The sequence below is a fragment of the Cetorhinus maximus genome, chromosome 2 (assembly GCF_964194155.1).
Source record: "Cetorhinus maximus chromosome 2, sCetMax3.hap1.1, whole genome shotgun sequence".
Taxonomy (NCBI): domain Eukaryota; kingdom Metazoa; phylum Chordata; class Chondrichthyes; order Lamniformes; family Cetorhinidae; genus Cetorhinus; species Cetorhinus maximus.
In genome coordinates this window covers 52394616-52538794 of record NC_135880.1, presented here as the reverse complement: position 1 = coordinate 52538794, position 144179 = coordinate 52394616, and positions in this window count along the sequence as shown.

The following is a 144179-nucleotide window of genomic DNA, read 5'->3' as shown; positions in this document are numbered from 1 at the left end:
CCTTACTATGAAATTGCCCCCTGAGTTAAAGAACCAGCATTGATCAGCGGCTGTGAAACTAATTAACAAACAGCTGCTTTGCCTCTTCCACAGCTGATCCCAACCAGGAATTTTGGCCATTTTTGTAAAAAGCAAATTTAAAGACAAGGACAGTTGAAGGCTCTTGAAGGTGATAGTGAGAGGATAAATTGCTTATCTGCAAAGAAAAGCAACCAGACGATGAAATTACTCAGCCAGTGCACAGTTGGCCAATACACAGTTAGCATAACTGTTGTCAGTTTGAATCTGATAGTTCATTTTTTCATGTAAATAAAAAGCAATAAGAAAAGTCCTGCAAATGCGAAATCCTGAAACAAAACCAGAAAAATCTGTAACACAAATCAATCAGTATATGTGGATTAACAGTCAGATCAAAGGTTAATTCTGGACCCATCTTCAGCTCTGAAGTAGATTCAGCCTGAAGTGTTCTCTCTGCAGGGATTCACAGCTCTGCTGTATGTTTATGTAATTTTGGTTTCATTCTTCATATATATTTTAGATTGTTTTGTATTGATGAAACCAAGGCCTGGATTTTTGTCAAATTTGGCAATACGGGAGGCCTTTAAAAATAGTGGGTATGACCTGATTCTGGGATTTCCACTCCCATTCCCATTTCCGGCAATTTTTTGCCAGTGTGGGATAAGGGTGCAGGTAGCCAACCTGCGTGCAGCACTCTCATCCTTGTCGACTCCAGCACAGGAGTGGGAAGTTCAACCGCCCTGTGATTTTGATGGAATCAGGCCCTTTCTATAAGTAGACATAGTTCAAGGCACCTCAGAGGAGCCATGAATCATGGGGAACCCTCGAACTCTAATCCTGAGTGGGGAAATAAAAAGAAACAACTACCTGCTCCTGGAATTTGTTTAACAGGCCACTTGCTTTGAAATATATATATAAAACATTCCTATTCTTTCAGTTTCGGTGGACTCCAATGTTTGGAACTGTAATAGCTTATTTTGACAGCTAAACCCGCTATGAATGCTTGGCTGAGTTTCAAAATCACTGAGCCACTTATCTCAGTAGGGGTTATTTACCTAATTTTATTCACAGTTTTACAAGAAAATTAAAGGATTATCTGTCATTGATGTAGTTTGTGAGTAGTTGTACATTTTTACATCTTAATGAGCACTTAAGGGAATTATTTTTTTAAATGGCTCTGGAGATGTCTTTCAGTATGAAGTATGTTTGAGTGACAGCTCTCAAATGGTTAGATGTTTAATTTTTTTACATCCATAGTCCTGAGGGACCATACATAGTGGATACTGGGTAAGTAGCTATGGTGGATACATGGGGGTTTGGAGAGGGCAGTGGGTATGAGGGGGCATGGGGCAATAAGGAGTCATGGAGGGGTCACAGGGGCAAGGAGAGAGAATGAGGGTATGACAGAGCTTGGGATTATGACGGGTATGGAAGCATGGAAGGTGCATGGGTGTATAAAGGGGAATGGGGGGTATATGGGTTGGATGAGGGGTGAGGGCCTGACTTTCAGGGCCGAATCTTCTCAGGAATATGCAAAGTCTAATAACAAGCGGGGAGAGTAGCATTGGACTTGCTGATGGCAATGGCAGCTTTTTTCCACCATATCATCCGGCAGTTTGGTTAAAAATTGCAGATGCACAGGTTTCATGTCAGATCGCTGGCGGGTGGCCTCTGAATCACCTGCCCTACCGTGACCTCAGGCTTTCAGTAATCCAGGCACCATATTTAAAGGGTGCCCCTACACAGCGCCAGCACTCTCTAAGGGATTGAAAGCTGCTGCAAAGTCATGGCTGTCAAAGGAGGAAACAGGCTGCCTCCAAATTTAACAACATCTCCCTCAAACAGTTGTCGCAGTGGTAGCCTGCCACAATGTCCTCTACCCCGCTCTGGATGAAGACCAGCAAGCAAGGTCATCAATTCAGTATGGGAGGTGATGGCAGCGGTGGTCAGTGCCAGCACACTCCAAAAGAGTACAACCATTCAGTGTCAAAAGAGGATGAATGATCTCCTTCATTCCGCCAGGGTGAGTCCCTCTTCTCATCACTCTCAACTCACACATTCACAAACTCATCACACATCCACAGGGATCTCGCTCACTGCCAGCTCAAGAGACATCACCACTCAATCTCTCACATACACCTTGTTCTGTCCTGTGGATCGTGTCCTCGTACCGTCCATGGCACCCCTCAGCACCCAAACATGCTAGGCATCCTTCTCATCTGGCCTGGCAGTACTGGTACTGCTCTACCAGTGTTCATGCAGGACAAGCTGACACACAACAAAAGGGAGAGGTCGCAGTCTGATGGAGGAATGCCCGACATCAAGGTCTTCATAAACTTTTAAACTAGATCCATCCAGCTGGCCAGCCACAATCTGAAACATTCCTGTGTTGATGGTGTGGTCGGCAGTGTTCAAGCAAGTGGGGATCCAGCAGTGCAACATCCATCAGCGAGTGAGGTCCCTCAGATGAGGAGCCTCTGGACTCGGTCATATCTGGAGCTGCAAAGGCAAGGTCAGGAACATCAGGAAGGGATGTTCGCTGCACTGCTCAGATTGCAAGGCATTATGGAAGAGTCCATCCACCCTCAGTCTGAGGTGATAGCGCTGGCATGCCAATGCACCAAGGTCAACACTGGTAGGAAGGCAGCTACCATGGAGACCTTGGTCCAGGACATTGATCCTGTACTGCTGCAGGGGCTGCACATCATCACTGAGGCACATGCAGGGAACCATCAGTGTCAATGCGAGAGGGGGCTGGGGCATCTCGAGCTCACTTCCAGCTGCCCCTTCCTCACAAAGAGTCAGCCAGGGTCCCTAGGGCACCCATAGGGAGGTGGATCAGCAGGTACACACCAAGGGGCCATCTACCGAGGTAACTCCGGGAGTGTCCATCCCATCTGAATCCCCTCTTCCTGTGGCCCCAGCAGCTCCATCTCCACAGACCGAAGAGGGTGCCACTGCCACACAGTAGGACACCGAATGTTGACCATTTTAAATACACTCCCAAGGGTGTCTCCTTGCCTATTGCTCCTTGTTATGTTGAGCAGTGTTCTTGTCAATCAGATGTGAAACCTTGTTTGCTGCACAAAACAAAGGCTACTGTCGCAGTTCAGGGCCTCTCTCCTGTGTAGAGGGTAGCTTTTTGAGCACAGTGATTGTCCGGCTGCAAAGTCATTGCCAAGATTAATGATGTGTGCACCTCCATGTGACTTGTGTTTGCTGCAGGAATCTCATACCCAAGCATCATTGGGTTCTGTGATGTTCTCTGTGTGCTCTCAGCACCTTAGAGGAGGGGCTGCCCCTTCTCCCAGCCCCATCTTGACACCTTTCCTGACAGGTGAAGGTGTGGTACTGAAGGGAATGGGTGATGAAGCCTGCCAAAGGATCAAGTTGTCTTAAAGTCCATGTGGCTGCTGCTTCTCGGCAGCATCTCAATCATATGAGCCTCTTCACAGAGGGTGGGTGCGCTGCCCTCAGCCAGACAGGTATCAGATGTTCCCAGATCCAATGTGAGGATCTGAGGAGTGTCCTCACTGCATCTCATCATCTTCCTCCTGGAACCTTGTAGCAATGAGGGCCTCACGAGTACACCTGCCTTGTCTGGCCAGTGCAATGGCCTCATCACCTGCACCCTCACCTTACAGGACCTCATCACCCTCGTCCCCTTTGACTTCCTCCTCATTACAGGAGATATGCAGCTCTTCCATCTCCTCATCTTCCAGGTCCTTCCCCCTTTGAATCGCCAAGTTGTATAGCACGCAGCAAGCCACTATGGTGCAGGACACCCTCAGGGGAGTGTATTGCACTGCTCCACCAGATCTACCCAGGCATTGGAACCTCATTTTCAGCATGTCAATGGTCTGCTCAACAAAATTCTGGGTTTGCGATATGAGCCTTCTCTCACCAGGAGTCTGAGGCCACCGCATGAGCATCATCAGCCAGGTCCTTTGTGGTTAGCCCTTGTCCTGAGGAGCTAACCCTGCATCCCATGTGGTCCCTGGAAGATGTGAGGGATCTGAGGCCTGCTGAGGATGTACAAATCGTGGGCACTTCTGGGGTATCTTGCGCAGACTTACAAGATCTGTCTGTAACAGCCACAGTTGGCTGAACATTGAGAGCGTGGAAGCCTTTGCAGTTAACATGCTGGGCTGCTTGTTGCCAGGTAGATTTAAGAGCCACATGAGTGCAGTCGACGGCACCCTGCACCTGTGGGAATCCAGAAATCTCAGCAAATGCCAGCATTCTTGCTTCCTGGCTTGCCTGATCTCTGTAGAAATTGAGATAGTTGTGAGCCTTGACAAAAAGGGCGTCTGTGACCTCCTGGATACATTTGTGAGTGATTGCTTGCGAGTTCCTGAAAAGGTCCCCAGTCGAACCCTGGAATGTGCCGCTACCTTAGAATTGAACATGGCAATAACTTTAACTGCCAATGGCAGTAGATGCCCTCTTTGTCCCCATGGTGCCAAATCCTGTAGAAAGTGACATATGTGCATGACCAGTTCCCTTGGCATGTGCAGGTGTCGGCAACACTGCTTCTTGCTCATCTGCAGGTAGCAGATGCGCCGTCTGTAGACCCTGTGTCTAGTGATGGACCTCCGAACGACAGCTCTGTGGGGTTCCTCCTCTGCGTGCAGAGAAGGCCATGTTGCCCCTTGGTCTTCAGGTTTCTGCTCTTCCCCTTGGTGAACCAGAAACCTCGTTTGAATTCCTCTCCTTCTCTCCAGCCTATAAGCAATCAGGCAGACAGCAAGATCACCAGGCTCCATGTTCCTGATGGTCTCCTCGCTGCAGTATCAAAGAGAGAGACCCAAGGGTCAGCAGTTGTTTCCTAAGGACCACTCTTGGTCAAGTCATCACCCACAGCTGCCTTCAAGGGCCCTTAATGCAGGCTGGAGAGTCCAGGCCACCACATGGACGTCCAGTGTATAGTGCGCATGATGGCTCATCGTACCCACACCCAGCACTGCCGCACACCACATGACTGAATGGCAGCAGCTTCGGCCACTTGACTGCACCCTGAACTCTCATCTCAGGTGCAGACATTTTCCTAACCTGGACTCCAAAGCTTTGCGATTTGCTTGTACCATGAGGGTGACTTTTCAATGTCAACTGAAACATAATGCAAGGGACTAGGAGCGCACCTCTCCATCAGTGTTCGATGGCCACCTTTCCCAACTGGATCCTCAGGCTTGCCCAGTCACGCAATGGTTCTGCAGCACCAGAGCACTCATTTGAGTTTGAAGTGTGCAAGTGAGGGGTTAACAGTAGAGGAGCAATTATTGGCACTGTGAGAAATTAGTGCTGCTTGAGTGAGCACATTTGCTTGACTAGGCTGGCTCCATGAATGTCAATTGACCTCAAACTAAACGCTCTCAGCTGCAGTGGAGTGCTTATCTTTGACATGTTTTGCCATCAGCCTGGCCGTTTTCTTCGCCCCCACATGTGTTTGTGCTCAAACTTCAGTTGGTACTGCCATGAACCCAACAGTACAGTTGCCCTTGCCCAAAGTTTGCCTTCTTCCCCTTCCACCCTGCACTGTTGTCCATGCCCTGTGGATTCCTGCTCCCCCTCCTACATGGCACTGTTGCCCTTGCCCCGAGGTTGCCTTTTTCCCCTTCCCCCTTGCACTGCTGCCCTTGCCCCGGCACTACAAGCCAGCCACAAAGAAACCACTGCGGAGACTTGCCTGCACCCCCCCCACTCCAAACCTGCAGAAGGGATGGGATCATTGTGATCACTATACAAAGGTGGGTACGCTCACCTCCGAGTCCCCCTTGAGGTTGAGGTCACCAGGCATATGCATTTTAAATGGCAGTTGTAAATCATGCCGTTGTGAAATCACGCCAACGTGGGATCGTGGGGGGAATGATTCCGGCGTGTAACCGCAATAATAAGATGCAAATTTATTAAAATTAAGTTCCCAACGTTTGATGGCAGGAAATGCAGCCTGCCATTCATGGGGGGATGGGATACTTGTGTCCTGGATTTATGTGGTCGGGAAATACGACTTGGGCCTTCTCGCGAAATTCTCCGATCTCGACACTGAAGACACTTGTCATGATCGGACATGGAAAATCCCAGCCTCAGAGTTAGAACTTGCCCAATGCCTGCCAGCCTCACCATTTGCCAATCTCCATTTCCAACTCAGGTCTGGCTTTGGAGGCGGTGGGCTCCACTCCATCCTGCCCCATCTCCCCGGAATGAAAATATGGCAGTCGGGCCCCTCCTTAACGGAGACGAGTTTGCAGAATCATGAACGGGAATGGCTCAAGCTTCCCAGCTGCTTCACGAAAATCCGGCCCTGGCTGTGAAATTCCACAAATGTCTTGCACTCCACAGGGAAGTGAAATTTTAAATTCCTAATGGTCTGAAACATATGCATATAATCTGTTTAGATGCTGCAATGCCCAACATCAAGGCATTAATCACTCAAAACCAGCTCCAGTTGGCAGGAGATGTCGCTAGAATGCCTGACACCAGACTCCCGAAGCAACTGCTCTACTCAGAACCCGGTCGTTGGGGGACACTCCCATGTCAGTGGAAACATTTTAGGGTTGTCCTCAAGGCATTGCTGAAGAGATCAAACGTTCCTACCGACTTATGGGTGTAAGATTTTGATTTGGGGCCACAGATACCTAAGATAGGCAGACCATAAGACGTAGAAGCAGAAGTAGGCCATTCGGCCCATCAAGTCTGCTCCACCATTCAGTGAGATCATGGCTGATCTGATAATCCCCATAACCTTTGATTCCCTTACTGATTAAAAATCTCTCAGCCTTGAATATACTTACCAATACAGCCTCTACAGCCCTCTGCAGTAAAGAATTCCTGCCCTCTGAGAGAGGAAATACCTCCTTATATCTGTCTTAAATGGATGACCCCTTACTCTGAGATTATGCCCTCTGGGCCTAGACTCTCCCACAAGGGGAAACAACCTCTCAGCATCTACCCTGTCAAGCCCCCTAAGAATCTTATATATTTCAATAAGGTTGTCTCCCATTCTTCTAAACTACAATGAGTACAGGCCCAACCTACTCAACCTCTCCTCGTAAAATAATCTCTCCAGACCCAGGATCAAACTAGTGAAACTTCTCTGGACTGCCTCAAATGCCAGTATATCTTTCCTTAGAAAAGGGGACCAAAACAGTTCACAATACTCTAGGTGTGATCCAACTAGTGCCTTGTATAGTTTTAGCAAGACTTCCCTATTTTTATACTCAATTCCCTTTGAAATAATGGCCAACGTTTCATTTGCCTTCCCTATTATCTTCTGAATTTGTATGTTAGCTTTTTGGGATTCATGCACGAGGACCCCTAAATCCTTCTGTGCTGCAGCTTTCTGCAGTCTTTCTCCATTTAAATAATAATCAGCTCCTCTATTCTTCCTGCCAAAATGCATAACCTCACATTTTCTACATTATATTCCATCTGCCAAGTTCTTGCCCATTCACTTAACCTGTCTATATCCCTCTGTAGACTCTTTGTGTCATCCTCACCACTTGCCTTCCCACCTATTTTTGTGTCATCTGCAAACTTGGTGATGTTCCCTCATCTAAGTCATTAATATATATAATAAATAATTGTGACCCCAGCAGTGATCCCTGTGGCACTCCACTAGTTACAGGTTGCCATCCTGAAAATGCCCCCCTCATCCCAACTCTCTGTCTTCTATTAGTTAGCCAATCCTCTATCCATATACTATCCCCAACACCATGGGCTCTTATCTTATTAAGTAGCCTTACGTGTGGTAACTTATTGAACGCCTTTTGGAAATCCAAATATATTACATCTACTGGTTCCCCTTTATCTATCCTGCTTATTACCTCCTCAAATAATTGTAATAAATTTGTTAGGCATGATTTCCCCTTCATGAAGCCATGCTGACTGCTTGATTAGATTATGCATTTCTAAATGATCTGCTTTTACATCATTTATAATAGACTCTAATATTTTCCCAATCATGGCTGTTAAGTTAACTGGCCTATAGTTACCTGTTTTTTATCTCTCTCCCTTTTTGAATAATGGCATTACATTGGGACTTTTCCAATCTTCTGGGACTTTTCCTGAATCTAAGGATTCTTGGAAGGTTACTACCAATCCATCCACTATCTCTGTAGCTACTTCCTTTAATATCCGCGGATGCAACCCATCAGGTCCAGGGGACCTAATGGCCTTTAGCCCCATTTGTTTCCCCAGTACTTTTTCTCTAGTGATATATTAGTGTATTTATTTCCTCCCCCACTTTTTCCCCTTGATTATTTAGTATTTTTGGAATGCTACTCATGTCTTCTACCATGAAGACTGAAGCAAAGTATTTCTTCAACTCCTCTTCCATCTCCTGGTTCCCCATTATTATTTCCCCAGCCTCACTCTCTAAGGGGCCTATGTTCACTTTGGCCTCTCTCTTCCTTTTTATATTTAAAGAAGTCCTTACTGTCTGTTTTTATTACTTGCTAGTTTACCCTCAAAGTTTATTTTCTCCCTCTTTATTATTTTTTGGCCATCTTCTGTTGGTTTTTAAAACTTTCCCAATCCTCTGACTTAACGCTAATCTGTGCTACATTGTATTTTTTTTTCACTCAATTTGATACTATCCTTAACATCCTTGGTTAACCATGGTTGGTTTATTCCCTTCCTAGAATCCTTCTTCCTCACTGGGGTATATCTTTGTTGTGAGTCATGAACTATTTTCTTAAACATCTGCCATTGTTCGTCAACCGTCTTTTCTGCTAAACTCCTTTTCCCAGCCAACTCTGCCCTCATTCCTTTGTAATTATCCTTATTTAAGTTTTGCACAATTGTTTCCAACCCAAGTTTCTCACTCTCAAACTGAATGCTAAATTCTAGTATGTTATGGTCACTTACTCTTTTACTCTGAGGTCATTTATTAAACCTGCCTCATTACACATTACCAGATCCAAAATAGCCTGATCTCTGGTTGGACCCACAACATATTGTTCTAGGAAATTGCCCCGAATATACTCTATGAATTCTTGCTTGTGGCTACCTCTGCCAATTTAATTTTCCCAACATGCATGAAGATTAAAGTCACCTATGATTAATGTACTGCTTTTTTTACATGCCCTCGTTATCTCCTGATTTATTCCCTATCCTACAATATAGCTACTGTTAGGGGGCCTATAGGCTACTCCCACCAGTGTCTTCTTCCCCATGTTATTTCTTACCTCCACCCATATGGATTCTACATCTTCCGATCCAAGATAATTTCTTGCAATTGTACTTATTCCATCTCGTACTAATAAAGCTACCCCACCACCATTTCCTTCCTGCCTGTCATGTTGAAAAAGCACTAGATTAAACACTCTATAGTCTCCATAATGTAGTGTGGCACTACCACCATGGAAAATGGGATAGATTTCAAACAGATCTAGCAACTCAAGACCGGGCATCCATGAGGAGCTGTGGGCCATCAGCAGTAGCAGGATTGTACTCAATCACAATCTGTAACCTCATGGCCTGGCATATCCCCTACCCTACCATTGCCTCCAATCTAGGGGATAAACCCCGGTTCAATGAAGAGTGCAGGAGGGCATGCTAGGATAAATACTCCTGAATATTTAGTACCTAGCTTTGATCTCCTTGTAACCACGGCTATTCATAAGTAATTTTAAGATAGTTTATTAAGAAGCAATAGTTTATATATGATGCATTAGTTAGTTAGACAGAAAACATATATGACCTGTGACAGTTGAGAGCAGTTTACCAATCCCAGAGGATGGACAGACAGTTGATGCAGAGTGCGTTGATCTCAGCAGTCTGCTTTCTAGTCAAAGTATTGGGAAAGTTTTCTCTCAGTCTTTCTCCATCTCACCTGGACCACCTTCCATTTAAAGAAGGCAGCTGCCTGATGAGCACTGACCCCTGGCAAGGACTGCCCCCTGACGAGCACTTGTTAAGATACACTTTTTCTAGGACTGGGAGCTTACCCAGTGTCAATCACCTATTCAAACCCTTCTGAACAATGAATACAGCACAGGTACCCAATATGTCAGTGGTGTCACTTCCATCGCTGTTCATCATCCTGCCCAAGGTCAGTTTTTTAGATTATGCCATGCAGAGGGTCATTCCCTGGCCCTTTCTAAACACTCTATAGTCTCCATCATGTAGTGTGGCACTACCGCCATGCAAAACGGGATAGATTTCAAACAGATCTAGCAACTCAAGACCGGACATCCATGACGCACTGTGGGCCATCAGCAGCAGCAGGATTGTACTCAATCACAATCTGTAACCTCATGGCCTGGCATTTTCCCTACCCTACCATTGCCTCCAAGCTAGGGGATAAACCCTGGTTCAATGATGAGTGCAGGAGGGCATGCCAGGAGCAGCACCAGGCATACCTAAAATTGGGATGTCAACCTGGTGAAGCTATAAAACAGGACTACTTGCATGCCAAACAGCATAAGCAGCAAGTAGTAAGCAGGGCTAAGCGATCCCACAACCAACGGATCAGATCTAAGCTCTGCAGTCCTGCCACATCCAGCCGTGAATGGTGGTGGACAATTAAACAACTCACTGGACGAGGAGGCTCCACATATATCCCCAAAATGACAGAGGAGCCCAGCACATCAGTGCAAAAGATAAGGCTGAAGCATTTGCTACAATCTTCAGCCAGAAGTGCTGAGTGGATGATCCATTTTGGCCTTCTCCAGAGGTCCCAGCATCACAGGTGCCATTCTTCAGCTAATTCAGTTCACTCCACGTGATATCAAGAAACGGCTGAAGGCACTGGATACTGCAAAAGCTACGGGCCCTGCCAATATTCTGGCATTAGTACTGAAGACTTGTGCTCCAGAATTTGCTGCACCCTTAGCCAAGCTGTTCCAGTACAGCTACAACAGTGGCATCTACCCAGCTACGTGGAAAATTGCCCAGGTATGTCCTGTACACAAAAAGCAGGACAAATTCAACCGGGCCAATTACCGTCCCATCAGTCTACTCTCCATCACCAGTAAAGTAATGGAAGGGGTCATCAACAGTGCTATCAAGTGGCCCTTGCTTAGCAATAGCCTGCTCACTGATGCCCAGTTTGGGTTCTGCCAGGGCCACTCAGCTCCTGATCTCATTACAGCTTTGGTTAAAACATGGACAAAAGAGCTGAACTCCTGAGGTGAGGTGAGAGTGACAAACCTCCACATCAAGGTCGCATTTGAGAGGCCATGGCATCAAGGAGCCCTAGCAAAAGTGGATCCAATGGGAATCAGGGGGAAAACTCTCAGCTGGTTGGAGTCAAACCTAGCACAAAGGAAGATGGTTGTGGTTGTTGGAGCTCAGTCATCTCAGCTCCAGGACATCACTGCAGGAGTTCCTCAAGGCAATGTCTTAGGCCCAACTATCTTCAGCCGCTTCATCAATGACCTTCCTTCCATCATAAGGTCAGATGTGGGGATGTTCGCTGATGATTGAACAATGTTCAGGATCATTTGCGACTCCTCAGATGCTGAAGCAATCCATGTCCAAATGCAACAACACCTAGACAATATCCAGGTTTGGGCTGACAAATGGCAAGTAACATTCGCGCCACACAAGTGCCAGGCAATGACCATTTCCAACAAGAGAGAACCCAACCATCGCCCCATGATATTCAATGGCATTACCATCACTAAATCCCCCATTATCAACATCCTAGGGGTTACCATTGACCAGAAACTGAACTGGACTAGCCATATAAATACTGTGGCTACAAGAGCAGGTCAGAGGCTAGGAATCATGTGACGAATATCTCACCTCCTGATTCCCCAAATCCTGTCCACCATCCTACAAATCACAAGTCAGGAGTGTGATGGAATGCTCCCCACTTGCCTGGATGAGTGCAGCCCCCACAACACTCATGCAGTTTGATACCATCCAGGGCAAAGCAGCCCGCTTGATTGGCACCACATCCAAAAACATTCACTCCCTCCACCACCGACGTACAGTGGCAGCAGTGTGTACCATCTACAAGATGCACTGCAGGAATTCACCAAGGCTCCTTCGACTGTATCATCCAAAACCACGACCATCTAGAAGGACAAGGGCATCAGATAGATGGGAACACCACCACCTGGAACTTCCCCTTCAAGTCACTCACCATCCTGACTTGGAAATATATCGCCGCTCCTTCACTGTTGCTGGGTCAAAATCCTTGAACTCCCTTCCTAACAGCACTGTGGGTGTACCCACACCACATGGACTGCAGCAGTTGAAGAAGGTAGCTCACCAGCACCTTCTCAAGGGCAACTAGGGATGGGCAATAAATGCTGGCCGAGCCAGTGTAGCCCACATACCATTAATGAATTAATAAAAACTTTCATAGATAAGGGGATACACAAGACACTGTCCTACCAACTTAGGAATGTCAAAATCGAAGCCTGAATTAAGTGACCCTGACGTTTCCAAGAAGTGTTAATCGTTCCCTGCTTAAAAATTGGCCTTTCCAGAGAGAGAAAATCAATGCAGTATTAACTAATATCATAACAGTATATAATATACAGAAATATATTAAGGGCCCTAATTTCTTACATAGGAGTCTGTGGCTTGAGACTCACTCAGCAAGGGTCTAAACGCATGGAGAGATTTCATCAGGAGTATGCAGGAGCAAATTCGAGGCATGAAGAGAGTGTACACACTTCCAAACACCTTATTTTCCCAGTCCTTCAAGCATGTGGCAGGATCTGCTGATCATGCATTGGACTTAACAGGCATCTCAGAGCCCATTAAACTCGAATTTATCTCTAGTAACTGGTAAATTATCCTCGATCTCAGGGACTGTCAAAGAAGACTGCAATATGCACTAAACCATTGATATATTTGTTTTAAAGTTAAGGCTGAAATTAAGGGATGAATGAATCTAGAAGGGGCCATAGTTAATTGACTCAGATGTAAATGATTCTGGAGGGTTTTGCCATTAAAGAAAGGTGCAAAATGTTTGTGGATAATGATTGGGATTAAAAAGAGAAGAAGTGAATATTTCAGAGTGAATAAACTAAGTTCTGGGTCTCAATCCAACGCTTGTTGGGCACAGAAAGAGCGTTCATGATATGGCTCAACTTCCCCACTGTTTCCCAAAGAGATAAATTGATGTATGAAGATATGGAACAATCAAAGCACAGTGGCTATGCCTACTTGTTCTCCCCCCCAACTCCTTGCACACACCAAGGGGAAAATTTTATGTTCCCCTGCCTGTGGATTTGCAGGGGTGGTTGTAAAATTCCTTGGATGGCCTTAGTTCCACTGGGCAGTCTGTAATTTTGTGGCGGGACGGGCGAGGTCTAGTCTGGCCTGTCCACCCCTGCCCCAGATAAGGCCCTTAAGTAGCCAATTAAATGTCATTATAGGGCCATTTCCCGCCCAGCCTCAATTTTCAGGCTGGCAGGGGGAGTTCAGGGAAAGTGACCCTGTTCAGGCCTCGGGTTGGGTGTGGGGTGGCGGGGGGAATGCCTCTATCAACAACCTTCTTTTAGGGGTACCCCCCCAAAAGATCTGGCCCCACTGGGTGCTCCCTCCCCACAACCCGCCCCCACTAACCCCCCCACCTAAAAGTCCTGCCCCAATAGACTTTCTAGGAGGCATCACTGGTTTGAAATTGCCATTTCTCTTTATTCTCTTTTACCACACCTCTTATATAGAATTTCAAAGTGGGGAAGTTATGCTGAACCTATATCGAGTCTTAGTTAGACCAAGATTCTTAGAGCACTGTGTGCAGTTCTGGTCAGCATATTATAAAAAGGATATAGAGGCACTGGAGAGGGAGCAGAAAACATTTGCCATGACAATACCAGAAATGGCTAAATGGCTTGTTTCTATGCTCTATATCCTGTGTAATTCTATGTAAAGCGAAATAACAAACCAATAGTTTGAAATAAGCAAGTAAGCAAAAGTAATTTGTGAAATATTAATCAATTATCAAATGTAATGCTTAGGTTTCAGTTCTGACAAATATGTCAGTTTCAATAACAATAACTTGCTTTTATATAGCACCTTTAACATAATGAACTGTCCCAAGACTCTTCACAGGAGCATTTTAAACACAATATGACACCGAGCCAAATCAAGAGATTTTAGGTCAGATAACTAAAAGGTTGGTCAAAGAAGAATATTTTAAGGAATGTCTTAAAGGAGGGAAGTGAAGTAGAGGCAGAGAGTTGTAGGGAGGGAATTCTTGTGATTGCAGCCTAGACAACCGAAGGCATGACCAACAATGGTGGAGCATTTACAATTGGGAATCCACAGAAGGCTGGAATTAGAGAACCATGGATATCTCGGAGGGTTGTGAGGTTGGGGGAGATTACAGAGATAGGGATGGGCAGGGGCATTAAGGGATTTGAAAACAAGGATGAGAAATTTAAAGTTTAGACTTTGCTTGATCGGGAGCCAATGCAGGTCAGTGAGCACAGGGGTGGTAGGGGAATTGGACTTGCTGTGAGTTAAGACAGTCAAGAGTCCATGTTTTTGGTAAAATTAATGTAGTCTAGAGCCAACTCAAAAATATAAAAGCACCCTGAATATTTGAATTTGAGCACAGGAGTAGTGAAGTCTTATTTCAATTATATAAAACCTTGGTTAGACTCTACCTGGAGTATGGTGTACAGTTTTGGTCCCCTTACCTAAGTAAGGATGTTATTGCCATAGAGGGAGTGCAATGAGTGTTCACCAGACCAATACCTGGGATGGCGGGACTGTCTTATGAAGAGAGATTGGGGAAATTGGGCTTGTATTTTCAAGAGTTTCGAGGAATGAGAGATGATCTCATTGAAACCTATAAAATGCATAAAGAGATAGACAGGGTAAATGCAGGTAAGATGTTTCCCCTGCTTGGGGGCCTGGAACGAGGGGGCACAATTTCAAAATAAGGGAGAAGCCACTTAGGACCGAGATGAGGAGAATTTGTTTTACGCAGAGGGCTGTGAAACTTTGGAATTCTCTACCCCAGAGGGCCATGGAAGCTGAGCAATTGAGCATGTTTCAAGGAAAGCTTGACAGATTTCTAAATACCAATGACATAAAGGGATTTTTTTTTTAATTTATTCACAGGATGTGGGCTTTGCTGGCTAGGCCAGCATTTATTGCCCATCTCTAGTTGCCCTTGAGAAGGTGGTGGTGAGCTGCCTTCGTAAACCACTGCAGTCCTTGTGTAATAGGTGCACCCAAAGTGCTGTTAGGAAGGGAGTTCCAGGATTTTGACCCAGCGACAGTGAAGGAATGGCCATATATTTCCAAGTCAGGGCAACTTCCAGATGGTGGTGTTCCCATTCATCTGCTGGATCTTGTCCTTCTAGGTGGTAGTGGACGTGGGTTTGGACGGTGCCGTCTAAGGAGCCTTGGTGAATTCCTGCAGTGCATCTTGTAGATGGTACACACTGCTACTACTGTGCATTGGTGGTGGAGGGAGTGAATGTTTATGGATGTGGTGCCAATCAAACGCACTGCTCTGTCCTGGACGGTGCCCAGTTTCTTCAGTGTTGTAGGAGCTACACTCATCCAGGCAAGTGGGGAGCATTCCATTACATTCCTGACTTGTGACTTGTAGATGGTGGACAGGCTTTGAGGAGTTAGGAGGTGAGTTACTCGTCACGCGATTCCTAGCCTCTGACCTGCTTTTGTAGCCACAGTATTTATGTGGCTAGTCCAGTTCAGTTTCTGGTCAATGGTAACCCCAGGAAGTTGAGAGTGGGGGATTCAGTGATGGTATGCCATTGAACGCCAAGGGGCAATGGTCTCTCTTGTTGGAGATGGTCATTGCCTGACAATTGTGTGGCGCGAATGTTACTTCCCACTTGTCAGCCCAAGCCTGGATATTGTCCAGGTCTTGCTGCATTTGGACATGGACTGCTTCAGTGTCTGAGGAGTCATGAATGGTGCTGAACGTTGTGTAATCATCAGCGAACATCCCCACTTCTGACCTTATGATGGAAGGAAGGTCATTGATGAAACAACTGAAGATGTTTGGGCTGAGGACACTACCCTGAAGAACTGCTGCAGTGATGTCCTGGAGCTGAGATGACTGACTTTCAATAACCACAATCATCTTCCTTTGTGCTAGGTATGACTTCAACCAGCAGAGATATGAATATGGGGATAGTGTGGGAAAAAGGCATTGAAGTGGATGATTAGCCATGATCATATTGAATGGTGGAGCAGACTCGATGGGCTGAATGGCCTATTCCTGTTCCAATGTTCCTATTTCCAACCTGGAAGTTTATCTCTTTTATTAGGCATTTGATAAAGTGCCACATAATTGGCTTGCCAGCAAATTCGAAACCCATTGAATTAAAGGGACTGTGACAGCATAGGTATAAAGGTATAAAGTTGGCTCGGTGTAGGAAATGGAGGGTAGTAATGAACACTTGTTTTTTGCATTGGAGGCCTTCATTTTGCATTGGAGGTATTCAGTAGGGATCACTGTGGATCAGTCTAGCACCATTTCTTTTCTAGATATATATGCATTAATGGCTTGGGTGCACAGGGCACAATTTCAAAATTTACAGATGATGCAAAACTTGGAAATATACTGATCTTCATGGACGATAATCTTCAAGAGGATATTGACAGGCTGGTAGAATGAGTGGACTCATGGCAGATGAAACCTAATGCTGAAAAGTGCAGGGAGAATGAGGGGAGGCAATATAAACTAAAGAGTACAATTTTAAAGGGGATTCAAGAACAGAGAGTCCGGGGGGTATATCTGCACAAATCATTAATGGTGGAAAGGCAGGTTGAGAAAGTAGTTAAAAAGGCATACAGGATTGTGGGTTTTATAGATAGAGGCATAGGCCGGGATTTTCTGTGCCCGCAGATGTCAGGCGTGTTTGGTGGCATGAGCAGACAATATGGCGCAACCGGTTTCAAGACAGCGTGAAACCAATTTGTGATCATCCGCTCAGCCCGCCGATGGCAGGGCACGTTTCTGCCATCTGACATCAGGAACCTCATTGTAATACATCAGCATATCATTATAAGGCCAGCTCCATTATAAGGCTGGACTCATCCCCTCCAACACTAGATTGGCCGCCCATGTCAGTGGGAAAACATGCAGAATGTTTCACAACAGCATATAAGAGATGTGTACCTGGAGGGCTGCACTTCACTCGGGACTTCAAGGTTTGTTTGCCTACCTTGCTTTGGGCATCACTCACAGTTATCTGCACCAGGCTTCACAGACAGCACCACATCACTTTTAGAGGGGGGGCTCACAGTTAGGTCTCTACCTTCCAGATCAGCCACATTTGGGTGTTTTTTCAATGGCTGCAGGGCTAGGGCTTGCTTGGGGAAGGGGGAGAAGTGGCCTCAGGCAAGGGAAGAGGCTGCAGGACGAGAGCTGTAATAGGGAAGGAGGGTAACCCAGTGTGTGTGTGAGGCACATGTTGATATGTACAAGTGGGCTCAAGATGGTGAGGGCTGAGTAGGCAGTCTCCAGGGGTGATGAGGACAGATGGACATGTGCGGGTATGTGTGTGAGAATGGGTGGCGATGTCCCTTGAGCTGGCAGTGAGTGAGATACCAGTGAATGTGCCTTGAGTTTGTGAGTGCCCAGGTGATCCAGTGTGGATGGATGATTCTAGCGAGCAGGGCTTATGATGAGATGCCAAAATATGAAATTAGGTTCCCAATGTGCAGTGGCTGGAAAAACGGCCCACCACTGAAGGGCGGAGCTGACGATTGCAAACTGGTTTCATGGTGGCATAAAACCAATTTTTGGCCTTCTTGCCTTATTTTCCGCTCATGCCCCCATGACGCCTGTTGCCAATGGGTTTGGACTATTCCGCCCTTAAATTTTATATTAAACCAAGAAATTCTAGTTGCAGGTAGTTTTGCATTGCTTTTGGAAGTTTTACTATGTTTAATACTACTCATAAAGGTATGATATTTTATAGTACTTCATTTATCTCATTCAAGCACACACAATTCTTAGAGGGCTCAATGGGGTAGAGCTGAGAGGGTGTTTCCCCTGTCTAGAGAGTCTAGGACTAGGGGGTCATACTTTCAGGATAAGGAGCCAACCATTTAAGACTGAAATGAGCAGAAATTTCTTTACTCAAAGGCCTTGGAATTCTCTACCCAGATGACTGTGGATGCTTAGTTGATGAATATATTCAAGACAGATTGATGGACTTTGGGGCACTAGGAGAATCAAGGGATATAGAGATGTGACAGTAAAGTGGAGTTGAGTGCAGCCATGATATAATTGAATGTCAGGGCAGACGTAAAGGGCTGTAGGTGTAATCCTACTCCTATTCCTTATGTTCTTATGTTCATCCGCTATCACTTCCAGCAGGAAATTCCAAAAATGACAGCAGAATCTGGGGTTCACTGAATGTCTCCCCATTGTATTTCCTGCCCTTACTCTGAAACTCAGTTCAGAAAATCTGAGTCAATGCTTCCTTAAGAAAAGCTATGCAATTGAATTGAAAAACAATGATTGTTGAATTCAGCTTTAAACAAAATGTGACAACTAGTGAGCAAAAAAATATCCTTTGATTAAAGTTTGTAACTATGATGTGTAGTTCTCATACGATTAAGCAATCTGGTGGTGTTAATGACTAAAATGTAACTTTGGTAATAGCCTACACTCTGAAACAGCACTATTATTAAGGATATATTGTGGCTAATACAGTACCCATATCACATGTGCAGGAGAGAGTGCACGGTTCAATAAAATTGCGTAGAATGTGCAATTTATATATTCTGGGCACATTACATTCTCGGGCAGTGAATTTTTTTTTGAATCCAATGTCAGTGAAAAAGCTGACTGACAATAGTACAATCGATTCCTGCAACATTAACCCTTATCAATTTAAAATGTATTGATCTCCAAATAAATATATATCCCTTTGAAATGTAATTTTGGCCAATGTATAGATTACAAAAACATAAACAATTCACTTCAATTACATACAATTCCTGATCCAAGCATTATTTGAATTTCTTAGCATACCGTTTAATTTTTAACCTGGGCACGAAAGCTCAATTTAGAAATGTAATACATTTCTGTAAAATATTTTTTGATCTATATATACTGTTGATTTTCTGTTGAATTACTAAATGAATGATTAACTAATTATACAGCAAATTAGCTATTTACTCCTGTAGTTTATAGAAGGCCTAAGGATAAGCATTAGGCTGAATCAATTATAACATTTTTGATACACCAGTTTGAATTAATCAGATTTAACTACATCTTTAAAATTCCATGGTTTTGCAACTTAATTTGACAGATAATAAATTATTATTCCAGCATAATATCATTTGTCTGTATTCATTTGCAGCTATCAAATTCTCAACAATCCTCAGAAATGTTTCTAGCTGGAGAGGTACAGGAGGAGAATCTCACTGCATGTTGTTAATAACACAAATGAAAATAAAAGCAAAATAAAAGATGCCAAGATCAACCTTTTTTTTATAGACAGAGCTTTACTATTTTAACCGAACAGCTGTTGTAGCTTGTAGATTTTGAGACACGTGATTTTAATTCTTGTCTAGCTAGAAACATTTTCTGTCTCTTGCACCTGATTATGAGGAGATCATGAAGACCAGTGAACCAACTTACCCATAGTTTTCTTTACTTCTCTTCATCTTACATTTTTGCAGTGAGTGGTAATGATCTGAAGCCCACTGTCCACAAAGATAGTGGATGTGGAAACAATCAACAATTTTCTGGTACTGATAGTTTGACTTGACAGCTGGATTAATTTTCAAATATGGCCATTCTGCAATTACAAAAGATTTGCCCTTGCAGTTCGTAGCTTACAAAAGCAGGGAAGTTATTGTATTTTGGCAAAAGGGATTAATTTAATGGCACAGTTCAAAAGAGTGTGCAGGAAGAGAGTGACCTAGGGCAATGCATATGTATCATTCATTGAATGTGGCAGAGAGTGTTGAGAGAGTGGTTAGCAAAGCATATGAGATCTTGGGCTTCTTAAATTGAGTACGAATGCAAGGAAGTTATGCTGAACCTTGATAAAGCTCTGGTTAGACCCCAACTACAATATTACGTACAATTCTAGTTGATACCACACTTTGGGAAGGATGCGAGGTTCCGTGAGGGGATGCAGAAGAGGTTTATCACGATGGCTCCATGGATGGGGATTTCAGTTCCAAGCATAGGTTGGGAAAGCTGGGATTGCTCTCCTTGCACCAAAGGAGAGTGAGAGAGAATTTGATCAAAGTGTCCAAGATATGGCAGGTTTGGAAAAGGTAGGCAAGGAAAAACTCTTCCTATTAGCTTATGGCATAAGTACTGGGAGACAGATTCAAGGTTTTGAGCAAATGCAGGGGGAATACGAAGAGGAACTTTTTTTACACAGCAATTGGTAATGACCTGGATCCTGCTGCCCACAAGGATAGTGGAAGTGGAAACAATCAATGATTTCCAAAGGAAATTGGATGAGCACCTGAAGGAAATAAACTTGCAGGGCTACGGGGATAGAGCGGAAGAATGGGACTGATTGGATTGCTCCATGGAGAGTTGGCATAGACCTAATTGGCTGAATGGTTTCCTTCTGTGCCGTGAATAACTCCAAGAACATAGATGCACTGCATGCAGAAGTTTGACAATCTGAATCGAGTTGTTGAGATGAGTGTGCTCCATCTTCAAATGGTGTATCTTACCAGCTACACCACTAGCCTCATCCACTGCACAATTAGTAACGACCCCAGCATCCACCTACCACTAATCTCTATAAATACTCCCTCAGTTCATATGATTTACTTTACCTCATACACTTAAAGTCATTGCAAGACTCATACACATCATAGCTCATGCACTGACAACTATTCAACTATGACAGCCATATGACCTGAACAGATTGCAGGACACTCACTCCTTTTTTTCTTATAGGAGAAGGTGGTAGATGGCAGGAGGTAGCAGGAATGAACTGGCAGAGGACAAGCATGCCTGCATGTTTTAATCCCCATGGAGGAGACAGTGCTAGTCATCATGGAAATAACATTGCTGAGGCTGAAGGAGCTGGTGGCACTGAAGGGATCAATAATGCTGGTATTTGCATACCGTACCCTTCTTCCCTCATCCCTCTTCCCTTTCATCTCACAATCTCTTCTGACCCATCAGATGCAGATAGTGTGAGCATGCACTTCTTACTTTCTCCTTCCCTCACCACAATCCTACCATTTCCCCTTTGCATTTCAGGAGAATTGGAGCCTTCTCAGTCAGAAGAGGGAGAAAAGGAAGACAGTGAAGATGAATAACTTAATAATTACACTTACTGCTACCAGGTCAAAGACAGACACTGCATGTATTTTAGAGCCTAAAAGAGAAGAGGGATCAGCATGTGATGAGACAGCATGCAGAATCCTTAGAGGGTGGAAGGATGGTGCAGGTGCCAGTTTGCCTGAGGGTGAGGTTGCACCCTAGTTATGCTTTGAGTAGTCAGATGAGAACTTTGTTGGGTCAGGTTACCAAACAAGGCTGATAGGTGTACATACCCAAATGCTTGGTGCCCTGAAAACATTGCCAGAAATCCTTAACACAATGTCAAGAGCTATGGAGGAGTCCGGCACCAACTTGGCACCAGTCTTTGTACATACCTTGGAGCTCATGCTTTCCAACATGGACAGGATGGTGGCTTCATCAGCACAGTTTTTTAACTCCACATGATGGCTGATGTTACAGTGCAAAAATCTTCAATGCAGCTCAAACAGCTTCCACCAAACGTCTGAACACTGCAGTAGAATCTCAGACAACTGCCTTGCACACTCACGCTGCTGCCATCATAGCCATGATGTTCAAAGGGGATCCTTGGGAGTCACAGCAGTCCATTAATTTGTTCTCTAATAGATCTCTAGGAATTTTGAGGTACCATCCCAGGAGAATGTCAGTGGATCTAAGGAGCATGAACCTGCTGTCCTCTGTCCCATTCATTGACACTCTGCCAGCCCCCTTGCTGTTGCTTGTCAGCCAGTCAGCCCTGATGGTGCAGCCCAATCAAGATGGTGCAATATGAAGTTAGGCCTTCTAGGCCCAGAGCTGTTCAAAGTCAACTTCCATAGCCGTCTGAAAGTCAGAACCCTTCATAGTACACGCTACAGCCACTGGAGAAACACTTTCTTGGAACACTATGACAAGTAAAGGCACACAGGATATAGGCATTAAGGGAATGCAGAGGAGTGGTTTGTTTAATTTTATATGCATTATTTAATAAGTGTGTTTCTATGTGAGGTGAGATGAGAGTGACTGCCCTTGACATCAAGGCTGCATTTGACCGAGTGCGGCATCAAGGAGTCCTAGCAAAACTGGTCTCCATGGGAATTGTGGGGAAAACTCTCCGCTGGTTGGAGTCAAACCTAGCACAAAGGAAGGTGGTTGTGGTTGTCGGGGGTCCGTCATCTCACCTACAGGACATCACCATAGGAGCTCCTCAGGGTAGTGTCCTCGTCCAACCATCTTCAGCTGCTTCATCAATGATTTTCCTTTCATCATAAGGTCAGAAGTGGAGGTGTTCGCTGCTAATTGCATGATTTTCAGCACCATTTGTGACTCCTCAGACACTGAAGCAGTCCATGTCCAGATGCAGAAAGACCTAGACAATATCCAGGCTTGGGCTGACAAGTGGCAAGTAACATTCACGCCATGCAAGTGTCAGGCAATGACCATCTCCAACAAGAGAGAATCCAACCATCTCCCCTTGATGTTCAATGGCATTACCATCACTGAATCCCCCACTATCAACATCCTGGGGGTTACCATTGTCCAGAAGCTGAACTGGACTAGCCATATAAAGAATGTGAATTTTCTGATTGTTTTATTTCTATGTTGTCAGTGATAGAGGTCAGGTAAGGTGTGGGATTGTTGGCAATGGAGCGCATGGTTGAGGTTACTGGCATTGTGGATGGATAATCTGAAGATGTAAAGCTTGATGTGATCGACATTGTGTCCTACGTTCCACTTTCTCAACTTTTTCCTGCACTTCCTCCTCCTCTTCCACTGGAGTGGCCATGTCATTCAGGGATAACATTCAACGCTCAGTAGCCAACTTTTTACTTGCCATAGTGGTTCAAATATAAGTAGAACAGAGGTTTTTCACAGAATCAGCAAATCAGACTACACTACCAGGATTATAAGCATTCACCTGCACGGTGTGCTGCCAGTTGTTGCACACCAACTTCACATTGAGATAGTGGTATTCCTTTTAGTTGATAAAAATGGACAAGTTCAGATAAGAAGTATGGGCCAGTGGAAACAAGATGAATGTGTTAAAAACAAAAACAGAAATACCTGGAAAAACTCAGCAGGTCTGGCAGCATCGGTGGAGAAGAACAAAGTTGACGTTTCGAGTCCTCATGACCCTTCAACAGAACTAAGTAGAAATAGGAGAGGGGTGAAATGTAAGCTGGTTTCCCGGGGGGGGGAAGGGGGGGAGTTGTTGGGACAAGCAAGCAGTAATAGGAGCAGATAACCAAAAGATGTCACAGACAAAAGACCAAAGAGGTGTTGAAGGTGGTGATATTATCTAAAAGAATGTGCTAATTAAGATTGGAGAGCAGGACGAGCAAGGTAGCTCTAGTGGGGGTGGGGTGAAATAAACCATGGGTGGAATAAACCATGGGTGGAATACATGTAAAAATAATGGAAATAACTGGGAAAAGAAAAATCTATATAAATTATTGGAAAAAACTAAAGGGAGGGGGAAGAAATGGAAAGGGGGTGGGGATGGAGGAGGGAGTTCAAGATCTAAAATTGTTGAACTCAATATTCAGTCCGGAAGGCTGTAAAGTGCCTAGTCGGAAGATGAGGTGCTGTTCCTCCAGTTTGCATTGAGCTTCACTGGAACAATGCAGCAAGCCAAGGACAGACATGTGGGCAAGAGAGCAGGGTGGAGTGTTAAAATGGCAAGCGACAGGGAGGTTTGGGTCATTCTTGCGGACAGACCGAAGGTGTTCTGCAAAGCGATCGCCCAGTCTGCTTTTGGTGTCTCCAATGTAGAGGAAACTGCATTGGGAGCAACGAATGCAGTAGACTAAGTTGGGGGAAATGCAAGTGAAATGCTGCTTCACTTGAAAGGAGTGTTTGGGCCCTTGGACGGTGAGGAGAGAGGAAGTGAAGGGGCAGGTGTTGCATTTTCTGCGGTTGCATGGGAAGGTGCCGTGGGAGGGGGTTGAGGAGTAGGGGGTGATGGAGGAGTGGACCAGGGTGTCACAGAGGGAATGATCCCTACGGAATGCCATCAGGGGGGTGAAGGAAAGATGTGTTTGGTGGTGGCATCATGCTGGAGTTGGCGGAAATGGCGGAGGATGATCCTTTGAATGCGGAGGCTGGTGGGGTGATAAGTGAGGACAATGGGGACCCTATCATGTTTCTGGGAGGGAGGAGAAGGTGTCAGGGCGGATGCGTGGGAGATGGGCCAGACACGGTTGAGGGCCCTGTCAACCACCATGGGTGGAAAACCTCGGTTAAGGAAGAAGGAGGACATGTCAGAGGACCTGCTGAGCTTTTCCAGGTATTTCTGTTTCTGTTTTTGTTTTGGATTTCCAGCATCCGCAGTTTTTTGCTTTTATCTTTTGTATTCCATCACACTCCTGACTTGTGACTTTTAGATGGTGGACAGGCTTTGAGGAGTCAGGTGGGTTATTCATCGCACGATTCCTAGCCTCTGACCTGCTCTTGTAGTCACAGTATTTATATGGCTAGCCCAATTCAGTTTCTAGTCAATGGTAACCCCCAGAACGTTTATAGTGGGGGATTCAGTGATGGTAATGCCATTGAACATCATGGAGCAAAGGTTGGATTCTCTCTTGTTGGAGATGGTCATTGTCTGACACTTGTGTGGCATGAAAGTTACTTGCCATTTGCCAGCCCAAGCCTGAATATTGTCTAAGTCTTGCTGCATTTGGACATGGACTGCTTCAGCATCTTAGGAGTTGCAAATGGTGCTGAACATCATGCAATCATCAGCAAACATCCCACTTCTGACGGAAGGAAGGTCGTTGATGGAACAGCTGAAGATAGTTGGACCCTGAGGAACTCCTGTGGTGATATCCAGGAGCTGAGGTAACTGACCTCCAACAACCATAACCATCTTCCTTTGTGCTAGGTATGACTCCAACCAGAAGAGAGTTTACCCCCCTGATTCCCATTGACTCCAGTTTTGCTCGGGCTCCTTAATGTCACACTCTGTCAAATGTGGCCTTGATATCAAGGGCAGTCACTCTCACCTCACCTTGGGAGTTCAGCTCTTTTGTCCATAATTGGACCAAGCCTGGAATGAGGTCAGGAGCTGAGTGGCCCTGACAGAACTCAAACTGGACATCATTGAGCAGGTTATTGCTTGATAGCACTGTTGATGACCCGTTCCATTACTTTACTGATAATGGAGAGTAGACTGATGGGGCGGTAATTGGCCAAGTTGGATTTGTCCTGCTTTTTGTGTACAAGACATACCTGGGCAATTTTCCACATAGATGCCAGTGTGGTAGCTGTACTGAAATACAGCAAGCCCTGGAGCACAAGTCTTTAGTAGTACTATTGCTGGAATATTGTCAGTGCTTCAGCTGTTTCTTGATATCTCATGCAGTGAATTGAATTGATGCAACTGAGTGGCTTGCTAGCTAACTCAGAGAGCATTTAAGAGTCACATGCAAGCCAGGCCAGGTAAGGACAACAGATTTCCTTTCCCTTAAAGGGCATTAGTGAACCAGATGGTTTATACAACAACTGACAGTGGTTTTACAATCATCATCACACTTCTAATTCCAGATTTTTATTGAATTCAAATTCAATCATCTGCCATGGCAGGTTTCAAACCCAGGTCCCCGAAGCACTACCCTGGGTCTTTAGATTACTAGTCCTGTAACAATACCACTCCACCATTACTTCACCTCCCCAGCCTTCAAAGAAGAGGAGGCAGGATCCAGGACTTAAGAGGGAAATCCGGGTTCTTGCCAGGGCCAGATTGACAGGCTCCAGGTTGACAGACTTCAGCAAGGGGATTTAGGAACCAGGATCATCAGGTTGGGGGAAGGAGAAATGCGCGGTGGGGGTGCGGTAGGTTGGGGGAGTGTGAGGTTGGTGGAAACTAACTTGTTGAGGGGGCTATATTGGACACAGGTTTCCTGACATGGGTACCTCTCCCTAGCCTGCAAACAAGGCCACCAGGTACTTGATCTTGGCACCTGCTGCCACGAGTAAATTCCCAGCGATGATGGGAGGAGGCTGTTAAGCAGCCATTAATTGGCCACTTAAGGTTATCAATTGGCCCACAGTTGGGCAGGCTACCCAAGGCCTCCCCATTGCAGATCAAATACTGCAGAGGCAGGTAGATGACGGGCATGGCACCTCCACCATGGCACCCAAATTTATGCCCTATTCCTGCCTGCCAACCCACCCCTGAGGAGGATGGGGGTGGGGCAAGGGGCCAAAATTCCAGCCATGATCTTTGGAGAGGAAAGGCAGGTTGGATAGAGGTTGTAGCTTGCAACATTGGAGGGGTTGAGTATGAATTTTTAGAACAATGAGGTGATGATGACTGTTTTGAAAGGGAAGCCCAATAAACTAATCACGTGTAGGGTCACAGTTGGGAAACTACACATGATCCATAAAGACCCCTGCTGCTGATTGGTAAGCAGTAATTCCTGCTGCTTCCCTTTGTTTACCTTCTATTATCAAGACAGTGGACCGATGTATTTGTATAAGGTCACCAAAGTGACCCCAGCATTTCAGCCTCCAATGCAGTCAGTGCATGTAATAGAGGATGAAGTCCATATTAACAGAAGAACATGGCCTTTCTGGATTATCCACATGCAAAGTGATGCAATTGGGACTATGGCAGTGTTTCACAAGCTATTTCCAATGTGACCTCATTTTAACTCACCACCACCCTCTCAAGGGCAATTAGGAATGGGAAACAAAGTCTGGCCTTGGCAGAGATGCCACATCCCATGAATAAATACGTAAAAATAAAAATACTCTGAAAATTAACATGACCCCAGACATCAGCAAAACGAAGCAACATAGTAACAATTGGTATGATATTATTAAAGTTTGCATATGATAGATCAACATATAATACATCATATCAATATGAAAACCTGTTTTTAAAGTATTTGTAAAAATATTATTATTTTCAGCACTTACACAGGTTTCAGGCAAGCTCTCCATATTCCCTGGTGACAGAGAACTTGGTAAAGCCCCTCTCCACCTACCCACACTCACATGGTAATCAGCTCTTCTCCCTCACCACACACACAACCATATTCCCAACCTGCCTCCCCCCACACACTCGCTCATACCGTCCACCCCATACCACTCAGCCCTCACTCACTCAAGTCCCCCACCCAGAGTACATTGTGCACCCTTGCCACACTTAGTTCTTCCTCCAAGTGGTATTCAAGATAAAGGAGTACTGATTCATCAGCTGAGGGGGAGCGATAGGTAGTAACCAGCAGGAGGTTTCCTTGCCCATGCCTGACCTGGTCCAGAGTTGATGTTAAAAATTCACAGAGCAACTCCCCCTTGACTGTATACCACTGCACCGCCACATCAGGGATAGTGATTGTGTCCCTTGTTGAAACTATGCTGCAGTTCTGCCAAAGGGCCATGAAGGCTCGAAACGTTGACTGATTTCTTCTCCGCCGATGCTGCCAGACTTGCTGAGTTTTTCCAGGTAATTCTGTTTTTGTTTTAGTGATTGTGGTGTCTGGAACATTGTCTGTAAGGTATTATTCTGTGAATTTGACTATTCAGCCTGTTGCTTGACTAGTCTGTGGGACAGCTCTCCCAATTTTGACAAGCACAGAATGTACTCTGGGTGGGGAACTTCAATGTCTATCACCAAGAGTGGCTCCAGAGCACCACTACTGATCAAGCTGGCTGAGTCCTAAAGGATGTAGCTGCTAAACTGGGTCTGTGGCAGGTGGTGAGCGAACCAACGAGAGGGAAAAATCTACTTGATCTCATCCTCACCAGTCTACCTGTCGCAGGTGCATCTGTCCATGATAGTATTGTTAGGAGTGACCACTGCACACTCCTTGTGGAGACAAAGCCCTGTCTTCACATTGAGGATACCGTCCATTGTATTGTGTGGCACTATCACCATGCTAAATGGGACCAAACTCACAACTGGGCATCCATGAGCATGCATCAGCAGCAGAATTGCTACATTGATAGAATTTTTGGTGCCTGGGTTCATCTGCCCAGTTTCATTCCTTTTTGTAGACTTTAGCACTTTGTTACAAAGAGCATTTAAGAGTCAACCACATTGCTGTGAGTCTGAAGTCATATATAAACCAAACCAGACCAGGTGAGTACAGCATATTTTCTTCTAGGAAACCAGATAGGTTTTTATGACAACATGGTTACTATTACCAAGACTAGCTTTTAATTCCAGATTTATTAATTGAATTTAAATTCCACAAGCTGCTAATGTGGGATTTGAACCCATAACCCCAGAGCATTAGCCAGGGCCTCTATATTACTAGTCTGGTGACATTACCACTATGCTACCATCTCTCCTCAAAAAGGTACCAAAATTACTGCTGTGATGATGAATTCACATGTGCCTAATAAAAATATTTTAATCAAATGAAACTACTTAAGCTGATGTTATATGCATTATATAAGTATATAAAAATACCAATAGGTGGTAAGGAGGTGTTACAGAAAATAAATTACGCATTGCGTATAGCAGATTCACATCTGCAGTTGGTGATACTAGGTTCATTTTTGTAACTCATTCCTTCCTAAGATGTGTCTTCTAAATAGTAATTTCCCATTAAGTGATATCCTCTTTGCCAAGGCATTTCATTCATTCGTCAAGTGTTCACTTATCAGGAAATCACAGTTTAGTGACCATACAAACACACCGTCGCTCAATTTGTTGCATGCTTTGAATTGTAATGGAACCGTCATGATGTAGATTTGTTCATACTGTAATTTCTTTCAACCACAGTTTAACAGATTGTTGAGATAGCAACAGCTGAGGAGCATATTATACTGAAGGTAATGGGATAAGATAAATGTTATTTTTACTGTTTACAGCAGCCTATTTGTGATTGTTACACTGACACAAGGATAGATATGCTGGTCAGCAATGCTCACGTGCAAACTCTTTGTGCATTACTACTATGTTCTTGTGGGCCCTGTAACTATGTGGGTGTTAATTCTTTAGTGTTGAATTTCAATGGTGCACAGATGATATGAAAAGACAATGTTATTGTAATAAGTGCTTGTAAATGTAACTAGGCATGTTTCTGGACAGAGAGTCAATGAGTGATAAGATAGGTATGTGTGAAATCAATTGAAAGAGGGACATGCTTCCTGGGCCTAAAAAGGTTTATGTTATTTAAGTTGCTCCCATGACATCCAAATGTGGTGTAAGAATATGTGTGTTGGTAGTGGAGATACTGGCCAATCCCATAATGAGAGGATTCAGGTCAGGAAGGCAACTCATTAGTCAAGTTGGCAGATATGGAAATAAATTTAATTCATTTGGACTGCATAAGAAATGGAAATTTCTCTCAAAGTGAGCTGGAAAATGCACAACCCCTCAGAAAGGATATTGCCAGAAAAAGTTACAAAAACAATAGCCAACATAAAATTAAAAAGTAACATTCAAATAATACATATTGATCGTTCAACAGTAACATACTATAGTGCAATCTGAACATTAACACTGAGCAGGTATAATGGTCTGTACAATATTAATCCCTCCAACTGTAATAGCTTGATCTCAGCAAAAGAGAATGCTCTGGACGTGATGGCTTAAGAAAAACAATAAGATACATACAACTCTTGAGGGAGAATCAGAAAGCACCCAGGAATCTGCAGGATTGATCCATAAATTTACAGACTACAACTACAGATATATAAATTGTTAAAAGTGAAAGTTACATGTTCATTCATAGACCAATATTTTCGAATTTGCAACAATTAATTTTCAGTTTCTATACAGTATTTCTTGGGAGATAAATTATGGGTTGCATCTGGATTCTTTATCTACATATGGCTGCAGTGATTCACTGCTGCCCATTGATGGGTCTGATTGGGTTGCAATATCTTGGCTGATGTAGTAACCAGGTACACCTTCTTAGGATATGTTGTACAAGTTAAACAACAAAATCTCACTTTTAATATTCAAAGCCAGGAGGAACATTCTTGCTCCTCCTGGCTCCACAGCAAGGCCTGAATTTTTAGGTCAGTGGGCAGGCGCGATTGGCGGGCCCGGGATCGGCCGGGGAACGGGCCGCCAACTGCGAACGGCCCCTGACCGTAATTTCCTGCTGGCTGGCAAATTAATGTGAAGCACATGCTGAGAAGCTGTAGGGGTGTGGGCATGAAGAGGGTGGGCGCTGATGTCAACGTGGGCACAGGCCAGCATTGAGAGACAGCTTCCCCCCTCAGGGAGCTAAAGGCCTGAAAAATCAAAAACAAAGGTTTCAGAAGCTGAAAGAAAGTGTCCATGCATCATAATAAATCACCTGAAAATTTAGTTACTGAAAATGCTGTTTACAGAATTTAATTTATATTTTACTTCATCACAGAATCCTAATCCTGCCCGTGGATGAGGTTTCATGAAAAATGTAAAGGCCGCCTGGTCGATTTTTCCATCCGCCAGCCATAAGGTTGAACAGGTCACGAAAAATCGGAGTCAATTGCTCCGTTAATGGTTTTAATTGCCCTCTTAATTGTCAGCGGGCACGCTTCCGACTTTTGCACGCGCCTGCTGATAAGTGTAAAATTCTGCCCCAAGTTACTATAAATGTTTTTACTTAATCCTTTTCAGTGGCAACCTAAAGTGGTCCATTGGCTGCTGTGCTCTGGGGAAACTAATTGCAACATGCTCGACAGATGCAGTTAAAGAGAGTTTCAATGTGAATAAATTTCGAATCAGCTCTGCGAGTTCACACTGCCTTCAATCACCAACTCTTTTGCCGTCTGCTTCTGCTCTCTCTCCCACCCTTTCTCTTTGCTAATCACAATCCAATTTGACAAAGGTTTGAAATAGGCATTAGGTCCCTGTTTTGCACAGGCAATGAGTCTAATGTCTGTTTCAGGCAAACCCCTGGATGATTGCAGGGTGCCCTAATCAAAGTGGCATGTAACACATTCCTGGCATGAATTGAATATGTATATGCCATGTGGCATATTGGACCCTTCAACACTTGTTACTTGCCCAAAAAATGGGTGCAGCACAATCGGATTTCTATGCCATTAAGTTGACCTAAGGAAAATAAATGTGTCTTCTAAAGCTACAAACTAAATAAGGAAGAAAAAAGAAAGATTTGTATTTATTTATCACCTTTTACGAGCTCCAGACTTTGTAACCAATGAGGTGCTGCTTAAATTGTAGTCACTGTTATAATGCAGGAATTGCAACAGCCAATTTGCACACAGCAAGCTTCCACAAAAGCAACATAATAACATCAAATAATCTGTTTTGAAGGCGTTATTTGAGGGATAAATGAACTTCACTTTTAGAATGTTGTCCACATGTATGGGATGATATGACAATAAATTATTACAAATTGAGAAAATTATCACAAAGGTTGTGCAACAAAATTGTATGCCTTGAATATTCACTGATTAAAAGCCTATTGTGGTTTTGTAAATGTAATTTAGTACTGGTGGATGGATGTATGGATGAATATGAATGCAGTTCACAGAGTCCAAGACATTTTGGAAGATAATCATTAAGAAAAAAGGAGGACTTGCGTTTGTGTGGCACCTTTCACAATCTCAAAGCGATACAGCCAATGAAATATTTTTAAAGTGTAGTCACTGTTGTAATGCTTAGGAAACACTGCAAATTGGCAACAATTCCCATAAACAGCAATGTAATATTGGCCAGATGATCTGCTTTTGTGATGTTGATTCAGAGACGAATATTGGCAAGGACACTGGCAATAATGCCCCTGCTCTTCTTCAAAATAGTGCCACAGGATTTGCATTACAAAAATTCACCTTTGACAGCACTTTCCAAACCCATGACCACTACCATCTAGAAGGACTAGGGCAGCAGATAGATGGGAATACCACCACATGGAAGTTCCTCTCCAAGTCACTTTCCATCCTGACTTGGAAATATATCACTGTCACTGAGTCAAAATCCTGGAACTCCCTTCCTAACAGAACTGTGGGTGTACCCACACCACATAGATTGCAGCGGCTGAAGGAGGCAGCTCACCATTACCTTCTCAAGGGCAACTAGGGATGGGCAATAAATGCTGGTCTAGCCAGTGAAGCCCACATTCCATGAATGAATAAATGAAAAAAAAGGGACCCTGTATGTCCACCTGAGAGGGCAGATAGGGCCTCAGTTTAGCATTTTATCTGAAAGACAACACAGCACTCCCTCCAACTGCACTGGAGTGTCAGCCTAGATTTTTGTGCTCAATTCTAGAGTGGGACACAACATCTTGACTCAGAGGTAAGAGTGCTACTAGCTCAGGCACAGCTGAAACTCACAAGGGCCATACCTGACTCTTGTGTGATATTGAGCTTTTAATAGAAAACTGATGTAATGATGTACTTTTCAGTTCATTGCAAGAGAAATCTAAGAAATTAATTTTTCTGTAAGTGTTTTATTGATCTTCATAGTAATACCTATATAAGCCTGGAAGGCACCAGTATATAAAAAAAAAATGGCACTGATCTTCCGAGCAGGGGCAATGACAAGCTAATTGCCACTGTGCTCGAAAATTCCCCCGACTTGATGCTGCAGTGCATTTCCTCCAGGGTTTTCCAATCCCAGCTTTACAGAAACGCTCAGCGCAACATCCCTCGGGGAACTCCGTGAGAGTGGAGTAGACTCAGGGAAAGACAGGACATGCTGCCTTTTAACAGCATGTAGCTGCCATTTGGTGAGTTTAAAGGTTCAGGTCCACTCTTTGGATGTTAGCGAATAGGTGAGTGAGTGAATGGATAGATGAGTAGGGTGGGTAGGCAATAGGTAAGTGATTGGATAGCCAGGTCAGGGGGTAATTGGGTCAGGAGGGTAGTCAGGTGGTCGGCAGGGGTAAGCAGGTCAGGGGATAGTCAGGTCTGGTCAAGGGGCAGTTGGGTGGTCGGGGATAGTTGGGGTTGGTCGGGAGGGTATTTGGGTCGGTTCAGGAGGTAGTAGAGTCAGGTCGGGGCTGGTCGGGGGGGAGTCGGATCGGATTTGGGGTAGTCGGGTGGGGGTGGAGTTAGTCGCTCTGGTCGGGGGTAGTTGGGTTAGTGGGGTAGTGAGGTCGGGCAAGGGCACATAGTTGAGTTTTGTCAGGGTAGTCGGGTTGGGTTGGGAAGTAGTTGGGGATCGGGGAGGTAGTCAGGCTTCTGGGGGGTTTTGGAGTTACCCAGGTGTTAGACTAGACTTTAATCTGTCTAACATTTCCTGGGTAACTATCCAGGTAAGTCATGCGGAACTGTCCCAAGTCTCCATCTTTAGCTCAGAGTCAGAGACATTCGCATAGGGCACTGGGGAGCAGGGGAATTGCCCATTGTAAGCTTAAACTTCCCGCATGGGCAATTCCCACATAGGCTTACACTTTGGGACTTCTGCAAGGTGCCAATGCACACCTTCAATCATACATACGGCCTCTGATAATCCAGGGACTGGAAGATTTGCCCTATTTTGTGTGTATCTTCCCTAATGCTGGTAAGTAGAATTAATAAAACTCCAAATTCAGCTTAAATAACTCAGAAGGTGATTTGCTTCTTAAATTTATGTTTATGACAATGTTAAACAGGAGAACAGTGTACAAATGAAACTACACTTTAGAAATAGGGCTTCTGTTTTGTTAAGCTAGACATAGAAAGCACTGAGTGCTCAGGATTTTACATCACATGTCATTAAACATTCCTACAAAAGATGCAGTGTTAATGATGGTGAGGGTTGACTACTAGTGCTAGTGCTAATCAAAGAACTAGTTTGACATAAGAGATTTAACAGATAAGCTCATTAGCGTGTAAAATGGAGAAAGATGGTCCTCTGACAGTAATAAATTATTGACATTATGAAAATAGTGGAAATAATTTAGCCATTTTCCCCAACAAACTTGCCATACAAAAAAAATGTATTTATTAATTTATTAGTAGTCAAATTAAAATATGTGAAATCAGCTCATTTGTCTTTCGCACAAAACATCCAGTTGACATGGAGACAGGAATCACCTTACTCTGTGCTATGTAGACCACCTGAATGCGTTGACAGAGGTTCAATAGCACCCTATTAATAGTGAAATGACTGAAGTCCAGACTGACCCATGCAGTACTGCTTTCTCTTTCCCAATATTTCACAACCCCCAAACTATTGGAAGCACTCATCATGAGTAAACAAAAACAGGTTACCAAAAAGAGACAATCTACTCCACCAGAAATAAATCACGACCTTTCAAAAACTGAGTAAATAATGTACCAACATACAACAACTGACCTATCCTGCCTAAATATCTAAACCTTCAAATTCAATAAGATCAACCATGATCTTATTGAATGGTGGAGCAGACTCGAGGGGCCAAATGGCCTACTCCTACTCCTTGTTCCTATGTCCTATGTTCACCTATTTCAAAAAGCAGTGCTTTTTAAAATAAAGCATAAACAATGCTCTTAGGACTAATTAACTCACTGGTTAACACAGGCTTATATGAGAAGAGAAGGTACAAAGGAGAACAGGCAAGCTGGGAGTTTCCTGGCTGCATTGGGCAGAATTCCAATATCCAGAAGTTGTTGGACAAATTGTGCTGCTCTACCTTTAGCTTCTCAAAAATGCCATTTCGCTGCCTGTTTAGCAGTGACATGCATTAAGTGTCATGCAGTTGCTGTATTGATGAGGTAGATGCAAACTAAACTTGGCACTGAAAGCTAAGTATGGTCATTTCAAGTACAAGTACCCTTTTAACAACGTGATAAATGTTAATTGCTTCCAACCTCTCTGGCACTGAAAATCAAGCACTACAAGTATGGACTCGTTTCTTCAAATATTGATTGATGTTGGAGATCTAAAAAAAATCAAATTTATGCTTTAACTTCTTTCTATTTATTTTCTTATTCTCTTGCCGAACAATCTATACCACAGGACAAAAGGATGCTGAATGATTGGCAAGTTGTCTCTGACTAGCATTGCCATTATGAAAGCAACAGGGAACAATAAGCTCCCGAAGCTCATGGGTAATTCAAAAAAGGCACAAGGCTTGAACATATTCCTTTTGTTTGCACGGGTTCCTGTGTATGAATGTATGTTGCTTCTAGGAAGAATAAATGAGCCACATTATGAGCTCAGCTGATTACCTTAAATTGGTTGTTAGTGTAGCTATTAGTGCACTCAGGATTGTTCAGCAAGTGCTGCCCAATTACAGAATTACATCTGACAGTATACGAGCCTATTGCTTTCTCCATGGTAAAGCCTTAGCTAATCAGAGTCAGCTTACCAACCAGTCAGCACCCTTTTCTCCTTTAATATAAATTGTTGTGATTGTTGAAATTTGGCATTCTTGCATTTGTTCTGATGAGTGCAAGATGAAAAGCTTCTGCAACAAGTTTCTCTTTTCAGAAATATTCAAGTTCTGTTTTCTTTCTCTCTTAATCCAAACTTTCTCTTTCACTCATTATTTATCTTTCTTTGCCTGATTTGACCCTAATTCACCACTTTTAATTTATATGTCCAGCTCAGCTCTCCTGTTGTTCATTTCCCATACCTTAAATATAATTGATTAAGGAGCTACACAGTTGCTTGCCCTGTTCACTCAGGTCCCAAATGCCCTGTTGTCCTCAACGCAGTGTCATCAGTTGGCACTTACAACAACTTAGTGGGTAAAAATGTTTTGAACTGTTGGGTGCAATGGAAAACTAAATTAATATCAAAATCTGGCTCATTATTTTGTCTGGTACCAGGACATTCTCCAGGAAAGAAGCTAACTCATTGGTTTATTGGTGGTGCCATGATAAGCATGCAGTTTGGCAATGAAAGTAAAACCTTTGTGAAAAACAGGAGATTAGTTAAAAGCTTATCTGTCAAATATTTGTTTCGTTGGAAATTTCAGGGAACAGCTCCAGTAATTTATCTTACTAATTCTGTAATTGCTTAAGAATGGATTTAACTTCATTTTAAAGGAATTAATGCAGTCAAATGACTGCATTTTTTTGTCATCTAGAACATATTTAGTGCACAGACTAAAGCTATTTGTTTGAAACATTGAACAACCACTTAACTATACCACAATTTTAGGTTCTGAATTTGTATCCATTTATAACATTAAAGCGCTTAGAAACAAAAGGCATTGGTCAACATCATGATACAGTATTAAAACTACTTCCATTTGTTAGAGTTCAAGGGTGGAATTGTCCCAGATGTGCACTAAGTGTGGTAGTGGTCAGGAAAAAGAACATTTTCCCTGAGGCCACAATGGCAGGTTTTGGTGCCGTATTGATCCAATCCTGCCTCATTATTCATGCATTCCCAGGAAACACACTGTTTTGATGGCGGGCGGGCTCTTATTCACTCACCACAACACTTCATCATGCCAGGCGACATATTTAAAGTGCAGCTGCACGGACACCTCTCCATGCTCTCAGCCCATGACCCCTGCACAGAAGGTATGGCCCTGAAAGGCATGAAGGCTGCAGCCCCCCCGGTTTAATGATGCATCTCTCAAGCACCTTTTGGACGCAGTGGAAGCCTGCCGTGATGCCTTCTATCCCCAATCTGGCCACAGGAGGGCAGCGACATCAGTAATCCAGCATGGGAGGTGGTGGCAGCGGTGGTCAGTGCCAACGCCCTGAAAAAGAGGACAGCCACCTAGTGCCGCAACAGGGTGAATGGTCTTACCTGTTCCGCCAGGGTAAGTCACTCTTCTCACCACTCTCAACTCACACAGTCTCAAACCCATCACAAATCCACAGGGATCTCACACCACAAGGGAGAACACCGCTAACTCTGACACATGCCCTCACAACTCCATCAGGCTCATATCCTCTAGAGCTCACGTCCTCATCCTGTCCATGGCACCGCTCAGCACACAAACATTCCAGGCAGTGCCATGTGTCCTGTTCACACTCGCTCCAACTGTTTTCATGCAGGAGAAGCTGGCTCACATCAGCAGGGAGAGGTGCCAGACCGGGCTCACATTAGGCCCCTCTCTCAATTTGAGGAGTGTGCCATCATGCTGACCGGTGAGGATGTGAACTCGGCCTGTGGCGATGTTGAGGTTGGTGGCAAACACCTACGTGAGGATCCTGCACCACGTCATCCCTCTTTCAACACAAATGTGAGTGCTCTATCTCCTGCTTTTGACACTGCTGCCATTGCACTAATTATCTCTATGTTGGTTCACAGGGAGCTCTGCCAAGCGACAAATGCCCTCAGCCAGCCAGTCCCTCAGTTTCATCCACATCCTCACCTCCAGCCAAGAGGACACCTCCTCCATTGAAGAGCTGGAAATAAGCAGCCTGGAAGACCCATCACAGCGATCACCCACACCCTCCACCAGCACAGAGATGCGCACCTCGGTGGGACCTAGATCTAGAGCAGGCTCAGGTTCACAATCTGGCGGTCACCTCACGGACACGTGTCCGCAGCAGAAGGCGGCTGAGCTCCCCGGCACTTGGAGGACTACTGAGGAAGAGGCATCTGTGGGGTCCGAGTCAGATGATGAGCCTTTGGATTCGGCCTTCGAACTCATCCTGGAGAGTCAGCAGAAGGCAGGGGAACGTCAAGCAGAGTTGTTAGAAGCCGCCAACAGAGTGGCACGTGAGTCAAGGGATGTGTCCGCCTGCTCTCTGATGAAATGGTGCCCACATATGTGCATATGGAGTTCTCCATAGGGAGGATGGTGGATGCCATGGAGACCGTGGTCCAGCAGAATGCGGGGATGTGTGCAGACCTGCATTCCATCGCGGGAACCATAGGTGAGTTCCTGCAGTGGCGACGTGAGAGGGAAACGGGGCACCTCAACGTGCCTCCAGGTGCTCCTTCCACTCAAGGAGTCAGGCCGGGGCCCTGGGCACCCGGATGGAGGAGGAGCGGCTGCTGGACACCCCTGGTTCACCCACTCAGGAACCTCAGACGCTGTTCGTTCCCTCTGAATCCCATTTTCCTGAGACCCCCCCTCAAACTCATCCTCTGTCACTGCAGCGGGAGCAGCTGGCGCACAGGAGGACAGCCAAAGCAAGCCTCAGCTCTCCAGAGGTATCAGAGGCAACAGGGCCAACCATTGCTCAGGCTATCTCCATCCCTGCTGTGGATGTCAGGGCAGCAACTGGAAGTCTAAAGCGTTCAAAAGTTAAGAAATTCTGATCACGGTTGCATGGGTGAACACATTTTGTCACTGTACAATCTGGAAATGTATTCACTTTCACTGAATAGTGTGTAATGGTGTCTTTCAGCTTCATTGACAGGCTTTGTGAGTCCTCCCACTGCATCTCCCTCCAACTAGCAGTTCAGCTGCACACAGCCAGCCCATGAGTGATTCTGGAGGGAGAATGGCCTTTTGGAGCCATGTGCAAGCACTCTCCCAAACACACGGATCCTTCCTCCATCACACTCACCTCAATGTCCTGAGTATTTTCAATGCTGCCTGCTGGGGTTCTCTTTCAGTTGCCCATCTGAGCTGACCTGCATCTCCACCCACCCTCTCCCATGCAGCACCTGATCTCGCCCACCACGACTCTCGTTTCATTTCAATTTGACAAACATGGCGCGTCTAACGTTTTTCTTCAGGTCCCCCATCCTTTGCCCTCCCCAGGTGACCCACTTTCTTTCCCCCATCACTGTCGACCCCCCTGGCATCACATCCCACCTCCCCTCTGTGACCCACCAGCCACAACCCTTTTCTTTCGGGAATGTTCAGGTGAACGTGCACATTCCCCTCCTTCCTGAAAATCCCACCCCAATCCACATTCACCTCCCAATCTCCTCTTTCCCACCCCCAACAGGGTCTGTGTCTTCATCTGAGTCCCCACCAACCATCCTCACCGCCCCTTCTACTGATACCATCGCACCCTCACCCTCCCAAACTACCGCCTCACTCTGCCCTCGGTCATTCTCATCATTCCCTCATACCTCGCCCACCCTCAGTTCACTCCCCAGGAGCCATGGACTCATCAGAGCCCTCCTTGCACATTCACCTGAACACCCACCTCTGGATGCCTTTCCCCCTTGGAAGTCCGTCCCCCCCTCCCCCCCCGGAACTTCATAACCCCCCTAGACTCCTCCCCTATCCCCAACTTAGGCATTCTCCCTTCCTGACTCCTCCCTCCACCCTTACTACTTCCTCCCCCTGGACTCTTTCCACTCTCTGCACCCGTTCCTCCCCCGAGACGCCTCCTTCCCCCCAAACCCCTTCCTCCCTCCGGACTCCTTCTTCCCCCTAAACTCCTTCTTCCCCATGGACTCCTTTACCCTCCGAAATCCTTCCCTTATGCCTTCCACCCCCCTTACACCAACCTCCCCAGTTGCCGTCTTCTCCCTCATTACCCACCCCTTCCCCCATAGTCTCCCCCCACTACTCCCAAATGCATCCACCCTGACTCCCCTGTTCCTCCCCTCCCTACCTCATCCACACCCCCCACCCCCCCAACCAATGTCTCTTCCTCTCCCAGTTGAGCCTAGACCTGCCTCTGCTGCCCCACAGTACATCTTTCTCTCCAAAACACAGCTGGGCCTTCCCCTCCATCTCTCGGCCATCGATTTTTGACCTTCTCACCACATTGTCTGCTCGTGCTGCTGAACACACCCGACGCCAGCGGGCACGGAATATTCAGCCTTAAAAGGTTTGGGTTGAGATTGCAATAGGCATGTGCAAACACTGTGCACTATCCTCAGCGATTTCATCTTAGACTTTTAACCATTAAACATGATTTCTTGAGACAAATTCCTAAAACACCACATTGAGATGTTTTGGTCCAGGTTATAGCTGTGTAGTACCAACCAACAACATATTTTAAGTACTGGAGTTCTCATCGGTATTTAATGCTTAATAATATTTGCTGGTTATTTTTCAAAAGTAAACATATATATTTTTCATGCTTTCCATAACCCATAAAAAAGGCATTTTGAAAGGTTTACCAATTTTTGATACAGTGTTTGTGTACTTGCATTAAGCAATGGCCTGTCCAAGTGTGCAGCAATGAGACTACTTTAAAAAATGGAATTCTAAATCATGTGTGTAATATCATATTTCACTTATTACTTCTCATGTTTCACTTGATAGTAGTGGGAACAAAATGAATGGAATAATTTCTGTGCAAATAATGGATATTTTTTTGCAAGATTTTGAAAGCAAGGAAATTAGTGCGACCCTGCTGAAAATGGCCCACTTGTAAATTGCCAATGGGTATACTCAACACACGTGTGTTGTGTACTTGGTGCCCTTGTGTAAAGTGTTTTCATTCTTCCCAATTGATAAACTGGGTATTTGGTTAATTCAGAAGTTCTGCCACTACTGGGAAGAATTATTTATCACTATATAAATTGTAAGTTCAAAAGCTTAAATAAATATATATTTCCTGTTATGCATCGACTAGTTGTCAGAAGAGTCAAGCAGTTATAAAGTGTAAAATGTCCACGAACAGATACATGCTGCTATTGGCTTCCCGCTGTGAGCATATGACACTTGCCACATACACGGCCAAATTTTCATCTCCCAATGGTGGTGCGAATTGGGTCACCAAACGCTGAATTTAGTTTTTTTTTCGCTGGAAAAACAATTTTCCTGTGCCTCGCTGACCCAACATCATTTTTGTGTGGCCTTTCACTGGGTCAGGAAAGCCTTGGGTGCAAAATGTACACACATGTCTTCCGAGGGTGGGGTTCCCATTGTGAGGACCACAGGAACATTGTTTCCTTCCGCACACTATTTTTGTGTGCTGGTGTGTGTTTTGTAAGCCCTAAAAACACGCCTCCTTGGAGACTTTGCGACTGTAGCGTTCAATCGTTTTGTGTTTTATTATGTGAGTCTGTTTACTGTTGATGCTTTCTGTGCGTGTTAGGTTAAGCCTGGGTGTGGACTCACAGATAAGCAACCAAACTGTAGAAAGAGCTGAAAGCCAGAGCTAAAGCATGGTGCAGAATTTTGCCCTCATCAGGCGGGCGTGCCTGAGAGCGGTTGCGAAGCCAACTGCCGGCTGCTATCGGGCCCCAACATGGATTTCATGCTGCTTGGCCAGTTAACGGCCAGCCAGAGTGAAATGCGTGCTACAGCGCTCTGCGCTGCTGGGGTGGGGGCGGGAGCAATGTGAGCACGGAAGTGTGCGCATGAGCGGGGGTGCGTGCAGTAAAAGCTCCCTGGGGCACAGAGCTGTCTCAGGGAGCTGAAGAATTTTAACAATAAAAATAAAGATATTAAAAATAATAAAAACATCTACCCTCATGTGACTCTGTCACATGAGCAGGGACATGTTAAATAGCAGTGTTAAAAGTTTTAAAGTTTTTTAAAATCACTGGTCAAAACCTCATCCTGCCCATGGTTGAGGTTTCGACAAAAATGCAAAGGCCACTTGGCCTTTTCGCCCGCCCACTAACCGAACGGTTAGACGGGCAGCGAAAAATTTGAGTCCATTAGTTCTTTAAGGGCCTTAATAGGCCGCTTAATTGTCAGCGGGCGCACATGGTAGTCAGCAGCGACTGAAATATCACGCGTCATTTTACACTCATTCAGTTTGGGCGCGCGCCTGCCCGACAAGAGTAAAATCCTGCCCATGGAGTAGACATTTTAAAGAATTGTAAATGCTCCTTACCAATGCTCACCAAGGCTCCTTAGACAGAACCTTCCAAACCCACGACCACTACTAGCTAGAAGGACAAGGCTATTAGACAATGGGAATACCACCACCTGGAAGATCCCCACTAAGCCACTCACCATCTTGACTTGGAAATATATTGCCATTCCTTCACTGTCACTGGGTCAAAATCCTGGAACTCTGTGCCTAACAGCCCTGTGGATGTACCTACACCACGTGGACTGCAACAGTTCAAGAAGGCAGCTTACCATCACCTTCTCAAGAACAATTAGGGATGGGTAATAAATGCTGGCTTAGCCAGCGAAACCCACATGCCTTGAGTGATTAAAAACTCCGGGTATACACATAGGGTGGAATCTCCTGCAATTGGTGGGAATGGGGCGGCCGGGGGACAAAAATCTGTTTCCCAGTGTCAAGATGAACTGTCAAAATGTTGTTCTCGGGATTTTAGAGGCGGTTCAAAGGCAGGTCAGGCTTCCCGATGAGCAATGTCAGGAAGCCCATTTGTATGCATTAGCATCTCATGCATGTTCATTAAAAGTTTATCTCACCAGTATTAAGTTCACCCTTCAGATTAATTTCCCCGTCAGCGAGAATTTAGTGCCATCAGTTTTATAACTGTATATAGGTAGCGAGGACCTGGCAAGCTTCAGCTCATCCATAACTCTGAGGTCAGTAAAATCTGCTGTCACCTTCTTGCAGACCACTCAGCACCTCACTCATACCAGGTGCCAGAAGCAAAAGCTGTGCCAAGGCTAAGCACAGGAGGAAGGAGCAGCAGGGAAAGGGGAAGGTTGGAGTGAAGGCAGGAATGAAGGCAGGACAGGGGAGGCAGGACCAGTGGGTAAGGGTGGAGCGGAGGCAGGACGGGTGGGGGGAAGGGTGGAGTGGAGACAGTAGAGGGGGATGGTGGACCAGCAGGGAAGGGTGGGAGACTGTCCTGGGAAAGAAGCAAGATTGTCCAGGGTATGGTTAGAAGGCTGCCTGGGGAAGGAATCCAGACAGTGTGGGGCATGTTTAAAAGACTGTCTGGGGAAGGAAGTCAGACTGTCCAAGACACATTTAGAAGACTGTTAGGAAAGGAAATCAGACCACCTGGGGCGTGTTTATAAGACTCTAGGAGGGAAGTCAGACTGTAGAGCATTGTAGAGAGATGCCTCTAAAGGGAATGAGCTGTGAGTTCCTGAATTTGGTCCCACAGGTTTGATGGAGGGTACTGGGACTCAGAGGGTACAGTCACAGTCAGAGGAGGGAGTTGTTTCTGGAAGAGCAGACCTGCAAGACTCATGGTGGGTTGAGTGGGAGTAGTGGATGATCTCATGGGAGAGTCTCAGAGAGTCAGGGTACAATTGACTTCGAGAGCGAGAGGGGTCAGAGTCGGGAGGGCATGGGCATGTCGACAGTGAAGGAAATGGGGAGAGAACAAGAATGTCAACATAAATAATAATTGGGTTCAGGGTAACAGAGTGAGGCAGAATGGTTGCATGAGGGAGAGGAAATAGGAGGCAGTGATTTTGGAGGAGGACGTGGGGATCTTTGTTGCTAACAGGAGGAGGATAGAATGTGTTGGAAATGCTGACATAACGTCAAATACACTACCTTCAAGATCTAAAAGTTGTTGTGCAGTTACTAAAACTCACAGACAATTGAAATGGGAGGGGTCTCAGATTGGGCGGGAGGAGTTAAAGACTCAACTTTTAGGCGGAGTGAAGAGCCATCCATCCACAAATTGTGGGCGAGAGTGTTGTGGAGGTCTACCTGTGTGTAGAGGTGGCAGCTAAAAGGCTTAATCTGGTACCACACAAAATCAAGGAAGAGCAAAAATAACCACTATGGCCAGAAATTTCCCTGAATTGAATGAAGTGCGGTTGCAGGAATGAAAAAAGACGCTTTTCCACCCAGCTGTAAGGCAGGTTTTTGCACCATATCGTCCGCTTCCTACCTCATTAATTATACAGCCACGGAAAACGTGCCATATTGTTGGCAGGCAGCCTCTGAATCACCCTCCACACCGTTACCTCACCGTTTCCTCACTCCGGGTGCCATATCTAAACTTTAGCCGTGCGCACAGTTCTCAGTACTTGAAGCCTAGGACTGCTCCAGTGAAGACATGGCCTCAAAAGCCAAGAAGGGTTCAGTGATCTGTCACTGGAATGCCTTTTGGAGGCTACCGTGATGTCCTCTACCCCCGCTCTGGCTGCAGGAGGTCCAGAAATCTCACCATTCTGACTTGGGAGGTGATGACAGTGGTGGTCAGTGCCAACTCTGCACAGAAGAGGTTTGCCATTCAGTACAGAAAGAGGATGAATAATCCAATCCATGTTGCCAGGCTAAGTCAACTATCTCATCACTCTAAACTAACACACATAAACCCGACATCACTGGCATCTCACTCACTGCCAGCTCAAGGAGCATCACCACCCATTCTCTCACACACACTCTCACATTTCCATCTGGCCTTATCTCCTCTGGAGACTGCCTCCTCAGCCCTCACCATCTTGAGGCCACTTGCACAGACCCCACACACACAGTGGGATACCCCTCTGCCCCAGTGCAGCCCTTTCCCTGTAGCCTCTTATCTTGCCTGAGGCCACTTCTCCCCCTTCCCCAAGCAAGCCCTAGCCCTGCAGCCAATGAAAAGCCACCCCCGCCTTATGGCTGGTCTGGTAGGTAGAGACTTGCCCGTGAACCCTGTAAAAGTGATGTGGTGCTGCTTGCGAAGCCTGGTACTGATGACCACGAGTGCTGCCCAAAGCAAGATAGGCAAACAAACCTCAAAGTCCTGAGCAAAGTGCCAGGTGCACATAGCATATGTATTGTTGTACGTTGACGTGAACTCATGGTCCAGCATGGCGGGATGATTCCAGTGAACAGGATTTATAATGAGATTCTAAAGAATTGAAATTAGCTTCCCAATGTGCAGTGGCAGGAAACACAGCCAACCATTGACAGGTGAAGTGGAAGATAGCAAACTGGTTGTACAATGACACAAAACTGATTTTTGCAATCTCCCGATATTTTCCGCTCACGCCAGTTATGATGGCTGCCACAAATGGGAGCGGAAAATCCTGGCTTGTGTCTTCTGCCAACACAAGATGGCCGTTGATACCCATCTCTGCAAGCACACTTGTTTGCACATGTGCAGAAAACCAATGACACATTTTGTCTTTCCAAACTTGGGTTGAGTCAGGGGCTGTTTTTAAATTATAAAATACCATTGTAAATTGATCTGGCATGATCAATGATATGAGGGTCTGTGTGCCATGGTCTCTGTTGTGGAAGAGTCCAAACGGAGCATGAGCACTGCATTGACCCTCATGGCCGAGCGCACTGCCTCCTCCATTGAGAGAGTGGCGGTTTTCATGGAGTGGAAGCTCCAGGAACAGAATCAGGGGTTCCTGGGGTTGCGCTCGGACCTGCAAGCCCTCACACAGGCAATGACCTCAGGTGGTCAGTGCCAGTGTGGGAGATGGATGAGACACCCAGTATCCCAGCTAGGTGCCTGTCCATCAATAGTGAGCAGGGAAGTCCAGAGCGACCTCAAGTTGGCGCACGAGCTACATGTTGTCTCTGCAAGTTCTTCTCAGGGAGCTCTGGATGACGGCAGTAGTTCCTATACCCCTCTGCCAGTGACTGTGGCACCTGATGAGGGTGCGGTGACCAGGGAGATGCCAGCCGGGGCATTAGCTTCTCCCTCCCAGGGGGTGCCAGCACAGGCTCCACTGTCCAGAGGGCGATTGCCAAGGTAACCAAGGCCAACAAGACAGCAGTCAGCAGGCTGCATCCAATGCCGCTGCAAGCAAGGGGGGCGCGCACCAAGAATTAACACTCGCAAACATAAGTTTAAGGCACCACGAGGGACTGTTTATGGGTGATCTTCTGTTGTGTAATGTTTTGTTGATGCTTTATGGTCTGGGAATTAAGACTAGAGAAGGTGATGTTAATTTTTTTGGATTGCCAAAATTAGATAAGTTTTGTTTTTGTCGTAATGGCCTGAGTATACTTCACCTTTGCTTTTTTTTGGTGTGGAGTGCGCCAGTATGTAATGTTGGACATGAGTGGCTCTAAACTTTATTGCACAGGCACTGAGTGGACTTTGGGTTCAAATGAACGGGTCATTTCAGACACCCGGGATGGAGGCGGCAACCCTGGCATGAGGAGGAAGCAGATCTTTGGTAGCCTAGCTGAAGGAGCGTTGGATCAAGGCGTCCATGGTGTCTCTGCCTCCCTGAAGGATACCGAGGTCTGCCTCCATGTCCTCAGCATTCTCCTCACTGTGCTCCTCTTCTGACTCACTACTGGATTCATTCTCTGTGGCCTGTGCAGCTGCGTCAAGATCCTCTTCCTCCAGTGGGTCCCGCTTGCCAGTGCCAGATTGTGGAGAGCGCAGCATGCAAACACTATCCGTGACACCGACATTGGGGGGTATTGTGATGCTCCCCCTGAACAGTCCAGGCACTGGAAGCACATCTTCAGAAAACCTATGGTCCTCTCTATCACCAACCTTGAGGAGGCATGACTCCTACTATAACGCTTCTCTGCCTCTGTTCTTGGGTGGCGGAGAGGCGTCATAAGCCACCTTTTCAACGCTAGCCCTTGTCACCAGCAGCCATCCATCCACTTGGGCTGGGGCACTGAAGAGCCTCGGCACCTGGGGGTGTTTGAGGATATAAGCATCATTGGAGCTGCAGAATCTGCGTCTTGTGGTCACACACTATCTACACGTTTATCGAGTGGAAACCCTCCCTGTAGACAAAGGCACCCAGAAGACCTGCTGGCGCCTTGATGACCACATGTGTGCAGTCGATTGCACCCTGGATGCGGGGGAACCCAGCAATCACTGCAAAGCCTCTGGCTCGCTCAGCCTGGCTGGTCTCGTCCATAAATGAATAAGTGTCATTACCCACCTGAACAGAGCTTCTGTCACCAGCTTGATGCAACTGTGGACAGTTGATTGGGAGACTCCACAAAGATCCCCCACTGACCCCTGGAAAGAGCCGGAAGCATAGAAGTTGAGGGCCACTGTGACCTTCAGAGCCACTGGCATGGGGTGTCCACCCTCTCAGGCTCAATCATCTGACAAATGGAGGTCACGATCTCCTGGAGAGGCAGAACCTCCTTCAACATTGCACCTCAGACATATTGAGGTAGCTGCATTGCTGCCTGTAAACCATGGCAGCAGGATAGTGGCGACTTTTGCAGCCCAGTTCACCTTGGTCTACCTGCTGACACTGCGCCTCTTGTGCCTGTGCCTCTCCTCCCCTGGGAGCTGCATTGGGACACTTGGCCTCCTCTCTCTTCTGCCATGCTCTTCCTTCTCAGATGAGGTCCCTCCAGCGGATGCCACAATCCCCATTACCAGGGTCACAGAAGGCTGTCTGGTACCTGGAAGGGTCCACATGGTCAAAATCCTCCCGGGACATTGGAGACACAAATGAGTCCTGAAATTAAGCCTAGAAATGCTAAGAATGAAGCTCAGAATGGAGATGAAGTTGTCAAGTTCAAATAAGCAACCAGCAGCAAACTATCTCCTAAGCTCCTCACTATTCACACTGGCAATGCTGCTGACCCTTTTTATCCCACCCATGGATGAGGTTTTGCAAAATGTGGGCTGCCTGCCTGCCCCTTTTGCTCATGAGACGAGTGCGAAATCACATGGACAACGTCAAATCAGGTTCAATTGGGTTTTTATGTGGCCTCTTAACTGATGGTGGGCAAGGCCCCGCACCAGCCAACCTGAAGATTGTGCGATTGCGGGATGGTGTCAGGACACTCGCCCGACCTTTTCTCATGCTATTTTACGCCTGACCAGGTCGGGCACGCATCCGCCTGCGAGGCATAAAATCCTACCCTATAGATATATGTTTCTGTTTCTCAGTCACATTCTAAATATTGGTTTACGCATGTTGATACCCCATTCTTTGTTTTTGTACATTTAGACAACACAGCTGCCTTGTGAGATATATTTCCAAACAGCAGGCATGATATTTCTCTAAACATTTCACTTATTTAATCAGAGATGTTTCACATAAAATGCAGAGTGACACACTGAAATTGTTTTTGATTACTTTTTTAGAGAAAGCAATTGTCAGGAATATTAACAAGCCTAAATGAAAGACAGAAAACAAAAGAACACAGGAAGTAGGGGCAGGAAGGAGACCATTCAGCCCCTCGATCCTGCTGCACCATTTGATAAAACCATGGCTGATCTGACTGTGGTCTCAACTTCACTTTCCTGTCTGCCCGCCATAACCTTTGACTCCATTATTGATCAAAAATTGTTCTAACACAGCCTTGATCATTTTCAAGTGACCCAGCCTCCACTGTTCTCTGTTGAAGAGAATTTTACAGACTAACGATCACCTGAAAGAAAAAAAATTCTCCTTATCTCAGTCTTAAATAGGAGACCCCTAATTTTTAAACTCTGTCCCCTCAATCTAGACTTCCCCACATCCTCTTAGCATCCAACCTGTCAGGTCCCTGCAGTACCTTACGTGTTTCAATCAGATCACCTCTCATTCTTCTAAATTTCAATGGGTATAGGTCCAACCTGCTCAGCCTTTCATCATAAAATAATCCCCTTCAGCGCAGGGACCAGTCGAGTGAACCTTCTCTAAGCTGCTTCCAATGCAGTTATATCCTTTCTTAAGTATGGAGACCAAAACTGTACACAGTACTCCAGATGTGGTCTCACCGACACCCTGTACAACTTTAGCATTACTTCCCTACTTTTATATTCCACTCCCCTTGCAATAAACACTTATCATGAAGGGAAAAAAAAATGACCTGAGTGTTAATACTAAAAGAAACAAAATGGAAAACTGATGATCAGATGTTAACAAGGGTAATTGTCAGATTAATTCAAACTTCAGATTCAGCTTCAGGCTTCTGTTTAGCATTTCAATGCCACATTTGAAATTACAGTTTGAGCTACAAATGATGAAACAGCTAGCATTCAACTATTATGTAAAAAATTGAAGACTTTCACGTGTAATCCATAATGTTAGAAGTGTGGCGGAAATCTCAGGGATAAGGGTTTGTTGAACCATCATCTCCTCCTTGCCATGGATTAGCTTCATTATTTGTTATAATCTAATGACTATACTAAAAGGTAAACTGTGAAGAAAGCAGTAACTGCAACATAATTACATTGATAAAAAGGGCAAATCATTGAAAAGGTACTTAGATGCAGATATTAAACATTGCTAGTGGATTGTTGTTACAAACTGCATGATATCTTCTGAAAGTCTTGCCTTTTGTTCTGTTCATTTTATGACATCAGCAGGCTCTTGAAATGGTTTCTGTACAGACAGATACAAATTGAACAGCCAAAGATGGACTTTGATAATTTACCATTTCACTTGGCTCGACAAAAATCTGCAGTGCATGGTGGTTGAGAAAGTAATAAAACACAATCTACAGGCCCTCAAATGAACTCTCACGTCAGCTTTGTTATCACATACACCAGCTGAATACAAATACTTTCGGACACAATAGGAAACTGTTTTGCTGTAAATTTTATATGTGTAGCAGGATTTGCACACAGTAAAGTTTCACAAACAATAAATTAGATTAATTAAAGATTTTGGGTGGAATTTTCAGTGCCCGCTGGCATCAGGCATGCTTGGTGGCATGATCAGACAAGATGGCGCAATTGGTTTTAAGATGGTATGAAAGCAGGTCGTGATCAGCCGCTCAGCGCGCTGATGGCGGGCCACGTTTCCCACCATTGGGCGTCAAGAACCTCATTGTAATGCATCAGCATATCATTATTAGGCCTGCCAGCTGGAATTAATGCCCCTCTCACTGGATCGTCTGCCCACATCGGTGGGAAAACACACCCCACGTGTTTCACAACAGCTCAGAAGCAACATACACTTGGTGGGCTGCACTTTGAGGGGAACTCGGAAGTGAGTACACAATAACATTATGCAGTGCTAGCCAGGGTCACCTGTTAGACTTCAGACTTGAGGGCCGCTCGGGCAGGGGGGGTGGGGGACAAGCGCAGCCCTGCCATTGAGATGACATGGGGGTGGGGGGCGGGAATCACCGCCCCTCCACCCCCCAACCACCCCGCCCCTCCCACAGCCCCTGGCACAGACTGCAAAGTCATGAGCATTTTAGTGGACTGCAGAACAATTGGATGACTGCACACGTTGCACAGTCTCCTCACTAAAGCTGGCCGTGGAGCAATCACTGGTGGATGCGCTCACAACCCCTTGCACTGTCAACATCCTGGTTTGGACCAGGCAGGCCTCCACAGCATCCAAAAGGCACCCAAGGGACGCATCGCTGAACATGGAGGCTGCAGGCTTCCTCAGTTTCAGGGCCATGTCTTCCGTGCAGCAGTGGTGAGCTGGAAGCACTGAGATGTGTGCTTGCAGTTGGACTTTAAATATGGCACCTGGCATGATGCAGTGGCGGGGTGATGGTGGGCGGGCAAATGAGAGCCCACCCGCTATGGAAATGGCATGTTTCCCAGAAGTGCACAAATAATATGGCGGGTTTGGGACGATACCACGTGAAAACCCGCCATCGCAGCCAGCAGGTATAACATTGTTTTATCCGCCCGCTACCACACTTAGTGCAAATCTGGAATGATTCCGCCCTTGATGTGGTTAAAGACAGATCATTAGCAATGGTATACAAAAGCAAAATACTGCAGATGCTGGAAATCTGAAATAAAAACAGAAAATGCTGGAAAAACTCAGCAGGTCTGGCAGCATCTATGGAGGGAAAAACAGAGTTAACATTTTGCGTCCATATGAAGAAGAGTATCTCTTTATCCTTCTCAATCTAGTCCACCTCTTCCTTTATGTTCTCATTATACAAAGATGAATGATGAATTCCTTCATCCTCCGATACTTACAATCCTCTCTGCTGCGCAATGTTGTGCAGGACGCAATTCATCACTATCATTCTGGACACCCTCACTAACTGGTACTCAAGGGTGCCTCCAAACCTATCTGTGCAAGTGAAATACATCTTCAACATTCCAATAGTTTACCCTATAACATCGTTGCTGGTCATGTGGCTCTCACTGTAGCATTTCTGTGCCTCCTTGATGGGCTTCCTCATAGTTTGAACCATGTTTGAAGCCTTGTCTCCTAAGAACCTTCAGTTGCTTGCTGAAAAAAAAAGACATTTCTTGTCAAAGCTTTTCATCTTGCACTCCTCAGGACAATTCGCAAGAAAATGCCAATGTCAGGGGAAACAACAAACTTATACTTTTTGAAAAATTAATTTATGGAATGTGGGCATCACTGGCTAGGCCAGCATTTGTTTCCCACCCCTAATTGCCCTTGAGAAGGTGGTGGTAAGCTGCCCTCTTGAACCGCCGCAGTCCATGTGGTGTAGGTACACCCACAGATCTGTTAGGAAAGGAGTTCCAGGATTTTGACCCAGCGAAAGTAAAAAACTGTGATATATTTCCAAGTCAGGATAGTAAGTGGCTTGGAGAGGAACTTCCAGGTGGTGGTGTTCCCATAGTGTCTGCTGCCCTTGTCCTTCTGGTTGGTAGCAGGCACGGGTTTGGAAGCTACTGTCTAATGAACTTTGGTGAGTTCCTGCCGGGCATCTTGTACGAGAAGATAGTGCTGATTGGTTGGCAAGTGCACTCTAACTGATGGAGGTATTGCCATGGGGAATGCACCAGTTGCTTCCGCGAATGGACAAATTTTGCTAAATAATCCTCAGTGTTCTAAGAATTATGCTGACAACCAATTTAAGATTGTCAGTCGTATGTGGTGCATTTGCACATACTCGAAGCTACATATGTTAATCGACAGGGCCCTGTTCCTTAAAAATAGAAAGAATATGTACACACACTGCGCCTGATTCAGCTAAACAAAATAAGTGACAGCCATTTGCTGGTTCAATCCTCAGGGCAATGTCTTGGCCAATCAGATTCAAGCTGCCTGGTTTAAATTTCAAACAATGCTTGGCAGTCAACTGCCAGTCAACATCAACTGGTACATTCTCCATGGCAACACCTTTACCAATCAGGATCCACTTGCCAACCAATCAGCATTGTTTTCTCATACAGTATAAATTTGTTGTTTCCCCTGACATTGGCATTTTCTAACGAATTATCCTGATAGGTGTAAGACGAAAAACTTCGACAAAAGATGTCACTTTTATCAGCAAGTTCTCAAGTTCTGTACTGCCAAATGACTATTTGAAAACCTTCGGTTTGCTTTCTGGAAAGAAAAGGTCTGAAATATTGGACTCCCCAATATTAATACATAATAACAACTTCCATGAACCCTGATATACACCTGCATGAACCTGTTCTTGTGGTTACACACCAGTTACACAAGGGTACAAATATATCCCTTGTGGTTTATAAAAACTCCTAGTTGTTGTGCTGGTGCTGGGATTGCTATGTGTTCTGTTAATGGCACCTTGTATCTGTGGGAATCTGTGGGAAACCAGCCCACTGATGAACCTGAGTGCTTGCTAGTTCTGGCTGTGTCATCACTAGGAATGTTTTGAGGAAGTAACATCGAGGGTTGATGAGAGTAATGTATTTGATGTAGTCTATTTGGATTTTAGCAAGGCTATTGACAATGGTCCAAAATGGCAGACTGATCAGTAAGTTGAAAGGTCATTCAAAGGAATGTGGCATGCCAGATCCAAAATTGACTCTGTGGCAGAAAGTAAATGGTAATGCTCTTCAGATGTCTTTGTGACTGGAAGACTGTTCCCAGACGGGGTCCACAGTGTTCAATGGTTGGTCCTTTCCTGTTCACGGTATATATCAGTGATTTTGACTTAAATGTAGGGGGCATGAATAAGTTTGCAAATGTTATGAAAATTGACTGAATTGTTGGTAGTGAGGAGGGAAGCTGTAGACTGCAGGAATATATTATTGTTCTCGTCAAATGGGAAGTAAGTGGCAGATGGAATGCAATCCAGAAAAGTGTGCGGTAATATATTTGGGGAGGACAAACCAGGCAAGGGATACACATTAAATGGTAGAATACTGAGAAGTGTAGAAGAACAGAGGGGTCTTGGAGTACATATCTGCAGATCCCTGAAAGTTACAGGGCTGATAGTTAAGGTGATTGGAAAGGTATATGGGTTACTTTCCTTTATTAGCTGAGACCTATAGTATTAGAGTAGGAAGGCTATGTTAGAACTGCAGAAAATACTTGTTAGTCCACAGCTAGAGTATTGTATACAGTTCTGGTTACTGCACTACAGGAAGGATGTGATTGCACTTGACAGGGTACAGAAGAGATTGATGAGGATGTTGCCTGCAAAGGCGAATTTTAGTGATGAGGAAATATTGAATAGGCTCGGTTGTTTTCTTCAGAACAGAAGAGGCTGAGGGGTGATTTAATTCGGGTGTATAAAATTCTGAGCAGCCTAGATATAATGGGTAGCAAGGACCTATTTTAGACAGGGAGGCCAATAACCAGGGGACATAGATTTAAAGTAGTTGGTGGCAGGAATAGAGGAAAGCTGGTGAGCATTTTTTTTTACCCAGAGGGTTGTAGGGATTGGAACTCACTGCCAGAAAGGTTAGTAAAGGCAAAATCATTGAATAGAATCATTGAAAGTTTGCAGCACAGAACGAGACCACTGGGCCCATCATGTAGAGCAGGGAGGTGCACAGGATGGAACTGCACAACAGGGAGTTGCACAGGGTGGAGGGCACAGGAGGGAGGTGCACAGGAAGGAAGGGGCACAGAATGGAGGTGCACAGGAGGCAGGGGCAGAGGATGGATGTGCAAAGAAGGGAGGGGCACAGGAAGGAGGTGCACAGGAGGCATTGGCACAGGAGGAAGGTGCACAGGAGGCATTGGCACAGGAGGAAGGGGCACAGGAGGGAGTAGCACAGGATGGAGGTGCACAGGAGGCTGGTGCAAAGGAGGGAGAGGCAAAACAGAGAGGTGCACAGGAGGGAGGGGCACAGCAAAAAGGGGCACAGGAAGGAGGTGCATTGGAGAGAGGGCCACAGCAGGGAGGTGCACAGCAGGGGGTGCATAGAATGGAGGTGCACATGAGGGAGAGGCACAGGAGAGAGGTGCATAGGAGGAAGGGAAACATGATGGATGTGAACAGGAGGGATGGACACAGGATGGAGGTGCACGACAGGGAGGTGCACAGCTTGGAAAGGGGATGGGGTCAGTGGAGGGAGGTGCACAGGAGGGATGAGCATTGGAGAAGGGATGGTCAAAGGAGGCACTTTATCATATCATAATGTTTACTGACAGAAACTGCTTTTTTGATCTTTCAGAAGTGCAGGCAGAAGTTGTCATGTCAGCTCGTGGCAGGCATAGAAACAGAGAAAGATTTATGACATGTTTGGCCCATCACATCTGTGCTGGCCAATTCTACTGTTCACTTCTTGGTCAGCAGATGTCATCACATTTAAAAAAGCACTTGGAAAATCATTTGAGGTGCCATTACCTTCAGGGCTGTGCACATCCCTCCTGTACACATACTTCCTCTGACCAGATCCCCTTTCCGAGCTGCGTACCTCTCTGTCGCACACCTCCCTACTAAGCATCATCCTGGTCTGACAGAGCCCTTCTCCTTTGTATCTGCCTCCTGTTCACCTCGCTGCTGTGCCCCTCCATCCAGTGCCCAATCCTCCTGTTCACCTCCATCCTGTGCCCTTCCCTCCTGTGCACCTGCTTCCTGTGCACCTGCCTCCTGTACACCTCCCTCCCATGCCTCTCCCTCCTGAGCATCTCTCTCCTGTGCACCTCCTTCCTGTGCACCTTCCTCCTATGCACCTGCCTTCTGAACAACTTCCTCCTCTGCACTGCTCTTGTAGGCATCATTCCTTATGCCTATCTCTTGTGCGCACAGGCTGATGTCACCACAACACATTCTCAGTGCCATGAGTGGTGATGGTTTTCATCTTCTGATGTATTCTTAAGCACATCCATCTTGATCTTGTCAGTTTGAATGCCTTCAAAGCTTAGAAAAAAAAATGTATTAACACAAATGAGCTAAATTCAAGAACCTCCGACCCTGGGTGGAGGGATCACAATGCCCAATTAAATTGGACCATTTAACTGCAACACACACAGCATGCAAACACCATTTTGCCTGCTGTTTAATCGCACTGCTGAGTGCCTGAGCAGGGGGTCAATGCTGTGAGTAGCTAGTGCCAGTGTCATGCCCAGTAAAGGCATGTCTTATTATGAACTTGCAGTCAATACTTTTAAAAATTGGACCCAAACAAGCTGTTAAGATGGCTGCCGCAAATTATGTGACCTTTGGCATTTGAACTATAGACTGCATCAAATCTCCAGCAAATACCTAATTCAATATAGACATAGTTGAGGGTACCTCACAGCCACTTGTGGATTCACACTTCCCATTGTTTAAGGATGGGCCAACACTCAAAGACTAGGGGCCTGAATTTTTCGGATGGCATGATCACACTTCCCTCCATCCGAAGGGATGACTCTGAGTGCCCCGCAGCTATTTGACGCTCGAATGAACGCTAAGTGGCTGCATGCAGACTTTTGCCCCTCACTCAGGAGGAGGTCCTGCCTTAAAGAGCTGCCAGCCCATCAGATGATGGGCTGCAGTGGACAGGAGAAGAAATGCAGGAGGACGTTGGTGTCTATGTCTGGGCACCCGAGGCCCAGGTAAGTTCAAGGGTTCCCAGGGTGAGGAGGGTAGGTGAGGCCTGGGGTGGGGAGGGGGCAATTGGGATGTCGGGGGAGAGGCTGGCGGAGGTTGGGGAAGGGAGATCCGAAGGCCACTGGACCTTAAGATGGGGGAGGGGGGGTGCCTGACTTCAGAAGGGGCCTTCTGATAGAGGCCCCTCCTCCACCCCACCCTCACCAACTTTGCGCCCAAGATGTACCTCTGTTCTATTTTGGGCTTCCCCCACGGAAGTTCCATCCTCCTGCCAGCCTAAAATTGTGGCTGGGTGGGGAATGGCCTTGGGGTAAGGGTGGGCTTTCAGTCCGAGGCCTTGCCCACCCCAGCATAAAATTGCTGCGTGGTCGGGACGGGCAGGAACCAAGAGGAAATCCCATTCCTTCAATTCCCCCCCCACCCCCCCACTCCGCCACACTCCCCACCACGGCTTAAAAACCCCCACAGTGGGGAAGTTGTAAAATTCTGGCCATGGAGTTTCCAGGCTCTCTGTCTGCATGGCCTGAATTTTTAGCATGTCGGGTGAGTGCGATCGACGGGACCTGCAAGCAAGCGGATGTGAAACCCCGGCCGCGTTCGGTTTCCGACAGTGATTTCACGCTGGCCAATTAACTGCCGGCCAATGTGAAACACGCGCTGAGAGGGGCTCAGTGCTGCCGGCAGGGGTGGGAAGCGGGTGGGCGCCGAAATCACAAAGGGCAGAGGTTTTAAAAAGAGCTTCCTGCAGCCTGGAAGTCTGCGCTCAGAGGTTCATGGAGCTGCTGTGGAACTTGCATTTTTTGACGCTTCGGGTGCCTGGGAATGTCATCGTTGCCCGGAGCCCATGCCAGGTGTGAGGGAAGTGCCTGGACCCAGTTTGCACCCCCCCCGTTATTCGGAGGAGTGCCTTAGGGTCTTGCTGGGAGCAGAAAGTGACTGTCGCAGAATCCTGCTGCCACAAGGTGGCAACGGGAGGCCACATCACGTGATGAAGGAGACCTGGACGGAGGTTGCAGGCCTGGTCGGCGGCCATGATGTCGTTTGCGGAACCTGGATCCTATGTCGGGAAAGGTTCAATGATCATCTACGCTCTGCCAGGGTCAGTATTGATTTCAGTTGGAACAGTGGACACATGTCTTTGTGGGTGGCAGCACTTGTTGCTGCTCACAGCTGTGAAATGCAGAGCCCAATGTGGCACTTAATTCTGTGCCTTCGTAGACCATGGCTGGCATGTATGTCAGGATGACGTGTGACAATGTGAGGGGCAAGTGAACCAGTGTTTTTGTGGGGGTTCGGGGCTGGAAGGTCCCAGGATGTTGAGGGGTACTAAGGAAAGCATTTTTGTCCTTACAGGAGAAGAGGAGTTACAATGCACAGGAATGGACGGGTGGAGGGATACCCAACCTTTTTATCCCAAGTCAGGCAGAGGAGTAAGCACTAGAGATGGCCTGCGAGCATAGAATTGGGTCCACTGGTCATGGAGAGGAAGGGATGTCAGATGAGGGTGAGAGTTTAGTGGACAGGGAAGAGACTGGTGGAGGGCATGAGAGATGTAGGGCATTGTTTCTAAAACTGACATGTGAAATCCATTTATCCCTGTTGCTCATCCATTCAGAGGAATTTGCTCAACCAGATGTCCATTCTGAGAAGCAACACGACTGCGTGCACACGGACTTCATTACGATGTTTGATACTGACATTTTTATTTCCTCCCTCAGATGGCACATGTTCACGACCGCAAAAGGACCCAAGGATCATTCCATGACCTCTGAGGATGACAAACTTCCAAACGACGCATCACATCCTCCCTCTGCACCATACACAAGTGCAGATACAGGCATGTTGGTGGCCACGTACGTATTGGATCAGATGGTAATGCACAGTGGTGAAGGCACGTCACACTCGCTTGAGGAGCTGGTGGAGGCAGAGTCCCCAGGGTGCCGACAGTCAGAGGATTTATGGAGATCAGGACGATGCTGAGCCCGAGGCAGATGATGAGCCTCTGGAGTCGTCCAGCAGGTGGCAGATGCTGGATGCCTAGCGGGAAGCATAGGAAGACCTGCAGAGATCCCTGAGGGTCTGCGTGCCATGCTCTCTGTGTTGGAGGAGTCCATGTAGAGTGTGAGCACCATGTTGGCCCAGAACACAGGGTGCACACTTCCTCCATAGAAAGAGTAGCAATTCTCATGGAGAGGCAGCTCCAGGAACTCAATCAGGGCTTTCTGGGGTTGTGTTCAGACCCACGAGCCCACTTACTGGCTGTGACATCAGCAGGTCACTGCCAATATGAGGGATGGCTCCAGTGCACATTCCCCTTGTGCACCTCCCTCCTGTTGATAATGGCCAATAAGTTTAAATCTTCCCTTTAATAGGAAACATGGGACTGAATTGTGCATTCGCCTGGTGGACACACATCTGAAAAATTTGAACGCAAAATGGGGCGCGATGGCGTTGGGAGGGCATCCCGACATCATCGCACCACCTCACGATATTTCGGTCGGCGGACACGTGCGGATGTCAGAACTGCGCCTGCTGATAGTTAAAGGGCCAATTAATCCCATTTAAAGGGCAATTGTCTGTGATTTTGAGTGGCTCGTGTGCATTTACGCTCAGTGCATGGACCACTCGGTTAGGCGGCCTTCACGTTTTTTATGAATTCTAGATTCAAGATGGGATAAAAGGTGCACAGGATCTTGGCAAGGTGAGTAGTTAGGAGTTTTGATGTGAGTTGGTTCATGTTGGTTTACAGATAGTTTCTGGCATTTTTTTGGTGTCTTGGAGATATTTCAGCATTTGCAGAGGCTTTCTGCTGAGAGGACCCTTCAGTGCAGAAACCTGTGCAACTACTGGTACAAAAATGGGGATATGTTCTCTGCTGAAGGGACCTTCTCAGAAGAGGCAAGGGTGCCAGAATGGAGAGGAGGCCAGTTACCCACAGGCAGTGTCCCAGAGTCAGACCTGTGGTACGAGGGGCGCAGTCAGAAGGGGTGCAGGGCTAGCAGGAAGTTCAAGGCAGCAGGGTCCAGAGAAGGTGCCATTACCCAGATGGTAGAGCTTACAGGCAGTGTTCATGCTACCTCAACATGTCTAAGGTTCAGTGCTGCAGAAGGATCCACCTCTCCAGAGATGCTGTCAACTCCAGATGCCCTAAAATGATCGGTCCCAAAATCTGCTCCAACTGTATAGGTGGCTGTAGGGGGTGGTGGTGTGTGTGTCAGCTCCACCTCTGACTTCTGAGCGGTTCGAATCGTTCCCACTCCCTGGGTTCTAGACTTATTTGGGGGTTGTGACAAAGTGCAGCAGACAACTGGTTTTGGTGCAAGAAAAAAACTGAGTTTATTGAAGTCACAAATGAACTTATAACATGAGGATTACACTGATATTATACAGACCTACAAAGTACACTTTGTACTCCCACCCCCCAAAACCTAACTAAATTGAACTAGGAGAGGTCAGGGATCATGCTCACTAACCAGGGTTCCTTGACAGTTCGAAATCCAGCCAGGTAAGCCGGTTGTAGTTTTGGGGTACGCTTTTTGTGTCCTCTGGGACCTGCCGTCCCCACGTGGTCCTGGAATGTGGAATCTGCGAAGGTTCTTCAGTTGGGTGGAGGGCGCGGTTGTGGGTGGTCGATATTTGTGGAGGGCTGCGGTTGCGGCCTTGTTGTCTTCCGTTGAGCCTGCCACCCCGTGCCCCTCGCCATGATGTTGCCTGTGGTCCTGCAAACCTCCAGATCTCCTCCCTCCGCTTGGCTCAGCTCCCTGCTTAAACTGCTGACTCCTGATCTCCTGGCCCAGTTATACTGTTTTTTTTAAATTTCTTATCTCAGTCCAAATCAAGGTTAGTTCTTTGTTTGATTTTGGTGGGCTTCCCCAGGTGATTGATGTCTCGTTGTTGTTAATGGACTCGCATGATGTTTATCATTGTCTTCCTGCCCCCGTAACTAGTCTTGAACTGAAAGTCATTGTATGTGTGGAGTATTGATGGGTTCGCACAATTGCATTGATTGTGGTCTTCCTGCCCCCGTAGTTAGTAACGATTTTTTATGCAAGATTTTGATGGGCTTTAGTTTCATGTTGATTGTTTTAAAGGGAAGAATGCGTATTCTGTCTCCTCTCGTTGTCTGGTTTCAGATAAAAGTCCAAAAGCCATATCCTTGTTGATGATATGAAAAATGTGGGAATTTGAGAACCCTTCAGGCCACCCTATGCCCCCATGGCTTTTAAATTGCCCCGAACTTTTATGCCTCTGGTTCTTTCCAGAGATCAGTGGGAGAACATGGACAAAAGAGCTGAACACCCAAGGTGAGGTGAGAGTGACTGCCCCTGACATCAAGGTAGCATTTGACCGAGTGTGGTATCAAGGAACCCTCACAAAACTGGAGTCAATGGGAACCTGGGGGCAAACTCTCCACTGGTTGGAGTTATACCTAGCACAAGGGAAGATGGCTGTGATTGTTGGAGGTCAATATTCTTAGTCCCAGGACATCACTGCAGGAGTTCCTCAGGGTAGTGTCCTCGGCCCAATCATCTTCAGCTGCTTCATCAATGAGCTTCCCTCCATCATAAAGTCAGAAGCGGAGATGTTCGCTAATGATTGCACAAGGTTCAGCACCATTTGTGACTCCTCAGATACTGAAGCAGTCCATGTCCAAATGCAGCAAGGCCTGGACAATATCCAGGCTTGGGCTGGCAAGTGGCAAGTAACACTCATGCCACACAAGTGCCAAGCAATGACCATCTCCAACAAGCGAGGATCTAATCATCGCCGCTTGACATTCAATGGCATTACCATTGCTGATTTCCCCTATTATCAACATCCTGGAGGTTACCATTGACCAGAAACTGAACTGGACTAACCATATAAATACTGCGGCTACAAGAGCAGGTCAGAGGCTAGGAATCCTGTGGCAAGTAACACACCCCCTGACACCCCAAAGTCTGTCTACCATCTACAAGGCAGAAGTCTGGAGAGTGATGGAATGCTGTCCACTTGCCCGGATGAGTGTAGCTCCAACAACACTCAAGAAGGTTGACACTTTCCAGGACAAAGCAGCCTGCCTGAGTGGCATCCCATCCACAAACATTCACTCCCTCCGCCACCAACGCACAGTAGTAGCAGTGTGTACCATCTACAAGATGCACTGCAGGAAATCCCTTAGGCTCCTTAGAGAGCACATTCCAAAACCATGACTGCTACCATCTAGAAGGACAAGGGCAGCAGACACCACCACCTGGAAGTTCCCCTCCAAGCCACTCACCATCCTAACTTGGAAATGTATCCCCGTTCCTTCACTGTCGCTGGGTCAAAATCCTGGGACTCCCTCCCTAACAGCACTGTGGATGTACATACACCATATGGGCTGCAGCGGTTCAAGAAGGCAGCTCACCATCACCTTCTCAACTGCATTTATCGATGGGCAATAAATGCTGGCCTAGCTAGCGTTGCCATGTCACATGAACAAATTTTTTAAAAGTAGCGGGAGACAGATTTGTCTGCATTTATCTGACTCCCATTAAAGAGATAGTGTTGACTATTATTGGGGTGCACATTGCTGAGGCTCTGGCCAGCAGAGGTGTTGAAACTATCAAAGATGACACTATTCTTGTACTCAATCCTGCTTCCTGCTTCCCACAACCCACATCCCACCTCCCCCTCACCATACACTTTCTTTTGATTTAGATGTTGGAGTTGTTGTAAGCAGTGTACCTCTTACTTTATGCCCACTCCCCAAAATACGACTGTTATGTGTCCATTTGATGTCTCAATGATGAGATCTTGAGACTTGTATGTTTAAAGATGAACTATTTATTGTTAGACTTTAACTATGCACAGATCCTAGTTCAAGTCTGGCATGATGCTGCTGTCTCCATGCAGGCAGCTTCTAGAGTGTTCTTTCTGGACTGTTATCTCAGTCTATTACCATGTGACCATATACATCATACTTTGGTGCTATTATTTAGTCCCACATTAACCCTTTCTTTGCCAAGCACCTTTACATTGCAATGGCATGCAGACACATACAACAGGGTACAACATCCCCCTTTCTTCTCAAATGAAAACTTCCCTCCCTTCCAAAGGAGTATTTCAATTCAATCTTTACTTGCTATCCCTTCTCCCCCACCTCAAGTCTCCAACTTTATAAATTCAGACGGTCTTGAGGCTTGACAGTTCTTCCATATTTCGGTCTGTCACGTTCGGAGGAATGGTAGTAATATTGTGCTTCTGGTATTTGGTTATCTCCATTTGATTCGTTTTTTTGCGCTCCTTCGGGTTGCATTTCTCTTTATTAACAACCTGTCTGCTTTTTCCGGACATTGTGGGTTTGTCCCATCCCTTCCGAAGGGAATGTGAACTCTGTTCGGTCTGAGAGTGTACTCGAATTTTCTTTTTCCATGGTGTCCGCTATGTTCTTGCTGGTTGTTTATGTTTGTCAAATGGAACCTTCATTTCCATTTGTTTCACTATTTCAGCCAAACATTTGTTTGCTGTTTCATGTCAGATTGGTTTGCAAGGTTATGAATCTTTCATTCATCTCAGCTTTTTCTTCTAGTTCCTTGCACTTCATTATTGGATTTAGAGTTTCTGATCCTATTTCTGTCTTTTCTCTCTCTGCCTGCAACAGAACTTTGTTCTTGTCCTTTGTTTTGGTTTTACTGTTGGCCCGTTCTGTCTATGGCCAAGTTTTAACTTGTTTCAGCTTTGTAATTGTGCTATTCGTGACTTCATTATCCACTCGCAGCTTGGAAAGTTCTGCGGCTTTTCCTTTCAATGCCTCTTCATTTTCATTCAACTGATCCTTCAGCTCTTCAGTCTATTTCTTGTAGCTTTTGGCTTCCTCCTGGAAGATTGAGCATTGCTGAGTCTTCTCTGCCAACTGGTTGTTCAGTTTGTTCGGAGTAATGTTAAATTATTTTTGCTTCTCTTTGTAACTTTCCAAACAAATAAACTTTGTCCTGAGGGTTTCATGTGGCATGTGAAGGGTCTTCTAGAGGATTTCCTTTTCTTTGTAAAACTCACTTGCTTCATCTTGAGTTCTCCTGTAATTCAATAGAGTCACCTTGAGTTTCCACTGCTGTTCTTCAATTCTGCTGTTTAAGACAGTCTTCATTTTTTCATGTTGCTGAATAGTCATGCATTCCTTTTACATTTGATCTTGAAGGACAATCAACTGTTCTTTCAAGTGTTTATTTTGGTGTTGACCTCCCAGCAGCTCACACTGGGCTTCAATGCATCGCCTCACCGCCACTGATAATTCCAACCCAGCTTTTCCGAAGTAATATTCAACATTCTTTTTAGCTCCTCGTGTTTTTCCATGACTACATGTTTATTCTTCGGGGAGTCTTTCAGGGTCACAACTCCTTTGGATGCCTTTTCTGCCTGCTGTACATCTGTTATGAGTGGCTATACATTTGGTTGAGTTTTCCCAATTCCTGCTTTGATTTTCCAACTGTGGAATTGAGGGTCATAGTTTCCTCCTGATATCTTTGTTTCATCTCTGAAATTTGTTTTTTTCAATCTCGAACAGTTGGTTCAAACAGAACATAAGTTTACCGTGCATTTTCAAAGAAATGTGCTCAGCTTGAATCTCGTGCTTCAAATCTTCAAGTTCAGCTTTGCTGTGAACATTTTCCTGTTGAACAGCTTCATTTTCAAAAAGCTCTATTTTTACACCTTTCAGCTGCTTCTCAGTCATTTCCTTCTTCCACATTAAACTCTTCGGCCCGTACATTTTATTGCACAGACATGGTCGGCAACCATCTTGTGGTTTACTTGAATATTGTCTCCCTTGCTCTGAGGGCTTCCATTGCCCTCACTCTGGAAGCTTTTGTCGCCCTTGCTCTGAAGTTTTTTGTTGCTGTCGCCCTCTCTCTGGAGTCCTTTGTTGCTCTTTATTGGGAGTTGCCCTCTCTCTTGGGTCTCTTGTTGCCCTCAGTGCTTTATTGAGGGTGTGCTAGACCTTATTCTAGGGTCTGCACTTACCACAACTTGAAGTCTAAGATATCTGTCGAAGCCTTTTAATATCTCATGAAATGTTGTCGAGTATTGATCTATATGTTGGCGGTGGAGTACTTCACCAGCAAATGAACCAAGCAGGAATGCAAACTTGTCAACTTGTAATGCTTCAGATTCCTTATTTAATCCTGTAATTTTCCTGTAAACTAAAAATTGCCTTCCCCAAGAATCCCATTCTTTGGTCTGGTTTAGCCATTTCCTTATCCAAAATGCACCTGGCTCTTCTAATTTTCTGTCTATGGACCTTATTTTTCTTGTAGTTGCAGCTTTAAATGTCATTGCCCCTTTAAGGCTGTGTGTGCAGTAACCATTTTTTTTTCTCACTAAGGCTGACTGCAGCCTGTCAGTTTCTCTCTGTGTGTTTTTCGTGTGCTTTTATGATCATGGCAGGATCTCCAGCAATTATGGTTGCTTTTTTTAACTTCTGAAACTACAGCAATTTCTTCTCTGGGATGTAAAGAGCATTTTCAGGATGATTCTTTTGTTTACCTTTAACTCTACAGGAACTTTTCTCTCTTTCTTTTAAATCTTCCGCACTCTGGGATCCTTCCTAGCAATTCAGTGATCAGCCATTTTTAAAAACTTAAAGCTACAGCACTTCTCTCTGTTCCTCTGCTTGCCATGAAGGGCAGGTTCTTCTTTACTCTTAAATTCTGTAGGCTTTTCCTTTTTTAACTGTGCTCTGCAGGTTTTCCTCTACTCTGCTGTTTTTCATTTTAGCCTTTAGACTTTTTTTTTTACTTCAGTCTGGCCACCACGTGTTATGGTGTCAGCTGTAGGCCTCCCTGCAGCTCTCCTTCAACTGCCCTCTGGATGCTGAACCCTGGGACCACCACCTATTCTACAATGTAAATACAGCTTATTTTTTGTAATTTTTGCTCACCATCTTATGAACTGACTAGGTTCTTTGACTCTGCATAATGCAGGGTCTTGTAATGTTTTGCATTTTTGCTCACCATCTTGTGAACTGACCAGTATTCTTCACACTGCATCACTCAGGGTCCTGCAATTTTTTTGTATTTTTGCTAGCCCATGTTTGTGATCTGACAAGATTTCTTCACTCTGTGTCACTTGGGGATCTAGCAATGGACCGCCACTCATTCTGGTGGATTCCTCAACTTCCAAGTCTGTAGCAAAGCTGCTTCAACTGCTTCTTCTTAGGTGCACATCTCTCTGGTTTGGCTTCAGTTGCTTTTAGTTTTTCATACTTTGGGATACTGTTCTGAGTCCATTGTTTAAAATGCCACATTTCATATCACCACTGATCACCATGCTGTGTAACACCACTGATCATCATTTTGTATTATGGGTTTGTCATCTCAAAGATGAGATTTTAAGGCTTGTATGGTTAAACGTGCACCATTTATTGTTAATCTTTAACTATGTACGAATCCAAGTTAATGTTATGCATGGTGCTGCTGTCTCCATGCACGCTGCTTCTAGAGTATTCTTTCTAGACTGTCCTCTCAGTCTACTACCATGTGACTCTATACATCATACCATGAGTGGTTCTATTCTTCAATCCCACATTACCCCTTGCTCTGCCAAGCACCTTTACATTACAATGGCATGCAGGCACATACAACATAATACAACAATGACCTTACTCTTGTGCCTTTCCCCTTTCAGGTATCCAATCTGTACCTGGCAACCTAGCTAAACAGTGAAGGAACAGCAAGAAGACAATGATGATGAAGGGACAGCACTGTCACTTGATTTCATGTTCGCAGTCATAAGCTCAGGTACTGACATTGCGTAATTTAGGTTCTTTGACTGCAATGTCAGTACCTGAGCTTATGACTGCGAAGGTGGCATCTGCACATGGTGATACACTACACACAGATGGTTGCAAACAGGGCAGGGAGCAGGGATAGCACGCATACCATCTTGTTGGAGGACTCAGATGAGCACTCTGATGGGCAGCATACAGAAGAAGACTGCTGAGTATACAGAGAAAAATACTTGGTGTACTGGAAGGCCTGCCAGAAAGTCAAGGTTCATGAAGGAGTCTAGCACCTATTTAGCACAGGGTTTTGCATAGAGCATGGAGTACATATTTTCTAGCATGGGAATGGTGACCAGCTCTATCAACACACTTGTGAACATAACCATGATGCTGCATCTGATGGCTGTCGTCCCATTTCCCATTGCAGCACAAGCAATGTCCATCAGGATTCTGAATGTTGCATTGGAAGCTCTGACTGAAGTCAAGAAAACTCATCTGGCTACCATCATGGATGTGGATTACAGTGTGTAAAGGGACTTGAAGGGTGTCACAGCAGTCCAGCAATCTGTCCCCTAGCAGATTACAAGGATTGCTAAGGCATGGTTAAGTGGCTGTGGTTCCATGGAGCACAAACATCCTGCCCTCTCTTGGGAAATCAGCTTTCATCCTCCCACCACTGCCACTTTGCCAGTCAGCCAGCCCAGGCTGTTGCCACCCATGCTCAGATGACACAGTCTAAAGTCGGGCCTTCTCAGTCCTGAGATGCTCAGGGTCATCCCCTGAGACCATCATGACTGCTGCCATGGTACTGGATAGTGACCTGCATGAATCTCTGAGTATAATCACACTCCATTGGACATCGAGGGAGTGAAATCCCCTTTGGTTCCATGTAGGGCAGGGTTGATCTGCAAAGTGATGTGCATGCAGTCAATAATACCCTGCACCATGGGCACTATTGAAATCCAAGAGTACCCGTAGCCTTTCTCTCTTTTATACCTCTTCTAGTCATGCTATGCATACGCTCTGATAGTCAAGCTGCAATTCAAGGGGAATGCACTCAAGTCCGGGAACAACTGGTTTATGGAGAAGCCTTGAGGTCAGCAAAACATCTTGAGCACCCATCTGCTCCCTATAGACTTTGGAAAATTTAATCAACTATGCAAAGCAGCAAACAGTTGTAGAATCAAAGCAACAGCCTAAAGAAATCAACAAACAACTAAGCTGTGAGCAGCTGATGATCCCTTTAGGATTCATGGTTAGTCCTACTTACTGCTGAACGCATGGTTCGAGGTTAAGGGAGGGCATCAGCTGGTGGAAATCATGATCTGCTTGCTATACTTCCAGCAGCCATTCAATGTAGTCGCTAACACCCTTACCAATATGGCGTCCAGTCTGACTCTCTGAAAAGTGTGCGCTCACACTACTGAAGCCATTTTGGTCCACAAACAGCACCCACAGAACCCAAATAACATGCGCTGTCAATCGTATTTTGCATCAAGAACTCTGCTAAACTGCTTGCAAAAAGGAACTGGGATGTCAGCTGAAAAAGGAACCTTCTATTCAGATGAGGTTGTCAAAAGCTTAAATACCCATCTGAATTGTGGCTCAATCTCGCTGCTGTTTCACAGGTCAGTTTAATGAGATCCTGTGCTATAAATGGAAAATTGAAAACCAAGTAAAATTCAATTGAAGAAGATCTGATTAACGACTCTTAAGAATGTTAATTTCAGCAATAAGTACTGACTGGCCTCCACTAATGAGTGGATGATCTATCTCGGCCTCCTCCAGGGGTCCCCAGCATCACAGATGTCAGTCTTCAGCCAATTTGATTCACTTCATGTGACATCAAGAAATGGCTGAAGGCACTGGATACTGCAAAGGCTATGTGCCCTGACAATATTTCGACAATCGTACTGAAGACTTGTGCTCCAGAACTTGTTGTGCCCCCCAACCAAGCTGTTCCAGTACAGCTACAAAACAGGCATCTATCCAGCAATTTGGAAAATTGCCCAAGTATGTCCTGTACACACAAAAAAGGACAAATCCAACCCAGTCAAGTACTGCCCCATCAGTCTACTCTCCATCATCAGTAAAGTGATGGAAGGGGTCATCAACAGTGCTGTCAAGCAGCACTTGCTTAGCAATCACCTGCTCACTGACGCCCAGTTTATGTTCCGCCAGGGCCACTCAGCTCCTGACCTCATTATAACCTTGGTTCAAACGTGGACAAAGGAGCTGAACTTAAGAGGTAAGGTGAGAGTGCCTGCCCTTGACATCAAGGCAGCATTTAACTGAATGTGGCATCAAAGAACCCCAGCAAAACTGGAATCAATGGGAACCAGGGGGAAATCTCTTTGCTGGTTGGAGTCATACCTAGTACAAAGGAAAATGGTTGTTGTTGGAGGTCAGTCATCTCAGATCCAGGACATCATTGCTGGAGTTCCTCAGGGTAGTGTCCTTGGCCCAACCACCTTCATCTGCTTCATCAATGACCTTCCTTCCATCATAAAGTCAGAAGTAGGGATGTTTGCTAATGCTTATATAATGTTCAGCACCATTTGTGACTCCTCAGATACTGAAGCAGTCCATGTTCAAATGCAGCAAGACCTAGACAATATCCAGGCTTGGGCTGACAAGTGTCAAGTAACATTCATGCCACACAACTACCAGGCAATGACCATCTCCAACAAGAGAGGATTTGACCATTGCCCCTTGATAGTCAATGGCATTACCATCGCTGAATATAAATACTGTGGCTAAAAGAGCAGGCCAGAGGCTAGGAATGCTGCGGCGAATAAATCATCTCTTGGCTCCCCAAAGCATATCCACCATCTACAAGGCACAAGTCAGGAGTGTGATGGAATACTCCCCTCTTGCCTGGATGAGTACAGCTCCAACAACACTCAAGAAACTCGACACCATCCAGGGCAAAGCAACCTGCTTGATTAGCACCACATCCACACATATTCATTCCCTCCACCAGCAACACGCAGTGGCAGCAGTGTCTACCATCTACAAGATGCATGGCAGGAACTCACCAAAGCTCCATAGACACCACCTTCCAAACCCACAATCTTACAAGGGCAGCAGATGCATGGGAACACCGCCACTAGGAAGTTTCCCTAGAAGCCACACACCATTATGACTTGGAAATATATTGCTGTTCCCTCACTGTCATTGGGTCAAAATCCTGCTGGATGTCTTTCCCTAACAGCACTCTGGGTGTACCTACACCACACGGATTGGAGCGGTTCAAGAAGGCAACTCACCACCGCCTTCTCAAGGGCAATTAGGAGGGCAATAAATGCTAGCCTGGGCAGCAATGCCCACACCCCATGAATGAATAAAAAATGAAAAAATGAAAAACTCAGCTTTGCCGAATAGGTTTCTCATTGCCTTCCTGACATACTTCCATTAAACATGTAAGTGGGCATGTTGAAGCCAGGGTTGCAGAAACAATGTCAACTTCACTTATTTTAACTCCTGACATATTCCAAACGACCGGTTCTTGCGAGTGGAAATTTCACATGATGAGTGCGATCTCTTCTAGCATTATGGGTGGAATCTGGCCGTGTCCCACAGAAATTCAGGGCTGGTATTCCCTTTCTAAATGTAGCAGGCATTTAAGCTAGACATGCCTTCTTTCTGAGTAACTGAGTTTGCATGTATTAAATTGTCTCAACCATTTGATTCTTCATTGGCTTTTTTAATGCTAATTATTCCATGTATAGGCTTAGGAGCATATATTCAATAGTCATGAAATATTAAATACAATGTTTTAGTTTGGCACTAATAGCCTGGAATGGTTAATTTTCTTTCAAAGTATTGTTCCAATCTCTGTTTCTTCCTATATCAATCAAATATCCTATTTATTATGCAATTTTTATGCAAATAAAAATATGAATGCTGTTATTTTCTCATGGCTGTCTCAATATATTTCAGAAGTGAAAATACAAGTCTTGATTTTAAATTTAAAAATCATTATTCTATACCCAAAGGTTAAAATGACAGCGGCTGGATTAAAGCCGCCTTTGATTAAGCACTGTTGTCTGTCCTTTGGACCTTGAAACTGGTAGGAAGTAGATTTTTATCTATTATAGGATGAATGTCTATTTATAGTGAAGACCGATAGATTGGCCCGAAGCTTCTGAGGAGTGGCAATCACCGTCGGACTGCCACTCCGCTCCTACTTTTCTGTGCCACGCCGCAGCTCCACTTTTCTGGATGGGACTTCCAATATTGGCTTCTCCAGAAACGCAGAGTGTACCTGAAATCCAACCACTTCATCATAGCACTGGATTGTGGGGGGAAGGTAAGCCAGGTCCCGTTTATACAGCACTAGCTGCCATATTCTGGTAAGTGTTCACTACCACACTGAAAAACAGGAATATTTAAACAGCTTTTCAGTATGCTAGTGTCTGGGTGAAAGGTGAATGTGTAGGTGAGTAAGGCAGTAGGGTAGGTGAGGTAAGTGGGTAAGTGGAGCAGGGTGGGTGAGGTAAGTGGGTAAGGGAGCAGGGTGGTAGCTGGGCGAGGTAAGCAGGTAAGGGCTAGGTGGACACTGGGTGAGGTGGTAGGTGGTTAGGGTGGCAGATGGGTGAGGCGGTAGTTGGGTAGGGTGGGAGGTGGGTAGTGTGGTAGGTGGGTAGGGTGGCAGGCGAGTGGTGTAGTATAAAGGGTTAATAGGTATCATGCAAAAAAGCTCATATACATCATCAGTGATGTCAGATCAAGTGTCTCTAGAACTCAGAGAAAGATGGTTCTGGAAGGAGCCTTGTGCTTATCTGTCCCTGTACATGGTTGTAAGTAGTTAATAAATGTTTGGAAGTTCCTGAATGCCTTGATTCCAGTAGTCTCAGTTAACACACCTTGGGACTATCTCTGATAATACTTCATGGTGGCAGCAGTAAATTTGTTGAATAGCAAGGATCCCCGATGAAACTTCTGGTGGTGGGAAAGTGAAAGCCACCAAAAATAAAACAGCAAAGGAACTACTGCGGCAAGAGGAAAAATGCCAACAGAGCCCCAAGCCAGCCAAAATAAAAGATAATCATGGAAAATGTCCTATCTCTACCCGACTTCCTTAACTATGTGGAAGGCGCACAATCAAACAGCACATTGGCAAAACTGGTGTTGCAGATTCAACAAGTATAGGACCGCTTCAGGTTTAGCACAGAAACCTGAGAAAGAGCAGGTGAGCACACCCCTCTATTCCATTGGCAGCAATGCAGGTGACAATTTAGTATGACAGGGTGTTAATGAGGACACAGCAACCTATGAAACTGTTATTAAGGCCTTCAATTCATATTTCAGCCTTTGGAGGGACCCTATTATAGACTGGGCGAGATTTAACATCCAGAGAAAGTGTTGATTTTTTCATTAATGACCTGTATCATTTGGCTGATAGCAGCATGTATAGGGCTCTAAAGGGTGAACTCAACTGAGTCCACATTGTGGCGTGAGTGTTTGATAAAACCTTATCTAATTCTCTGCAGTCCCAAGGAAGAGTTAACATTGCCCAAGGAGGTTCAAATAGCGAAACAGGATGAGCCACACAAGCAGAACCAAGTGTTAATCTGGGGTGATAGAGAACCTTTGTGGAGTCAGGCCACTGACTCAATCCAGATTGTGAGCACTAAAGGTACCAGTGTACCCACTAAAAAGCAGACCCAGAATGAAGAGAGGGCGGTCGCTTCCATTATCCAGTGCTCCAGTTGTGGTGCAAAAAAACTCCTTGTGGGGGGAAACTGTCCCACCATACATGCAGTCACTCCTGCAGGAGGTGGGACAACTTTAAAGCTGTTTCCACAACAGAAAGTCTCCAATTCCAAAATTTAAAAGTCTCGTTTAAAGATTTTGATTATGGCTCATGAGGTTTGACCCCACTACAGAATATGTCCAGGGTAAACATCAAACCACAGCTGTTGCTTTGTCCCACATCCCCGTGGGACACCTTCACAGAAAAATGTAAACTTTGCTGAGGATGTGGAGCCCTACATCTCTTTGTCTACCAAGCTCCTTACGGCAACTACTCAGAAACCAGGAGAAATTCAAGCAGCCCGGAAAGCTGATGCCGAGTGTGCATAGATACAGAAGTACTGTTACTGGATGGCCTGTGTATGTTCCTAACAACTGTATTTTGAAACTACTTTGAACAGCATCATCACCTCATTCTTATTGATAACTTGTTAGTTTGTAATGACTGCATAGCCATTCTTAGGGTCCTCAGCCTAGGCGTTCTCCAACACACCTGTGTATCACCAAATGCGGAGCAAGGACTTGCAATTCAGTCTGGTGGCCAGGCATCTCCAAAGCTGTTGGGGACATGACTTCCAATTGCACCACTTGTGCCATCCATGGACAAGGCCACAAGGAACCACTGATGGCATTCTCCTTCCCATCACAACTTTAGGGATAAAAAGACAACTTATTATTTAAACGGAGGGAAACTTCAGAATGCTTCAGTGCAGAGGGATCTGGGTGTCCTCGTGCATGATTCGCTGAAAGCTAGTATGCAGGTATAGCAGGTAATAAGGAAGGCAAATGGAATTTTGGCATTTATTGCTAAAGGAATAGAGCATAAAAATGGGGAAGTGTTGTTGCAACTGTACAAGGCATTGGTGAGACCACACCTGGAGTACTGTGCACAGTTTTGGTCCCCTTACTTGAGGAAGGATGTAGTTGCATTGGAGGCGGTTCAGAGGAGGTTCACTAGATTGATTCCAGAGATGCAGGGCTTGTCTTATGAGGAGAGATTGAGCAGTTTAGGCCTATACTCGCTAGAGTTTAGAAGGATGAGAGGAGATCTAATTGAGGTATATAAGATGCTAAAGGGGATAGACAAAGTAGACGTGGAGTGGATGTTTCCCCTTGTGGGGCATTCTAGAATGAGAGACCAAAGTTCTAGGCTAAGGGGCGGTAGATTTAAATCAGAGATGAGGAGGAATTACTTTTCTCAATGGGTCATGAATCTGTGGAATTCATTACCTCAGAGTGTAGTGGATGCAGGGATGCTGAATAAATTTAAGGATTTAGACAGATTCCTAATTAGTAACGGGTTGAAAGGTTATGGGGAGAGGGCAGGAAATTGGAGTAGAGGCCGAAATGAGATCAGCCATGATCGTATTGAATGGCGGGGCAGGCTCAAGGGGCTTAATTGCCTACTCCTGCTCCTAGTTCCTATGTTCTTATGTTATGTTCTTTTTCTCTTCAAGGATAAAGCCTTTCTTATTGTCATGGATTGTTACTCTCGGTGAATTGAGGTCAAATGGCTACACGGGCCCACCTTAGCAGTGGTTATTGTCGTGCTGAAGGAAATATTTTTCACACATGGCATCCCCAAGCTGGTTGTCTTAAATAACGGCCCACAATTCACCAATGTCTGCTTCAAATGCTTTATGGAGACATACAGCTTTGTCCACACCACCAGCTCACCCAGATACCCACAGACCAATGGTGAGGCTGAAAAAGGGGTCTGAACCATCCAACCCCTGTTGAGGAAAAATGATAATGTCAACCTAGCCTTACTGACCTTACTGAGTACTGGTCTACCCCACTGCAGAAGGGTCTAGCTCCATCAGAACTCTTAATGAGTAGGAGTTTATGCATACAGCTCCCAAGTCTCCCGTATACCCTTTAACCATGGCTCGAGGTGACAGTGTTATGATATGACAGGTTGTATTTGCCAGGTTGACCAAATCCACAAGGGAAACTTGGCAATGCTATCACAATGATTTTGCAAATTGTATTTATTACAAGAAGACTTGTGCACTGAAGTAAAAAGTAATGATTCCACTACCACCTTTAGAGATTTTAAAGATTAAATTCAAATATTCATTAACAAAAGAAGAAAAAATTAAACACACACAAGTTTACAGTTACACAGTTATAACAGTTCCAAAATTTCTACTTAACCAGACTTCCCACTACACACCCCCTTTAAGGAAACAGTGCAAACAGGTTCCAAATTTATAAAGCTACCCAGCCATATTACCACAAGCACCCACTGGACAATGGAGTTCCAAAGGCTTTTAACACAACTTTGGTTACTGGAACAGCAAACAGTTGCAGGGTGGTTGAGGCTTTTTCTCCAAGTCTTCCATCCTTCTTTGAATATATTTTACTCCTTTTGATTTGTACATTCCATTGTTTTCACTTGTCTTTAGAAGTTACTTTTCCCAGAATATAAAAATCTTTCATATTCTCATTATGGCCAGAACATTTTGGAAAAATCAATGTAAAAACCTTGCCTTACTTATCTTCCCAGTTGTAAACATTTTCCATGTCCCTTTGAAAATCAAACACCTTTCCACTTTTCTAAAAATGCAAATTTCATTCACACTGTCTCTGCTGACCTTACCCTAGCTTTACTTGTCTTCATTTCAAATGACTGTTTTACGCCTCACTTCTTTGATAATTTAAACCTTGCTGTACAACTATCTCTAGTTTAATTAAATTAACCACATTCACAGAACCATGCACACACACACACACACAATCCTGCTTTAAAGTATCCCACAATAATATTAGGAAAAGCATAATATTCCTTGACAACAGAGATCAAAAAGTTGTGAGAAAAAGAGGACCACTATCATGAGCACCAGACCCTGACATATAACCGTCGCCACAAAGCACAGGGTTTACAAACACTCCCTCCAGAGGTGTCTGTCTGGGTCCACTGGTCTGGCCAGGTTTTGAGTCAGTCCATTCATCCACGCTCCTGTCTTGTGCACACTGACCACCACAGGACAGATCTGCATTGGTATCCACTAGCAGATGACCTTTACAGGATTTGATTGGATTGACAACTGGGAAGACAACCCAGCCAAAGGGGTGGGGGGGGGGGGGTGGGGGTGGGGGGGGGTGGGGGGGTATGTAAAGTAGGGTGTATATATAGTTAATGAGTAATTTATTGAGTAGAATAAAATACTTGGGGGAGATGTAGTATAAGGATTAATAGCTATTACGCTAATAGCTAATATATATGTCATCAGTGATGTCAGATCACATGCCTCTAAAACTGGAAGGAGCCAAATGCATATCTATCCCTATACATATTTGCATATTGTTTATAAATGTTTCTAGTAGTCTCCATTAACACACCCTGGGACCGTCTCTGATGATACTTCAGGTAGGGTGTCAGGTGGTGAGGTCGGGTCAGCGGAGTAGTTGGGGGGGTCAGGGGGTTGTCGGGCATTGAGGTTGGGTCAGGTTGAGTTGGGGAGAGAGTCAGAGGGTCGGGTGGGAATTGGGGGGACAGGGGCATGTTTTTGGAGTTGAGGGGGGAGTCAGTGTAAGCGATTATATGGGTGCCCAGGGGTTAGGCTAGGATTTTTCTGTCTAACATTTCCTGGGTAACTATCCAGGTAAGGAAGTCAGAACTGTCTGAAGTCTCCGGCTCTAACTCAGAAGGTTGAAGGTTTTCTTATTAATTTGTGGGAGAGTGGGTGCTAAGTTTTTTTAAATTTAATTGGTTGCAGTAAGTTTCCTGTTAAGGAACTGGTTGAGAGAAGTAGGGATGAGCCATATTTTTGAGTTTGAAATTAATACTTTAACAGGATGTCACCTTTGTGGCGAGGAAAGTTTAAGAGCTAGTGATCCAATCATTTGGCTTAATGATCATATGGAAATAATGCAGTTTTCTTTCAGCCTTTTACTAAATCAGATTGTCAGATTAAGGTGTCATTATCTGTCCTGTGAACAGAATACTTATTTGAAGTGCCAGCATTCCAAATGTTGCAAACATGAAAGGCATATATCATTTCATACCAATAACATGCCGCACACAGTTGGATATTGATATTTTACCACACATTACAGAATTATTGCAAAATATTGATTATAACATCTAAAATAATTTATATATACAGGTTAAAGGTGACTGAGAAAACTAGCAGGTTAACCATGAAATATTTAGTTTTCAGGTACTGATGCTATGTCAAAGATCTCAGGGTATAATCATTTTCATTCCCACTGATAACAACATACATTCAGCACCAAAATCACTGAGAAGATTTACTGGAAGTGGATTTTAGGTGGATGGGGGTTGGTTCAAATGTCAACACACATCCCCACCTACCCATCCCCGGGTATTATTTACATCCCTTGGCCAGCTATCCCATAGAGGGTGGCTCTCAGCGGGGAGCAGCCCCTGCCTCTACCTGATGCAGGTCCCTCAATCAGGCACTAAGTGTCTTTGAATGAGGGACACCACCTCCCCAGGAGCCCACAAAAAATCATTCCAGGGTTTGCTTTCTGCATGGTGAGTACCATGCCCACCACTAGGTGGAAACAAGTGGCGGTGAGATGAGGCCCTAAAGTGAGTATTAATTGCCCATTTAAGAGTTTCAATTTGTGGCAGGGGGCAAGACCATCACGAGGCTTCCCATCATGGGGGTTAAATATTCCTGCACACAAGCTGTTCAGAAAAGATAGGAAAGGAACAAAAGGAGGACGGGTGACGGTATTGGTCAAGCAGAGCATTGTAGTGCTTGAGAATGAGAATGTCCCAGAGGGTTCAAGAACAGAAACAATTTGGCTAGAGCTAAGGAACAAAAAGGATGTAATTACATTGCTCGGTGTAGTCTATAGACCACCAACTAATTGGAAAGATGTAAAGAAAAGATTTTCAGGGAAATTTCAGAGAGATGCCAACATTATAGAGTGGTTATAATGGGTAACTTTAATTACCCAAATGTAGACTGGGACAGTGGTAGTGTAAAGGACGGAGAGGGGCAAGAGTTCCTAGACTGTGTTCAGGAGAATTTTATACAGTAGTATGTGTCCAATCCAACAAGAAAAGGATGCACTGTTGGACCTGGTTCTTGGAAATGAGGTGGGATCAAGTGTTAATGGGGGATCATTTAGGAGACAGTGATCATTGTATCGTAATATTTTGGATGATGGTAGAAAAGGATAATATGCAATCCAGAGCAAGAATAATTAACTAGGGGAGAGCTGACTTCAATGGGGCAGGAATGGAGCTGGGCCAGATAGACTGGAACCAAAGGTTGGCGGGAAAAACTATAACTGAACAATGGGCTACCTTCAAAGAAGAAATGATTCGGGCACAGTATATTCCCTTAAAAGGGAAATGTAGAGCAAATAAATCCAGAGCTCCCTGGATGAAAAAGGAGATACAAATTAAGATAAAGAAGAAAAAGTGCGCTTCTGACAGGTGTCAGGTAGGAAATACAACTGAGAACCAAGTGGAATACAGAATGTTCAGAGGAGAAGTGAAAAAGTAAATAAGAGAAGCAAAGAGGGATCATGAGAAAAGACTGGTAGCCAACATAAAGGGGAGTCCCAAAGTCTTTTATCAGCACATAAATAGTAAGAGGGTGCTGAAAGGGACCAAAAAGGGGATTTACACATGGAGGCAGCAGGCATGGCTGAGGTGTTAACTGAATAATTTGCATCTGTCTTTACTAAGGAAGCAGATAATGTCAATGCCATGGTGACAGAGGAGGAAACTCTGTCACTAGAAGGGTTCAAAATTGATAACAAGGAAGTGTTGGATAAACTGTCAGTATTTAAGGTTGACAAGGCACCGGGGCTGGATGAGATCCATCCAAGGATATTGAAGGAAGTAAGAATGGAAATTGCAGGGGCACTGGCCATAATCTTTCAGTCATCTCTAGACTCAGGGGAGGTGCCAGAGGACTGGAGAATTGCAAACATTATGCCCTTGTTCAAAAAAGGTTGTAAGGATAAGCCCAGCAATTATAGACCAGTCAGTTTAACTTCAGTGGTGGGGAAGCTTCTAGAGAAAATTATTTGGAATAGAGTTACATGGAAAAATATGGGTAGATTAGGAAGATCCAGCATGGATTTCTAAAGGGGAAATCATGTTTAACTAACTTGCTGGAGTTTTTTGGAGAGGTAACAGAGAGGGTTGATGAGGTAATGCTGTGGTGTACATGGGCTTTCAAAGGCATTCAATACAGTGCCACACAACAGACTTATGAGAATAAAATGGGTAGTAGCAATGTGGATACAAAATTGGCTGAGTAATAGGAAACAGAATGTAATGGTCAAAATATTTTTCGGGCTGGAGGAAGGTTTGTAGTGGAGGGGTCGGTATTGGGACCCTTGCTTTTCCTGATATATATTAATGATCTAGATCTTGGTGTGCAGGGAACAATTTAAAAGTTTGTGGGTGATACAAAACTTGGAAGCATTGCAAATTGTGAGGAGGACGGTGTGGAACTTCAAAAGGACACAGATAAGTTGGTGGAGTGGGCAGATAGGTGGCAGATAAAGTTCAATGCGGAAAAGTGTGAGGTAATTTATTTTGACAGGAAGAACATGGACAGGCAATATAAAATAAGGGGTGCAATTCTGAAGGGTGTGCAGGAGCAGGGAGGCCTAGATGAATATGTGCATAGATCCTTAAAGTGACAGGACAGGTGGAGAGAGAAGTTGATAAAGCATATAGTATCCTTGGCTTTATTATTAGGAGCATAGAGTACAAGAGCAAGGAGGTTATGCTGAGCTTATATAAGACACTAGTTAGACCTTAGCTGGAGTATGGTGTACAGTTCTGGGCACCACACAATAAGAAGGACGTGAAGGCATTGGAGAGAGTGCAGAAGAGGTTTATAAGAATGGTTCCAGGGATGAGAAACTTGAATTACGAAGGTATATTGGAGAGGTCGGGACTGTTCTCCTTGGAGAGGAGAAGGCTAAGAGGAGATTTGATAGAGGTGTTCAAAATCATGAGGAGGGTTGAATAGTGTAGATAGGGAGAAACTGGTTCCCGCTCATCAAAGGATCAAGAGCGAGAGGACACAGATAAGTGATTTGCAAAAGAAGCAAGTCTGATACGAGAAAAAATTTTTTCACACAGCTCGTGGGTCAAGTCTGGAATGCATTGCCTGGAAGTGGAGGCAGGTTCAATTGAGGCATTCAAGAGGGCAAGAGATGATTATTTGAATAGGAACAATGTGCAAAGATACAGGGACAAAGCAGGAGAATAGCACCTAAGTCATGATGCTCATTTTGAGAGCTGGTGCACGGTAACATTCTGTGATTCTGTGACTTAATCACGGTAAAGTGGCAAGCCTCCACCCGATTAAATGTCCCCCGCACCAAACTTGCCATGGTGAGGGCATTAAATTCCGCCCCAAGGCTACCGTAGTCATGGGTCATGTAACTTTGCGACCAGGTAGGGAGGTGATTGTAGGCCCAGTGATATAGAAGTAGATTAGCGGTTGGTGCTGCTTGGGGAGAGTAGGGGCAATGATCTGGCAGAGGAGTGCAATGGGGATGGAGGTGGGTATTTGGCATTGAGCTCATATTATGGGAGGTAGCAGTTGCTGGCAGTGGTCCACATCATTTCAATGTGGAGCATGGACAAGCATGGCTGCTCCTCTTGGTTCCACATTCAGCTAAGAATATGTTCATCATGTAACCTTGTTGGTTGCAGCTCCTTTCAGGAGTACATATGAGGCCACATTAAGCCTTTGTTTCCCTGAATGCAATTGGCCTACATACAGAGCACCCAATATTTCGTAGGTAGCTTTAAACAGGCCCTTTATTTGCATGTGCAATGAGCCTAAAACCTACTTCAGTTATGGGCTCTGCATATAGATTTTTTTTTCTATGGCGGGTGGCACACTTCTAGCTCATAAATGGTGTGCGCTTCTTGCCCACTATATAGGTGGCTTGGGAGACTGTTTAGCAACTGAAAAACAGGCGCTGCATGGTCAAATCTCTCTGGCTACCATGTTTCTCTGCTAGATGTAGAAGAGCAGCAGCTTTTGGGAGGGTCAGCAGTTGGTCCCCAAGTTTTCTGATGAATTAGTAGATTTGATGCTGGCAGAAGAACAAAGGCCTGATAGGTTATGTCTCCTATTACCACGTTGAAGTTGAAAGTCTTGACCAAATTTAAAACTCTATTCTGCCATAAACATACAATAATATGACCAAATTAGTATGTAGTGTATTTCACACCCACTGCAAGGTATTTAATGACCATTAGATGAAATTGTCATTTAAATCAACTTGTTCCCAATTCTACTGCACATTGATAAATATTTGTGCTTATGAACACTTTGGGATTATTTTTTTAACAGATCCATTCCGTGGGAAATTGATGTGGTCAGGACTTCACTGGAAAGTACGTGTGGTAAAACAGGCAATATGATTATTTCACTGTCCCACCGGGCAATTTAGGTTCAAATTATCCCCTTCATTTCAGCATTCTGAATAATTTTTAGCCCCAGAGAAGTGTCATTATCAATTTAGTTGACGGTTGTTTTCTTGTCAACCTTAATTTTAGTAATAATAGACATTCTCTGACTAGAAAATAAACTGTGGCCTTCCTTATCATCTGTTTAAGAAGGCTAAATCAGAATGTTGTAATTATATTTTTTCTTTGACAGCTGTAAATTCATCAAGTTTCAGCTGACTATTCTCTAACCTCCTTCCCTCATGCTGTGTGAAAAAGATAATTATAGTATATATTTTGAAATGGTAAAGGCCAACAAGTTTTAAGGAAAGTTACCCTGTTATTAGATGATACCAGTGCTTGCCTACAGACGGCCACTAAAAGTTTAATTTGTTATTAAAGAGCTTTATTTTTGGCTGAGTAGTTGCCCTAAATAATTTGCAAAAATAGGGGTGATATGCAAAACACGTGCAGAATCAGTAGCACATGGCCCAAAGCCCATGTAGGGAGGATCAGACCATTTTCTAATTTTGGTTTTACATAAATGAAACTGGTGAGCACCCTGCTCCAAACAGGGATTACAGGCCAGTTCCACAATTGTGGCAGGTTGGGAAATTGGCCAGCTCCTAGGTTATGTAACCTGTCAGATTGAGCCCTGGGCAGGGAGACGATCCTGGAAGGGCAATGGTGGCAAGCATGGGCCAATACTAAGCTACATTACTTTTGTGGAGCCTAGAGGATTTTTTTTAACACCGCATAAAAGTAAAAGATAAAGGAGTTTGGGGCATTTTGTGAAGCAGCTACCAGAGGTCCCATTAATGGCCATTGGTTAGGTCGCTCAATGCATGGTACGAACTTTTCTCACCCAGAAAAAGCCGGTCTATTGGACCCATTTCCGACCTACCAGAAAATGAAGGCAGCCATTAGGCATCCAAGAGACAGCTGAACTTGCCTGATGATTTTCCTCTGTTGCTTTCAGGTGGAAAACAGGAATGGCAGTTGCAAATTTGTCTTAGGCATCTTTTTGGTATAGGCACTACTTAATTTCAAAGTGCTCAGTTTATTTAAACCTTCTTTGGAGGGATAAGACAGATAAGTAAAATCAGTCCTGCATCATATGTTCCAAAAAATTAGATTATTGAAATTCCATCTGATCAGCTCTTAGATTCATATTGGTACCAATTTCAAACATAATTGGAATCAAATTGTTTTTTTTTATCAATGTGAACATTCATTGTGGATTTTCTATTAAAATTTTCAAGACTGACATTGATAGACTTTTGTTCTGCAAGAGTATAAAGGGCATGGAGGGTTAATGGAGTTGAGTTGATCTCATTAAATGGCAGAAGAGGCTCGAGCAGCTGAATGATCTGCTACTGTTAGCATAGGTTGAATCTTGAGTCCTTTGAAAAATGTCAATCACCAGGGCCATTTCCGGTTCTGACTCTATGGAGGTTAGAGGCGTGGTGATAGGTGGAGTCTTCTGGGAGGCGGCAACTTAAGGACAGCGGGTAGGTTCTCGAGATGTGTGGTCCAATCAGAGGGCCCGCAGCACTGGACAGATGGCAGCCTGACTAGGAGAGGTGGGCCCTACTGAAGCAAGTAGGGGAATACAAGGATACCTCAAGATGGGGACACCCTTGGAAGCCTGCTGAAGGTTTAACATAAGGCTCACAACTATTAGGGGTATCATTAAAGAGGGGAAACACCTTCATATCAACAGTCATAGCCCTGGCTGCAGATTTTGGATTCATGCAACTCAGTAATGGGGCCAGTGAGATGAAGGACCATAGGCCCTCCGGCTTGCTGCTGGGAGGCCGCCTCCCAGTTGCTGCTGGCTCCCGGCTCAGCGAGGGGGCCGGGCCGACAGCAGGAAAGTCCCTGAAGCATATGCACCTTGGCCCTAAGTGGGTCCTTAAAAGATACTAATTGACTACCCATCACTACAGGGCAGGTAGCTGCTGCCGCTTAGAGCCCACCTTTGGCAAAAAGACGCAGATTGAAACGTATCAAGGAGCCAACTTGGCAGGCAACTAACAAAATTTGCCCCTGGCTCCGCTTCCTAAGCTGCCTCCACAGGATTTGGATGATTCCATCCTATGTAATTAGTGTTTTCTTGGTCAGTTGGAAAATTAATTATTTATGAACCAGTGGTTTTGAAGAGAGCGATAGTAAATGCATGCAAACACAATTCTAAAAGTTTCATTTGTAGAAGTGCAGTGTCACAGGCACTACCTTTTTTCATTTGATCCTTGTAATCATTTAATAATTTTACAGTCAGGCAGGTAAACTTTATTATTGATGACCTTAAACTTGCATGATCATTCTATTGTTGGGTTGTCTTGGAAGATGTTGGGTGTCTTATTCTTAGTAAGGGATCTGGATGGAGGCAAAGATCCTTTTTCAAAGTAACCTTTATTTACATACTTAACAATGTACAGGGTTACAAAGCTCTCGGACAGAGCCTCTGCTCATCTCACAGGGCAGAATCTTGCCCTTGGATGGCGGGCGGGCCCCACCGGCTTGGCAGCGGGCGGGCAGCCAACCCCCGCCACTGAAACGGGGCCCGCCATCATTTTAAGTGGGCGGGCAAATTAAGGCCCGCCCAGCGACATCCACAACGGGAAGCGCTATGTGCTTCCTGTGCGGGGGGTGTGGGAATCCCCAGCTGTCAAAGTGCACTCTTAAGCGCATGCACGCGACAGAGCGCACTGCTTCCTGAGGAAAAGTCCTGTCTCAGGCAGAATACTGATAGTGTCAAAAACATTGAAAATAGAAACATTAAAAAATTATTAACATGTCCCCCTAATATGACAGTGTCACACGAGATGGGACATGTTAATAAAGACCACATAAACTTTATTAATTTTTTACAATACGGACATGAAACTTCATCCTACCTGTGGATGAAGTTTCATCAATAACCTAGAGCCTGCTGGGGCTCCTGGCCTGCCCGCCAGCCTTAAGGTTGGATGGGCAGGTCTTTAATTACTTTAAATAGCCTTTCAGTTGGCCATTGCCAGGTCGGCGGGCGGACAGCTGATTTCGCTGTCCGCCCGCCTTTCTAAAAATTTTAATGGACTGGGATGACATCGGGGATTCCTCCCAACGTCATCCCGCGTCATTTTCCCCTCGGCGACCGGGCCCCGCCCCCAAAACGCCGAAGGGAAAATCCTGGCCTGATTCTCCTCATTCTCTTCCGTATGACATCATGATTACATGTTATGCACATGCTCAGTGGCTATTGTTAGTGTTAGGGTTAACCCTTTACACTACATCTCCCCCCACAAGTCTTTATTTCTACATGCTATGTACACGTCATCCTACACCTCCCCACAAAAATCTCTGATTTTGTGGCAGGTTCACCAATCTCCCTGACGGTGTATGGAGTTCTTATTTGAAGATGTTGAGGATTTGTTTGCTGCAAACTCGTTCTCATTTCTTGTTTCCATCATTATTGGTTCTGTAGTCGTAGTTTCACCCTGAGGTTCAGGGTATGCAGTCTATTGCTAATGTCTTCTTGTTCATTGAAATCAAGGCACTTCAATTTCTTTGGATGATATTGGTTTCTGTTTGGACAAAGTATGATCTTGGTTATTGCAACCTCTCCATTATGGTATCTTCTCGCTGCTGGTCCCTAATCCACACCATCTCTCCTCTTTGCAGTGCGGGCAGGTTGTGAGCCCTATGTAATTGGTAAATCCTGCAGGGCCATGACGACCGAGCCTCCTGCAGGGCCATGACGGCCCAGCCTCCTGCAGGGCCATGACGACCGAGCCTCCTGCAGGGCCATGACGACCGAGCCTCCTGCAGGGCCATGATGGCCGAGCCTCCTGCAGGGCCATGACGACCAAGCCTCCTGCAGGGCCATGACGGCCGAGCCTCCTGCAGGGCCATGACGACCGAGCCTCCTGCAGGGCCATGACGACCGAGCCTCCTGCAGGGCCATGACGGCCGAGCTCTGGAAGCGCAGGTCTGTCTTGAAGTCCTGAGCGATCTCTCGCACCAGGCGCTGGAAGGGCAGTTTGCAGATGAGCAGCTCGGTGGATTTCTGGTAGCGGCGGATCTCCCTCAGAGCGACAGTGCCAGGTCTGTAGCGATGAGGCTTCTTCACTCCGCCCGTAGCTGGAGCGCTCTTCCGGGCCGCTTTAGTAGCCAGCTGTTTGCGGGGAGCAACTTCCACATTGTTGCTGGCAAATATTGGTTGCTTAAGTTTGTGAAGGCCTCAACTTCCTTGACAAAATTTTTATCTTCTTGTTCTGGGTAGTTGGTGGGTATCCGCGATAGAATGTTAGCAGTGGTTTTTCCCTGCACAAACTCCAGAATATCATATCGCATCAGTCTCAATTGGAATCTCTGGATCTGGGGTGGCATCTTTGAGATTTCCTTTGTATTCAAGTAAAGTAACAAATGGTTTGTGATCAATTTCAATCCTGAACTGTAGGCCTGAGATGTAGTCAGAAAATTTTCAAATGCCCAATTTGCTGCTAGGGCTTCTTTCTCTATGACAGCATAGCACTGTTTCGTCTCAGTTAGGGACCTTGATGCATCATAGAGAGGTGTTCTTGCCCCAATAGTTTGAACCTGGAACAAGACTTGACCCAGTCCTGTTGCTGATGCTACAGTAGTTGGAAGTTTGGGATCATAGTGAGCTAGGATCTCTGAAGATATCAACATCTTTTTGATTCACTCAAATGATTGGTGTTAATGCTCATTCCAGCACCATGCCTGGCCTTGCCTCAAAAGTTGTCTCATAGGTTTGTTTATTTGACCTTGGTGGGAAGGAATTTTCCCAGTTGGTTCACTATACCTATAAACCCTTGGGCTGGAATTTTTAGGTCAGTGGGCAGCTGCAATCGGCAGGCCCGGGAGTGGCGGGGGAACGAGTCTCCTCCCGCGATTGGCCCCTGACCGTGATTTCACGCTGGCTGGCCAATTAACGGCCAGCTAGCATGAAAGGTGCATTGAAAGGTTCAGTGCTGCTGGGGTGGGGATGGGCAGAGGGCGAGCACTAAAGTCAGCGTGGCGCGGGGGAGAGTGGAATGAAAGCTCCCTGAAGGCAGAGAGCTGCCTCAGGGAGCTGATGAATTTAAAATCCAGAAAAAATGTCCATGCATCAGAATGAGTCATCTGTGCATGGATGTTATGAAAATTCTGTGCATAGGTTTTTTAAAATTTAATTATGGAAACCTCATCCCGCCTTGGATGAGGTTTCCTGAAAAATGCAAAGGCCGCCTGGCTGATTTTGCCAACTGCCAAGGTTGGATGGGCAGCGAAAAATCCCTTTTAATTGATCCTTTAATGGCCTTAGTAGGCCTCTTAATTGTCGGTGGGTGAGTTGCCACCTCTTGCATGTGCCCACTGACTAAAATATCGTGCGAGTGCGCAATGAAGTCAGGACGCTCGCTGGGCGTCACCAGACGCTATTTCACGCTCAAGCCTATCGGGCACGTGCCCGCACACCAAGTGAAAAATTCTACCCTTGGAGTTCAGTGATATACCCGGGCAGCAGAAATTCTCTTACGTCTTTTCTTTTCTGTGGGTTCGCAGTGATTCCTGTTTCCTGGATATTATGCCCTAAAGAATTTTATTGTGGGTTTTGAAAACTCACACTTCTCACTAAATGTTAATCCAGCACCTTGAAATGTTTTTAATACTTTTCTTACTCTTTTGTCATGTTCCTCCTTTGTTGAGCTATGGTTTAAAGCTTCGTCCATGTGGCATATGACGCCTTCCATATCTTCCAAAATGTTGGACATCGTCATAGAAGTCATAGGGCTGAATTTTTCCATCGGCGAGAAGGGTGCGGGGGCCCACTCGCCGACATGAAAATGGCGCGGGATGACGTCGGGGGGAATCCCTGATGTTATCCCACCCCATTTAAATATTCAGGAAGGCGGGGGCACAGCGCGATCAGCTGTCCGCCCGTCGACCTGTCAATGGCCAATTGAGGCCATTGACATGATAATTGAGACAATTAAAGGCCCTGCCCGTCCAACCTTAAGGTTGGCGGGCAGGCCAGGAGCCCTGGCGGCAAATAGATAAAACATGAAACCTCATCCACCAGCGGGATGAGGTTTCATGTCGGTTTTAAAAAGTATATTAAAGTTTTTGTGCAATTTATTAACATGTCCCATCTCGTGTGATATTGTAACATGAGGGGGACATGTTAATGATTTTTTTATTTTTCTATTTTTAATAGCGATCTCCCTGAGGCAGCACTTTGCCTCAGGGAGATGTGCGCTCTTTCATGCGCATGCGCGAAAGAGCGCACTCTCGCATTTGGGGAATCCCCCCCCCCGCCCGCACAGGAAGTGCATAGCATTGGCCCTCCCACTTAAAATGGCAGTGGGACCCGCTTCTCCGGCAGGGATCAGCTCCCTGCCCGCCGCAGATTGGGTCGGGCCCGCCCGCCCGACAGGCAACAAATTCAGCCCATAGATTCATAGCGGTCTACAGCACAGAAAAAGTCCCTTCGGCCCATCGGGTCTGCACCGGTCAAACAAGTACCTAACCATTCTAATCCCATTTTTCAGTACTAGGCCCATAGCCTTGTATGCCATGGCATCGCAAGTTGGATTTTGCACATCCAAGCACTCCTTAAATGTTATGAGGGTTTCTGCCTCTACCACCCTTTCAGGCAGTGAGTTCCAAATTCCCACCACCCTCTGGGTGAAAAAGTTCTTCCTCATATCCCCTCTAAACCTCCTGCCCTTTACTTTAAATCTATGACCCCTGGTTATTGATCCCTCCACCAAGGGGAAAAGTTCCTTCCTGTTTAACCTGTCTATGCCCCTCATAATTTTATACAACTTAATCAAGTCCCCCCTCAATCTTCTCTGCTCCAGGGAAAATAACCCCAGTCTATCCAATCTTTCCTCACAACTAAATCTCTCCAGCCCAGGCAACATCCTGGTAAATCTCCTCTGCACTCTCTCTAGTGCAATCACATCCTTCCTATAATGCGGATTCCAGATTTGCATGCAATACTCTAGCTGTGGCCTAACCAGCATTTTATACAGTCCCAGCATAACCTCCCTGCCCTTATATTCTATGCCTTGGCTAATAAAGGCAAGTATCCCATATGCCTTCTTAAGGGAGCGGTGGACATGCACACCAAGGTCCCTCTGATCCCCGGTACTTCCCAGGGTCGTACCATTCATCGTGTAAAACCATACCTTGTTTGTCCTGCCCAAGTGCATCACCTCACATTTATCCGGATTAAATTCCACTTGCCATTGATCAGCAGATCTGACCAGCCCGTCTATATCGTCCTGTAATCTAAGGCTATCCTCCTCACTGTTTACCACCCCACCAATTTTTGTGTCATCCACGAACTTACTGATCAATCCTCTTACATTCAAGTCTAAATTGTTTATATATACCACAAACAGCAAGGGACCCAACACCGATCCCTGTGGAACCACACTGGACACAGGCATCCAGTCACAAAAACACCCCTTGACCATCACTCTCTGCTTCCTGCCACTTGGCCAATTCTGGATCCAATTTGCCAAATTGCCTTGGATCCCATGGGCTCTTATCTTCGTTATTAGTCTCTCATGCAGAACCTTATCAAAAGCCTTGCTGAAGTCCAGTAGACTTCAAATGCATTGCCCTCATCTACACACCTGGTCACCTCTTCAAAAAATTCAATCAAATTGGTCAGACATGAACTCCCCTTAACAAAACCATACTGACTGTCCTTGATTAATCCCTGCCTCTTTTTCCCTTGTCCTTTGTAAAATCTTTGGTGCGGACGTGATGCCAAAGGTAGATGGTTGAAACAGTAACATCCAAAAGTGTTATGAAGGTGTTTAGAAGTTTGGACTTCTGATCCAGCGGTGACTGACAAAATTCACAGTTTGTGTTGAGCTTAGTAAAGACTGTACTCTTCATGAGATTTTCTAGGTTCTCATCTACAGATGACATTGAGCGTATCTCCCATTCTATCGCCTTATTCAATTGCATTAGGTTGACACAGATTCTGATGGATCAATTTGGTTTTGGAATGCCACATGGTTGGTTTCATAACTGGCAAAATAACCCCTTGTTGAAGGATCATGTCTAGTGGGAGTGGGAGTGGGGCCATCCTGGGTGTAAACAGACAAATGGGTTTTCTACCTTTAGCTTGATGTAGTACACAAATTTTTTTATTTTCCCAAGCCTCTGAAGGTTTTTGGAAACTCTTCTAAATTTTAAAAAATTTATTCATGGGATGTGGGTTTTGCTGACTAGGCCAGAATTTATTGCCGATCCCTAGTTGCCATTGAGAAGGTGGTGGTGAGCTGCCTTCTTGAACAGCTGTAGTCCATGTGGTGTAGGTACACCCACAGTGCTGTTCGGGAGGAAGTTCCAGGATTTTGACCCAGTGACAGTGACGGAACGGCGATATATTTCCGAGTCAGGATTGTGAGCTGCTAGGTGGTGGTGTTCCCATCTATTTGCTGCCCTAGTACTTCTAGGTGGTAGTGGTCGTGGGTTTGGAAGGTGCTGTTGAAGGAGCCTTGGTGAAGTCTTGCAGTGCATCTTTTAGGTGGTACACACTGCTGCCACTGTGCGTCAGGGGTGGAGGGAGTGAATGTTTGTGGATGTGGTGCCAATCAAGCGGGCTGCTTTATCCTGGATGTTCTCAAGCTTCTTGAGTGTTGTGGGAGCTACACTCATCCAGTCAAGTGGGGAGTATTCCATCACACTCCTGACTTGTGTCTTGTAGATGGTGGACAAGCTTTGGGGAGTCAGGAGGTGAGTTAATTGTCGCACGATTCCTAGCCTCTGACCTGCTCTTGTAGCCACAGTATTTATATGGCTAGTCCAGTTCAGTTTCTGGTCAATAGTAACCCCCAGGATGTTGATAGTGGGGGATTCAGTGATGGTAATGCCATTGAACATCAAGGGGCAATGGTTGGATTCTCTCTTGTTTGAGGTGGTCATTGCCTGACACTTGTGTGGTGCAAATGTTACTTGCCACTTATCAGCCCAAGCCTGGATATTGTACAGGTCCTTCTGCATTTGGACATGGACTGCTTCAGTATCTGAGGAGTCATAAATGGTGCTGAACATTCTGAAATCATCAGCGAACATCCCTACTTCTAAACTCCTGATGGACGAAAGGTCATTGATGAAGCAGTTGAAGATGGTTGGGTCGAGGACACTACCCTGAGGAACTCCTGCAGTGATGTCCTGGAGCTGAGATGACTGACCTCCAACAACCACAACCACCTTCCTTTATGCTGGGTATGACTTCAAAAATTCATAGTCTTGTTCTTGATCATTGACTTCTTTAACTTTTAACGATAAGGTTCAGACCTATAGAGGCTTCCCTGCTGAACAAAGAACATTCCTCGTACTGAATGACATATAGTGTCTGAGAGATTTTTTCTGTCTTTGTGCCTTGATGTTGCGTCAAGCTAACCTTTGACTTTTAACTTGATTCCTCCTGCACCTTGTTTGGTAGACGGAGGGTGCAGAGTAACTTTTGCAGCCACTTAAACTCCATCAGACTGAACTAAGACTCCAGCTCCTCTGTCCAATTTAAATTCTGTATGATGTCCATTGACTTCAATCTTAGCACTCCAGTATTGGCTTTTGTTCTCTTTGATTTCACTGAGAAAAGGGATTTCCTGGCTGTCTGGTTGCTGTGCTTTTAGTATAGAGCTTCCTTTCAAAGATTTTTCTTTCTGCTTTGCAAACACAGGCTTTTTGGAATGACGCACTGTTTTAAAATGACCAACTTTGCCGCATTCATGACATTCTGTGATATAGGTGGGACATTCTTCAGGTCTGTGGGTCTTCTTCTCAACACAGCAAGGACATCGTAAAATCGCAGTTGGCACTCCTTAAGTATGCTTCCTTAGTTGCTGCTGCAATGCACCTTCAGCTTTGCACCCAATAAACTGAATGGCTTCAAATAGCTTTTCCCATGGGGTTTCTCACTCACTGCTTACAAACACTTGGCTTTGCTTTCACACTTAGGCCTGCCTAGCCAGCTGTATTGCTTTGCTCAGCGTCAATTCTTCTCTCGATTGTATAAAGTCTGACAGGTCTTTCAAAACACTGACAGCTATTCTGGCTCTTAGGAAATCATCTTTTAATGTTCCGTACTCACAACTGTCAGCCATACATAAGGGCATAAGAAATAGGAGCAGAGGTAGGCCATTCGGTGCCTCAAGCTTGCTCTGCCATTCAATAAGATCAGTGCTGACCTGCTTGTGTTTCGAATTCCATATTCCCATCTACCCCTGATAACCTTTGATTCACTTGACTAACAAGAATCCATTTACCTCTGCCTTAAAAATATTCAATGACACCCACCTCCACTGCCTTCTGAAGCAAAGAGTTCCAAAATTGCACAACCCCCTCTGAGGGAAAAAAAATGCCCCTCATTTCTGTCCTAAAATGGTTCCCCATAATTTTAAAACAGTGCCCCCTAATTCTGGGCTCATCTACAAGAGGAAACATCAATTCTGCATCCACCTTGTAAATGCCATTCAGGATCTTATATACTTCAATCAAGTCACCCATCACTCTTTTAAAATCCAGTGAAAACAAGCCCAGTCTGTCTAACATATCCTCATAAGACAATCCACTTATTCTAGGTATCAATCTGGTAAACCTTCTTTGAACCTCCAATGCATTTACACCCTTCCTTAATTAAGGAGACCAAAACTGCACACAATATTCGAGATGTGGTCTCACCAATGCCCTGTGTAACTGAAGCATAATATCTTTACTTTTATGTTCAACTCCACTAGCCTTCTTAATTACTTGCTGTACCTGCATACTAACGTTTTGTGACTCATGTACTAAAACACCTAGATTCCTCTGCACCTCTGAATTCTGCAGCCGTTCTCTGTTTAAGTAATAGTCTGCTTTTTTATTCTTCCTACCAAAGTGAACAACTTCACTTTTTCCAACATTATATTCCATCTGCCAGATTTTTGCCCACTCACTCAACCTATCTATAATTGTCTGCAACCTCATATACACCTATCTTTGTGTCATCTGCAAATTTAGCTACCATGCCTTCACTCCCCTCGCCTAAGTCATTGATATAAATTGTAAAAAGTTAAGGCCCCAGCACAGACTCCTATGGGACTCCACTCATCACATCCTGCCAATCAGAAAAGACTGATTTATGCATACTCTCTGTTTTCTGCCAGCCAGTCAACCTTCTATCCATGCTAATAAGTTACCTTCCCACCCCCCCCACCACACCTCACACCACGAGCTTTCATTTTCTGCAACAACTTTTGATGTGGCACTTTATCAAATGCCTTCTGGAAATCCAAGTACAGCACATCTACAGGCTTTCCTTTATCCACATGTTACATGTTACTCCTTCAAAGAACTTCAATAAATCAGTTAAACATGATTTCCCTTTCACAAAACCATGCTGACTCTTCCCAATTACCTTGAGTGCCCACCTATAACCTCCTTAATAATTGATTCTAGTACCTTCCCCACAACAAACGTCAAGCTAACTGGCCTATAGTTTTCTGTTTTCTGCCTCGTTCCCTTCTTGAATAGAGGGGTTATATTTGTTATTTTCCAGTCTGATGGAACCATTCCAGAATCTAGGGAATTTTTTAAATTTATCACCAACGCATCCATTACCTCATTAGACACTTCTTTAAAGACCCTAGGGTGAAGTCCATCAGGACCAGGAGACTTGTCAGCCCATAGCTCCAGTAGTTTGGTCAGTACTGCTTCCCTAGTGATTGTAATTTCAACAAGTTCCTCTCTCCCTTCCACTTCCTGATTTACAGCCATTACTGGGATTTTTTTGTGTCCTCTATAGTGAAGATAGAAGCAAAATATTTGTTCATTTTATCTACCATTTCCTTATTATCTACCATTAACTCCCCATTGTCACTCTCTAGAGGACCAACACTCACTTTACTTACTATATTCCTTTTTTAAATGCCTATAGAAACTCTTGCTATCTGTTTCTACATTTCTAGCCAGCTTCCTCTCATACTCTAATTTCTTTCTCCTCATTAACCTTTCAGTCATTCTCTGCCATTCTTTATACTCTGACCAATTATCTGACCTGCCACTCATTTTTATGCAGCTATATGCTTTTTCCTTAAGTTTGATGCTTTCCATAACTTCTTCGGTTAACCATGGATAGTGGGTCCTCCCCTTAGAATGTTTCTTTATAGTAGGAATATACTTATTCTGTGTATTCTGAAATATCCCCTTAAATGTCTGCCACAGCTTCTCTATTGATCTATCCCCTAGCCTAGTATCCCAGTTCACTTCAGCTAGCTCAGCTTTCATCCCCACATAGTTGCCCTTATTTAAGTTTAAAATACTAGTCTTAGACCCAACTCTTCTCCCTTTCAAACTGGATGTAAAATTAAATCATATTGTGATTGCTGCTACCTAGGGGTGCCTTCACTCTGAAGTCATTATTTAATCCTGTCACATTACACAATACCAAGTGTAATATAACCTGCTCTTTGGTTGGTTTCAGAGTCTGCTGCTCTAAAATACTATCTCAAAAGCATTCTATGAACTCCTCATCCAGTTTATTACTGCCAGTCTGATTTTTTCAGTTTATATGTAGATTAAAATCACCATGATTATTGCTGTCTCTTTATCACAAGCACACAACATTTCTTCTTGTATACTTTTCCCTATATTGCAGTTACTGTTAGGGACCCTGTAGACCACTCCGACTAGTGACTTCTTTCCCCTACTATTCCTCATCTCCAGCCACGCCGATTCTACATCCTGATCTCCTGAATCAAGGTCATCTCTAACTATTGCACCAATGCCATCTTTGAACAACAGCACTACCCTTCCATCTTTACCTAGCTTCCTATTCTTCATGAATATTGTATACTCCTCAATATTCAGGACCCAATTCTTGTCATCCTGCAGCCACATCTCCGTAATGGCTATCAGATCATATTTATTTACTTCAATGCGCGAATTCATCTCTCTAATCTGATTTGCCCTATGCCAATTTGCATGTGGCTCAAGTAATAATCCAGAGATTATTACCTTTGAGATTCTACTTCTTAATTTGCTACCTAGCTTCTCATACTGATTATGCAGAACCCATCTCCTGCCTATGTCGTTGGTACCTACATGGATCCTCCTCCTCCCACAGCAAATTCCTCTCCAGCTCTGGGCAGATGTCCCAAACCTGGCACTGGGCAGGCAACAAAGCCTTCTGTAGTCTTGCTCTTTGCTGTAGAAAACAGTGTCAATGCCCCTCATTATATTGTCCCCTGTTACCACTACTGTTTGCTCCCCCAACTTGAACAGCTTCCTGTACCACGGTGTCATGGCCAGCCTGCTCATCCACCTTGTAGACTTCGCTTTCACCCACACAGGTTTTGAGCAAGGCAAACCTGTTTTGACAATTGCAAAGTCTGAGGCTCCTCCACTCCTGTCTGCTCGGTCCCATTACCTGCGTCACTGATGGTCACATTCTCCTGCCCGTCACTGCTGACCAAAACAGGTGACCCTATTCTAAGAGGTTTGACTGTCTTCTGGAACGAAATGTCTATGTATTTCTCCCCCTCCCTTATGTTGCACAATGGCTGCAGTTCAGCTTCCAGATCAATAACCTTGATCTGGAATTCCTCTAATTGCTTACACTTTCTGCAGATGTGTTTATCATGGATTGCCTTGGCATCCAAAAACTCCCACTTTTCACAGCTGCAACACCTGTCCTGCCATTGTTACTTATATTATTTAGTTAATTTAAGTACTCACTTAATTAACTTTGAATAATTCCCATGTATACCACACTTCTTTCCCCCATGCACCAAATTCCCATGTGAACCTAACTTGCAACTCACTCCATCTCCATCTCACTCTGGTGTAGTTGCCTGTCTCCTCGCACGCCCTTTATAGATAAATCAATTCCTTCACCTGGTCTTTGATTTTGATGATTGAATTTTTCCCACTCTGATGATGTTTCAACAGAGACTGAAATATGAATCAAAGGCTCCAATGACATCCTTGTAGAAGATGCTGTCTCCTTGTTCACCCCCTGTCTGGCCAGCATGTCATCTGTGATGCTACTGATGGCATATAACAGGTTATAACCTGGTCCTTGTTAGTCTTGCTCACGAGACCTGAAGCATTTCGATAACGGGTGAAATGCTTTCTCCAGTTTTGCCATTTCTCGGCCTGTCCCGGACTTTCTACGTCCTGGAATGATTCTGGGAGAGGTAGGGTAGAATTCACTGCTCACCCTGGGTGGAAGTTTTGGTTTGCCGTGCTGCTTTCTGTGTTGGTCACTGGGCTGACATCGTGATTACCCTCTCTGGTCCAATTACCAGGTAGGCCTCGAAGTCCTTCACCTCTGCTGTCTGCTGCTGCAGGGTTTCTCCTCAGGCTGTTTCCCACTATTTTACACTGCTTTTCCATGGGTCTGGTCACTATTTTCAACATCTATTTAGGGCCCACACAGAAGTCCATGAGGAGGTAGGCAAGAAAATGAAGGACTGGGGAATCACACTGCTAGATCAATGAATGCTGGTGTTCAGGACAACAGCAATGATTGGCCGAGTAACCTGTCAATCGGGATGGTCTAGGTGCCAGATTGACTGCTTTGGATATTGACCATCCAGAATGACGGATTACTCAGCCAGTGTGCCTGGTCCCCCCTACAGCATGGGACCCAGCAATTAACACCACCTGCAACCCCTCTCCCGGGCCCTGAATATGTTGACAGCAGTGACGCATGGTCGGTGTTAGTTAAACAAACTCCTTAGCTTTGCTCAGGTCCCCTCTCCCTTCCCTGTTGACCAAGACTTGGGGCCTAGTCTGTCTTTCTCTCTCTCTCTCTCTGTCTCTCTCTCTAGCTCTGCTCCTTAAGCATAAAGGCAATGAAAGTTTTATTAGTTAGCTCTGCTGCTTGGCACATTTTAACGTCATTTTTATTAATTTTTTAAAAAATGATCAACTGATTGCTTTGACATTGTTTTTTTTTGGATCAGTAAGTTGTTTATATTTTCTTCAGAACTTAACTGTTTTTTTGAAATTCATGTCTAACGTTGTGCCAAGCCAGCTTTCAGGCAGCTGCTGCTGGATTTCTTGCTGAAGGGGAATGAGAAGCTCACAAGAGTCTGATTGCTTTTTGAAGGGCTGGCAAAAGGAGTTATTTTTGCTCCAACGTTGGAAATGCTCAATACATCTGGTGGCATCTGTACAGAGAGAAACAGAGGTCAGCGACCCTTTGTCAGAACTAATGTAGATTGTGGACCTGAAACGTTGACTCTTTTCTCTCTCCATAGATGCTGCCTTTTCCTGCTGAGTGTTTCCAGCATTTTCAGTTTATATTTCAGATTTCCAGCATCTGCAATACTTTGCTCTCTTATTATGTGCTCCATGCTAAGAATTTGTAAATGTGGTTAGTTTCAATCTAAAATGAGAAAATATTTATCACTCAATGCAAAGTGTAATTCTTCTGTTAACAAAGCCTACTTGTGTGGGTAGAAATAGCACATTATTGCAGGTCAATTTTTTGGTTCTAATTTATTGGAAGGTTTTGCCATTTTTAAACTTGGAAGTGAAACCAGGAGTCATGCGCCAATAGAACGTACATGGGATTGCTGTTCGAGGTTCTTGTGAGGTTCAATTCTTTTGGTTGTTGCCCTCCGGATATTGCACAGGGCTAGCTTCAAAGATGTGGAGCTGTTTACATGATATGAAAGACCACGTTGTGTATAATTTTTTGACAAAGCCATGGTTGTAAAGTGTATCATACTGAAAACTGAGCTTTCAATGGGCTTTACAAATAGATGCAAAGAGTACAAAAGCCAAGAAGTTCTTCTTAAGTTATGTGAAACAGTTCGACCCCACTGTGACTATGGTTCCCAATTCTGGTGCCTGAAGGATGTGAGGGGAAGAGTTAAAGTGACTGGGGGTCGGAGATAAGGGGCCTGGAAACAGAAGAAGCATCAGGGCCCATGATTTCTCTCCCTGGCCTTGCATCAATTGTTGTGTCGTCATGGAAGATGTTTTGTGTCTTCCTCTTAGTAAGGGATCTGGCTGGAGGTAAAGATCATTTCTCAAAGTAGCTTTTATTTACATACTTAACAATGCCCAGTATTACAAAGCATTAGGGCAGAGCCACTGCTCATTTCTCAGATTCTCCTCATTCTCTTCCGTGTGATATCATTATTACATAGCTCCTTATGCACATGCTCAGTAGCTATTGTAGAGTAGTGTTAGAGCTAACCCTTTACCCTACAATCATGGTTAAGTTTATGACTTGTGAAATAGTATCCTGATTTTTCAATATGGGTTTGCAATGTATAGAACTATAAATAATAGAAGAAGTCATTGCTGCCTCCTTCACAAAGGGTAAACCTTGAACTCTCACTTGCTGGTGGCATGTATCTGTGATTTATTGTGTTGGCACATATGGTACTTTTTAACAAATTGCTGAATTTAAAAAATTCACAAATATAGTGAACAAGCTCCTAACTGCAGCACTAACTCATGTGCACTGATCTGGAATTCAATCTCCAACATAGCCCTTCATCACATTCCCACAGTAAGCAAGTTGAATACAGCAATTTTTTCAAAAAGTATTGATAGTATAAGAATGATGTCTTACATATTACAACAAATTTTATGGTTTGAAACCTCTAGTGGTCTTTTACACTGAGTGACAAGCCAACCCTGTATGTCGCTTGAAAGGACTAAGACATGCAATTGTAATGAATATTTGATTGACTGACTAATAACAAACTTTACAAGCACTAAAGTAGTAAAATCATATTTTTAATAAAATGTACCTCCTTTGATACTGTTCTCCATTATTAGTGACAAAAATGACATTATCTTGAGGGAGAACATCAGCCACTTCTACTGTTCCTTCAGGGTTATCAAGGTTATGCAGATAATACATTAGAATACAGCTAGGTTCCTTCAATTTTATGTGCCTGGGTGTATGGGAACACAGCATGGTAGAGGACATACATAGAATTAAAAGTCAATTAATGCTAATTTATTGAATTATCAACTAGACAAAAAGATGGAAGTAATTGAGTAGCAAATCTAAATTGTAAATCGGAATGGTTGAATTTAAATTGTAAATCGAAATGGCTGATGTGTAAAAATGTACAGTGAAATGTGAAAAAGATCATCACCTAAATTATTTAGATAAATGGATTTTACTCTGTATTTAGAGATGCATAGATTATTTCAGGCACTTGTAGCCCATACTTTACAAATTATGTAAACATTTACATCAGGATGAAATCATCTGGCAAAATCATCAGTTTAACTATTATTACAAATAAACATGTTGTAAACCTCCTATCATGTTAAATAATTGAGACTTAAATATAAAGTAATTTCTGATCCTTTACCCAGTCATACAAATCCCAATGCACAGCCATATCTGATTTTGTTAAAAAATTAATATAAACTGCTTAAAAAAGATATTGCAAAAGAAAGCAATTTTGCATATAAATATTTCACATTCAGATAGATTTAGCAAATATCCAGGCACCCATATGTTATTAAAAATCAGGATATGGTGTTCACAAACCTCTGCCCACTGTGTGGATCAGGCAAGGTCTTGAGTATTGAAGGAGCATCTGAGGACTCCCATCCATTTTTCACTGCCTGTATCCCATTTCTCAGGTCATCCCCATGATCTTCTGACTGATGTTCTAAGATTGTCTGAAATGCTCTCACATAAAACGTACCAGAGTTACATGTTAATATTACCATAAATATTAATGAGATATAAATTAGAGCAGGCATCCATATAAAGTGGGCAATTAGAGTTGGAGATCCTTTCATCTGACAGGAAATCAATGGCAGAAAAGCATATTTGTAGTGCCTGTGAAAGTGCGCTTCAACAGTGGGTCTTTGAGACCTGAAATTTTCAGTGTTTTTTCTTAATAATTACTTTATTATTTGAGAGTTATGTGTCAGGTTTTAAGCAGCTTTCGAGTGCAGCTGGCATGAAGTGAGATTCACACATAGTGATATCATGTTGCAAAGGTGTTACATCTGTAGAAAGAGCTCGTGCCTAGATTTGGCCGGCTTGTAGGAGTTCAGCAGACTGAAAAATACCACGCAGCGGCAGCTTCTGAAGGCTGCTTCATTATTGTGAGTAGAAAACTCAAAATGGTTGAGCAACACTAGGAGGAATTCCATTTTCCAGTGTTGCTTTTGATGTCTTTCTGCAACATACGCAGCAAAGAAAACCTGCCCTGTTTCAGACCCTAGGGCACTGTTACAACATTTAGATCTGCAGAAGTTGTTCGCGTGGGTTCCTTAGAGCTGGTCAGTCAATAAACGGTCTTAATGTCTCAGGTTCAGGAATATCCCCCTACTACTAATGTTTGATCCTAGTAATCTCTGGAGCATAACAGTAGCTTCCCCTTGTGATTTGATCTAGAAATCATATCCTCATGTGTGTTTTTACAACCTTTCAGTGAACAATACTTTAGTGAAACAAATCACAGAACTAGTTTAGAGAGCAAATTAAAGTGCAGAACATCAATTTTATTCCAGGGTTTAAGTTCAGAAAATAGGAAACACAGGATGAACTTCTTTACTTAAATGCTGGGTGTAAATCTAGGTTACAAGCAAGGGTGGTGGAACAAGAAACCTTAATGGGCTTTAAGAGAAATCAGACAAGTTCAGGGTTCAGGGTTCAAATGGGATTCAGCGTTATAAGAAATGCACCAAGGAAATAGCACGGGTAGGTTGTGGACAGAAAGTCTCTCCTGTCTGAAACTATTACTATACCTCTAGGTTAGAATTAAAACTCACTTTCTTCATGAATTTCAAACTGTTCTTCCTGAAAATAAATCAAATCAATCCTGCCATATTATCCATGGACTAACTTAACCTTTTTCTCATCAGCCTCCTAAGCTTTAGCTGTGTGTATTGTCCATCTCAAGGATGTTTACTTCAGAACCTGCTTGTACTTATAGGGCGGAATTTAATGCCCCACCAGCGGCAGGTTTGGAGGCCGAGGGGCATTTAATAGGGCAGGAGGGTGCCGGGTGGGGACTCCTCTGCCTTCCCATCCAAACACTAATTGAGGTCCTCCATTGTACAATTAATGCATTCAACCAGCAGCTGGCAGTGGGATGGGGTTGCCACATGGGAAGCCTGAAAAGCAGACCCTTTCGGGTTAGCTTGCGGGCTTCCAGTGGGGGAGGGGGGGAAGGGGTGGTTCACTTGTTCTAAAGTGGCAGCTTGAAGAACTCGGCACCAGGAGGCTGGGGACAGGGTGGGGTGGGGAGGCACTGAAGACAACCCCCCTGCCCTTGCCTCAGAAACCCCTTCCCCTTCCCATGACCCCAACCCGTGATCCCCTCCCCACCCTCATCTTTGACCTCTGGTCCCTAGCTGATTCTGGTCCCTCAGGTGAGAGTATTGCAGGCATCTGCCACTGCTCCCGGTGGCATTGCCACTGCCTGCAGTGGAGAGCTGCAGGCCTCTGATTGGCTGGCAACTCATGGGAGGCTGGGAATCTCTGCCACCTGGCCCACTGCCCTCCCACCCACCCCGGGACTCTTAATCCCAGGGAAAGCCTGAAGCTGGCCTCTTAAGTGCCTAATTGGCAATTAATTACGGTAGGCTTGAAGATTGAACCCATCACCTGGATTAAATTCTGCCTCAGTCTCTGCATATTTCCCATTGCCCCTTTTCTTCTTGCGTTCCCAGTTAATGGGAGGACTACCCCCTGACGTCTTCCTTATTGAGGAGCTAACCAACTTAGCTCCTTTTCAAGAGTTTCTTCTCAGCAGAGAACTGACTGTGCTAGTAGTGTATTGCCTGCCTGTTTGTTAGGTTTCTGCTGTAGGCTTCTAGGGGGCGAGCATGAAACCAATGTTAATGACCTTAGGCCAGCTAATGGCTGCTCAAGATCCGCCAATACAAAATTCACTTGTGACTGACTGCTTGTGTGCATGCTGCAGTGGTTAGTTTCTTCGGCAATTAGTAACCAAACCAGAAGGACTGCTGGAAGCTGCCACCAAGAGAGTAACTTTCAGCTTTAATTACCTTACTGCAACAACCAGAGGTGCAAGAGTGCTCAGCTTACATACATACATGCGAACTAGGTACAGGAGTAGGCCACTCAGCCCTTCAAGCCTGCTCCGGAACTCAATAAGATCATGGCTGATCTGACTGTAACCTCCTGCCTACCCCTGGATTACCTTTCACCCCTTTGTTAATCAAGAATTTATCTAGCTCTGCCTTAAAAATATTCAAAGACTCTGCTTCCACTGCCTTTTCAGAAAGAGAGTTCCAAAGAGTCACAACTCTCTCAGAGAAAAAAATCTTCCTCATCTCTGTCTTAAATGAGCGATCCCTTATTTTTAAACTTTAACCCCTAGTTCTAGGTTCTTCCACGAGAAGAAACATCCTCTGCACATCCACCCTGTCAAGACCCCTCATGATCTTAAAGGATTCAATAAGTCACCTCTTACTCTTCTAAACTCCAGTAGATACAACCCTAACCTGTCCAACCATTCCTCATAAGACAACCCTCCCATTCCTGGTATTAGCCTAGTAAACCTTCCCTGAACTGTTTCTAAAACATTTACATCTTTCCCTGAATAAGGAGACCAGTACTGTACACAGTAATCTGGATGTGGTCTCACCAGTGCCCTATACAACTGAAACATAAACTCCCTACTTTTGTATTCAATCCCCCCCACAATGAACAACAACATTCTATTAGCTTTCCTAATTACTTGTTGTACCTGAATACTAGCCTTTTGTGATTCATGCACTAGGACACCCAGATCCCTCTGCATCTCAGAGCTCTGCAATCTCTCACCATTTAGGCAATATGCTTCTTTTTTCATTCTTCCTGCCAAAATGGACTATTTCATACTTATTAAATCTGCAAACCATTGCCAGCCCCGGCTCAGTTCTCCTGTCCGACAGGCTCAGCCCCGCCCCATTCCTGAATTTCCTAAGGAAAGTCTGAGCCAGCCTATTGTACAGACACCTCCACCCGCTCCCCCCACAGACCGGCAATCTGTTTCTGGGACAGCGACTAGTGCCCAAACCCACCAGAAGTATGCAAACAAAGAAGCCGACAGATCATATTCCATGGTCCTGCCTGCAACGTCAATAGGATTGTAAACTAATTTGAACACAATTCAATTTCTAATCACTGCATTTTTCACATGCAGATGCATTTGATTAGAAATTTATTAAGAACTTACAAAATTGGAATCATTGACTACTTGAAGCAATTACCAGTGTTATGTTGTGAAGAGGGATTGGATGTAAGAGTGTCACAAAAAAGAAACAAATAGATTTGTGTCCAATAGTTACTGAAAGAACAGAGACCAATCCATATACCTTTGAACACTAAATTTTCTAGGTGGTGGACAGTTCTATTTACTTGTGATGGAAATACATTTGATTCCTTTTGGCCTAGTTTGTAAACAGGATAGGACATATATCTCACCCAAACTTGCTGCAGCTCTTCAGTATTTGCTGATGTCTCTGGATTGTCACTCTGCAAGTCTGACATCAAGTACTGGATGAGTGAAAATCTCCAATACAACATTAGGAAGAGCAAAGTCATTGGACGAGTATGATGTGCAGAAGTCGGGACTCACCTTTAGGGTCATGGACAACTGAGGAGAAGATGATGCTGGAGCCCTACAGCTACTGGACCCTGGAGGAACACGTGCATCGCATGCTGGGTGGATCCTCATGCATATGGCTCCACCGCGAAGCAGCTCTCGAAGGATGGGAGGTCGCCATGCAGCAGCTTTGACTCCGCTGAGGCTTCAGAATTTTACGGACTTCGCCACAGGCTCACACCATCTCCCACAGTCTCCGCTGATGCTTAGGGCCTGCTTTGGAACTTCATGGTGTTCGCCAATGGCTGGTAGGGATGATCAGTGAAGGTGGGGAGGGAAGGGAGGTCTAGATGTGAGTGGGAGATGAAGGTATAACGGGGGTGGGTGGGATGAGGTTGGAAGGTGGGGGAAGAAGGTACCAGGGGGTGGTGAGGTTGGGAGGGGAGGGCAAAGGTATGGGGGAGGCAAGCTTGGTCGGAGGGGGGGTTGCGGGGCGAAGGTGCTGGCAGGGGGAGTGGGGGGTGCGGATGGTGTGAGGGTGTGAGGTTGGAGGCGGGTGGCGAAGGTATCAGGGGAATGAGGTTGGGAGGGGGAGGGAGGGTGTCCAGGGGGTGGAGGGAGTATGGGGGAAGGAGGGTGTAACGGGGGAGAACACTGCAAGTGGGGAGGTAGATGTAAGGGAGGAGGAAGGCGTAAGGGAGGGGTTTCGGAGGGGGGCAGGTGTTCAGAAGGAGGAGGGATTTGGCAGGGGTTGGGAATGGTGGTGTCCGGGGGAGGAAGGGTGGAGAAAGGCTTAAGGGTGGAGGAAGGAGTAAGGGGCTGGCAGAATGTCCAGGTGAACATGCAAGGGAGGGGTCTGTGGAGTAAATGACTGCCTCCTAGGGAGCGAACTCAGGGTGGGCGTGGTAGGAGGGAATGGTGATGTGAGAGGGGGCAGAGAGAACCGGCCGGGTGGGAAGGTGAGGGTGCATTGGTACCAGTAGAAGGGCCGGCGAAGGTGGCTGATGGGGACATGGAGGCAAATACGGACCCTGGGGGTGGGAAGAAGGAGGTCGGGAAGGTCAATGTGGACAGGGTGGGATTTTTAGGAAGGTATAGAACATGCATGTTCACCTGGACATTCTGGAATGACAAGGGTTCGGGCTGTAGGGTAATAGTGGGGAGGTGAAAGATTCACTCATGGGCTGGCTACAGTAGCTGAACTGCTACTGGTGAGGGCGATGCAGGGGGAGGACTTGTGAAGCCTGTAAATGAAGCTGAAAGAAAAAATTACACATTATTCAGTGAAAGTGAATATATTTTCATGTTATAAAGGGAGAAAATGTGTTCACCCGTGCAACCACATGTGATTGGAATTTCTTAACTTTTCTAGCGGGTTGGAAACAACTCGTGCAATGGTTGGCTCTGTTGCCTCTGATGACTTCAGCATGTGTCCTCTGGAGAGCCAAGGCCTTGATACAGGAAGGATCTACGGGCATGGGAGAATGCTTGCACAAGGTACCGAAAGCTCCTGCCACACACACACTTCTCCCTCCAGAATCACTCGGTCAGCTGCTCACAGGCAAAGGGGACTGAGAGAGAACAGACAGCATCTGAGATTCTTGAGTGGATGACCCAGGGGTGTCCAGCAGCCGCTCCTCCTCCCTTCGGGTGTCCAAGCCCCCAGCCTCACTCTTTGAGGGGAAAGAGCACCAGGAGGGGCATCAAGGTGCCCTGTTTCCCTCACACATTGCCACTGCAGGAACTCATCCATGGCTACTATGATGGAGTGCAGGTCTGCGTGCACCTTGGCATTCTGCTGGACCAGGTTTCCATGACATCCGCCATCATTCCCATTGTTACGACTGGGATGGGAGGAGTGCCGAATTATCAAGCCCCACCACTCTGCAGGCTGTATCATTAATTTTCTCACTGATATGGCCAATTGTTTACCTATACTTCTAGTACCCAGGCGAAATGAGACTCTGACCAGGCTTCTTTCAAAAGACTCAGAATGATTAATTTATTTTGAAACAAAACTTCTTTTAATAAGATGCAAGCACTGGTTAATTTACAATTGTAACCTTCCTAAAGAAATCCCCCAGCACACACACACATGGACAAACAAAGGACAAACAGATAGAGTCTCCCTGCAGAGATGGATTTTGGGTGATGGGTATTATAAAATAAAGGATAAAGTCCGCAGGGTCTTGACGCTGTTGACCTGGAGTTCCCTCATGCGAAGACAGGCCGCTGGTCCCGGTTGATACCTGAAAGTTCTCACCAACTGGTGCAGGTCCAAATGCCGACCAGTTACACTCAGATGAGGGCTCTCTGGTTACAGGCTGATAGCCACACACAATTTTAGGCAAGGTAGAGAGATGGAGCCAATTGGGATGGCCTTCCTTCCCCAGCTTGTTCCCTAACAACAACTGCCTTCAAAACAAGCAGGTTCACAACTTCCACTTCATCAGAGAGTAGGCTGATGAAGGCATCGATTGGGGGGGTGCATGTCAGGGACATGAGGTTAGAGGGGGCATGAAGGTGTCGGGACACACTTGACACACGCCCACTCCTCCGACTCATGTGTCACTCTGATTAGGACTTCCAACAGCTCTGCGTAATGTTCCCTCATCTTCTTCTGACTCTCCACGATCAGTTGAAAAGCCGAATCCAGAAACTTCTCATCTGACTCGTACCTCACAGATGCCTCTTCCCCAGCAATCCTCCAAGTGCCAGGGAGCTTGGCTGAACATGCCTCCTCCTGCTGCGGACATGTGCCCGTGCAGTGGTCTCCAGATTGTGAACCCGAGTGTGATCTAGATCTAGGTCCCACCGAGGTGTGAGTCACTGTGTTGGTGGAGGATGTGGGTAAACAATGTGACAGGTCTTCCAGGCTGCTTATTTCCAGCTCTTCAGTGGAGGAGGTGTCCTCTTAGCTAGTGGTGCAGACCTGGATGGAGCTGAGGGACCGACTCACTGAGAATGTTTGTCACTTGGCAGAGTTCCCTGTGAACCAAAATAGAGATAATTAGTGCATGGCAGCAGAGTCAAAAGCAGGAGAGAGAGCGCTCACAGCTGGGTTGAGAGAGGGATGATGTGATGCAGGATCCTCATGTTGGTGTTCGCTGTCGACCTCACCGTCACCGCAGGCACGGTCCACATCCTCACCAGTCAGCACAATGGCACACTCCTCAAAGTGAGTGAGGGGCCTAATGCTGGCCACTCCACCCCCGGTCAGGGACCTATCACTCCTGTTGTCAGCCAGCTTCTCCTGCATGAAAACAGTTGAAAAGAGTGTGGCCCAGATGCATGCCACTGCGTGGAATGTTTGTGTGGTGAGAGGAGCTGTGGGCGGGATGAGGACACGAGCGCCAGAGAATATGAGCCTGATGGAGACGAGGGTGTGTGTGAGAGTTCGTGGTGTTGACCCTTGAGGTGTGAGATTCCTGTGGATGTGTGATGGGTTTGGGAGTGTGTGTTGAGGTGGTTTACATTGACAATGTTAGAAATGTGAGTCCCTTTTAGAGTAAACCAGGATAAGTTTCAGAGTGAACTGAGAGCAGGTGATGTTCATTGACTCTTGTGCTAAAGAGCTGGATTTCTCTCTTGTAAGAAGGTTTTTGCTTCTGAACAGGGAAAGGATCCAGAAGGGAAGACTGGAAACTGGCATTTGTACTAAACTATAGTCTAACAATAAAACAGTTGTGATTCAGAGATTGTCTTCTGCTGCCTGATTCGGTAAATGGATATCCACCTGTTAAACAGACTCACCCTGGCGGAACAGATGAGAGTATTCATCCTCTTCCTGCACTGGATGGCTGACCTCCTCTGTGCTCTGGTGGCACTGACCACTGCTGCCAACGCCTCCCAGGCTGGATTATTGACTCTGGATCTCCTGCAGCCAGAGCGATGGCAGAGGAGCTTATGATGGCCTTCCACTGTGTCCAGCAGGCACCCCAGACAGGCATCGCTAAATTTGAGGGCTCCTATTACCTTTGCTTTTAGGGCCATCTGTCGCCTGGAGCAGTCCTGATCTATAGACATGGGCCAGGGTCTTTAGGTCAGCGAGCGGGGGAGCGGGGCCTACTCGCCGATGTGTAAAATGACGTGGGATGAAGTCGGGCGGAACTCCCGATGTCACCCCGCGTCATTTCAATTTTCAGGTTGGCGGGGGCGCAGCCAAGTCAGCTGTGCATCCGCTGACCTGTCAACGGCCTATTGAGGCCATTTAAAAAGTAATTGACATAATTATTGGACCTGCCCGTCCAATCTTAAGGTTGGCAGGCTGGCTGGGAGCCCTGGCGGGCTTCAGAGAAAGCATGAAACCTCATCCACGGGTGGGATGAGGTTTCATGAGGGTTTTTTAAAATTTAATAAATGATTGATTTAAAGTGATGGACATGTCCCAACTCAAGTGTCACATGAGGGGGCATGTCAGGGAAATTTCGTCAGTGCACCTTTACCATTTTTAAATTCGGCGCCGATCTCCCTGAGGCGGCACTTAGCCTCAGGGAGATCAGTGCAATCTTTTGCACGCATGCATGAAAGAGCACACTCCCGGCTGAGGGAATCCCCCCCGCCCGCACAGGGAGCGCATAGCGCTTCCTGGCGGACGTCACGCTGGGCGAGCGCCAATCGGAGGCGCGCCTGCCTGCACCCGCTCCTGCACTTTCCCCCCAACGGGGGGAAAATTCTTCTCATGAAGTAGGTTGCAATCTTGTGTATTTAAATATGGCGCTCAGAGCGAGAAAGCACTGAGATCGGGGCTTGGCAGGCATATCCGGGCTCGCCCGCCAGTGATTCGTACTGTTTCCCACGAATGCACTATTAGTGAGGTGGGAAGTGCCAGGAAGGGGAAAATACAGTGCTAAAATCCGCCGATGCGGCCAGTGTGTAAAATTCTTCACACCATCTACTGTACTTAATGCAAAATCTGGGATGATTCCGCCCAATGTCTTTGTTCTCCACCACAAAATCTGCTCTCTAATCACTGACTCCATCGCTCTCCTTGTCAACTACCTGAGGCTGAACTAAACAGAATGCAACCTTGGTGTCATATTTAATCTCAAGATGAGCTTCTGACATATTTGTGCTGTCACTAAGACCATCTATTTCCACCTTTTTAACATCACCTACCTTTGGCTCACAGCTCTATTGTAATCCTCATCTATGCCTTTGTTGCCTCTAGACTTTACTATTCGAATGCAATTCTAGCTAACCTCCCAGTTTCTACCTTCCGTAAACATACGAATTAGGAGCAGGAGTAGGCCACTCAGCCTCACGAGCCTGGTCCGCCATTTAATAAGATCATGGCTGATCTGATTGTAACCTCAACTTCACTTTCCTCCTACCCCCCGATAACCTTTCAGCCCCTTGTTAATCAAAAATCTATCTAGCTCAGCCTTAAAAATATTCAAAGACTCTGCTTCCACCACCTTTTGAGGAAGAGAGCTCACTCAAAATTCTGCTACCTATGTCCTAGCTTGCACTGAGTCTCTTTCATCTATCACCCCTGTAGACCCTGACCTACGCTGGCTTCCAGTTGATTTAAAATTCTTATCCTTGTTTTCAAATTTGTCCATGGCCTCCCTCCTTATCTCTGTAATCTCTTCCAGCCCCACGACACTCCAAGATGTTTGCACTCCTCTAATCCTGGAGACTTACACACCCTCAATTTATAATTGCTCCATGACTGGCCATGTCTTCAGCTGCCTAGGCACTAAGCTCTGGAAATCCCTCCCTAAACATCATCACCTCTCGATATTGCTTTTCTCCTTTTAGACAGTCCTTAAAGCCCACTTCCTTGGCCAAATATTTAACCATTTATCCTAATAACTCCTTAACTGGTATGATCAAGTTTTGACTGATAATACTGCTGTGAAGTTGGGATGTGTTACCATGTTAACGGCGCTATATAAATAAAAGTTGCTGTTGTTGTTTATGCAGCATATGTTGAGGTAGGAAATCGGAGAATCTAACGGTGTGTGAGCTAAGTTCACTGCTTCCCAGAAAATTGTCCCTTTAATGATTCATCAGCAGTGCTGTTATTTACAATATGAAAACTAACAAATTAACTGGAATGTGCTTCTCAAAATGTTTGTTATCACTTCAGGAAAATATACACTCTCCATTATGGGAATCATTTTTGCTCATCATCTATGCAGATATATGGTTTAATAATTATAATCCAAATGCTTGTTAGAGAAAATTATTGACCACGGGGTCAGTTACGGGGTCGCTTTGCTCACAAACAAGTTGCACGCTTATCTGTCAGCAGGAGAGTCGATTACAATATACTGCAGATGCAGGGACCAATACGAAATGAAGCACATGCTATTTAATTACACAGAAAACAGAACACGAACATGATGTGTACTTCCCCAACCAGGCCCTAAGCTCTTTGCAAAAACTGCTTCTCCTACAGTGAAGTTTTTTTCATGACTGTGGTAATCGTGTTCATTTTTCTGGGCCTCCTGAATTCTCGCTACCCTCCCCCCTAAATTTGGCCTTATGAGGCTCAAACGTGCCCTGAGACATCTCTTGATTAATAACTCTGCAGGGGCAATACCAGTGGTTGTATGTGGTGTAGTCCTATAGCTGAGCAGGAAACGTGATAACTTCATTGCTATAGAGTCTCCATCTAGTTTTTTCATTCAGGCCTTGAAGGTCTGGACTGCCCTTGTGGTCAACTCATTGGATGTAGGGTGGTATGGCGAGGTCTTAATATGTGTTATGCCATTGAGACTTGTAAATCTTTGGAATTCCCCGCTGGTGAATGCTGTTCCATTATCTGATACTATTATCTCTGTTAAACTGTGTATCGCAAAACTTTGACGCAATCTGTCTATGGTTGTGACAGATATGGGTGATCTCACCTTGTATACATCCAACCATTTGGAGTGTCAATAAGTAAGAGGAACATTGTGCCAAAAAAAGGCCCCACCGTAGTCAATGTGGAGGTGGACCCATGGCCTTCCTGGCTATTCCCAAGGATGCAGTGGAGCAGGAGGAGGCAATTTCTGCATCTGTTGGCACTGCATGCAGCTGTTGACCATGTTTTAGATTCCAGTGCCCATCCGTAGCCACCAAAAGTAGTTGCGTGCCAACATTTTCATTCTGGAGAGCAGACCTGCATGAGAAGAGCAGCGGGAAATAAAAACTGGTGGCAGAGAGCCCCTTCAACCTGTTCCTACCTGTCAGAGCCAAAGTGTGACGTCAAAGGAAAACAGGTAGGTGATTGGTGGGTATCTCTTCCGTGTCTCTTTTGATTGGCCAAGTGGTTTAAATCAGGAGATGTTATTACAGCTGAAGAGTACAGATAAGAAACTCACTTTTGAAATATTTAACATCCAAATTAATTAATTAAATAGAATAGAGATGGCTGGGCAGATGATGTGTTGCAGCCCTTAGATTAATTACATCAAATCTGAACCATGGTCAGGAACAGGATGGTGTGACTGCGAGTGAGGCAGGTGTGGGGATCCAGAATTTAGCTTTGGAGGAGCCTCAGCCAGTGCCCTTGTCCAATAGGTATGAGATTCTTTCTCCCGGTGTGGACGAGGGCACAGACTGCAGGAAGGATGAGCGAACTGACCACAGCACCGTGGTATAGAGTGCCATTCAAGTGGGGGAGAAAAGAGAAATGTAGTTAGTAATAGGGAATATATAGTTGGTGGAATAGATACGGTTCTCTGAAACAAAGACAGAGTCCCGAAGGCTGTGTTGCCTACCTGGTGCCAAGGTTTAAGACATCTCTTCTGGGCTGGAGAGGAACTTGGAGTGGGAAGGGAAGGATCCAGTTGTCGTGGTCCACATAGGTACCAACAACATAGGTAGGACTAGGAAAGAGGTTCTGCTGAGGGACTACGAGCAGCTCAGGGCTAAATTAGAAAGCAGAACCACGAAGGTAATAATCTTCGGATTACTACCTGAACCACGTGCAAATTGGTGTAGGATAAATAAGATTAGAGAGGTAACTGCGTGGCTTAAAGATTGATGTGGGAGAAAAGGGTTCCAATTCATGGGGCACTCACCACTGGGGAAGGACAGAGCTGTTCCGTTGGGACGGGCTTCATTTGAACCATGCTGGGACCATTGGCCTGGTGAATCGTATAACTAGGGTTGTAGATAGGACTTTAAACTAAATAGTGGGGGAGAGAGGGTTCAACTGAAGGGAAGTTTAAAAAATCAAAAAGAAACGAGGGAGCAGAGATGCAGGGTATTGAAGACACAACTGATAATCAAAGTGTGACAGGAAGGGGCAGAAAATATAAGCTGAAGAGTGCAGCAGAAATTAGAACCAGAATTAGTAATAATGGTAAAAAGTCAAAGCTTAAGGCTCTTTATCTGAATGCATGCAGCATTTGTAACAAGATAGATGAATTGATGGCACAAATAGAAATGAATGAATATGACTTGATAGCTATTACAGTGATGTGGTTGCATGGTGACCAAGACTGGGAACTCAATATTCAAGAGTATTCGATATTCCGGAAAAATAGGCAAAAAGGAAAAGGAAGTGGGGTAGCTTTGTTAATAAAGGAAATTATCAGTGTGGTGGTGAGTAATGATTTAGGTGCAATAGATCATGATGTGGAATCAGGTTGGGTCGAATAAGGAATAGCAAGGGGAAGAAGTCACGGGTGGGAGTTGTCTATAGGCCCCCGCAGAGCTGCCTCACTGTAGGACAAAGTATAAATTGGGAAATAATGGAGAGGTGTAAAAAGGGTGGTATAAATGTCATGGGTGATTTTAATCTGCATATTGACTGCGCAAATCAAATTGGCAGGGTAACATGGAACACAAATTTGTAGAGTGCATCAGTGATTGTTTCTTCGAGCAATATGTTACAGAACCTACCCAAGAACAGGCTATTTTAGGTCTAGTAATGCGTAATGAGGTGGGATTAATAAGAGATGTCATTGTTAAGGATTCTCTAAGGGGTAGCAATCACAACACAGTAGAATTTCAAATTCAGTTTGAGAGCGAGCAATTCGAGTCTCAAACCTGTGTCCTCAACTTAAATAAAGGCAATTACAGGGGTATGAAGAAAAAATTGCCTAAAGCGGGCTGGGAAAATAGAAGGTCAGTGGATGAGCAGTGGTAGACATTTAAGCAGGTATTTCATGATGCTCAGCAAAAATGTATCCCAGTCAAAAAGAAGGATTCGATGAGAAGGATGAACCACCTGTGGTTAACATAGGTGGTCAAGGAGAGTATCCAATCAAAAACTAAGGCATACAAAGCAGCAAAAACTAGTGGTAGGCCACAGGATTGGGAATGTTTTAGGAACCAGCAGCAGATAACTGAAAAGCTAATAGAGAGAAAAGTGATTATGAAAGTAAATTAGCAAGAAATATAAAAACAAACAGCAAGAGCTTCAACGGGCATATAAAAAAAAGAGAGTCACTAAAGTGAGAGTGGGACCCTTGGAGGATGCAACTGGAGAATTACTAATGGGAAACAGGGAAATGGCAGACACTTTAAACCAATATTTTGCATCGTTCTTCACGGTGGAGGACACTATAAACATCCCAAAAGTATCAGATAAGCAAAGAGCTAATGGGAGGAAAGATCTTGCAACAGTCTGTAGCACGAGGGACAAAGTATTTGACAAACTAATGGGACTAAAAGCAGACAAGCCGCCAGGACCTGGCACAAAAATGGGGGTAGGATTTTTAAGTTTGCAGATGGCACAAAGATTGGCCAGATGGTTAACAGTGAGGTTGAGTGTCTTGGGCTACAGGAAAATATAGATGGGATGGTCAAGTGGGCAGATAAGTGGCAGATGGAATTTAACCCTGAAAAGTGTGAGGTGATACACTTTGGAAGGAGTAATTTGACAAGGAAGTCTTCAATGAACGGCATGACACTAGAAAGTTCTGAGGAACAAAGGGACCTTGGAGTATGTGTCCATAGATCTCTGAAGACGGAGGGGCATGTTAGTGGGGTGGTGAAAAAGGCATATGGGACACTTGCCTTTATCAATCGAGGCATAGATTACAAAAGTAGGGAGGTCATGTTGGAGTTGTATAGAACCTTGGTAAGGCCACAGCTGGAGTACTGTGTGCAGTTCTGGTTGCCACATTATAGGAAGGATGTGATTGCACTGGAGTGGTTGCAGAGGAGATTCACCAGGACGTTGCCTGGGATGAAACATTTAAGTTATGAAGAGAGGTTGGATAGACTTGGATGGAGGCTAGATCACTGAAAGTATTTAAAGAGGAGGTAGATAGATTTTTGAAATATCAAGGAATTGAAGGCTATGAGGATAATGAATGGTGGGGCAAGCTTGAGGGGCCGAACGGCCTACTCCTGCTTCTATTTCTTATTTTCCTATGAAATGCCGGGATCAGCACAATGCCATTTTATCAATAATGTTTGTCTTCCTCTGGGACGCACAATGGCTCTTGATCCCCACAAAAAGATGCCTTCCTTGCAGTTGAGCTCATATCTCCTGTTAAAATAGGGATTCATTTTGTCAGACTTTGGCTCGCTAGACAATTCCTGCAAGACTTGTTCCCTTATGTGGGACAAAGCTGGTTTGCAGTCTGTCCATTCTCTGATCTGTTTGGCATTCACTGGTGATAAATTCAGAAAGTTTAATAACAAGACAAATTCTTGAGGGATGGGGACGTTCATATTGCTGTCCTTTAGAGGTAATCGGCTCAGCGTGTCAGCATTGGCAATCTGGCTTCCTGGCCGGTGGATAAAAGTATACTCGTAAGCAGCTAGAATCAGTACCCGCCTTTGGATGCGTGCTGAGGCAATTGGGGGGTATTGCCCTATCTTTCTCAAACAAGCCTAATCGTGGTTTGTGATCAGATACAATGGTGAAGTGGTGACCATGGATGTATTGGTGGAATTTCTTAATGCGAAATAGAATGGATAAGCCTTCTTTCTCTATTTGGGGGTATCTTCGTTCTGCCACACTGAGTGTTCTTGAGATGTAGCCAATGGACCGTTTGGAGCTATTCGCCATCCAGTGGGAGAGTACTGTCCCCGCTCCATAAGGGGATGCATCGCAGGTCAAAATCAATTCTTTCTTTAGGTCGAAATGTACCAACAGGGCCGAGGAATGTAGCAAATGTTTTACTTCTGTAAAAGCCTGTTGTTGTGGAGCTTGCCAAGTCCACCTGTGGTTGTTCTTGAGTAAACCATATAATGGAGCCAGTACTGTTGACAAATTTGGGAGAAAACGACCATTGTAGTTAACCACTCCCAAGAAGGACTTGAGTTCTGTAGCATTTTTCGGGGCTGGCGCTTCACAAATAGCTCTCACCTTGTCATCTACTGGGTGAAGGCCCTGTGAGTCGACTCTACGATGCAGGTAAATCACTTCTTTTGCTTGAAAGATACATTTTTCCCTTTTCAAATGTACTCCGGCTTGTGAGAAACACTTCAATTCCTCTTCCAAGTTAGCTAGGTGTTCATCATCAGTTAGTTATGAGGACATCAGCGAGATAAACTATCACATGGGGTAGACCTTAGAGTAAATTTTCCATAGGCCGTTGGAAAATGGCAAAAGCCGGTGAGACTCTGAAGGGTAACCTGTATACTGGTATAATCCCCTATGCATGTTGATAGTCACAGAATCCCAAGAGGTCTTTTTGAGCTCGACTTGCTGGTAAGCGTGGCTCATGTCACGTTTTGAATATACAGTTCACCCTGCCAACTTGGAGTACAATTCATCAATTTTTGGTATAGGATGCCAATCAAGTCTGGCCACTTTATTAACAGTCAACTTGTAGGCCTCACATATTCGCACACTCTGGTCAGGCTTTAGTGCTGGAACTGTGGTAGAGTTGGGGGTATGCCGGGCCATGATGTCACAATCTGTAACCTCATGGCCCGGCATATCCCCCACTCTACCATTACCATCAAGCCAGGGGATCAACCCTGGTTCAATGAAGAGTGCAGGAGGGCATGCCAGGAGTAACACCGGGTATACCTATAAATGAGGTGTCAACATGGTGAAGCAACAGCACAGGACTACTTGCATGACAAACAGCATAAGCAGCAAGTGATAGACAGGGCTAAATGATCCCACAACCAACGGATCAGATCTAAGCTCTGCAGTCCTGCCACATCCAGTCGTGAATGGTGTTGGACAATTAAACAACTCATTAAAACTCCACAAAATATCAAGAAACGGCTGAAGGCACTGGATATTGCAATGTATATGGGCTCTGGCAACATTCCAGCAATAGTACTGAAGACTTGTGCTCCAGAACTTGCCACGCCCCTGGCCAAGCTGTTCCAGCGCAGCTACAACACTGGCATCAACCCAGTTATGTGGACAATTGCCCAGATATGTCCTGTACACAAAAAACAAGACAAATCCAACCCAGCCAATTACCGCCCCATCAGTCTACTCTCGATCACCAGCAGCACTTGCTTAGCATTGGCCTGCTCACTGATGCCTAGTTTGGGTCCCACCAAGGCCACTCATCTCCTGACCTCATTATAGTCTTGGTTCAAACATGGACAAAAGAGCTGAACTCCCGAGGGTGAGGTGAGAGTGACTGTCCTTGACATCAAGGCAGCATTTGACCAAGTGTGACATCAAGGAGCCCTAGCTAAACTGGAGTCAATGAGAATCAGGGGCAAAACTCTCCGCTGGTTGGAATCATACCTAGCACAAAAGAAGATGATTGTGATTGTTGGAGGTCAGCCATCTCAGCTCCAGGACATCACTGCAGGAGTTCCTCAGGGTAGTGTCCTCAGCCCAACCATCTTCAGCTGCTTCATCAATGACCTTCCTTCCATCATAAAGTCAGAAGTGGGGATGCTCGCTGATGATTGCACAATATTCAGCACCAATCATGACTCCTCAGATACTGCAGCAGTCCATGTCCAAATGCAGCTAGACCTGGACAATATCCAGGTTTGGGCTGACAAGTGGCAAGTAAGATTCGCTCCACACAAGTGCCAGGCAATGACCATCTCCAACAAGAGAGAATCCAATCATCGTCCCTTGATGTTCACTGGCATTACCATCACTGAATCCCCCACTATCAACATCCTGTTGCCATTGACCAGAAACTGAACTGGACTAGCCATATAAATACTGTGGCTGGAAGAGCAGGTCAGAGGCTAGGAATCATGCAATGAGTAACTCACCTCCTGAATCCCCAAAACCTTTCCACCATCTGCAAGGCACAAGTCAGGAGTGTGATGGAATACTCCCTATCTGCCTGGATGAGCACAGCACCCACAGCACTCAAGAAGCTCAACAGTATCCAGGACAAAGCAGCCCGCTTGATTCGCACCCCTTCCACAAACATTCACTCCCTCCACCACCGACACACAGTGGCAGCAGTGTTTACCATATACAAGATGCACTGCAGAAACTCACCAAGGCAGCTTAGGCAGCACCTTCTAAACCCACGACTGCTAGCATCTAGAAGGGCAAGGGCAGCAGATACATGGGAACACCACCACCTGAAAGTTCCCCTCCAAGCCAGTCACCATCCTGACTTGGAAATATGTCACTGTTCCTTCGCTATCACTGCGTCAAAATCCTGGAACTCCCCTCCTAATAGCACTGTGGGTGTACCTACAACACATGAACATCGTTCAAGAAGGCAGCTCACCACCACCTTCTCAAGAACAATTAGGGATGGGTAATAAATGCTGGCCTATCCAGTGACACCCACATCCCATAAATAAATATTTTTTTAAAAATTTAAATGGTGTATGGCTAACTGGCCTGTCGTTACCTACTTTCTGTCTCCTTCCTTTCTTGAGTAGCGGAGTTACCTTTGCTCTTTTCCAATCTGATGGGACCTTTCCAGAATCAAGAGAATTTTGGAAAATTAAAATCAATGCGTCTATTATCTCAGCAACCACTTCTTTCAAGACCCTGGAATGAAGTCCATTAAGTCCAGGTGGCTTGTCAGCCTTCAGTCTAATAGATTTCTTAGTACATTTTCCCTGGTGATTGCAATTGTTTTAAGTTCCTCTCTCTCTTTCATCTCTTGACTTACAAGCATTTCTGGGATGTTATTTGTGTCTTCTACAAGGAAGACAAATATAAACATCTGTTTAGTGCTTCTGCTATTTCCTTATTTCCCACTATTAATTCCCCAGAGTCACTCTCTAAAGAACCCATGCTCACTTTAGTTACTCTTCTCCTTTTCAAATACTCGTAGAAACTCTTGCTATCTGTTTTTATATTTCTAGCTAGCTTTCTCTCATGCTCTAACTTCTCCCTACTTATTTTTTTTTAGTCATTCTTTGCTGGTTTGTAATTCTGCCTAATCTTCTGACCTACCACTTGTCTTCACAAAACTGTCTGTTTCTTTCAATTCAATGCCACCTTTAACTTCCTTAATTAGCCACAAATGGTACATTCATCACCTAAAGATTTTCTTTCTCACTGGAATGTATCTTGGCTGAGTGTTGTGAAATGTCTCCTTAAATGTCTGCCACTGCATTTTTACTGACCTACCCTTTAACCTATTTTCTCAGTTCACCTTATTCAGCTCATCTTCGGACCCTTGTAACTGCCTTTATTTAAGTTTAAAACATTAGCCTTTCTTCTCTTGTCTTCTTCAAACTGAATGTGAAATTCAATCATGTCATGATCACAACTACCTAGGGGCTCCTTTACTATGAGGTCATTCATTAATCCTATTTCATTACACATGACCAGGTCTAGAATAGCCTGCTCTCTGGTTGGCTCTTGAATGTTCTGCTCTAAGAAATTGTCCAGAAAATATTCTATGAGCTCATCTTCCAGTTTACATTCGCCAATTGAATTCATACAATCTATATGTAGACTAAAATCGCCCATGATAATTGTAGCGCCTTTCTTACAAGACCCCATTATTTCTTCCGGTCCTACAGCGTAGTTACTCTTAGGAGGCCTATAAACTACTCCCACAATTGACGTCTTTCCTTTGCTTTTTCTTATCTCAACCCAAACTGATTCCACATCTTGATCTTTATAACTAAGGTCATCTCTCGTTATTATACAAATGTCCTCCTTAATCAACAGCAAACCATATCACCCTTTCCAAAATAGTGATTCTGTCAGCAGCTTTCACGTATTGTGAATGAAGTTTAAGAATGTATTCAGCTTGAAAGTTAATTTGTATACTGGAAACTTTTGGTGATAGCAAAAATATATGATGCAATTAGTCCTTGCTATTTAAGACATGGTCCTGAATTAATGCTTTAATCCTTTGTGGATTGCCATTGCATTTCTGCGCTAAGGTAAGATGTCAGGAATCACTTCAAGTTTGCTTGTTTGGATACATAAAATGTTATCTTATGATTTTTACATTAAGCACTTGGAGAATTTCTCACTTTAGCTCCCCTCCAAACCAGAAAAAAAAACTATCTTATCTTAATTAGCTGGAAGGTAATCTGTTTGGGCCTGAAGAGATACAGACTGCAACACCACCGATACATTTGTGGCAGGGTGGGGAGAGGCTGGTGAGCCACAGGTGGGGTGAGGGTGTGGGTAGTGCACTGTAGTAGTTAGGCCCCAGATGAGCCTTGAATGGCAGTAATGGGGGAGTGGGCTGGAGGAGAGGCAGAGACCCTGCTACTCATTGTTTCAGTTTTACTTTAGATAGGTAGTTGGAAAGGCAGTTGAAAAAGGGAGCACAGGTTAAAATGGCAGTAATCAAATTTATGACAGATGTCAAAAAGTTCTTCACACAAAGAGTGATTAGCATGTGGAATACCCTTCTGAGTAAAACAGTGGGAGTAAAAAGAAACATTGAATTATTTAAGCAACAGCTGGATGCTATGATGGGAAATTATTGACCTAATACAGGCCAAATAGTTTTTCTGATCCATACCTCTCCTGTGATTTTGTGATGTGAAAGTTTCATTGATGGATTGAGAATGAATTTACAGAAGGCAGGTTAAACTCCAGAAACGCTGCAGTAGGAAAAGATGAAGTGCTGTTGTAGAGATCGAGATAAGTGAATACAGATTGTTTTGACCATAACAATAAAGAAATAAATGTTTCAATAAAATTGAGAATTGTGAGTGCAGAGAAATAGTGTTGACTTTTTCCAGTTTGTTAAAAGAGCAATTTCGGAGTGGAAGCAAAATCACAGTGTAGATCAACACCAAGGCTGGAAAGAGAAGGAGACATGTTGATGCATATTAAGAGGTAATGATCAGGTCTAGGCTTGGAACTAAAAACACAGTAGCTTGTAAAAATTAGATAACTTGCCAGTTTATCCTTACATTTCTGTGCAGTAGTTTCCTATGTTAAAGGTGCTATATAAATGCAAGTTATTGTTGAAATTAAAGTGATTGCGAGTTGAACAATTCCTGTTTGATACTTGTGTGATCAACAATTTGACAGGGGCAGCAATTGATCCCTGTGTTAGGCTGGAAGGAAGTGGAAGCAATAGTGGCTTTGGTTGGCAATGCTGTGCTATTTTGCAGGTGTCCATTTAGTCGATTCAGCAGCTGTGAAGCTGAATAGACATTGACCTGGAGCCTGTGGTTAGTGCCAAGTAGGTGTACTAGTGTTTGCAGATATATTTAGTGATATAATGGTGTACCAGGCAGTCCAGCTGTGGTATCTACTAATCTCCCTCACCTTGCCTTCTTTCATCTTGTACAACTTATCAATAAAATAATGCAATTGGGGTGGTAGTCCTATCATTATTTTTAAACTGTTCTGCCAACTAGCACAGGGGTAGTACAGTAAATGGGTTTTCACTGACTTTCAATGAACAGTATATAGGCCACGTTCATGAACTTCATCTGTATCCTCAACAAATATCAGTGACTTGGATGCACTTCCCCTGCAATTTTCCATCTATTGAAGGTGAAAGTTTATTCCCACTTATTCCCTCTTTCCTCATTTGCCTATTCTTTTGAACTCTTGTAAACACACTGGTTCTAATGGGATACTTCAGATAATACTCAGATGCCTCATTTCTACATAAGAATTCCAACAATTTCTTATGTAAGAACAAAGGAGTCAAAAAGAAATAAATTGAGTCAAAGTACAGATACATAACATAACACCTCACCAAACGAAAATCCATTAAAACTCATTAAAGATTCATAATGTGCTCACTTTGCATTTTAAAAATTCTTTCATGGGATGTACGCGTTGCTGACTAGGCCAACGTTTACTGCCCATCCCTAATTACTGTCGAGTAGGTGGCGGTGAGCCACCTTCCTGAACCAGTGCAGTTCACCTGGTGCAGGTACACCCACGGTGCTGTGATGAAAGGGGTTCCATGGGATATCTTTTTACACCCACTGCAAATGTACAGGCAAAATACATAGTGGGATTTCATCATAAACAACAGGAAATCAGATATGTTTACATGTACAACTTGCTTAAATATTTAAATTAAGTCCCCTCAAGACCAGCCTGTACAGATATAATGGCCACACTAAAATTGCAGGTCACAAGAGTTCCAGCAGAGTGAGTGGAATAATTTGCTACCATGATTCCCAACCCATACCCACCAAACTGTGCTGGTGGGGATGGTTTCATTGGCTGAAGATGTTCTCCTCATAAATGTATACTCTATTAAAAACTTGTGGGGTCCAAAAAGTCATTTTTTTAATATGATTCTGTGACTGGCAATCGGGTGTATCAGCCAGGGATATTATTTGGATTGGGGTAAGTATGTCATTTTAGGAGATTTGTCATACCAAAGTTTGTAATTAAAAAGTTTGAACATAATGGGGAGAATTTTCCTATGGTGGGCGGGCTCGGCGAGAGCAGGCAGGGGCGGGTGCGGAACCGATCGCTACTCGCAATCGGCTGCGCGCCGCCATTTTACATGGGTGGGCTTTTATTGGCCCACCCAGCGTAACGCACGGCCAGTAGCACTCAGCGCCACCTGTGCGGGCGGGGGGAGGAGGGAGAGTCGGGGCCATCGGCTTACATAAGGAAGTTGGTCAAGGATGATGACACAAAGAACATGAGGAAGGGGATGATGAGGAAAAGACCAAGGGTGACTCCTTGGGGAATTTTGGGAAGGGAGAGAGGTAATTGCTGGAGAAACTTTGTTTGAAATGATGCAAAGGCAATGCCATGGAACTAGGTGGCAGAGGGCAAACACTCGACAAGGTTAGCACAATGAACTCGGGTCAGCAGGACGTTCTCTCATTAGCCAGTCAACAATGGCACTCACAGCATTGGGGCTCATCTAGGATATCTGCCAGCCAAACAGGACAAAAGCCTTAAGTGGGGTGGTGGGGGTGGGGCATGGTGGTTCTGGATTTCCTAATAAGAAGAAGGGGCTTAGGAATCCCTGTGGGCAAAAGGAATAGGTATCCATGATGTACTACTGTGGGGCAGAAGAAGAAGGAATTTTTCCTCTAATCCCAACAATCTTATCCCCGCATCCTCCACCAGTAATCTCTGATAACCACTCCTACCAGTGATCTCTGATCATCCTCCTGCAATTGGCAACCCCCATCGCCTGTCATCTCTGACCCCCCAGCCCCTATCACATGATCTCCATCATGCCCAAATTACCTGCCACCCACTCCTCGGCTCCTTTCCCACCTAAGAGGTAGACAGCCTGTCAATTTTGCTTGTTGATGGGTAGCTTCCTGAAAATGTATTAAAAAAATTCTGCAGCTAAATCCTGCAGGGCATCCAAGAAACCCTGCTGTCTGGGTTTCCCATACCAGAATTTTCCCCCTGAAAATCAGGACAATTGAATCAGAGCTCTGAACATTTTACATTGTAATGATGCTGACTGTTCAATATTTATCAATTATTTTCACTCACTCATTTGCAATTTGTGCTGAAAACTCTTTGTGTTACAAGGTTCACCTGTCCAAACTTTTGATGCAATCACACGACCCTTAGAATGGTTCATATGCAGGGCCATACAACAGCATAGCACACATACAGGAGGCATTTAGAGCCTGCCTCATTGAAATCCAACAGTTTTGTGATGCATCATGTGTCTGGGTGAAGAGAGTTAGCATGCTTTGCGTTTTTGTGTTCTAATTTCCTTCTCATTTACGGCCCACAATGCTGGCTAGCAGCAATGCAAAAAGGACAGCCAAATGTCTAAGCCTCTCCCTGTCAGTACACAGCCTCTCCATCAGCAAGTCCTCAGCTGTGGCTCCTCTTGGCAACACACAGAAACTGGGTGCCTCGTGGCGGCAGGCTAAAGCTTCATTGAAACTCGGAAGAGGTTTGATCTACAGACATGCAGTGTGCAGGCCCACCAGCAAGTGGACAGGCCTTAGTTTTTTTATTATTCATTCAGGAGATGTGGGTGTCACTGGCAATGCCAGCATTTGATGCCCATCCCTAATTGCCCTTGAGAAAGTGGCGATGATCTGCTTTCTTGAACCGCTGTAGTCCATGTGGTATAGGTACATCCACAGTGCTGTTAAGAAGGGAGTTCCAGGACTTTGACCTGGCGATAGTGAAGGAACATTGATATATTTCCAAGTAAGGCGATGAGTGACTTGAAGGGGAACTTCCAGGTGGCGGTGTTCCCATGTATCTGCTGCCCTTGTCCTTCTAGTTAGTAGTGGTCGTGGGTTTGGAAGGTGCTGTCTAATGCCTTGGTGAATTCCTGCAGTGCATCTTACTGCTGCTACTGTGTGTCAGTCGTGGAGGGAGTCAATGTTTGTGGATGGGGTGCCAATCAAGCGGGCTGCTTTGTCCTGGATGGTGTCAAGCTTCTTAAATGTTATTGGAGCTGCATTCACCCAGGCAAGTGGGGAGTATTCCATCACACACCTGACTTGTGTCTTGTAAACTGTGGACAGGCTTTGGGGAGTCAGGAGGTGAGTTACTTGTTGCAGGATTCCTAGCATTTGACCTGCTCTTGCAGCTACAGTAGTTATATGGCTAGTCCAGTTCAGTTTCTGGTCAATGGTAACTTCCAGGATGTTGATAGTGCAGGAGTCAGTGATGGTAATGCCATTGAACGTCAAGGGGCAATGGTTAGATTCTCTCTTAGTGGAGATGTTAATTGCCTGGCACTTGTGTGGCATGAACAATACTTGCCACTTGTCAGCCAAAACCTGGATATTGCTGGGTCTTGCTTCATTTGGACATGGACTGCTTCAGCATCTGAGGAGTCGCAAATGGTGCTGAACATTGTGCAATCATCAGCGAACATCCCCACTTCTGACCTTATTACAGAAGGAAGGTCATTGATGAAGCCACTGAAGATGGTTGCGCCTAGGACACTACCCTGAGGAGCTCCTGCAGTGATGTCCTGGAACTGAGATGACTGACCTCCAACAACCACAACCAACTTCTTTTATGCTAGGTATGACTTCAACCAGCGGAGAGTTTTTCCCCTGATTCCCATTGACTCCAGTTTTGTTAGAGCCCCTTGATACCACATTTGGTCAAATGCAGCCTTGGTGTCAAGGGCAGTCACTCTCGCCTCACCTCGGGAGTTCAGCTTTTTTGTCCATGTTTGAACTAAGGCTGTAATGAGGTCAGGAGCTGAGTGGCCCTGGTGGAATCCAAACTGCAGGAGCTCCTCAGGTAGTGTCCTTGGCCCAAATATCTTCAGCTGCTTCATCAATGACCTTCCTTCTATGATAAGGTCAGAAGTGGAGACGTTCACTGATGACTGCGCAATGTTCAGCACCATTTGCAACTCCTCAGATGCTGAAGCAGTCCATGTCCAAATGCAGCAAGACCCAGCAATATCCAGGTTTGGATTGGCAAGTGAGCAAGCGATTGCTAAGCAAATGCTGCTTAATAGCACTGTTGATGGCCCCTTCCATTATTTTACTGAGGATCGAGAGTATACTGATGGGGCAGTAATTGGCTGGGTTGGATTCTTCCTGCTTTTTGTGTGAAGGACATTCCTGAGCAATTTTCTACATTGTCATGTAGTTGCCAGTGTTATAGCTGTACTGAAGTAGCTTGGCTAGGGGCGTGGCAAATTCTGGAGTACAAGTCTTCAGTACTATTGCTGGAATATTGTCAGGGCCCATAACCTTTGCAGTAACCAGTGCCTTCAGCTGTTTCTTGATATTATGTGGAGTGAATCGAACTGGCTGATGCTGGGATCCCTGGAGGAGGCCGAGATGGATCATCCATTAGGCACTTCTGGCTGAAGATTGTGGCAAATGCTTCAGCCTTCTCATGAACCAAGCTCCCAGCTATAGGCAAATAGCCCCACTACTGTGGATACTCAGGCACATTGAAGGCTAAAGGAGTAACCCTGACAAAATATCTGGAGTGAAGCCCGAAGGCAGACTGATGTCTAAGCATGTCATCGCTCTGGCAACGCCTGCAAGCAAGCTGGTTCCGAGGGGACCGTGACATTTCGATAGCCCAGGATCTTCGTAAATTTTGCCCAGGCTTGTGCCTTGGTGAGATTTTGCTGCAGACGTTAACACAACGCAGGGGACAGCATTTACGAGTGAGAATCCAACTTAAATGGGTGCGAGAGGTCATCTCTGATGGTGGGAAGGACCAAATTGTTCCACTGGTCAGCCAATGCCCACTTCACATCGGGCAGCTCCCAACTAGTAAGGTGTTGAGCCGCCACTCTCCATCTCCTTCAATGGGTGTTTGGAGCTTAGAGTCTCTGCTCAACAAGTGGACGGAATTCATCGCATCAGGTGAACAAATTAAACAAACTAAAAGAAAGAAGATACAAACTCTTTGATTGGCAAGCTGGAATGTCAAGACCATGTGAATGGGAATGATAGAAAACTTCAGCTTGTCGATAACATGCACAAGACAGCTGTGGTCGCCATGAAACCTGATAGGTTGAACATTGACATAGCTTCCCCATAAGAGAGCAGGCTCACCAAGAGCGGACCACTGAAAGAAAAACATTATGCATTCATCTGGCAGGGTAAGAGTTCAGAGGAAAGGTGTCACCTTCACTATAGGGAACACATTACTCCCAATGATAGAAGCCTCACAAATGATTCAGAACATGTTCTCTCCATCTACCTCTCAACTCAAACAGGACTGATTACCCTCATGAGTATCCATGCTCCAACACTGTGCTTCACTACAGAGGCGAAAGACCAGTTCAATCAGGAGCTCATCAGAACACTACCTATTGGGGGATTTCAACACAAGAGTGGGTGCGGACAATGAAGCATGGTCCTCCTGCCTAGGAAATCATGGCTTAGGAAAGATAATTCAGAATGGACAGAGACTACTTGAGCTTTGCTGCTACCACAAGCTTTTTGTAACTAAGCTTTCTTTCAGACTAACCCATGTCACAAGGTGTCCTGGAGATAGGGTCAGGTTTTTGGCACCAATTGGAACTAATCATCACCAGGTGTGACTCTCGGAACAGCATTCTCAACACATTCAGCTACCATAGTGCTAACTGTGATACACACGTTGGAGTAAAGTAATGGAAGGGGTGATCAACAGTGCTATCAAGCGGCACTTGCTTAGCAATAACCTGCTCATTGATGCCCAGTTTTGGTTCCGCCAGGGCCACTCAGCTCCTGACCTCATTACAGCCTTGGTTCAAACATGGACAAAAGAGGTGAGGTTAGAGTGACTGCCCTTGCCATCAAGGCTGCATTTGATTGAGTGTGGCATTGAGGTGCCTGAGCAAAACTGGAGTCAATGGGGATTGGGGGAAAACTCTCCACTGGTTGGAGTCACACTTAGCACAAAGGAATGTGATTGCGGTTGTCGGAGGTCAGTCATCTCAGCTCCAGGACGTCACTGCAGGAGTTCCTCAGGGTAGTGTCCTAGGTGCAACCATCTTCAGCTGCTTCATCAATGACCTTCCTTCCGTCATAAAGTCAGAAGTGGGGATGTTCGCTGATGATTACACAATGTTCAGCATCATTCGCAATTCCTCAGATACTGAAACAGTCCATGTCCAAATACAGCAAGACCTGGACAATATCCAGGCTTAGGCTGACAAGTGGAAAGAAGTATTCATGCCACACAAGTGCCAGACAATGACCATCTCCAACAAGAGAGAATCTGACCATCGCCCCTTGACATTACCCTCACTGAATCACATACTATCAACATCCCAGGGGTTACCATTGACCAGAAATTGGAACTGAACTAGCCATATAAATACTGTGGCTAGAAGAACAGGTAAGAGGCTAGGAATCCTGTGATGAGTAACTCACCTCTTGACTCCCCAAAGCCTGTTCCACCATCTACAAGGCACAAGTCAGGAGTGTGATGGAATATTCCCCACTTGCTTGGGTGAGTGCAACCCCCGCAATGCTCAAGAAGCTTGACACCATCCAGGACAAAGCAGCCCGCTTGATTGGCACCACACCCACAAACATTCACTCCCTCCACCACTGATGCACAATAGCAGCAGTGTGTACCATCTACAAGAGACACTGCAGGAATTCACCAATCCTCCTTAGACAGCACCTTCCAAACCCACGACCACTATCATCTAGAAGGACAAGGGTAGCAGATAGATGGGGTCACCACCACCTGGACCTTGTTCTTCAAGTCGCTCACCATCCTGACTTGGAAATATATCTTCACTGTTGCTGGGTCAAAATCCTGGAACCCCCTTCCTAACAGCACTGTGGGTGCACCCACACCACATGGACTGCAGCAGTTCAAGAAGGCAGCTCAACACCACCTTCTCAAGGGCAACCAGAGATGGGCAATTAATGCTGGTCCAGCCAGTGAAGCACACATCCCATGAATGAATTAAAAAAAAGCACATCACTCCCTGGTGTGCACTAGGGTGAGGACACAATCCTTGAAGCTTTTTCAAAGCAGAAATGCCGTCCTTGTATCCACATCAGCCATACTGCCTAATCGGATAAAAACCAACTGTTCCATGACTCGATTGACAGTGCAGAAGCGAAATGGAACATACTTCGAGACAACATCAACAATACTGCACTCAGCAAATGGACAGTAAGAGTGGAAAAGTGCTGTCAGGTTCGGGATAACATCACTGTGACGGAGCCTATCATTGAAGCCAAGCAATCCACTCTCATTCATATCAAGAGAGATCTGAGCGAGAAATCTCTGAATGCACTAAGAGCCGCTCAAAGTAAATTTCAACAGGCTGCTAGGTGGTGTGCCATTGACTACTGGTTACAACTCTGCCAGAATATCCAGATGTCCTTCGACACAGGGAATGCCAGGGGCATCTATGAAGGGAATAAAAAGTTAACAGGTCCATCAACAAAGAAAAAAGCTTCATTGAAAACAAAGGCAGGGGAGGTCACTACCAACACCAATAAACTATAGGAGCGATGGGTGGAACACTGCCTAGAGTTGTATTCTAAGGCAAACACTGTCACTGAGGGAGCTCTAGATACTATAGATAACCTGCCTGTCATGGCAGATCTGGATATTGAACTCAACAGTGGAGGAGATTAGCAAAGCTGTTAATTCGCTTGCTATAGGCAAAGTTCCAAGTACTGATGCTATACTGCTTGAACTCATCAAGCACAGCAAACTGGCACTCCTGCAACATCTGCTGGGTCAAAATCCTGGAACTCCCTCCATAACAACACTGTAGGTGTACCTACACCACAGGGGCTTCAGCAGTTCAAGAAGGCAGCTCACCACTACCTTTTCAAGGGCAATAAGGGATGGGAAATAAATGCTGGCTTAGCCAGCGACGCCCAGGCCGCGTGAATCAAAAAAAGAAAATCTGCACAAACTTCTCTGTCTCTGCTGGAGGGCAAGGACAGTTCCCCAGGATATGAGTGATGCAGGATTGTGACCCTATACAAGAACAAGGGTGACTAAGGCAATTGCAACATCTATCGAGACATCTCCCTGCTGAACATGGTGGGGAAAGTGTTTGCCTATGTTGCCCTTGTCAGGCTGTAGGTCTTGGCTGAACACATCTATCCCGAATCCCAGTCTGGTTTCAGAACTGGAAGATCTACAATTGACGCAAGCTTCTCAGTCCAGCAGGTGCAAGAGAAATGCAGCGAACAGAGAACAGCACTATATATTGCCTTAATTGACCTCACTAAGACATTTGACCATCTGAGCAGTGGCAGTCTATTAAGCTGCCGGAGAAAATCAGCTGCTCAATGTGATCTCCTCTTTCCATGACAACGTAATGGGTAAGCTCAGCTATGATGGGGCAACATCAGAAGCCTTTGAGATCTGCAGTGGGGTCAAACAGGGCTGTGTATTGGCATTCTTCAGCATATTCTTCTCCTTGCTGCTGTTAAATGGTTTCAGGTCATCTACAGAGGGTGTCACTTTCATACCAGAACTGATGGGAAGCTGTTCAGAGTTGTTCACCTCAGACCCAAGACAGAGGTGCACCAATCTTCATCAGAGAGTTACTCAACACTGACGATGACTCACTAACATTCCATACAGAGGAACATCTGCAGCGACAAATGGACAGACTCTCCCATGGCTGTAGAGTTTAGTTTGACCATCAGCATCAGGAAGACAAATGTCATGGTCCAGGACGTTGCCATACCGCCATCTATCAGCATTGACACTGTGACGCTGGGGATTGTTGATAGCTTCACATATCTTAGGCTCCACAATCACAGCAATCTGTCACTTGATGCTGAAATCAATACACACAAAAAACTGCAAATGTTAAGTCCAAGCTGAGTAAGAGAGTGTGAACCACAGCAATTTGACTGAGAACATCAAACTGTGAGTCTACAAAGCCTGCACCCTCAGTGCACTCCTATACAGTGGTGAGACCTAGACAACATATGATAGGCAGGAGAAAAGGCTGAACAGTTTCCACCTTTTCTATTTCAGTCATATCTTCGCAGGACAGAGTCACCAACTCAGAGGTCCTGGAGCGTGCTAATTCCATCAGCATAGGCTCAATAATACTGGCGCTGGCTCAGCCACATTCAGATGGTTGCTGGCCATAGACCCAAAGACCTTTTGTATGGTGGGTCATGACCACTTGGCCATGATTTCCCGAAGCTGACTGTTTGGAAGGGCATTGGAAGTGAGCAGAAATGAAAAGGTCAGCTAACCAAGAAGAAAGCAGAGGCCAGGGAATCATGCATCTTCTCAGCCCACTGTCTTCCTCTGCAGCAATGCAGCAGAGATTGCCAGTGGGGCTCCTGAGCTCGCAGGCAATGCTTTACATAGCGTTGACCATCACAGCGCAAACCAATGTCTTACGAGATGGAAGGCTGCCACAGATACACACTAAAAACTTAATCATTCCTCAAACACTGATCCCACCCATGTTCACATACACACTCAGCTATTAACATATAACATGAGGTCTAGGTTGACCATGTGAATGCCAATGACCTCCGGCATTTTGAAAATGAAAACAGAACACTAAAATGCTGCTGTTGCTATTCAATGGGAAAGCATATTCAAATACTGGTCCTACGATCAATACAAGGTGTGAGGTTTCATATTTTCTCAAGTCATTTTTTATTACTTTTCCTTCCACCAGTAATTTATTATTCTTCAAATTACTCTGATCTCAAAAAATGAGCCAGGGTCACAACTCAAACATGGGATGAAGAGAAGGCCTCGTAGCAAAGTGGGAAATCTGACCCTGGTTCACGATTACTGAACTCCTTCCAGGGGAAGAAGGAATAATATTGTGATATTGAAAACCCTTTTCAGTTTTCAGACTGCTAACTTCCATGGGTGAAAATTCACAGGCTGAGGGGTGCACAGCACTAGAGGCACACAAGCAGAAAATTTACTTAAGCATGGAAAAACTATTTGATGAGATATATATGCATCAAATGAGCAAAGGAAGATGTGAGCACACCCACAAGTGTATCACAAGGTCATGTCTCTCGAAAGAATCAGCATAAATATTCCAAACCCTCATTGTTCTCAGCAAAAAAGAGCCCCAAGTGCATGATTAAAATTAGAGTTGATTTTGATAAATGGATAGAAGGATTTTCCACAGGGTTTTAGGGACCAAAAACTGTCATTTCCTCCTAGCAGCAATTCAATTGTAATCACAATGTGACAGTTAATTATGTGCTGTAGTGCACTTGTCACATTCCTTCCTACTAATGCTCAAAACATCAAAGACATTATCTCTAATGCCGACAATTATATCTAACCCTTCATTCTTGGAAATGTGTGTATGAATTTGTAAAAATGAATGCACAGAGGAATATGTCAGAAATTGATGTTAACAAAATGAATTAAAAAATGATTGAAACTGAGTTTGGGTTTAATGGGATGCATCTTTGGAGGCACAAAGTGGCAAATCTGTGAAAAAATGTTATTTAAGGACAATGATCAAAACTAAATGAATAAGGTGTATACAATAGGATTCCCTAAAATCTACGAAAGAGTATCCCATAGAAATCTTGCAGGGAACAATACCTGTCTTGCTGGATAGAGAAATTCCACCAAGGTGAAAATGGATCAGTTGTACCTACTTTAGCACCAGTACCAGGCCGTAGGGCTACAGGGCTCAAATAGCGCTCTTCCTCAGATTCTAAAAGCTGCAGCAATTTCTGGATTATGTCAAAGGAGAAAGGGGAAGCAAGTTTAAAGATTTTTAACAACTGTATACTGTATAATGGAGGTGTGAGAAGAGCCATATGAGGATTAAGAGGAAGTTTAAAAAAAGCAACAGCATGAAATCTAGCATGCTGCATTATGCTGGGCTATAAATTATGGCAAGGAAGCAACAAATTCTTCCATTCATCAAGAAAAGTGGAGGCCATAACATCCCTACTCTCCTACCAACTTACAATGGTTCTGAGCATATATATTGCTGTAGGGAAGAACATTTATTTTCAGGCTGACCTCACATCAACTTGCTAGTGTGTAGAAAAGGAGGTCTCATATCCCTTCTGATTTTTCCTGTGCATCCTGAAGGGCACCTGGAGCCACAGTACATGTTTGCCTGTGCCCAATGGTGAATTCTGCTTTAACTAAGAAATTACCATAGATCGTGGTATGTGACTTCCATGAACTAGGATCGACTTATAGGCCATGTACACGAAATGAACAGTCAGTGTGGGTCAGGGTGGACGACATTTTGAAATGTGAAAAAAAAATAACACCGGTGACCCATACTAAATTCACGTGGCACAATTTATTGAATTAATTAATTGCACAAAGATACCTTTAACCAAAATCAAAGCATTTTAAAATCATCAGATTCAGTGGGTGGAATCGTCCGCTCCCGTTTGCAGCGGGCGTCATAACGGGCGAGAGCGGAAAATATCGGGAGATCACAAAAATCAGTTTCACGTCGTCGTAAAACCAGTTTGCGATCGTCCACTCCACAAGACAATGACGGGCTGCATTTCCCACTGCCACGCGGCAGGAACCTAATTTCAATACTTTAACATCTCATTATAAGCCATGCTCGCAGGAATCATCCCCCCACGTTGGATAATCCGGCACGTCATCGGTATGATTGCATGCCGACGTGTTTTACAACTGTACACAAGTGACGTGCACCTAGCGGGCTGCACTTCGCTCGGAACTTCGAGGTTTGTTTGCCTGCCTTGCTTTGAGGATCACTCGTGGTCATTAGCGCCCGACTTCACAGGCGGCACCACATCACTTTTATGGGGGCTCATGGGCAGGTCTCTACCTCATGGAGCGGCTGTAAGGTATGGATGCAGGGCTAGGGCTTACCCAGGGAAGGGGTAGAAGTAGCCTCAGGCAAGAGAAGAGGCTGCAGGGTGAGGGCTGTACTGAGGACGGGGGTTATCCCAGGGTGTGTGTGGGGGGCACATGTTGATCTGTGAAAGTGGCCTCAAGATGGTGAGGACAAGGGAGGCAGTTGCCAGAGGAGATGAGGCCAGGTGGAGATGTGAGGATGTGTATGAGAAAGTGAGTGGTGATGTCCCTTGAGCTGGCAAGTGAGTGAGATGCCAGTGCAGGTGTGATGGGCTTGTGAGTGTGTGAGTTTAGAGTGATGAGATGGCTGCCTTATTCTGGAGGCACGGATGAGACCATTCATCCTCTTTCTGCACTGGATGGCCAACCTCTTCTGTGCAATGTTGGCACTGACCACCACTGCCACCGCCTCCCAAGCTGGAGTGCTGAGATTGTTGGACCTCCCGCAGCCAGAGTGGGGGTGGAAGACATCATGATGGGGCTGCAGAAGGCATTGCTGGCTTCAAGACCCATGTCTTCACTGGAACAGTCATCGGCTGCAAGTACTGAGAACTGTGTGAGTGGCTGCAGTTTAGATATACCACCTGGAGTGAGGAAACAGTGAGGTAACAGTGTGGCGGGTGATTCAAAGGCCACCAGCTAGCGAGGTGGCATACTTCCTGTGGCTGCATATTAATGAGGCGGGAAGCGGACGATATGGCGCGAAAACCTGCCATTGCGGCTAGCTGGTAAAACGTCGTTTTTCATGCCTGCTACCACACTTAGGGCTATTCTGGAACAATTCTGCTCATTGCCTTTGGCATCTTAAGCAAAGATTCCATCAAAGTAATTCTGAGTCACTTTGGCTAATAGCATCATTATAAGGATCCCAGTCTAGATAAGATTTGGCACTTTCACTTTCAGAATAATCTCTCCATAACAAATCATCTTCCTCTCCACCAATTTGACTGGATATTTCGCATCTTTTGAACCATCTGATGATACTGTGCACTAATCGCATCCCATAATTTGTTAATGAGATCACACAAAACATCAAGTGGGACAGCACATACATTTCCATTCTTTGTGATGGACTTTTCTCTGTCAACCATTCATCTATTCCATTTGACAACCTTGAATGGCGTGTTGAGGCACGCATCCAAAGGTTGAACTGCAGACATTAGACCCACTGATATAAGTGCAAAGCGGGTGTTATTTCTTTGTAGGCACCTCTTGATCTCATCAATTATTTGATCTGAACTCCTGTCCCATACTAATAAGGCCACATGGAAGGATATTTCAAACATTATTGATCCATAACTTGACCCCATCCCCATTCAATTCTCTCACTGTAGCACAGTTATTTAACAAGTTAGCAAATGTTACGACTTTTAGCTTGAAACCATTTCTTTGTTCACTATATGCTATCTGTTCTGTTTGGGTGTGTCTTAAACTCCTGCCACATCTTTGCAACATAGCCTGTATTGCCTGCTTGATCCCTTGTGCTAACTTACAGTTTAAGGTAAGTAAAACATGCATTTCTGGGGTGAAATATTGAGGCCGACTACTAATGCAAGCTTAGAATTTCAGAATTGGAAAAAATGGTCGACTTATACTCTGAGAGTTGCAAAAGCATGATTTTTGATGACAAAAAAAATTGGGTTGTCTTATACGCCAGGTCCATTTATATGCCATTATCTATGGCCGTTTTCTATAACAATTTAGGAACAATGGACAAAACAGAAGATATTAACCTTGTTTTCCTAGCATGCTTTGTCCAATTTTGTGACAGTGGGCACAAAATGGACAGCAAAACACTAACCAAAGAATCTGTCAAATTTGCATTCCATTGACTTCAGTGACGGAGCTTCATTTAACATTTCATCTATAAGGCTGCACATCTGACAGTGTAACATTTCCTCACTACTGCAGTCAGCTGCCAGCCTAAATAATATGCTCAACCTTGTGTGGTAGGCTAAAATCCATAGGTAGAATTTTCTGCCTGCAGGGCGGGCGGGCCCGACCCAATCTCCGGCGGGCGGGGAGCCAATCCCTACCGGAGAAGCGGGCCCCGCCGCCATTTTACGTGGGCGGGCCAATTAAGGCCCTCCCAGCATGACACCCGCCAGGAAACGCTATGCACTACCTGTGCGGGTGGGGGGGGATTCCCCAAAAGCGAGAGTGCGCTCTTTTGCGCATGCGCACGAAAGAGCACACATCTCCCTGAGGCTAAGTGCAGCCTCAGGGAGATCGCTGACACGTTGAAAAATATTAAAATTAGAAAATAAAATCCCTAACATGTCCCCCTCATGTGACAATGTCACATGAGATGGGACATGTTCATAATTTACATAATAACTTTATTAAAATTTTTGAAACCCTGCATGAAATCTCATCCTGCCGCTTGATGAGGTTTCATGTTTTTTCTAGTTCCTGCTGGGGCTCCTGGCCTGCCCGCCAACCTTAAGATTGGACGGGCAGGTCCTTTAACTGTTTAAATGATCTTGTGAATGGCCTCAATTGGCCATTGACAGGTCAGCGGGCGAACAGCTGATCTTGCTGAGCCCCTGCCTTCCTGAAAATTTAAATGGGGCGGGATGACGTTGGAGGTTCTGCCCAACATCACCCCGCGTCATTTTACGCGATGGCAAGCGGGCCCTGCCCCCTGCGCACCGACAGCAAAATTCAGCCCCATGACTTTCTGATTCAGAGAAGAGACTGCTACCACTGAGCCAAGGCTAACACCTTGGGCTAGATTTTAAGCACACCGTCAGCATGTTTGAAGTCGGGGGTGTTTGGAAAATGCAATGTATGACCTTCCCATCGCCTTTTCACCTGTCCCCCTACTTCTCTCTCATTTTAAGGGTGGGGCAGGGGAGGCATCAGGTATCCTGCTCATCATTGGGCCTATTGAGGCCCCTAAATGGAGAATCACTGGTCACTTAGTTGCTCCATTTCACCTCTGCTGCTATTTTATACATGGTAGCGTGTGCCCATGCCAGGTGAGTAACCTGACAGCTTTTACTGCAGGGACTGGTGTCAAACAAGGGGGAAACGTCCTTAGGGGACACATTGGAGGCACCCACTCAAAGGTCATGCCTCGCTTTATCCCTCACTACTGCCCTCTCAAACCCAGCCACCCACCCCCCTCATTGGGGGTCTGCCAGCCAGGCCCCACTGATTTCCTGGACTTACCTTGAAGTCCAGCTTTATAACCTCTTCTTCTTCGGGACTGCCTATAGTTCCAGCAGTGGCCGTCACTTGAACCTGCGCTGCTGGGACTACAGAGCAGCCCTCCAACCAGATTGGCTGGCGACTCTCTAAAACAGGGCTTCCTCCCCAGACTGGGGCAGAAATCTTACCTTGAAGCAATTAACATTGCTTCCAGTAAAATGGCTGCAGGGCAGCTGGCTTTTTGGTGGGTGGGCTCGCGGCCTACTTGTTAGTCGGTGGGCGTGGGTGGGTGGGGAGGGAGGGAGGGGGGTGGTGGGGGGAATATGGCACCCTGTAAAATCCATGCTATGGTGTCAATATTCAGTTACTGCAACTCCCCTATGTTTCAGAATGTGCAGTATCCTACATGATCCTCTCAGCAGGCCTTATGATGGAATTGCAGTATGAGCACATGTATGGCAATTTTTTCCAAAGTAATGATTTAACCCCAGTTGTAGTGCAACTGTTTGTAATAAGACTAACTTTGAGCAGAAAGAAAAGGTACTGAACTGCCCAGAAAGTTTTTGACTGCTTTTTACTCATTTTCCCCTTAATCTCATGTCTCCTGTATCTTAAACTCTGGCAGAAAAAATGTGGCCCTTGCACATTTTTACACAACCTCAGGAATTGTTTGGTACACGTGTTTCAATGTCAGTAAGTATAAGGAGCCAAAAATCATTTACCTTCCTCATGTTCTCCAATCGCAAGTCTGGTGGCAATGGTAAGAAATTGAATTTTTGCACGCCATTTTTAAAGGCCATTTACCCTTTCAGGGAGAGGGGTATGCCTGTGAATGCCATCATGATGCTAATCGGCCAGTCTGCCAAGTGAGGCCTGGTATATTGATCCAAACAAGGTCATTTGAACTCTGGACCTAGAATGTAGCCAAGACGCCAAAGAAAGCAACATTTTCCAGCTAAAGATTAGCCTTTTTACAAAGGGTCATTGTCCCTTCTGTAAAAGGTCGTCAACCTGAAACATTAACTCTGTTTTTCTCACCACAGATGCTGCCTAACTTGCTGAGCTTTTTCGGCATTTTCCATTGTTATTTCAGATATTCCAGCATCCACAATATTTTGCCTTTGTACTTATGTTTTCTTTCTGTCCAATCTTTTCTCTCACCCATTTTGGTGAGTTTGTCCATTCATATGAGGATTAAAGACTCATGGGCAGGATTTTATGTAAAATGATGTGCGGTGACAACGGGGGGAACTCCCGATGTGACCACGCCCCATTTAAACTTTCAGGAAGGTGGGGGGCGCAGCAAAATCAGCTGTGCGCCCGCTGACCTGTCAATGGCCAACTGAAGCCATTGACAACAACATTTAGCAAATTAATGGACCTGCCTGTCCAACCTTAAGGTTGGCGGGCAGGCCAGGAGCCCCGGCGGGAAGTAGAAAAAACATGAAACCTCATCCATGGGCAGGATGAGGTTTCATGTAGGTTTTTAAAAATTTAATAAAGTTTTTGTAAAAATTATGGACATGTCCCAACTCATGTGATCATGTCACATGAGGGGACATGTTAGGGAAATTTTATTTTTCTATTTTTAGCTTTTTGACATTTAGAGCTGATCTCCCTGAGGCTGCACTTAGCCTTAGGGAGATGAGTGCGCTCTTTCGCATAGCGCTTCAGTGCAGACGTCACGGTGGGTGGGCCTTAATTGGCCAGCCCACTTAAAATGGCACCGCACCCCCAATTGGGGGCCCCAATTGGAAGCACGCCTGTGTGCGCTCACCCTTCAACTTTGCCGCCCCCGACGGGGGAAAATCCTGCCCCATGTGTTTTTGCACTCTGACATAATTAGTATCGAATGTATCATGAACTTGAGGGAGAGTAACTTCCAAACAGAAGTTCTTAGAGTAACTTCTAAACAGAAGCTCAAACTCTCAGTTATAAAATGAAAGAATTACACCACAAGATTTCATGTTTTAAATACCAGAAGACCATAAGATGTAGGAGCAGAAGTAGGCCATTCAGCCTATCGGGTCTACTCCACCATTCAATGAGATCATGGCTGATCTGATAATCCTCATCTCCACTTTCCTGCCTTTGTCCCATAACCCTTGATTCCCTTACTGATTAAAAATCTGTCTATCTCAGCCTTGAATGTACTTAACGACCAAGCCTCTACAGCCCTCTGTGGTAAAGAATTCCACAGATTAACTACCTTCTGAGAGAAAAAAAATTCCTCATCATCTCTGTTTTAAATAGGCGTCCCCTTACTCTGAGATTATGCCCTCTGGTCCTAGATTATCCCACAAGGGGAAACAACCTCTCCGCATCTACCCTGTCAAGCCCCGCTAAGAATCTTATATGTTCCAATAAGGTCGCCTCTCATTCTTCTAAACTCCAATGAGTACAGGCCCAACCCACTCAACCTCTCGTCATAAGAAAATCCCTCCATTCCTGGGATCAACCTAGTGAACCGTCTCTGGACTGTCCCCAATGCCAGTATATCTTTCCTTAGATAAGGGGACCAAAACTGTTCAAAATATTCTAGGTGTGGTCGAACTAGTGCCTTGTATAGTTTTAGCAAGGCTTCCCTATTTTTATACTCCATTCCCTTTGAAATAAAGGCTAAAATTCCATTTGCCTTACCTATTACCTGTTGAACTTGTATGTTAGCTTTTTGTAATTAATGCACAAGGACCCCCAAATCCCTCTGTTGCAGCTTTCTTCAGTCTTTCTCCATTAAATAGTATTCATCTCCTCTATTCTTCCTGCCAAAGTGCATAACCTCACACTTTCCCACATTATATTCCATCTGCCATATCCCTCTGTAGACTCTTTGGGCTGGATTTTGCTGTCGGCGAGCAGGGGGCAGGGCCCGCTCGCCAATGGTAAAATGATATGAGATGACGTTGGGGGGAACCAATTAAAACAATTAAAGGCCCTGCCCGTCCAACCTTAAGGTTGGTGGGCAGGCCAGCGGCCCCGGCGGGCTTCTGAAAAAACATGAAACCTCATCCAAACTCATGTAGGGTTTAAAAAAGTTTATTAAAGTTTCAGAGAAATTTATGAACATGTCCCATCTCGTGTGACATTGTCACATGATGGGGACATGTTAAGGATTTTATTATTTTTCTATTTTTAAAGTTTATACAGATGTCAGCGATCTCCCTGAGGCAGCATGCGCGAAAGAGCGCTCTCGTGAATTTGGGGAATCCCCCCCCCACCGCCCTCACAGGAAGCGCATAGCGCTTCCCGGCGGATGTCACGCTGGGCAGGCCTTAATTGGCCCATCCACTTAAAATGGCGGCGGGGCCCGCTTCTCCGGCGGTGATCGGCTCCCCGCCCGCTGGAGATTGGGTCAGGCCTGCCTGCCCGACAGGCAGAAAATTCTGCCCTTTGTGTCTTCATCCCAATTTACCTTCCCACCTATTTTTGTGTCATCCACAAAGTTGGCGATATCAACTTCTACTGTACAAGAGTTAGTCAAAGCAAGTACTATTTATTCTTCAAGTCTGAAAATCTGAAGGGGTGGATAATTTTCCCCTTGCTTAACTGCAAGTTTATCTTTATTTTTAAGCCCCTTTTTCATAATCAAACATTTTGGGCTTTCTTTATGAAATAATAAGTTCCAATGGCTTCTTTTTGTGCAAACAACTCACTCCTTTGTTGGTCAAAATCTTTCTTAGTCACTTTAAGAATATCATTTAGATGCTTTGTATGGCCCAACAGAAAGGCTTGATTGATCTGATCCTTAAAGTCCCTTGACCCCATTCAGAATTAATCTTGTTTAATTATTTTTGAGAAATGTCAATAGCTTCTTCATTTTGGACCTTAATTTTATGTTCCAACACTTTGGGGAGAATTTTCTCCCTGTCGAGCGGGCTGGTTAGATGCGGGCATGGGGCCGATTGCCACCCGCGATTGGCTGTGCACTGCCATTTTATGTGGGTGGGCCAATTAAGACCCTCCAGCGTGACGCGCGCCCAGAAGCGCTCAACGCTACCTGTGCAGGCGGGGAGAGGAGGGAGAGGAGGGGCCTGCGCCTTTTCACGTGCATGCACGCGAAAGAGTGCCGAAATCTCCCTGAGGCAGGTCCATGCCTCATGGAGATTAACTTCAGTTTTAAACTCGGAAAAAAAAATTATTCAGACATGTCCCCTCAAGTGGCATGCTTATGAATTTTCAGAAATTTTTTATTTAATTAATGAAACCTCCATGAAATCTCATCCTGCCCGTGGATGAGTTTTCATGAAAAATGCAAAGGCCGCCTGGGCTCTTCGCCTGCCCGCCAACATTAAGGTTGGACAGGAAGCATTCTCAATTGGGTTAACTGTTTTATTAATGGCCTTAACAGGCCTTTGACAGTTTGGCGGGCGTGCAGCTGACTCTGGTGCATGCCCACCGAACAGAAGATCAGAATGACGCGCGGTGATGTCGGGACACACGCCCGACATCACCGCACATCATTTAGCCTTTGAGTTTTTCTCACAACTCACTTTGGGGTTTCAAACAGTCTTTTGTAATTTGTCTATTTACTTGAACTTCTGCTGCTGTACCCTGTGCCTTAACATTAGCAAGTATTTATGGTTCAGTGCCAGATGGCATTAACTCTTCAGGGTTAATTAAGGACTCAGTACTTCAAGGAGAGAGCTTTTAATTTGAAATTCTGCATGCACTTTTGCTGCTTCTGTAATGTCCATAAATGGGGTGGATTCATCAATACCTTTGCTTAAATTGGTTTCATGCCCAACTGAGTTACAAATAAGTGAGAAGTCTTTACTTGCAGGAACAATCTTTCAGTTTAAATTCACTCTATACAATGGGGTGTGCACACACTTCCCATCAATGCCCTGTATCAGTCCATTTTTATTCAGTGAACTCTTTGAAGAAATGTCTAAATATTTTGCTGATAAGCTCTGAGCTGAACCAATATATCTCAGGATAATTTTTTAGTCCCTTCCGTGGACACAAATGGAGTGACTTCCCCTTCAAATATAAAACTTCCACAATCTCTCACATCTCTATTTACCCCAATCGTAAATACATTAGAAGGTATTGGTTTTTCACAAGCTTCATTCCCTGATGTGGTATTCGCTGGAGAAACATGAGCCACCCTTACTAAAACTACAGCTTTCAGTTTTAATCTCCAGCAATCTTCTTTCAAATGTCCAACTTTATGACAATGAAAACATGTAAGTCTTTTTGATTCATTCCTATCCTCCGCATTATCTTTTTGACCGTCTTGAGGATTATATGTCTTTTTATTTCTGTTATCCCCACCATTATGATTAGAGTCTTGCTGACTATCAGTTGCTTTCTCTCTCAAGCCCCTGTTTAGGTTTGCAAACAATGGTTTGCTGCCACCGAGGTGTTTGTGAGTTAAATCAGAGCTACCAGCCAAAGCATCAGCTTCCTTTATATTTGAGACTTTACGACCCGCTGTTGGAATACATTTTTAAAAATTCTTCGATTAACACTTCCCTCACATTTCCAAAATTCTGTTCAAGTTTCAGTGAATGATACCAATAATCAAAATTCACCTACTTTTCCCTAGCAAATTCTACAAATGTTTGATTTTGTCTTTTTCTCAGATTTCGAAATTTTAATCAATAGGCTTCTGAAATCAACTGATATGTGTTAAGTACTGCAGTCCTAATGGTTTCACAAGCTGAAGACTGTTCATCTGAATAGATATTCAATGTCATTCCTACTAAAATACTTTGTAAAGAATGGTCCACCTCTCTTGTAGCCAACCTAGCTGAGTAGCAATTTTCTCAAAGAAAACAAATTGCCTTTCAACTCCTTTCTCACTGAACTTCTACACATCAGACAAATATCCCTAGCCAAATGAAAACCAGGAGTTAAATCTGACCCCTTGTCAAATTTACCAGTTATTCCCCATTCACAAAATCAAAGCCTCTCATCATCCAGTTCAAAGTTCCTTACTTCCCTTACTTTTGGAATTGAAGGCTTTCATTTTCTTTTCTTCTTTAAAATTCAAGGACTTCCTTTTCTCAAGCTATTTGGAACTCTAATTCAAGGATTGAATTTCCCTTTCTCTATTTCTCTTTACTCTCTCTTCACCTCCAGTTTTTTTTTCATTTTTCTTTCTTTTTCTCTCTTTTTCCAATTTCATGTGCAATTGAATTCTAGCCAACTCAATCTGCACTTTATCTAGGTAATATTTTCCTCCTCAAGTTTCAAATGTTGAGTCAACACATCAGCTATTTCCACTTTTGTAGTGCCTGCTTTGACTCTATCACTAGATTTTCTGCTATTACTTTTAAATCAACCTTTGTTAATTGTTGTAAGGCACTCAGGGATAACTCAGGCAACACCCCCTGCCCGCACAGGGAGCGCACAGCACTTCCGGGTGTGCGTCACGCTGGGCGGGCCTTAATTGGCCCGCCCATGTAAAATGGTGGCGCCCATTATCTTAAAACCCAGTGTGTCCTTCAGTTCCATTCTTTTACTTATATTAAATCCATTGAATTTCACGCCAACTTATTTTTAGGTTTCCTTGTCCCACTAAGTATTTTGTGCTCTTCCTCCACTGTGAAAACAGATACAAAGTATTACTTTAACAAGCCTGCCATTTCACTATTATCCTTTATAACCTTGCCATCATTTGTCCTTAAAGAGCCAAATATTCCCCTTTATCACACTCTCTTAACATATTTATTAGAACATTTGCTATTAGCTTTGATATCCCTTACAAGTTAGTTTCATATTCCTTTTTTCACCTCCTATTACTTTTGTTACATCCCTCAATGCTCTCAGGTGAGATCAGAACCAATAATACCTGTACACAGCCTTGCCCAACTGAGCCATAGCTATCTTGAGGAGCTATCCTTCCCCAGCCATCCCCAGGGAGGCAATCATGAATCAACAATGCTTCCTCCGACCTGATCTTCACCAAGACCAACAACAGGTACAGATGGTGCTGCTGATGATGGTGAAGGTGACTCCAGCCTTGAATTTTAGTGCAAGTAGTTTATTTTACCTCAGGGAATTTATGCTGAATTAGTCACTCAATCAGCAGTGTGCTGATACATATAGCAGATGTCAGATGTGTTGTTTGTCAGGGTGAACTCTTTCATTACTTTCCCTAAAGAGCTGTCCACACTGGAGGACACTGCACTCTTTCTGTTTGACAGATTTGCCCAAAGGGCAGGACATTATGGATGGCATGGATGTGGCCAGCTGGGTTCCATGGCCACTATGAACTAAAACTGATTCAAGTTGATTAATGTGCATGTGGTTTGTGAGTGCATGCATAAAATAGTCCAAATTAATTCCCGGTACCCTGGTAAAGACTAATGCAATGGTCACCTTAACTTCAAAGAAATTGAGTGATGAAGTTATGCTTCAGTGGTACTGAGACTCGGTCAGGCCCTCTCTAGATAACTGCATTCAATTTTGAACACCAAAAATGATACTAGAACTTAAATGGCTAAATTATGAGGCCAGGTTGCATAAACTTGGCTTGCAGTCCTTTCAGTTTAGAAGGAATTCAATTGGGTAGATGCAAAGAAACTATCTCCTCTGGCAGGGGAATCCAGAATTGCAGGCTTAATTTTAAAATTAGAGCTCATTCATTTAGGAGCAAAATCATGACACACATTTCACACAAAAAGGTAGTGACAATCTGAACTCATTCCTCAAGACTGAGCTCGATAGATTTGTTAGGCAAATGTATCAAGTGGCCTGGAACAAGGACGAGTGAATGGAGTTGAGGTGCAAATTCCCCACTATCAAACTGATTGGCAGAACATCCTGAAGGGGATGAGCGGCCTACTCCTGTTCCTATGTTGCCTATGGTAATGCTCACAATGTTTTTATTTTATGGCAAATCACCACACCACCATTGGCTGAACAAGGGAAGTCAATCTTGGTTTGTTGCTGTTTCAATGGTAACATGAACAAGAGATGAATAGCAATACAGTGAGACACATTCAGATGCCAGGGTCATGGTGGAATCCACCAGCAACATATTAAAACACACGCTCAGGTGCTTTGACAGACCAAAGGATTGTTTTACAGTATGGATTCTCAATGCTCTCAAACATCACAGTAACTTGTTGCAGGTAGTGTTGTAATATGCCTTTAAGGGATATCAGCATTACATGACCAGAAGGGAAATGTGTCATGTGATCCAGTCTTCATTTCACTTTTGCTTTGAGCAGAGCACAACCACAGCTCCTAATGTCTCCCACGCTATACAACTATGTAAGACTATTCTCATGTGTCTAGTTTTAGTAAATGAGCCCACAATATGTTTACACAATCCCTTATGAGTGATTGGTACCTTGTGTCTTATACAACAAATAAGCTCAAAGAATTATATAATTGTAAGAACACAATATGATCAGCAGTGGTGAGATAGGTAGCAGCAAGATTAAGTACAGGTATGACTTGGTGAACAGCCTTAGACCATGCTACATGGCATGAGAAGACATTCGATGTTTTCATCAGGTGGCAATGAAGTTGCAGCGTCGTGACTGCGACAAAAAGCTCTGGAGACACAGCACCAAGCTAGTGCTCATGTAAACAGCTGGTAAGCAGACAGATTCCTTGCAGTGAGATTGCAGCACATGGCCAGCCAGTTCCATGAGTGGGACAGTACGACGAGAGGACCAGCACCAGGTTAGCTCATTCGGGAAAGGCGAGTGACCAAGGTATGGGCTGGATCAATAATGAGCAAGGGAGAGTAAAAAAAAAAGTCATAAACTTCAGGCCAGATAAAGTTTTGATTGTAATGAGTGGCTTCAGGAGGGCCTGAACAATAAATTTAATAAAAAGCAAAGACGCCATTACTCTGTGGTGCATTCCTGCCACAATGTGTCGTCTTGGCGGAGCTTTGGAGAAGTGTGCGAAAGCAGCTATAGCGACGCTCATCTCAGGTACTACAGAAGAAGGAACGTCAAAGAGATATTGTAAGAATGTCCACTACATTCCCCAATTTGAATTGGGATGCAGCTCACCCACCATCCAAATTCAAAATGTTTAAACAGTGCACAGAGAGATGTTTTCTTAATTCGGGTGCACCTGAGCCAGACATGCGAGCCATAAAAATTTGCCTAGCAATTGGAAATGAAGGTCTACAAAGGCTGAACACATCAGGATTAACAGAATAAGAGCTAAAGGGTCCTCAAAAGATATGGACTACATTGGAAGACTGGTTCCGAATCACGCTAAACTTCCATGTTCATCGACTAGAGTTCATGTCACTTCGACAATAGCCTACAGAATCCATAGACCACTTTGTCAGCAGGTGCAGAGAAAAAGTTTCTTTTAAATTCTTTAACGGAATATAAGCATTGCTGACAAGGACAGCATGTGTTGCCCACCCCTAATTGCCCTTAAACTGAGTGTCTTTCTAGGCCATTTCAGAGGGCAGTTTGGAGCCTGGAATCAGACTGGGTAAGGATGGCAGATTTCCTTCCCTGAAGGATATTAGTGAACCAGATGGGCTTTTACAACAATCGATGATAGTTTCATGGTCACCATTACTGAGACTAATTTTCAATTCCAGGCTTTTTAAAAATTCATTGAATTTAAATTCCACCAGCTGCCATGGGTGGGATTTGAACCCGTGCCCTGAGGGTATTAGCCTGGACCTCTAGATTACTAGTCCAGCAACATTACCACTACACCACTAACTCCAAGTATGTAGTGTAATTTTTCAAACGCAGAACAGGAAGACAGAATTGTTGAGTTGGTGATTGCATCCACTCCCATGGACACATTCCAAAACAATCTGCTAGTCAAAGCCAAAATTTACAGCATTGAAGAGTTTCTCAGGGATGAATGTAAGTACTAAGCAATCCTCCCAGGTCAACAAAGCTTACAGGTAATGAGTGCAAACCCAATTGTTGATGCACTCACTGGAACACCCAACCTAGCAAGACATGTGGAAGGTGTGGATTTCTGCATGCACCAAGGAAATGCCCAGCTTTCCAGCAATTCTACAAGGTATGTAGCAGAAAGAGCCATTGGTAACAGCAGTGCACTACAGCAAAGGTTGATGCAGCTACAAAGAGCCATGCACTGATCCAATCAGGCCGCACACAACGGGTACATTCAAGCAATAAGAATGACTATCCAGCATCATGTCAAAAACATGTACATGAGGTGATTGGCAAACCAGACCATGACCATGAAGTGCACGATGAGACAAAGAGCGATGAACACATGTTTCACACCGTCAATCTTGTGGAAAACATATTTACCATCACACTATCCTAAGTGTTGCCAAGATTCAAATGATCTCTCCTAAGAAACTTGATAATTATTTGTTATTAGCTAAGATTGACACAGGGGCAAGTGCCAACATACTACCTCTGTGAATTCTAAAAGACATGTATCCACAGACACGGAAGGCTATGGCGAAACCTACTGCTGTGAAACTTTCGGCATACAATAGTTCACTAATTCAATATGCAGGATCTACAGCCCTGGAGTGCAAGGACAATCAATCCTCCTGGGTGTCAAAAATGTTCTACATCCTGGAAACTAAAGGCTCAGTAATTGCAGGTCTATCGGCATGTCAGGACCTCACGCTAGTAAAAATTGTTAGAATCGTATCTCTCAAGACTGAATTTTTCTTTTACAAAATGGAAGGACATGGCATGATCTGGACATCTGGATGCTAACCTGGGATTCTTTTTTTAAAAGGTCATAAGTTCACCTTGGAACTGTCAGCAAGCAGGCCTCTTCCAAGAAATCGCCTGACTTTTATGGTATTTGAGGAAGATCTGCTTGTTTGTTTTGAACTGCAATCACTTTAATTGATGGAGAAAAAATCTGAAAAGGGAGGTTGGCAACTTGCTGGAAATCACATGGGTGAAAGGAAAAAAAAAAGTAAGTTGTGAACCTACTGGTTTGGAAGGCAATCTTGTTGAGGAAGGAAGGCTACCCAGCTGGCTCCCTCACTCTACCTTTGCCTAAAACTGTGTGTGGCTATCAACCTGTAGCCAGAGAATCCTCATCTGAGTGCAACTAGTCTGCATTTGGACCTGCAAAGCAGAAACCAGTTGGTGAGAACTTCCAGACACCCACTGGGACCAATGACCCATCTTCACATGAGGGAATTCAAGGTCGAATGCGTCGAGACCCTGTGGACTTTATCCTTTATTTTATAATGCCCATCCTGCAAAGCCAATCCCTGAAGAGAGATTGTATCTGTTTGCTCTTTGTTTGTCTGTGTGTGTCTTGTGTGTGTGGTGGGAGAATTATTTAAGAAGAGATAGGTAGTTATACTTCCTGATTACAATTGTGTGTTGAACACTATTTGAAACTGGTTAAAAGAAGTTTTGTTTTAAAATATATTAATGATTCTAAGTTTTTGAAAGAAGCCTGGTCAGCATCTCTTTTCTTCTGGGTACTGGAAGCACAGGTACACAACTGGCCATTTCGGTAAGAAAATTAAAGGCCAGAATTGTCTCGTTGGCGTGCGGGCCCTGCATGCCGACACATAAAATGACTTGCAGTGATGTCGGGTGAGTGTCCTGCCGTCACCGCGCACCATTGGGATATTTAGGTGGGCAGGCAGGCGATGTTCTCCAATGTAGGCCCGGCATTAATTAGCCACCTAGTTAAGGCCCTTGAGGCAGCAATTGTCTGCTAGTTGGGAGGAGAGGTGCAGGCACAAGGGGCGCAGGGCCAACAGGAAGTCCAAGGCTGAAGGGGCCACAGAAGACGCCACTATCCTGCTGCCAGGGTATACAGGCGGCGAAGCAGCTACCTCAATATGTCTGAGGTGCAGTGCCGAAGGAGACTTCATCTCTCAAGGGAGACAGTCACCTCCATCTGTCAGA